The 128,357-nt window shown below is 34.0% G+C and overlaps 14 protein-coding genes, 2 long non-coding RNA genes and 2 pseudogenes across 24 annotated transcripts in view; 8 read left to right on the top strand and 10 right to left on the bottom strand.

Annotated features, from left to right (window-relative positions):
- The first annotated feature begins 8,692 nt into the window (after positions 1-8,692).
- On the top strand, positions 8,693-9,532 carry LOC106441605. The gene has a single exon (XM_013883405.2). The coding sequence runs from the start codon at positions 8,693-8,695 to the stop codon at positions 9,530-9,532; it is 840 nt and encodes a 279-aa protein (XP_013738859.2).
- An 8,270-nt stretch (positions 9,533-17,802) lies between these two features.
- LOC106436972 (probable WRKY transcription factor 38) lies at positions 17,803-19,133 on the top strand. The gene is made up of 3 exons (XM_013877926.3): positions 17,803-18,153; positions 18,353-18,475; positions 18,572-19,133. The coding sequence occupies exons 1-3, from the start codon at positions 17,843-17,845 to the stop codon at positions 19,116-19,118; spliced, it is 981 nt and encodes a 326-aa protein (XP_013733380.2). The 5' UTR covers positions 17,803-17,842; the 3' UTR covers positions 19,119-19,133.
- Positions 19,134-22,384: 3,251 nt separating this feature from the next.
- BNAC02G09650D lies at positions 22,385-23,035 on the bottom strand. Its single transcript, XM_013884886.3, has one exon. It carries the CDS (start codon positions 23,033-23,035, stop codon positions 22,586-22,588), a length of 450 nt encoding a protein of 149 aa, XP_013740340.2. The 3' UTR covers positions 22,385-22,585.
- Positions 22,385-26,939, bottom strand: LOC106436988 (annotated as a pseudogene).
- LOC125581778 lies at positions 23,445-24,929 on the bottom strand. Its single transcript, XM_048747760.1, has 2 exons — positions 23,975-24,929; positions 23,445-23,809 (listed from the first exon to the last, which is right to left on the bottom strand). The coding sequence occupies exons 1-2, from the start codon at positions 24,927-24,929 to the stop codon at positions 23,445-23,447; spliced, it is 1,320 nt and encodes a 439-aa protein (XP_048603717.1).
- A 1,793-nt stretch (positions 26,940-28,732) lies between the features above and the next one.
- LOC106436998 (probable WRKY transcription factor 38) lies at positions 28,733-31,079 on the top strand. Its single transcript, XM_048746554.1, has 3 exons — positions 28,733-29,852; positions 30,054-30,176; positions 30,288-31,079. The coding sequence occupies exons 1-3, from the start codon at positions 29,590-29,592 to the stop codon at positions 30,343-30,345; spliced, it is 444 nt and encodes a 147-aa protein (XP_048602511.1). The 5' UTR covers positions 28,733-29,589; the 3' UTR covers positions 30,346-31,079.
- A 3,274-nt stretch (positions 31,080-34,353) lies between these two features.
- On the bottom strand, positions 34,354-35,254 carry LOC111210760. Its single transcript, XM_022711342.2, has one exon. It carries the CDS (start codon positions 35,093-35,095, stop codon positions 34,805-34,807), a length of 291 nt encoding a protein of 96 aa, XP_022567063.2. The 5' UTR covers positions 35,096-35,254; the 3' UTR covers positions 34,354-34,804.
- A 1,810-nt stretch (positions 35,255-37,064) lies between these two features.
- On the top strand, positions 37,065-39,923 carry LOC125581324. The gene has a single exon (XM_048746553.1). It carries the CDS (start codon positions 38,029-38,031, stop codon positions 39,079-39,081), a length of 1,053 nt encoding a protein of 350 aa, XP_048602510.1. The 5' UTR covers positions 37,065-38,028; the 3' UTR covers positions 39,082-39,923.
- Positions 39,924-51,340: 11,417 nt separating this feature from the next.
- LOC125581323 lies at positions 51,341-53,447 on the bottom strand. Of its 2 annotated transcripts, none has more exons than XR_007318989.1 (2): positions 52,026-53,447; positions 51,341-51,921 (listed from the first exon to the last, which is right to left on the bottom strand). It is a non-coding gene; the product is annotated as an uncharacterized LOC125581323 (long non-coding RNA). The 2 variants fall into 2 exon arrangements; XR_007318988.1 differs by having other exon boundaries at positions 52,075-53,447.
- A 15,252-nt stretch (positions 53,448-68,699) lies between these two features.
- On the bottom strand, positions 68,700-72,114 carry LOC106436644 (fatty acyl-CoA reductase 1). Of its 2 annotated transcripts, XM_013877601.3 has the most exons (10): positions 71,964-72,113; positions 71,123-71,226; positions 70,732-70,937; positions 70,544-70,644; positions 70,265-70,457; positions 70,026-70,187; positions 69,822-69,903; positions 69,355-69,624; positions 69,151-69,278; positions 68,700-68,990 (listed from the first exon to the last, which is right to left on the bottom strand). In XM_013877601.3, the coding sequence occupies exons 1-10, from the start codon at positions 72,037-72,039 to the stop codon at positions 68,834-68,836; spliced, it is 1,479 nt and encodes a 492-aa protein (XP_013733055.2). In that variant the 5' UTR covers positions 72,040-72,113; the 3' UTR covers positions 68,700-68,833. The 2 variants fall into 2 exon arrangements, with proteins under 2 accessions (XP_013733055.2, XP_048602509.1); XM_048746552.1 differs by having other exon boundaries at positions 70,544-70,937; positions 71,964-72,114.
- An 8,858-nt stretch (positions 72,115-80,972) lies between these two features.
- On the top strand, positions 80,973-92,203 carry LOC106395249. Of its 3 annotated transcripts, XR_007318986.1 has the most exons (5): positions 80,973-81,555; positions 81,691-81,924; positions 91,354-91,513; positions 91,611-91,684; positions 91,939-92,203. It is a non-coding gene; the product is annotated as an uncharacterized LOC106395249 (long non-coding RNA). The 3 variants fall into 3 exon arrangements; XR_007318985.1 differs by having other exon boundaries at positions 80,973-81,924; positions 91,354-91,424; positions 91,583-91,684; XR_007318984.1 differs by having other exon boundaries at positions 80,973-81,924.
- LOC125581322 lies at positions 82,480-87,322 on the bottom strand (annotated as a pseudogene).
- Positions 92,204-97,445: 5,242 nt separating the features above from the next.
- Positions 97,446-100,973, top strand: LOC106436647. Of its 3 annotated transcripts, none has more exons than XM_013877604.3 (5): positions 97,446-97,572; positions 97,717-97,983; positions 98,589-98,800; positions 98,876-99,143; positions 100,407-100,973. In XM_013877604.3, the coding sequence occupies exons 2-5, from the start codon at positions 97,732-97,734 to the stop codon at positions 100,695-100,697; spliced, it is 1,023 nt and encodes a 340-aa protein (XP_013733058.1). In that variant the 5' UTR covers positions 97,446-97,572; positions 97,717-97,731; the 3' UTR covers positions 100,698-100,973. The 3 variants fall into 3 exon arrangements, with proteins under 3 accessions (XP_013733058.1, XP_013733057.1, XP_022567067.1); XM_013877603.3 differs by having other exon boundaries at positions 97,447-97,572; positions 97,701-97,983; XM_022711346.2 differs by lacking the exon at positions 97,446-97,572 and having other exon boundaries at positions 97,617-97,983.
- A 290-nt stretch (positions 100,974-101,263) lies between these two features.
- Positions 101,264-102,827, top strand: LOC106436648 (60S ribosomal protein L10a-3). Its single transcript, XM_013877605.3, has 6 exons — positions 101,264-101,344; positions 101,418-101,451; positions 101,659-101,881; positions 101,969-102,134; positions 102,222-102,427; positions 102,519-102,827. The coding sequence occupies exons 2-6, from the start codon at positions 101,447-101,449 to the stop codon at positions 102,570-102,572; spliced, it is 654 nt and encodes a 217-aa protein (XP_013733059.1). The 5' UTR covers positions 101,264-101,344; positions 101,418-101,446; the 3' UTR covers positions 102,573-102,827.
- A 211-nt stretch (positions 102,828-103,038) lies between these two features.
- BNAC02G09510D lies at positions 103,039-104,395 on the bottom strand. Its single transcript, XM_013877600.3, has 2 exons — positions 104,110-104,395; positions 103,039-103,631 (listed from the first exon to the last, which is right to left on the bottom strand). The coding sequence occupies exons 1-2, from the start codon at positions 104,240-104,242 to the stop codon at positions 103,249-103,251; spliced, it is 516 nt and encodes a 171-aa protein (XP_013733054.2). The 5' UTR covers positions 104,243-104,395; the 3' UTR covers positions 103,039-103,248.
- A 1,776-nt stretch (positions 104,396-106,171) lies between these two features.
- Positions 106,172-113,946, bottom strand: LOC106436642 (putative fatty acyl-CoA reductase 7). 2 transcript variants are annotated; one of them, XM_013877599.3, is made up of 10 exons: positions 113,789-113,946; positions 113,571-113,674; positions 113,265-113,470; positions 111,955-112,055; positions 111,558-111,750; positions 111,311-111,472; positions 111,061-111,142; positions 110,684-110,953; positions 110,461-110,588; positions 106,172-106,527 (listed from the first exon to the last, which is right to left on the bottom strand). In XM_013877599.3, the coding sequence occupies exons 1-10, from the start codon at positions 113,862-113,864 to the stop codon at positions 106,374-106,376; spliced, it is 1,476 nt and encodes a 491-aa protein (XP_013733053.2). In that variant the 5' UTR covers positions 113,865-113,946; the 3' UTR covers positions 106,172-106,373. The 2 variants fall into 2 exon arrangements, with proteins under 2 accessions (XP_013733053.2, XP_022567061.2); XM_022711340.2 differs by having other exon boundaries at positions 113,768-113,928.
- An 8,698-nt stretch (positions 113,947-122,644) lies between these two features.
- LOC106436645 (peroxidase 60) lies at positions 122,645-124,281 on the bottom strand. Its single transcript, XM_013877602.3, has 4 exons — positions 123,968-124,281; positions 123,695-123,874; positions 123,420-123,585; positions 122,645-123,338 (listed from the first exon to the last, which is right to left on the bottom strand). The coding sequence occupies exons 1-4, from the start codon at positions 124,184-124,186 to the stop codon at positions 122,911-122,913; spliced, it is 993 nt and encodes a 330-aa protein (XP_013733056.2). The 5' UTR covers positions 124,187-124,281; the 3' UTR covers positions 122,645-122,910.
- A 2,172-nt stretch (positions 124,282-126,453) lies between these two features.
- Positions 126,454-128,357, top strand: part of LOC106427341 (rho GTPase-activating protein 1) — a 2,475-nt gene continuing 571 nt past the window's right edge. The window contains exons 1-4 of one of the 2 annotated variants that reach the window (XM_022695861.2): positions 126,454-127,078; positions 127,628-127,868; positions 127,941-128,171; positions 128,281-128,357. The exon at positions 128,281-128,357 is cut by the window's right edge and continues 571 nt beyond it. In XM_022695861.2, coding sequence (XP_022551582.1) covers positions 126,636-127,078; positions 127,628-127,868; positions 127,941-128,171; positions 128,281-128,357 — 992 coding nt within the window. In that variant the 5' untranslated portion in view covers positions 126,454-126,635. Of the gene's footprint in view, positions 127,079-127,627; positions 127,869-127,940; positions 128,172-128,241 lie in introns of both variants that reach the window. The other variant, XM_013868071.3, reaches the window with a different exon arrangement.

Raw genomic sequence — 128,357 nt, 5'->3', positions numbered from 1 at the left:
GGAGAACAAATTGAAGCACAAATCGACTACTACGGAGCTAACGAAACAGTTCGTTGGGGTGGTAATTGGTATGTCCCTCGTAATATGCCAGATTCTTACGGTGTTCATCACAACTGGCACAAGAAGAGTATATTTTGGGAGTTGCCATATTGGAAGGATCTTCTTCTGCGCCACAACCTCGATGTGATGCATATATGAAGTAGAAAATAAGGAATATGGGGTTTGGGGTTTGGGGTTTCGGGTTTGGGGTTTCGGGTTTCGGGTTTTGGGTTTGGGGTTTCGGGTTTTGGGGTTCCGGGTTTTGGATTTCGGGTTTCGGGTTTGGGGTTTCGGGTTTAGGGGTTCGGGGTTTGGGGTTTCGGGTTTTGGATTTCGGGTTTCGGGTTTCGGGTTTTGGGTTTCGGGTTTTGGGTTTCGGGTTCTAGGGATTTAACCATAACACTCGTTAAAAATAACGACGAAACTTAAAATTAAATATGGGGTTTGGAATATATGAAGTAGAAAATTAAAGATGGGAGTTTAAGTTTCGGGTTTCGGGTTTGGGGGTTGGGGTTTTGGGGTTTAGGGTTTGGGTTTCGGGTTTCGGGTTTCGGGTTTCGAGTTTCGAATTCTAGGGATTTAAACATAACACTCGTTAATTCCACGTAAGCACAAATCGTCGTAAAGTCCTCGTAGGATGAAATCGTCGTAACTACCACGTAAAATGATTTAAACAAAACACTCGTTAATTCCACGTAAGCAGAAATCGTCGTAAAGACCACGTAAACGGATTTATACATAAACCCGTTAATTCCACGTAAGTACAAATCGTCGTAAATATCTCGTAGTGTACAAACTTGAAAAAAAGGAAAATGAGAGAAATACCAGATTAACATGTGGCAAGACTTCCAGCAATTATAATACGTAAGTCTCGCCCACATGAATTCTAATATCTTCTCCTTTTCCTATTTTTTTCAAATATTTATAATTTGAATAGGATTTTTTTGAGGATTGTGATTTGAGATAAGGTGTGATTTGGGAGTTTGTGTGTGGTTTGAGAGTGAGAGTTGTGGGTATATTTACAGGAAAGCAAGCCTCGTTAATTCCTCGTAAGGTAAATCGTCGTTAATACCTCGTATAAAAAACACGCGCCTTTGTGATTCCTCGCAGTTTCCTCGTAAAAAAAAAGACGGGCCTTTGTAACTGCTCGCTATTTCGTCGTAAACTTACCAGGAATTTGCGACGATATGTAATCTTATATATACACCCGAGCGCTCACTCTTTATTTCCTCTCTACTTCCTCTCTACTTCCTCTCCATTTCGTAGCAATGGTAAGCCTCTTTGATTCCTCTCTAATTTGGTTAGTTTATGATAGATTAGGTGGTTAGTATAGGGAATTTAGATAGGTTTGCGGATTTTATGTTGTTTAGTGTTGATTATGTGGATAATGTTGGGAAATATATTGTTGATGTTAATTTTAAAAATTTCATTTTTTTTCCCAGGTTCGAAAAGGAAGACTTACTGCCCATTATAGAGAGATCTTCGGTGAGCCGGGTAGTCGTTTCGACCCGGCCTCTTTTTCCTCTCCCAGTTCTTTGGGCCAGGAGACTGTCCCCGAGACTCAGTACACTCAGAGAGTCTCTGGGTCTACTTCTTCTACTGCACCATCGGCTCCTCATGTGCCTCCTCCGATGCCTCCTCCTGTGCCTCCTCCGATGGCACCTCCGATGGCCGCCGATATTCATCCTGATTTGATGGTGCCTCCGAGTGCTCCTTACTCGCAGTACACTGTAGAGGACATTCTCAGTCTGCCAGGCAGAGAAGGTTTACCAGTCATCGACCCAGACCGACCGGACGGAACTTTGTGGTATGTTGCATTAATTTTTTTTTAATTCGTTTAAATTTCTTTTATAACATTAAAAAATAATTTATATTTTAAATTTGTATTTTCCAGGTTGGGGGGTTGACGGATGTCTTGCATCGGACGTAACCGACACGATCAAGGGTTACTTCTCCATGCCACATCCAAACTGGAGTAAGACGCCTCACTACGTCAGAAAGACATGGTTCAAAATTTACGCTGTAAGTTTCTATTAATTAATTATATATACTTTAATTTTTTCATGATTTATATATATACTTTCTAAAAAACTAATTGGTAATTTATTTTTCCAACAGAAAAAATATACTTGGGCCTTGGGGATCACTGAGAGGGTGAGGAAGAAGTTTAACGCGAAGGCAAAAGTTCGCTTGTTGGACACGGTCTCCAACTGGAAGGGTGACTGGATCGTGAAGGGGTATGAGCGTGGCAAACCCGCTGAGCTCACCACGGATGTGTGGGATGGCCTCATCCGTTATTGGCGCCTTCTTGATTCCATTAGAATCGCCCAGGCTTGCTCTAACTCCCGTAACACGGTCGATGAGCATGGGAACGGGCCGATGCTTCACACTACGGGCCAAAAACCCCACGCCGGTGTCCGTTTCGAAATGGTAATTAAATATTTTATTAAATAATTTTTTTAATATATATATTAATTTATTCTAACTTTCTTAACTGTTTTTTTAGGCCAAAGAGACGGGAGAACTTTACGAGAGGACCCACAAGAACAAGGCGGGCGTATTTGTAGATGGCAAGTCCGAGCAAATCTACAACGACGTACTTGCTCGGGTTGAAGACCGCCAGACTTAGCTGACCCAGCAGTCTACCGATGGATTACCCGTCACCTTATCCACACTTGACGTGGATAAGATTTACGAGGAGGTAAATTTTCAAAAAAATTATTTTTTTATTATTCATTTAATTTAACTTTAAATTTTTACTTACAATATTTTTTTTTTGTTTTTAAGGTTGTCCCTAAAAAAAAGGGACGGACGTTGGGTATTGGTTCCGTCAACGATGTTCCGAGAGCGACATCGTCTTATGGTCAGCGACGGGATGATGAAGTCACTGAGCTGCGTAGAGAGTCCGCTCAGCTGCGTAACGAGTTGACCGCGACAAAATCTCGTATGGGTGGAGTCGTGGGTTTCTTGGACGTTATTGCGGCCACAAATCCGGAATGGGAGTCCATGTTGAGGAACATGCGACAACAACATCCCATTCAAGGCGAGTCATCCGACGTACATAACGAGGCGGATGTTACGAGGAGGAGTGATGAATTCTACCGGGTGATGAACGACCCTTAGTTTTTTTTTTTGGTTGTTGTATTATATAAATTCAAAACTTATTTATATATAAAATATTTTCATATTGATTTATTTTTATTTTAAATTTTAATTTATTATTAAATTAAATAATTTTAATTATTTTTTAATTATATTTTTAAATTCTGTAAAAATAATAAAAACGAAGTAAATTCGTAGCTAATGTACGACCTCTTTACGTGGAAACCTTAAGAGGAAATGACGAGAAACAATTAACGACTATTTTACGAGGAAACATTTGCGAGGAAATAACGAGGAAAAGTTTACGAGTATTTAACGAGGAAATCGTTTTGTGGTTGTTACGTGTATTTTGCGAGGAAACTCTTTCAAGGTATTTACGTGTAGGTTACGAGGAACTTATTTCGAGGTATTTACGAGGAATTGTAGCGACGTCCTTGCGTGGAATATTGACGTGGTCTTTACGACGAATCGCCCTACTTCGTCTTTACGACGAAATATATTCCTCGCTAAGTTACGACGAATTAGCGAGGGAATATGTGTTACGACGGACGAGTAACGAGCAAACGCGCTTACTCGCTATTTCGTCGTAAAGCCTCTTTTACGACGAAATAACGAGGAAAACCGCCCTCGTTAAGGTTATGTTTTCTTGTAGTGCTATCTTTAGAAACAAGGAATGGATTCTTATGGGAGATTTTAATGAGATTCTTGAAGGACAGGAACACTCGAACTATGAAGATTCTGGCTTATCTACGGCGGGTATGCGGGAGTTTGAAGATGTTATACAACATTGCAGGCTCTTAGATATGGGATACCAAGGACCGAAATTCACCTGGTGCAATAAACGAAGTGAAGGGATTATTTGCAAGAAGCTAGATCGCATTCTAGTCAATGAATCATGGCTCCATAACCATACTCAATCTTATGGAGTTTTCGAGGCTGGTGGTTGCTCAGACCACCTCAGAGTACAGTTCCACTTGACCTCTCAAGCAGTGGGAAAGAAGAAACCGTTTAAATTCACCAATGCAGTCGCTGATATGCCGGAGTTACTCACCACAATTGCTGATTATTGGAAAGACTGTCAACCTTTATTCCAATCTACATCTGCCCTTTTCAGATTTTCAAAGTCTCTCAAGGCTCTGAAACCTCTGATTAGGAGACTTAGCAAAGAGAAACTGGGAGAATTGTCAAAAAAGTCAAGGAAGTCTACTTGATTCTCTGCGAACGCTAGGAGAAAACTCTAACAGATCTGAATCAAGCAAATATGTGTGAAGAACAAACTGCAGCTGAAAGATGGCAGAGAATTTCAGACATTAAAGAGAAGCTCCTAAAGTAGCGATCAAAACTTCATTAGATTCATGTAAGAGATCGAAATAACAGGGTATTTCACAACGTTGCCAAGGTCAGAGAAGCAAAAAACTCCATCAGAGAAATAAAATGCCCCTCTGGAAGCATGGCAACAACTCAAGAGGAAATCAAACATGAAGCTGAGAGATTATTTCATGAGTTCCTCTTCCGTGAACCTCCAGATATACAAAGCAGATCAGTTGCGGAGCTTGATGCAGGACTTTTCAAGGGTCCAAGATCAAATCAATGTAGTATAAAAGATTGTCGAACCCACAGAGAACTAGAGACTTATACACCAAGAATACACAAGCTATCTTAATCTAAGCAAACAAGAAGATGAATGATTTGTAACAAGCTAAGATCTTAGAAATATAAACAAGGTGATCTCAAATCCAATCAGGAAACATGTACAAGAACTCAATCAAATGCTAAAGATGGATTCATGGGTAAAGATAATTGATATAAGGTGATCAAGGTTCAATCTAAAGGTGGCAACTTTCAATCAATCTATCAACCTTATGCCTAGACACAACACTAAGCAAACTCTTTCTCAAGATGGAAGCTCATTTGCCAAAATAACTCAAGCATCAAATCTCTTTGGTTGAATATTACTAGAGCAATCATGGGGAACAAGTCTAATAGCAATCCTAGCACCTTTGATATCAAATCTCTTTGGCAAATCAAGCTAAAAGCCTTGAAGAGTTGGTTCATGCATTTCATCGAACACCTCTCGGGCGTGAAATGCCTAGAGATCTATCTTAGAGAGACCAACTCTAAAATAGCATTGAGATCACTCAACAAGCAAGGAATAAGAAGGATCTACAATAAAACACCCTAGATCTACAGTTAATCACCCTAATCTACCTTAATCCATGAATCCAAAATGTGTCTACTCACTAATCTCCATGGAAAACCTTAAATCTATGGGAGATTCAATGCTAATCATGTTTATGAGAAGGAGAAACAAGATATAAGATGAAAAACTTCCTTAGATTAATGAAAAGATTCAAGCTTTATAAAATGAGGCAAAGTGTGTTCTTGAGAGAAAATGAGATAAGTCCCAACTTGGGGATTACAAGAGTATTTATATGGTATTTGGAAAACCTAATGGTTTCCATAGAAAAGTCTAAAATGCCCTTTGAAAATGTTGATTTTTGGCCAAGGTAAAGACGCGACCCGAGTAGATGCCATGGTCGCAACCCGCGTCGGCCAACCCGCGTCAGCTCCTCGTCCAGCTTCTGGGAGGCCGCCCGGGTAAGCTAACCCGCGTCCATCTACCCGCGTCAGGGTTGATATGCCTCTAGTAAATCGACCATAACTCCTCCAATACATCTTTAAATGACTTGAAACCACTTCCATTAGAAAGATAACTCAATTTCCCACGTCACCCCAAAACATGGGCTTCAAAAGATATATTTAAGGTCTCCATCCATGTTCATCTTTCACTCTTTTGCACCACAAATGTCTCTAAACACCTCCAAAAACTCCTTAGCACACTCCAGCCCCTAATAAAGACCCATGTATGCAAAATGGACCATAAAAATGTCTAATTCCTAATCTACATGATCATTATGTACAAGAAATGATGGTTAAAACCATGTAAATATGCAAGATATCAACTCCCCCACACTAGTCTTTTACTTGTGCTCAAGTAAACTTTTCAAAAACTCAAGAAGGAGAGATATAAAGATGAGAGCTTATAACCAAAAGAGACACTTATAGCACTCAACTTGACATCCTAAGGAAACATAGCAAATACCATGAGCACACTCTCTTATTATACTCTAGCTTCTCAAGGCCTATCAATACTCTTATGCCTCTACACATGTTGCAATACTCATCAACTAACAAGTTCCTTCAATCAGCTCTCACATTGATTCACACACACACACAAGGTGAATTCTCACAAATGGGCACATGATCTCAATCATTTGGCTAGGTAAGCAATGGTCTAATATGAATGAAGAGAAGGATTCAAATGTTTTCATTTCAAGGTGGTTATCACTCAAAAACAAGGAGCTTGATCATTATGCAAAATTTATCTAAGACTAGAAGCAATTCATGCATACATAGATCCATTCTCATCATTCTCATCATTCTACCATTTTCTTAAGTGATTACAAGTTCTAACCTTTTCATCCCCATCTTAAAGCCAAAATAACACTCACTCACATCACTCACCCGTAGAACAACTCTCTTTTTCTTTTGACTCAACCAACTAGGGACTTTAATTTTCTTTTTACAACACTTAGCTCTAACTCTTTCTCATTTCCCTCCCGACCTTCTCTTTGATTCCCTATTTTTTTATAAGGGGGAAGGTCTTTTGTACATAATCTAGAGCTTCGTACTTTTCTTTTGTCCCTAGAGTTTTTTTTTTTTTTATGACACTCTTTTGTTCATCTTTCTCATCTTTCTCAGTCCCAAAACCCAAGATATTAACATTTAGAACACACAAACCCCTCTCACCATACCCAATTCTAGCTCATTTTGCTAGCAAGAGATGAGAACAAATCTATGTCGCCTCCAATAATCTCAAGATTTTGCACATGACAAGCTATCAAAAGAGGCCTCACTCATGAAATTCAATGTTTGGTCTCAAAGAATGGCTAGGGTTGTAGGGTATGGAGTGCCATTTGGGTTAACAAAGATTGGTATAATGGAATAAGATAACTCAAATGTGTATGAGATCCATGATCAAGTATGCAAATGCCCATATGCAAGAGAGATTAAGTTCATTCAAGCCAAGTTCAGATTGGAGCTGATCTTAAGAACAATGCCAATATCAAGCAAGCAAACAAGTTTCAAGAAGAGTTTTCAAGGCTCGAAGCATGCAAGGCTTTCAAGAGATGCTTAAGCTACTTGATATGTTAACTAGGGTGTCACTTTGAATTCTAGACAATTGTTCTTTACAAGGCATTTTCAACTTCTGCTCCATATGCAAGTGAATGCAACCTCTATGCTCTAGACTCAATCCTAAGGATGCAAATGATGCAACTAAAGCTTCTTTTTGTGTTTTTCAAAATTTTCAATTTTTTTTTGGTTTTTCTATGTATATATGTATGTACAATGCAATGCATAAGACTCCAAATAATCAAAGCAAACATGATCAAATACTTGGTACCTCCCCCAAACTTAAGTCACATAGTCTCTGTGTGATTAAGAGAAAAGGAGATACCAAAAATATGAGAAAAGAAAATGGTATCTACAATGAAAGGTTGGAGTGGTACCTCAAATGGAGACTGAGGTGTGATAATAGGTGTTTAGAGTAGCAATGCTTGGCCGCCTTTCCTGTCTTATTGGCTCTAGACTCAACCTGAAAGACCTCAACCATATTTATTAAATAACCTAAAAGAAAGAAAGATAAAGAAATATATACAATGGATAAACATTAGGCTTTCCCCCAAGTGAACTTGTTTTAAGTCTCTAGCTTGACTTTGTGTGCTTGTTAATCATAAGTATCAAAAGGTTGGGCTAATGCACCTTTGGTCATTCTCCTACAAGAACCAAGTATGCAAAGGAGCACACTACTGTCCATAGAAAATAGACAGATTTTTCCTCAAAGAGCTTCACTAAGGATGTTACATGAATTATGAAATGCTCCTTGAGGTTCAGATGATCATAAGAATCAAAAGCATTTGGTGGAGACACAAATTCAACTACAGGCTCAAACGAAGTTTTAACAAAGTAGTCAACTCTATCTCCATCAATCAAATAAAACACAATGTTCACATTCTCATGAAAGTTTTTGACAAGGGGGTTTTCTATCTCAAACAATAGCCTATCAACATCAAGTTCATCTCCTAAATCAGCTAGTTCAAGAAGAGGTCTAGAATTCTCAAGCATCATAAAGTCGGATTCAAGATCAATTGAAGCACAACGATAGTTCCTGTCAAAACAAACTTCAAGATGAATCCTAACAAGCTTATCTACTCTCAAATCATCTAGTTTCTAGTTTCATATATCAGATCAAGACATTCATTGATGAGCAATTGAGTATTCAAAACCGCTGAAAGAAGTGAACACAGTCTTCTGCTTGAAGCTAATATGGCGAATCTCCTCTAAAGAAGCTTCACTATGGGTCAGATGGATTCACTGCTATCTCATCAGAAAGGAGTCCTTCTGGTCAGTTAATAACACTATAACCTCTGGCTCCTAGGTTTGTAGAAAGCTCCTAAAGTACCAAGAGCTTGCAAAATAGTTTCTTCAGATGGAAGTAGGGAATGAGAAGCATACTTCATTCTGGTATGATGTCTGGTCCAAGCATGGTTACCTCAAAGTTGCTCTGGGTGAATGTGGTCTGATTGATTTAGGCATTGCTGATAATGCCTTGGTGTCAGATGTTCTTGGGAGGCAGCAAAGAAGTAGAAGACACAGAGTTAGTATCTTAAATGAGGTGGAGAATGAGATAGAGTTTCTTCGCTTGGCTGACCATCAGGGTAATGATACTGCTCTATGGAAGCAAGAGGAAGGTAGATTTGTAAATAGATTTTCAGCTAAAAGAACTTGGGAACAGATTCGCAATAGCCATCAAGCTTGCAACTGGAGCAAAGGCATCTGGTTTGCCCACTCGACTCCAAAGTACTCCTTCTTTGTGTGGATTGTTATGCGTAACAGACTGCAAACGGGAGACAAAATGCGTTTATGGAATGTTGGGATTGATGCGACCTGCATTCTATGTAATGAAGATGAAGAAACATGTGATCATCTCTTCTTCGGCTGCAGGTACACTAAGCAGATTTGGAAGGCGCTTGCAGAGGGTTTGCTGCAAGATCGTTTCACCATAGACTGGAGTCAGATCATTGCGACCATCACCAACCCTGGTCTTACCCCCATAAATAACTTCCTAGTCCGGTATGTGTTCCAAGCAGTTGTACACTCAATATGGAGAGAGCGCAATGCTCGACGCCATGGTGAACAAGAAAGAGAAACTCAGTATCTAACAAAGTTTGTGGACAAAACTGTTAGACTTTGGTTACTTTCACTCCAAGGTAGAGGAAAAATGGAGGGAGAGTTTGCTACATGGTTTGGATCTAGAGTGGATCCTTAATCCTAGGATTTTTTGTTTCTTAGTCTCATAATTTGATTCTTTGATTCATAAAACAGCTGCACATGATGTAAATATGTTTTTGCATGAATAAATTTAACATTCATTCAAAAAAAAAAAAACTCTACTTTTTATATGTCTCAAACTTGTGCCTACTATTGTATATCTTTCTCTAAATGTCGTTAAAAAGCCTGGCTTTTCGTGTAGAGATATGTGTTAGGGCATCTCCATCACCACTCCATTTTTTCTTCTAAAATGGAGTAAAAGTGAATATGGAATAAAAAATGCTTCAACTCAACTTCATATCTCACTCCATAATGAAATTTACTCCATAAATGGAGTAATCTATTTTTTGTTTATTCATCACTCCATTATGGAATGGAAAATGGAGTAGAGTTGAAGCAATTTTACTCCATTTTCACTTTTACTCTATTTTGGAAAAAAATGGAGTTTTACATTGGAGATGAAGCAATTGCTCGGAATAATGGTACAACTTAACTGGATTGGTTATATATGAAATAGTCTTTATTATCCATTTTAGCTGGTAATACGATTAGGCCATCCAGAAAATGGCTAGGTCGATTCAAGATTGCGAGCCAGCAGGATTAATGTTTTGACTGTTCTCTTAATAGGAATAATCAGGAGATTCAAGGACGTCAGAGATTCAAGCTTTCAGCGCGCATCCAATATCTTGAATTTAAAAGTAAAGAAAAAGGTTTGATTTAAGGATTATGAAATTAGGGAAATGTATTGTTGAAGATGACGTGAAGTTAAATGACGAAATAGAAGCTACGTTCCACCTACTTGGTTTAATATAATTAAGCTAATAATATTATTTATCAAAATGTCTCCGCCATAATTGTCAATGAAGTCGTTAGGCCTGGGACGGATCGGGTATCCGGGCAATTTTAAGATATCCAGATCCGGATCCTTATCCGCTGCATCCATAATTTTACTATCCTTATCCGGATCCGGAGTTCTCGGATATCCGGGTGTCGGATATCCTTCTAAAAATTGTAATATCCGGCGGATATCCGGATCCGGATTTGGATCCTTAAAAAAATAAAAAAAAATATTTATATATAAAAAAATATTAAAAATAATTTAAAAATAAAAATATATATAATGTTTTTAATTATTTCTATGTATAATATTACAAAATTTACATGAAATATATATATACTATTATAAAAATGAAAATACATGAAATAAAATTAATTTTTATATATAAATATTACTATTTTTGAAATAGATTTTTATAAAACTTACGGATCCGGATATCCGGACTAAAAAAATCAAGATATCCGGATCCGGATTCGGCCCCTCCGGATATCCGGATTTTCGGATCGGATCCGGATCGAATCTCGGATCGAATCCGGATCTCGGATAAAAGTCCCAGGCCTAGAAGTCGTATCCACATTTCACATTGGTAGTGTCAAACTTTCCGAACGTAAAATTATATGACTTGACCCAGTGCGTTGTGACCTCTATTTTACCCCATGTTCAAAACTCGCTAGGCGCTAGTCGGGCGGCAATTCCAGACCTAGCGAGTTACCAAAAAATCAGATTTAATCCGAGTATACGTGGAGATTAGTTTTAATTATTATTTTATTTATTATAACATTTAAATTAAATATATAATATAAATATATTAGAATGTAATTGTTTTTTGTATGTTATTATTGAAATTTATATTTATTAGTTTAACAAAAGTTAATGTTAGCATAGGTGAATGTCATATTTTATTTTCTATTAAAGGTATGTTTATATAAATGATCATATATGCATAAACAACAAATTATGTCGTGGTGTATTGGTGTTTGGTGATGACTATGGTATATAGGTTCCGAGTTCGAACTTGGAGAATGCCATTTTTTAGTTTAAACAGAAAAAAGTTTTAAAACACACATGAAGTAAGATCATCATTATCGGTGAAACCCCTTTTTGGGTTTCTAAATCTTTTTTTGTTTTTTTTTTTGTTTTGGCTGATTTAAAAAAAAAAAAAATTAAAAAATGAATCAATCGCGGGCTGCCACGTGTCGGTGGGGCCTGCGAACAGTTCACAAAACCCACCACGATCGTTTCTTCATTCAAGCTTTTTGCAACCGGTTTTTGCAACTTTTGTGGGACCCAAACTTTTAAAAATCCTTTTGGAACCTGCAGTAATGGTGCTCTAAAGTCCCACTTCGGTAAAGCATAAGAAAGGAATCTGATTAGGACGCTTATAAGTAATCGCTCAGAGTTTATCTTCATAGCTTGCAACTGGGTTTTAAAAATAAGCCCAATAGTAGCCCAATAGTTCAAAATTGATCGGGTTTAGGCGGCTAAAAAATCGGTATAAAGCCGATTAATCGGTTAATTGTCTGATTATTCGGTCGACTGTTGCGATTAATCGGCTGATTTTACTTCAGTACTACTAAAGTATACCATGGAAATTTCCAATAACAATCTATCCTATACTAAAAGGGATATATGAGGAGTAGGAAGACTGTCCACGTCCTCAATTAAATCGACCAATCAAAAGACTTTAATCTGCCATGTCATTAAGAGAATGGGTCAGCAACATTAGCTTTGGCACAGATCATCTGGGGTTATACTAGTTCTGGACCACTTTAAAGTCAGGCCCATCTATTTTTCACACCAAATTGGCCGCAATTAGGGATCATCAGCTTCACCTTCATTGCATCTCCTCGGCTTCATATTCATCGTCCCAGTCCTCAAAGTAAAGCATTGATGTAACTCTTCATTTCCATGTAGTTAATTCGGGCTCCACCACTCCTACTCATTAAACTCCTTCTGTTATCGTTCTAGCTCCTTCTGTTTATCTCTTTATATAGATCTCTCCTCCGTTTTATTGCTCAAACACACATTCCGCAAGCTCCATACAACCACATCAGGCGATGGCGATGAGATTGAATAAATTCAGCTTCAGGTCTCCAGTTTCTTTGTTTTTTGGCGACACCATATCGACACCTCTAACGGGGGCTTCAAGATAGATAGAATCCTCACAGCCCACCATAACTTCCCAAAAGGCCAAATCTTCACGGCGTCTGATCTCCTTTAAGCCATCGTTCCTCTGGTGCAGGTAATTTACAAATCACTTCTCCGTCAAGTCCCAGTAGTTTAGGAGCGGTAACATATTGAACCCTCTTCATCTTCTCCCTCAACCTAACTACATAAACAGAGGGTGAGATTCAGGACCAAGAATTCATCACAACATTAGATTTTATTTATTTAGTCTTGGGAATGCTTTTGAAGTTAACCAGATTATTATTTTTTCTACAGGCTGATGAACTCCAATCTGATCACAACTACGACATAAAGGTGTGCGCACCTTTATATATCTTCTTCAGTTTTTTTTTTTGTTTTGTAATTCAGTTCGTGATGATCCAATGTTGAATATGCAGATCAGCCATTAAAGAAAAATTCATCTCGCATGATGTGTCATAGTTAACTAACAAAACTGTTGAGCAGTTAACGGGTGATGATGATGATGATGATTTGAAGGACAAGGTTAATTTTGGGTTGATGACGAGGTGGAAGATCAAAGAAAGAAGTGCATAAAGAAGGTACTATGTGATTAAACGCTTTACTCTCTGTTTATATTATAAAACTATAATACGACATCTGTTTTTGTTGGTTTCTCTTTAATTTGTTGCCATCATCAGCTGGGATGGTGGGTTTACTTGAATTTGTTTTGTTTTTCAGTGTATAAGTATTTATTTTTGAATTGACTTGACTAAGATGATACAGAGCAATGGACTTTCTTCTTATGATTGTCTGTGCATCTTACTTTCAATTGTTTTCCCTTTCGAAAGTTTTGTAACCTTTTTAGCGATTTGTTCTTCTGCTGAATTTGAGAAATTATTTGTGTAAGATGATTTAGCTCAATCTGAATTGTTAGTTTGTTCGTGTTTTGCTGATTGGTTGATTTGTCCATAACAAGTTGCAGATTTTGGATGTGGACAACACTCATAGTCTCAGATGTCCTTGAGAACTTGAGTCTGACACTCATGAAGTGTGTCAAGTTTCTAAGGGAGATCCAGGCGAGTCAATCCTTCAGCTATATGAATATGGATATAAACTTTTAGTTTGTCATATTTGGTGGAGTAAATATTTATCTATTACTTTCTTGATTTTCATTGCAGAACCAACAAGATAAAGTTGGAACCAATGTTTTCGTGGAGAGGACAGCTCTTGGAGCTAAATAGCCAAAATTGAATCAGCTTTTGTCTACCAAGGTATGAAAATCATCTTTGATTCTGAGATTTCATGATGTACATGTGCAAAAAAAAAAACTTCAAAAGCTTCTAAGTATTGTGTTCACCGTGGATGACTGACTGCAGGAAGACTGATCATTCATTCTGAAATGCCTGAAGAAGTTACCAAAGGTTTACAACTTTGTAACATATCTTTCATCCAAAAAAAAAACCCACTGCGAGACAAACATTACTTTAAGTTTCTAATCCACAAAGTTTACTCTTTGTTTTTAAATCTGACAGGATAGAGCCAGACTACCAAGAACTGTCGAATTCAAACATACCAAAAGCAGAAGAATCAATGGGAAGTTAGGCCCCAGTTTACACAATACCACCAACAACGTTCTTCGGATTCGCTATTGATCCAGGAGCTCAGTTCTATCAGGATCAGGAGCTTCAAAAATCTAGGATCGCGTTTGCTCATGTTCTAGAAAGCGGTAAAGGCGGCGCTGTTTTTGGCTCTTCTGAAAGCTCCTCCTGTTTTAGCACACATTGTTGTGTTCGGACCAGGGATACAGTGGTCTTAGCATGTGCATGGAACAAGTCATTTCGAAGAAATTGAGGTTTGTTATAATAGCTGGAGAACTTATTGGTAAACAAGTGCTTCAGTAGAGTCCATTCTTGATGAATACTCAAGCCGAGATGGATATGACCATTGAAGATTATCACTATGGAAATAATGGCTTCAAATGGCAAAGTATTAGAGGTCATATATAATGATCGAAGACTAACAATAATCACTATTTTATAAAAGAAATTGTATTTTTGCACTCTGAAATATGCCACATATGATAGTCGATATATTTTTTTTTCTAAAACATGGGTTGCCTACATATTAATATCTCATGTACACATATGACATGTCACTTAAACAATCATCTTGAAAGAAACTGAAAGGCTTGATATGTTTCATTTTTGACTCCTTTTGAACATTTTTTTTTAACACAAACTTTTTTAACTCTTTAAAATTTTTTTTTTTTGGCCTAAGTTCTTTAACTCTTTAAATTCATAATAACATCTTACGATGTTACATCTTTCTTAAAATAATTTACAAACTTTCTGTTTTGTGTAGTATTGCATTAATATATTGATGCTTGATCTTACATCTAAATATCGTACTGATGTATTTGTTCGTTGAGAACATATTTGTAAACTATGAACTTTTTAATCCTATGAATGCTCTTTCTGGGTAACATAGATTTCTACAATGGAACGTAATATTTTTAGTATTTTATGGACATTGTTATAGCTTGCAAAAAAGAAAGAATTTTAAAAAGAAAAAGAAAAGAAAAAGAAGTGAAAAGATATAAAGATACAATAATGTTAATTGGTTCGTATACCATTTGGTTTTAAGTATATGAGTTTGTTGTAGATGGTTGCCGAAAAAAGCTGTAGATGCTAACTTTCATGACATGACTATTATTTCAAATAATTATAAGATTATGTATAGATTCTAAAACACCATACTTAAAAACTAGATTGTTAGTAAGAAAATAGAAATTCAGTGACTGGAAAAGAAAACCAGTTTAGTCAGTTGTGTTTAACAATTTATTTTTATGAGAACACAAACATGTAAAATAAAAAACTATTAAGATCATAACTAGTTTAGTTAACTCTTTATTATTGGATATTAAAAAGATAAAAAAATTGATAGTTATTGCATATTTGATATATAATTTTTATTTTATATTTGATATATATAATAGTCATAGCCTGGGTGTAACCCGGAAAATCCTCTAGTTATTATAATAATAGTAGTAGTAATAAATATATAAACATCAATCAAGATCCAATCAGCAAACTGCTCAGAACAAGCATTAAATACATGTGAGCAATGAGTTTCACAGATCCGATCGAAGTCACAGACGAACGAAATATATATAAAATTTTCTAATGGATAAAAATAACTAAACATTATCCGCCCGAAAAAGAATTTAAAATTCTTCATGAATAGCTCAAGAAGCCTAAGCATTTAAATAAATTTTATTGTAAGAAATTGGACTTATCATTAATTGATACTAAAAGATAAATTTAAGAATTTTTTAAAACAATTTATAATTGAATTAATAAAATATAAAATCAAGGTAAATCAAAAAAATATTTCTTTTATTAGAAACGTAAGAAACTTACATTTTTTATTTGTCGGCCACAAACTTACTTAATACTGGTTTTTCTTTGGTTGATCTAACTTTTTGCTTTGAATTTTAATTATAATATTAAATAATATTATTATATATATCTGGTAAGAAATTTTACAAATACTTCGTTCTTACCATTCTAAACACTTTCATGAATTAGTACTTAATGACCTGTAACTGATAACAATTTTCGAAAATTGTATAATTGTGGTCGGTTAACTAGAGTGAAAATATATGGAGTTAGCGTTGTAAAATTTTGAATGACACCAGTTTAACATAATCTGATCGTACAATTTGGAGGGTTTGTTGTTTGAAGGTATTTACTTAATTAAAATATTCTTAAAAGATTATATGTCCGTTAAAGTAAATTTAAATAAAACTATTAAAAGTTTTTTAAGGTTTACCATTTACTAGAAGTCTTAGAGCATGCGCATCAGAAGTTCAAGGGAAGAGGTTGCACGTTTTACGGAAAAAAATATATTAAAATAAGTATAAATGAAGATTTCGGTTCGTCCCGCCTCTCCCGAGTGAACCCGGATCGTGACTGTTCAGCGGGCCCTACGCCACGTGGCGGCCTGCTATTGGTCACTTTATTTAATTTGTTTTTTAAATCAAACAAAAAAAAAATAATAATAAAAAATTAGTTTCTTGAATTCCAATAAGCTGTTCACCGCTACCCATGCTCTTAATACCTAATTTCTTTTGAAAGATACTGTATTAGTTTCTGGATAATATCATTAGCTTCTGGATAATATCATTAGCTAGCTAACCAGGGAATTCCACGCCGACTAGTTGTTGTTGTTGTTGTTTCTGACGTCTTTGTGCTGAAGTCAGCGCCTACTACGTCATGTGTTGCTAACGTCGAAGTCGGACGGAAACAGCCACTTACTTGCCTCCTGTTCTGTCTTTCACACATGACTAACCATTAAAAAGTAAAAACTCTAGTAGACTACTAATAAGACTAGTGTAATACCTAACGGAAAGTTACCGATTTGGTTTTCAGAGTCAACATGAATCTTATTCATGTAAATATTTGTTACAAAAAAAAAGAAGATTAGTGTAATAAAAATGAAAAATTATTTAAAACAAAATTTTGTTTTCAATTACATGACAGATCATTTACTAAAGTCAACGCCTAATTTTCCTTTACTCTCACAATTGGTGATTGTTAAAAAAAAACATAAATCTTACTTTTATATTTATATTTATATTTACATTAAAATATACCTTACTGTATGTACATGGCTGGATTTTTTTTAAAAACTGGCTGGACGAGGAATACAAAACTTGGTCTATAATTGGTAAAGTCAATTTAGTTCTACTGCAAATATGATTAAACTATAACATGCTGTATTTTCCTAAGAACATGATTAATAGGGAGTTTTTAGGATATAGTTATTAGTGTAATATAAGAAACCGTCTCTTCACTTTAACTAAAAAACTTAAAAACCGTATATTAAATAAAATTTACTAAGACCGTGATTAATGGAAAGTTCTTAGGATATAGTTCTTAGCGGAATATAAGAAAATCCGTCTTAAATATCTTATTTAAGAGTTGATTTCTTAGTTTTTTTAGTTAAAAGTTAAGAAACAGTTTTTTATACTCCGTTAAGAATCTCACCCTAAGAACCATATATTAATCGTGCTCTAAGAGCATGATTATTGGAGGGTTCTTAGCGAAATATAAAAACCCGTCTCTTAATTTTTTTAGTTAAAAGTTAAGAGACGGGTTCTTATATTTCGTTAAGAACTTCGCTCTAAGAACGGCACTAATTATGCTCTTACTTTCTAATCAATAGTTTATGTCCCTTTCCCTTATCTGGTCATATGTGAGCACCACTTGGCATTTACCCTATATATGATCTTCCTATCCATTCAGAATTTATAGCATAGAGAAGAGACTTGAGAGAAAGAAAATGGCTAAAACAAACACACTCAACTCTATGAATACCTCCCATGAAAAGGCGGTACAAGCTATCCTTTATGGCCAAAGCTGTGCCAAGCGGTTGAAGCTTCAGCTTGACCATCCAATTGCTGGCGGAAGATCGGTTTCAAACTATGATCTTGCTAAATCGATTGTCCATTGTTTTTCCAGTGCCATCTCAATCTTTTCTGATAAACCAAAATCGGAGGATAATTTATTTTCTGATTTATCTTCAAGGGATTCTTCTTCTTCTTCTTCTTCTCCTTCTCCTTCTCTTCCCCAGAGAAGCCACTCCAAGAAAAGGTATTAATAGTTAACATCTAACCCTCATGTTTCCTTGCTTACAAAACTTTTGTTCAAATAAAACTATGGTTTTTTTTTTGTTAAAAATAACTTTTTATTATAAACTCAATGTCATCATATAGTTTAGGGTGTAAATTAGCTAAGAGATGTGATATTTGATAATTTGTATGCTAATTTTTTGATACCACCGTATTTTCAGAAAGAATAATAATACAAATTCAAGTGAGAATTGGAGGCACGATTCACCGGATCCGAACTACTACGATGGGTTTCTTTGGAGGAAATATGGCCAAAAGACTATTAAACAATCTAAACACCAAAGGTAATATCAGAAATAGTCTAATCATATTTGTTTATTGTAATCAACTTTCATTCAGATCTCTGATACTAATTGTTGTATGCATTAATGTTAATACAGGAGCTACTATAGATGTTCTTACAACATAGACCATGCCTGTGGAGCAAGAAAGCACGAACAGAAGATTAAAGACAATCCCCCCGTTTACCGAACAACGTACTTTGGCCACCACACTTGCAATATCAACCATAAGGTCCATAACCAAGATGCTGGTTTAACTACCGTTGGGGAATCAGTTAATGATTTGGAAAATTCCCGGATGATCTGGTTCGGAAAAGATCTCGATCAGGAGAAGGAAAGTCACACGAGCGGTTTATCTATATCGGTTAAGCATGAAGAAGGGAGCATCAAAGAGGAAACTATGGATCAGTACCGTGGGATAACCAGTCATGATAAAGATTGTCAAAATGTGATTAAAGAGAATCATCAACCATCGCCATCAGGTTCTTATACTCCTCCGTCGTCATCTGGCAGTGAAATTGACATGTTTGATTCAGATCTGCTTGTGGAAGACTTAGATTTATGGGATCGTTATGATATGTATGACTTTGGACTGCGTTACCTTTTTTCAGCTAAGAATGTTAAAGAATTTCCTTTTTACGAGTGATAATATTTGAGGATTGCGAGTATTTATGTTATTGAATATTTCCTGTCGGGGGGGGGGGGGGGGGGGGGGGGGTTGTAACAGAGTTGTTTGCTAGAGAAAATGTAATAGTACCAACGTTGGCTAATGTTGGGTGTAAACTCGGTTAAGTTTACGAGTGTTCCGGTTTATGAAATAGTTGGAACCTTTTCGCCTTATCCGCAATATTTTCTTTCACCGCTTTGCTTGATTAAATGAAACTTTCCAGCATGTCATGATCCTTTATTCCTTTTTCAAGTGATCATATATATATTATATTTATTTATTTGGAAAGATGCTCTCTAGATCCAACATTTATATGCCTTTGCGTATTTTCTACGTCTGCATACGTAGAGGGAAATAAATTAGAGTAGCTAGATAATACACTTTAAATTTTTGATAAATAACAACTTGACAAAGTAGAAAAAAATATTATCCTAAAGGAAAAAGAGTGACGCGAATTCTCCCTTTCAATGTTAGGCAGTCCTATCAGATTTTTTTTTTCCAATCAAATAAGATCCTTTATGTTTGTAACTAGGTTTCTCTAGTTTGAAAAAAAAGACACGAACGGGGGAGACCGCTGGAGAGAGAAGTTAGTCACGTCCACTTCTCGTTCCAACCACTCTTTCCCTACATTTGTCTGTCGGCCCATCAAATCTAGTCTTGAAATCTTAGTGTTCCAATGGTAAAAACAGTAAAGACGTGCAGATTGTGTATATCAAACGGAATAAACGAGATCAAGCGGATCGTGCAGGAAAAATGCAGATTAAACAGATCATTCAAGAGAAATGCATATCAAACATATCAAATAGTTTATTACAGTTTTGAATGGTAAAAACATTTAAATAAAACATAATATATATTTAACTGATAAAAAGAGAAATTTTAATTTACCACAAGTTGTATTGTTGCATTTAAGTAAAATAAATGAAAATAATATTTATAGATAAAAAATGTATTTTACAATTTTGTATTGTTACATATATATAATTTTATTCAGTACATAAATATTATATATACATATTTTATTTATTTGAAGGGGTTCTAGCTGGAGTTTTGCCCTGAGTTCGAGTAGCATTGATCATCTAACCGGATTTTAAATGAATTTAATCATTCACACGTATCTAAATATAAAGTTTCGTGGAATTAGGGGTCTAAAAAACTTTTGGAATCTTCACATTTATCAAAATATATTATTTTATTTCTTTTTATTGAAGTATATAAAAATATAAATAAAAGTTAAAATACAGTAATTTGATACCTAAACACAATAAAATATTTAAATTGAAAACATAATTATGGATAGTAAACTGGATTTAATACTTGTGGTATCTTAAAATGTTACACTAGTTTTAACAAATATACATTATTTATTATTATGTTAAAATACCTAAAATAAAAAAATAAAAGGCAGGAGGTTCGCTTGAAACACTGTCGTGATAGTACCGTAGAGTGTAGATCATAATTATTGCTCGTAAAGTTGAACAGCTAGATGAGGTTCATGTATATTTTATTATTTTTTAAAATGAACCGTTTTTTTTATTAACATATGTTAAATGACGATAAAAAGACGTGTCTCCCACCCAAGTGTACGTCACGTCTCTCTCCTGCCCAGGCCCGTCTCATTATCTTTATGGGCCATGTGCATATTCTATATGAATAACAACAAATCGTAATTGATTGAGACAGTACTGGACTATAGTACTAAACTAGATTTTGATCGGACGCAAATGTATTTTTAAAAAATTAAAAATTGTTTTTATATCATTATTTAAGGTTGGACAAAAAATTCGAATTCGAAGAATCGAACCGATCCCAAACCGAATAATTAATACCAAATCCGAACCGAAATTGATTAAATATCCAAAATATTCAAAATTTTGGTATTTGAAGAACTGAAACCTAATTTGATCCGAACTGAAGTATTTTAGGTATCCAAAATAGATTTATATACTTATATATATTAATTATTTTTAGATTTAATATATATAAAAACATCCAGAATATATATGATACTTTTAAGTTCGTTTGAATACTTGAAAATATATACAAATAATCAAATGTAAAGTCAGGTACTCTGATATATGTTATTCAAATTTATATGTAATATATTCTATTTTTTATAGTTTTTTTTTTAAATAAAGCATATAATAAATTTAAAATTTTTTAAAATAATTTAAATTGGTTATCCAAATCCGAACTGGATCCTCAAAGATCTGAACCGAATACGAAATCCCAAACAGACCCGAAAACGAACCCGAACGCCCACCCCTAATCATTATTATATATCCTATATGTGTCATCATAAGTTACAAAAATATGTGTTATCATATTATTAATCATATTTTATACGTGCCATCAAATAAGTTTTCTTATAATTAATAATATTTTATACGTGCCATCAAATATGTGAAATATAAAAACCCGCCATAATTTAAGTTGGTGTTTGAAATTGGGCTTTGTATTGTATTTTTCTTATATATATTGAAAATATTTTTATAATGGTTACTGGAAAATATGTTAGTAAAAATCAAATTTTGAATATATGTATATTTTTGACTGAATTTTTGATATAAATCAATTTTAAATTATTATTTTGATTTGAATATGTATATTAAGTAATATAAACCCATTATTTTTTAATATAATGTAATGAATTTCTAATTTTTTAATAGTATAAATCCATTATTATTTTTTTCTAACTTATTACTATACATGTTTCCAAACATCACTGTTTTTTTAACTGATATATGTGTTTCAAACAAAAGCTTAAAGTATTTCTAGTCAGATGATTAGTAACTATGGCACCAATCTGCCAATCTGCGTAGAGATGTGAAGTTACACACAAATCAATTAGAATTTGTATATAGGCCCAATAATAGTACTATAGAGAAAGTCGTTCCACTAATTGCAAGAATCAACGAATTCCGATAGATAAAATTTGGCCTACCAGGTTTTTAGCTCAGCTTGCTTGGCAAGAATCAGACAACACAACGAACTGGTAATACAAAGAGTGTCAATCTTGGAAGAAAGCTACAGACTACATCCGGTTAAACAATTGTGACATTTTAGTGCTGCACCGAGATTTAAGTCATTTGTAGATCAACAATTGTTGTCTTATAAGCAAAGAGAGTGGTTCAGTGTTTCTCAGCCAGAGAAAGATTTTCCAGAACTATTTTGGAACAGAGGATGAAGTTTCTGAGTTCTTATAAAGCTTTGGTAAATACATTCTAAAGACTATTTATACTGTATTTCATCCTTAAACATATAAAATTTCATTACTAATTCAAGCATAGATAAACATGTAATCAAGTACATAAAAGCACTGATCAGTGGATCAAGACAAGACTATATAATATTGAATAAGAAAGCAAAATCTTGTGTTTGCAAAAAAAAAGTTTAAACATGAAGGACGAGACATTACATCTCAAGCTAAATCACATCCTCGTCCTTTACTTCTCCTTTGTTGTTGTCACTCCTCGTAAATCAAAAGTCTTCACTTTGTTGAAATCATTTTTCAACGATGAAGAAGAATCACCTTCCCCAAGTTTTCCATAGAAACCAGAATTAGTGGAGAGATATTCAGGTTGGATGTATCCAGATGTCCATACGGTGTTCGTCTTCTCTTCATCATGTTTTAGTACTACCGGCTCAACCACATCCTTAGCTTTCACAGATTTGTGTTGCTTCTTACTATGCTTTTTCCTGAAACGTATGATATTGAAACAACTTAGACATCCTTTAGACATTTTTTTTCTGCTTGTCGGTTGTAGACGTACGTTTTTACAGAGACAAAGATGAGGATCTTGAAAATGTTCGCAGGATATTACTGTAACTTGAAAGCGTGTTTTTGACTTTTTGAGAGTTGCGCGTGAACGTGGATGTTGTTCTTGAATGCACATAAAGTCGTTGTTGCACACGCGTCAGTTTTTTTTATTTTTTTTCCGTCGAAGAGATTCCATTGATTTTGAAATAAAACGTTCCAACTTACAGAGGAGCTCCCAAAGCAGAACAGAGCACAATAGAAATGACAAAGGGGACCAACCATCAAGGCATGGACAGTGGTCCCTTGCAACATTACCATAAAAAGCTCCCAAAAAAACCTTCTGCCCCTAGCAACAACTCCCGGGAGTGTTAGAGAAACCTACTTTCATTTACAAAAAATTCAAACAGCCATTGAGGATGACCTCTCGACACATAGGACTGCGTTAACCCTTTCCTTGTGACGCTCTCCGCAATGAGAGAAGCTCCTCTATTTGCTTCTCTCGATACCTTCTGAAACTCAACGCCATTTATTCCAACCACCTCTCTCTAGATTTCTCCATCATAGAACAGGAAGGATGGCCATGCTTCCGGTCCTGTGATTGCTCCAAACATATCCTCAAGATCCCCCGAGAAGATCACGTTGGAGATATGATGACTTCTCATACTCTCCACAGCCCATTTTAGGATTTCAAAATTTGCCTCAACTTTATTAAGCAAACCTGAAAATGCTCTACGACTGTGAAGGATGACCACACCTCTCTCATTCCTCAAGACCCAGCCACCTCCAGCAAGACCGTCCCTTTTACACCAGTCCACCCCAACATTGCACCTGAGCCAACCGCACGGTGGCGGTTCCCACTTTGAGCGGAACAAAGGCTTGATTGCCTTCTCAGTAACAGCCCAGTCCTTTTCTACTTGATGCGCAAGAAACTATCCTTCAGTCTCATCTTCTGATTTCAGAACCACCTCCTCCAAAGTTAACATTCTCCCTTCAAAGAGCGATTCATTTCTTCTCTTCCAAAGGTTCCACAAAATCCAAGGCCAACTCCTCCAATATATCAAAAGACTATTATTGCCTTTCCTTGAGTTGAGAAGGAAGGCAAGGTTGGAGAACACCGAAGACTCATGGAAACCTCCAGGGGGGTTCGGAATTGGTGACATGGCCCATACCTGTCTAACTACATGGCATCCAAAGAGAGTGTGATTAATTGATTCTGGCTCCTCTCCACACGCTTGGCACCTAACAACAACATTCATTCCTCTGGCATTGATCAATTCTGCAACAGAAAGAGCACTACTCATTGCTTTCCAGATGAAGACTCTGATTTTAGGAACCTTCTGCACTTTCCAGACCCTTTCTTTCAAGCCATTTAAGGAAGGGAACTCAAAGGAGTCTGGAAAATTTGTTTTAAACTTTGCCATAGAAGCCAACCAATATGCAGATTTAACAGAGAATTGGCCACTCTTGTTATGAATCCAAGTGAAAAAATCATCTTTGTGGCACACAGGTTGATTTAGAGTGATGATCTCCACATCACTTTGCATAAATAACTCTCCAAGCTTCTGCTGGTTCCATCTTCTCGATTCAGAATCAATGAGAGATTTTTCCCTTAAGTTGGCATCAAAAGTGATGTTCTTAATCCATGGAGCCCTAAGGCCCACAACCGGATCATCCACCCATTTGTCTAGCCAAACTCGTGTACACTGCCCATTACCCACTCTGTGTTGCAAGCCTTTTTGAAGAAGATCCCTACCAAACAACAGGCTTCTCCAAGTAAAGGAAGGTCTACCCCCAAGTGGAGCCGAAAGAAATTCTCCTCCATCAAAATAAATGCTTTTTAAGAACCTCGCAAGAAGACATTGCGGTCTGTTGAGAATTTTCCAAGCCTGTTTGGCTAACATAGCCTGATTAAAACATTCTAGGTCCTTGAAACCCATTCCACCTAAAGCTTTTGGGAGGCAGAGCTTATCCCAGAAGATCCAATGAATCTTCCTCAGGTTCGGTTCAGAACCCCACCAAAAATTTGCCATCATGCTCGAGAGTTTAGAGAGTAAAGTCTTAGGAAGTCTGAAACAACCCATGGCAAATACAGAAGTAGCTCATGCAGTGGATTTCAACAGAACCTCCTTTCCTCCTTGAGACAAATGCTTAATGTACCATAAATCCAGTCGACTTTGAGTCCGATCCTTTAAAAAGGAGAGCAGTTCCACTTTAGAACCCGAGAAACATTCAGGAAGACCCAAATATTTACTCGTACCACCTTCATAAACAATCCCCAAAATGTCACGTACCATGAACCTAGTCTCCTCATTCACTTTATCTCCGAAAGAAATCGAAGATTTCATCAGATTTATACACTGGCCAGTAGCTTCTCCATAGAACTCCAGAACTCGGTGAAGAACCGTTGCTTGACCCTGGTTAGCTTTACACATGAAGAGACTGTCATCGGCAAAAAGAAGGTGATGAATCGATGGACCTTCTTCTGAGAATTTCAAACCATTGAGGAGGCCATTCCTTTCCACAACATTTAACAAATGTGTAAGGCCTTCCGTACATAACACAAATAAGAAAGGCGAGAGAGGATCTCCTTGTCTTAATCCTCTTTGAGGCGAAATCTTGCCAAAGGGCTGGTCATTTATCAGCACAGAATAAGTCACAGATGTCACGCACATCATTAACCAGCCAACCACCAGATTATCAAAGCCCAAAGCCCTCAGCAAGGATCTCAAGTAGCTCCACTCTACGCGGTCGTACGCTTTGGACATATCGGTTTTGACGGCCATGAACTCCTGTGAGATCTCTGGGTGAACTTTAAGAGCACACGCGTTAGAGCATGTTTATTGGTAAAATCCATTTAAGGGTTTTAGTGAATTTTTAACTCTTAAAAGTGAGATAAAAAACTTTGTTAAGAGACACTTAATTATAATGGTTTATTGGTAATTTTAATAAAGGTTCTTAACAATAAAAAAATATAAAATTTATTTTTAAACATAAATTTTTAAACAAAGATTAAATTTATTTATTAAATAAAACAAAATCAAAAATAACATTGTAAACATAGATTTAACTTTTCCTTCAAATGATAAAAAGTAACTAACAACCGATTTATTATCATTTTTTAATCTACCGAATTGAACCAAATTCATAACCAAATTTAGATCAGAAACCAAAAAATTACAGTTTGGTTAGGCTGGTTTGGGTCAAAATCCAAATCCTACTCACATTAATGAACTTTTGACTGTATGAGAATCATGAGTGATGTTACAAAAGTATGTATGAACTTTTGATACTTTTTCAAATCCTACTCACATTAATGTCTACATTTGGCATTAAAAATAGAGTAGTGTACTTGTAGCTGATGTACAAAACAAAGATAACAACAAGGAGGAGATGCATTGTTAAGTAACAAGACTGTTGCTGTGTGGATCATTCTTTCCAGTTAAAAGGAGCACAATCAACAACTAAGTAGTCCCCTCTGATGTCCTTTTGCCACTCTGATGTCACCATCCATATACACATTTTCAAACCTGCAACCAAAACCAAATTCTCTAGTCTCAAAACAACCTGCAGACTAAGAAGAAGAAGAAGAAGAAGAACTCACCAGCCCTGGCCAAATGGTGGTAGTGGGATCTCCCAATTGCTTCCTCTCAACACGGTACTAGTGAATTTGAAATTGACTCTCTGCAGGGAAGAGATGTCGATATCGGAGCGTACAAAGAAAACCCCGTCGGGCGGGAAAGTGATGACGTTGTTGAGCGTCCCTTTCCTCACATCGATCACCTGCAGTATCTATCCTGCGCGCATGCCGAACAATCTCTTGTGGTGACGGAGCTTCCCCCGATCACCGACATGGCCTCGATGGCATTCACGATCGCGTCTCGCTTCACGGCGTCTTTCTGGGTTCTCAGGCCTCGGTCCTGGTCGGAGATGAGATCCATCAGGTTCTGCTTGGCTCGCTGTGCGGCGACCGAACACTTTGTTCCAAAACTGCGACGGACCCCGAGCGGAGGTGGAGGAGATGCTAACAGCGCGAGCGCCATTATTCGTTGTTGTTGTGTGTATTGAATCGATTTGATCCATTCGGAGAAGAGAAAAGGAAGAGAGAAAGAAGGAAAAGAAGAGAAGAGACGAAACCGAAACCACCACCTCTCCTCTCTCTCCTATGAACTTCAGACACGTGGCACTAAGAAACAGGTTCTTCGCTCTCTTAATTAAGCAACGCCCCTTAGTTTAATTGCTGTTTTTCATTTAGTTTTAATCTAAATTTACCTAAAATTCCCTACTTAAGAGCTACCAGTAAACATGCTCTTAACTCGTCATTTTTTACCTTCGAGGATTGAGTTCTCTACTTCTCTTCTCTCTTTTGCCGATAAAATTTTCGAAATCTCAATCTAAATTGTTTTTATTTTTGAAAAAAAAAATCATAGTTTTATGTGATTATAGACAGTCTGAATCATTCATTTTCTCTTATGTTGATTTTCGTTACATGATTTTTGATTGAAGCTTTAATGAAAATTTGTTGTGTTTAGATTAAAGTCTTTTAAGAATGAATGTTTTCATGTATGATATTGCTCCTTTTGAGTCATAAACAGCATAATCCTAGTTTTATGCACATATATGTTTTGAAAATGATATTCGGTTATTTGGGTATTTGGAACTATCGCTGCTAATGATGACCTCAACTCTACCAGTGTACTCAATTATGAATCCGGTCTTTATCCGTGACTTCATTCCCTCCGGGGATCGCCTTTCTTTTCAAATGAGAGTATGACATTGTCCGGAACTTCATTCTTTACACACTCGAGTTACAGCCTTACAGGTGATAGATTTTATTGTAAAAAAAAATTAAATAGATTTTATTGTAAAAAAAAATTAAATAGATTTTATTGTAAGAAATTGAGCTTGCCATTAATTGATAGTAGAGTGAAAATATACGGAGTTAGCATTCTAAAATTTGGAATGACACCAGTTAAATATAATCTGATTGTATACTTTGGAGGGTTTGTTGTTTGCAGGTATTTACTTAATTAAAATATTCTTAAATGATTAAATGTCTGTTAAAGTATATTTTATGATTTTATTTCCTTAAAATAAAAATAATTAAATGTTTAAGATTTACCATTTACTAGAAGTCTTACTACTTAATTTCTTTTGAAAGATACCGGTGATGATTGGTTCAACTGTGGCGGTAAAAATTTAGCTGTAAAAGTTTAGATGTATGTAAATTGGCTGTAGGTGTAAAGTTGTTACTGTGTACTTTTTTGCAGAGACTTTTGCTGTAATTAAATTTGTTGTAGCTGTAAATTATAGGCTGTAGATATTTTAAAATAAAATATGTGAAATCTATGATGTATATATAAAATAATTATTTTTTATCAATTAAATAATTTATATTAATATTTTTTATAAATTCTCAAAGTTTATTGTTATTTAAAATGTGATATGTGAGTAATATATATTTTATTTAAAATATTTCAATAATTTTTACAGCACCCAAAATTGAATTAAATATTTATAGATGTTTTTAATTATGATTATCTAATTTATTTGATATTGTAGATAATTTTTTTTATTTCACAGATTCTACACCCTATAAAAAAAAAATTTAGGTTTTTTTACCTAAATTACATTAAAAAAAAATTTGGTTTAGTATTTTTGGTGTAGCTTTAAAAATAAAGGTAAAACATAATTGGTAAAAATTTATAGAAATTTGATTTAGGTTTTAACTATTTAAAATAAAGGTACAACATGATTAGTAAAATTTAGTAATTTAAAAATAAATAAAATTAAAATAAAGAGATAAAATTCAACTAATCACCCTTATTGTATTAATTACTGGATAATATCATTAGCTAGCCAACCAGGGAATTCCTTGCCGATTAGTTGTTGTTGTTTCCGACGTCATCGTGCTGGAGTCAGCACCTACTACGTCATGTGTTGCTAACGTCGAAGTCCGACGGAAACAGCCACTTGCCTCCTCTCCTGTTGTTCACACATGACTAACCATTAAGTATTTTAGTAGACAACTAATAAGACTAGTGTAATCAAAATGAAAAATTATACTATAAAACATAATTTTGTTTTCTATCACATGACAGATCATTTGCTAAAGTCAACACCTAATTTTCCTTTACCTCACAATTGGTGGTGTTTTAAAAAGCATAAATCTTACTTTTATATTTATTCCATTAAAACAACAATCTAACTTATTGATATAGCCATATAGGTGTGGTCCAAATACAATTATTAAAATTCCTTATTAATCATTTTTAAAAAATATTATACAAAAAACACTAATGTGATTAAAAAACATAAATATAAAAATTAAATTTATAGGAAAAAATAAAACAAAAATATATCCGCATTTTTAAAGGTGGGTCAAAATCTAATTTAACATTAAATTACAGACTAGTGTATGTAAATGGCTTGATTAGGAATATAAAACTTGGTCTATAATTGGTAATGTCAATTTAGTTCTATTGCATATATATGGTTAAATTATATCATGTTGTATTTTCCTAATACTTTCTAATCAGTATTTTTCGTTTCCCTTCCCTCATCTGGTAATATGTGAGCACCACTTGGCATTTACCCTATATATTATCTCCCTATCCATTCAGAATTTATAGCATAGAGAAGAGACTTGAGAGAAAGAAAACGGCTAAAACAAGAACACTCTACTCTACTTTTATGAATACCTCCCACGAAAAGGCAGTACAAGCTATCCTTTATGGCCATAGCTGTGCCAAGCGGTTGAAGCTGCAGCTTGACCATCCAGTGGCTGACGGAAGATCGGTTTCAAACTATGATCTTGCTAAATCGATCGTCCATTGTTTTTCCGATGCCATCTCAATCTTTTCTGATAAACCAAAATCCAAGGATGATGTATTTTCTGATTTATCTTCAAGGAATTATCCTCCTCCTCTTCACCAGAGAAGCCACTCCAAGAAAAGGTATAAATAGTTAACATATGATGTTCAAATGTTTCCTTGCTTACGAAAAAATGTTCAAAGAAAAGTTTGTCTTTTATATTTTGTTGAAAAGTAGTTTTATTATAAACTCAATGTCATCATATAGATTAGGGTGTGAATAAGCTAAGAGATGTGATATTTGATAATTTTTATACTAATTTTTTGATACCACCATATTTTCAGAAAGAATAATAGTACAAATTCAAGTGAGAATTGGAGGCACGATTCACCGGATCCGAACTACTACGATGGGTTTCTTTGGAGGAAATATGGCCAAAAGACTATTAAACAATCTAAACACCAAAGGTAATATCAGATATATTCTAATCATATTTGTTTAATCATATTTGTTTAATCGTAATCAATGTTTATTCCAATCTATGATACTAACTGGTTTATGCATTAATGTTAATACAGGAGCTACTATAGATGTTCATACAACATAGATTATGCTAACGACATCGTGGTGGTCTAGTGGTTCCACTAGAGGAAAAGTTGCCCTGTTGGTCCATGCCAGGGATCGATTCCTTTCTATTGCGAAATTATTAGCTCCATATGTGGCTACGCGGATATGGGCCAATGCTTACGGCCTATTTGAATACCCGGGAGAGGATCCATCCGTGGGTTGCACCTCCCACCCGAGGATTAGGTCTGTATCTTTAATAGATCCGGGTTTAACCCTTTATTTTATCAAAAAAAAAAACATAGATTATGCATGTGGAGCAAGAAAGCATGAACCGACGATCAAAGACAATCCTCCGGTTTACCGAACCACTTACTTTGGCCACCACACTTGCAATATCAACCAAAACGCCGGTTTTACTACCATTGGAGATCCGGTAGATAATTTGGAAAATGCCCGAATAATCCGGTTCGGACAAGATCTCGATCAGGAGACGAGCTGTTTATCTGTATCGGTTAAGCATGAAGAAGGTATCATCATAGAGGAAACTATGGATCACTGCCGTGGGATAACCGGTAATGATAAAGATTGTCAAACTGTGATTAACGAGAATCATCAGTCATCACCATCAGGTTCTTAAACTCCTCCGTCGTCATCTGGCAGTGAAATTGACATGTTTGATTCAGATCTGCTAGTGGAAGACTTAGATTTATGGGATCGTTATGATCTGTATGACTTTGGACTGCATTAGATATTTCAGCTAAGAATGTTAAAGATTTTCCTTTTTACGAGATAATATTTCAGGATTGCGAGTATTTACATTAATGAATAGTTTCTGACTTTCTGTCGAGCATAAGTAAAATATTTGAAGGGAGTTTGTAACAAAATCATTTGCTAGAGAAAATGTAATAGTAACAAAGTTGGGTGTAAACTCAGTTAAGTTTACTGGAACTTAAACTTTTTTCGTCTTATCCGCACTATATCTCCAACCGCTTTGCTTGATCAAAAAAAACTTCCAGCATGTCACGATCCTTCTTTCCTTTTTAAGTGATCATATATATTTATATGGAAAGATGCTCTCTAGATCCAACGTTTATGCCTTTGTGTATTTTGTACTTCTGCATACGTAAAGGGAAATTAGACTAGCTAGACAATACACTTTAGAAATTAGATAAATAACAACTTGACTAAGTAGAAAACACAAATTTTATCCTAAAGGAAAGATAAATGTAACGTGGATATGGTGGATCTATGCATGGTTATTTAGACAACACAAAGGTTGATCAAAAGTTAGTCACGTCCACTTCTCGTTCCAACCACTCTTAATTTCCCTACATATTTCTCTCGGCCCAACAAACCTCGTCTTCAAATGATACAACACAACAAATCTTAATTAATGCAGACAGTACTAGAGTATAATATTATATGATGGCACCATCTGCCTAGAGATATGAAGTTAGTATAATATTATAGATAGACCCAAATATAGTACTGTAGAGAAAGTCGACCGACTAATTTCAAGAGTTAATCAGTTCTTCTATTTAGAGAGAAGATTCTACACCGAAAATATAAAAAGAACTTAAATAATATATAAGGGATTTGAACTACTCTATTTATTGCCAATTAATTTTAAATTGGAAGCCCATAAATTTATCACGGTATCAAAGTCATAGAAAAAATTTATCATTTCCTTAGAGAAAATTTTGCCTACCAGGTTTTCAGCTGGGCACTGGCACCAAATAGGTATACCTTCCAGATATTCCTTTGGGTTTGGTTTGAATTTGAATTGTTCATTTTTTTTGTTCATCCTTTTAGATCATATTATATTATTATTTATTTTCAGATCGGGTTTAATATGTTTTCTCTGTATAAATTGGGTCCAATCAACCAACTGGGCAGTTGGTAGGGCTGGGTTGCGGGTCAAACCCGCCCCGTTGACCCGCCAACCCGCGGATTATAAAGTTTTTTTTTGTCAAAAAATTCAACCCGCACAACCCGCAAACAAAAAAATTTGTACCCGCACCCGCCCCGCTTAATTTTGCGGATAACCCGCGGGACCCGCGGGTTATATTTTTATTTTAAAAAATATTTATTTAATTTAATTTTTGTAAAATATAATATAAATAATATATTTATAATTAAAATTTTAAATATTTTAAAATATTTTGATTATTATTTTTTAAAATTCTCATATTTTCTTTACAAAATATACATTTTTACAAAAAAAAATATATTTTTTTTTAAATGTAAAAAAAAAAAATTGCGGGTTGGCGGGTACCCGCGTTTCAAAATCCACCAACCCGCACCCGCCCCGCATAAAATGCTCATAACCCGCATCCGCACCCGCGAATCGATTTTTCTAAATTGTTCGACCCGCACCCGCCCCGCGGCGGGTCAAACGGGCCGGATCCCGCGGGTAAAAACTCATATTCCCAGGCCTAGTTGACCGTGTACGCAGATGTAAATTCTACAGAGTCAAACAAGGATATTGAAGATGCTAATAGATCTTTCGTATATGAAAAGCAGAAATGAGCTTTTGGCTGTTTGCACAGTATTACCCTAACCTATGGTGCACAAAAAGTGTGTTCTTTGACTTTTTGAGAGTTGACTAAGAGTAGACAATATCCGTAATTCAACTCTCCATCGACATATCTGGGTAAGATAAATGAAAAGTTGACTTATCCGGCCAAGATAACAAATCGATTCCGAGCCTTTGATTCACTAGATGCGCGCGGCTTGATTAAAGACACATGCCATCAACGATTAGTTTTTTTTTTACTTCTTTTGTATGAATACAATACCTATGCGATTGTAAAACGTTTAAAGAGAAAAGAAATAAAGAAATCTCATCTTCTTCACCATAGTTTGTATGAGGTTTAATTCACTTCTACTTTCAGGTACTACTAGTCTACTACAAACGTGTGACCAAAGTAAACGCAGTGGAAACTTAAGGTAGTTTCGAGTTCATCACAAAATCCAGCTGGTGGGAATGGTATAGCTTATGTGGTCGGAACACAAGTTTGTGGTCTCAATTGCTTGAAACGCAATTTTTGCTACGAGGGATATTTTTTTTTCTAGAAACAAGTATCTTTTTTTTTTCTAGAAAACGTTTGAATTATTCATTAAATACTTTTGAAAAATGCAATGCAAACAAAGTGTTTATTGGGTTTATTTAGACAAAAAAAACGCATTAGTTATAAACGCAAACGCAGATAAATATCCAGGGGCCTATGAGCACTGAAAGCTTATTCCGTAGTCGTAGTCGTTGTCGCTGTCCCTCCTCGCAAAGAAAACCTTTTTACTTTGTTATAAGATTGGTCTGACGGCGACGAAGATTTGTTTTGCTGTCCATAATAAGCCTGCAACTCAATCTCTGGTTTGTGTTGTTTCTTACTCTGCTTCTTCCTAAAACATATGTTTTTGAAAAACCAAAAAACTGAAAAACATAACAAACAAAAACATATGTTTTTCAGAAATATCATAAATCCCGTCGACATTTTCTACTGGGGTGTAGATGAATTGCTTGTCCAACTTAAGTATTTAGAGAGAATATGTATTGAGTTCTTGAAGATGCTTCTTTGATCTTCAATAAGGTGTAAAATTACTTATGTTTTAGCAGCGTATTATAAGGCGTGGGGGCTGGTATTACTTTATATTTAAAACATGACTTGCCTAAGAACAGTTGGCTCCACGTAATTTCCTTTGTTCTTTTTCTAGAGTCGACTCGTTAGGAAAGTACGTACTTACCTGTATGTGCCAAGACTCGAGTCAACCTCACTGTGGATTGATAGATGACGAAGTCCGAACACACAAGAAAAATGTCAAAACTCAATCGAGAAAAAAAGAAAGAAGAAGACATGATTACACAAGTTCAAATGTATCGACGATGTGATTGACCAATCAAATCAAACTAATCAGCATAACTTGAACAAGTATATATGATCCGGAGCATAGAAAAACAGGATAAATCAACTATGTCTTCATTATCTTAGCCGCGTAGCTGCTCGAGTAACATAGCTCCAAACCAGCTTTAAAATTCAAAGTTGACTCCATGCAGCTTCCTCTCTTCTACCACTCACTTGTTAGGAAATTACCAAAAAAAAAAAAGTACGTAAAAAAAGAAAGGTCTTGAAATTTATACGAAATAATACATATGTTCCTTTGCCGACCTAACGTAGAGACTTGTCAACATTTTTCAAGTGCGAAATTTCACTTTTCATTTTATTGTTTCACAAAGAGAGTGATACAGTGTTCCTCAGCGAAAAGAGAGTCCTCGATAACTATTTTGAAACAACGGATGTCTAAACACAGTTATTCTCCATTTTCTCCATAGGTTTAAGTCATTTTTAGAATTAACAATAGATAATTTCATTACTAATTCTGGTATATAGAAACATGTAACCAGGTACATAAAATCAGGGATCAGTGGATCAAGACAAGACTGTATAATCCAATAAGAAAGCAATCTAGTGTTGCAAATTTTCAAACATGATGGAGATTACATCTCAAGTTAAATCCCATCCTCGTCCTTTTACTTCTCCTTTGTTGTGGTTGTTGTTGTTGTTGTCACTCCTCGTAAATCAAAAGTCTTCACTTTGTTGAAATCATTTTTCAAAGATGAAGAAGAATCACCTTCCCCAAGTTTTCCATAAAAATCGGCACTAGTGGAGAGATATTCAGGTGCATTGTATCCCAAAGTTCCTATGATGCATGTTTGTCTTCTTGTCGGGGTTTCTTCTTCATCATCTTTTAGTACTACTGGCTCAACAACATCCTCAGCTTTCACAGATTTATTGAAACAACTTAGACATCTTTTAGACATTTTTCTGATTTAAAAAAAGTACTTCTTGTCGAATGTAGAAGTAAGCTTTACAGAGACAAAGATAAGGATCTTGAAGACGTTTATTTATCTTCAGTATGAGGAAATCACTTGAAAGCTTGTTCTTTGACTTCTGAGAGTTGACTAGTCTAAACGGAGAGTTGATTCAGTCCAATTATCAAAAAACAAAAACTAACAGCAGAGAATAATATTAGGCCACGATTATCGCGGGTTATATAGGGGTTTTTAGGTGGGGGACCCACAGAAATGGGTAAAATCGATTGTAGGGAAGCCAAAATAAAGACCGATTTTTGGTGAGTTTTTCAACTGTTTGTGGGCCCCACTGACACGTGGCGGCCCGCAATTGGTTGGTATTTAATTTTTTTTTTACTCAGACAAAAAATAAAAAAAAAATAAAAAAAAAAAATGAAAAACCCCATGTGGGGTTTCAGCGTTAATCGTGCTCTTAGATCTTGTTACTGTTGTAGAGTTTCATCAAAGCTTGTTTCTTTTTCTGTGCAATTTGAACACTTTTAATAAATGATGAACATTGTTTTGTGTTTTAGAAATAGGTTTGGATAAAACCAGTGAATTCTTCTTTTGAAATAATATTTAACTATTACTTATGATCCATTAATTAATATACAACAGTTAATTCACCTAATGTCTTGATCAGTAGCTCCAGTCTATTTTGGGTTGTGGAAATAAAAATGTAGCTCCAGTCTATTCCAACTTCATCAAGAGATTGTAAACTAAGCATTTTTAATTTTAATTTGCATCTAAGGCAAATTTGCATCACGAAATAAAATACCAGTCACGGACAGGAGGCTAATTAAACTGATGTTTATCTACTAATAATAGCAATCCCAATTAATTTTAAAAGTTGTGAATCTCTATTAAATTGAAAGATTGTATTTTCATTCTTAAAGTCGCATTTTTGAAAATAAGTTATCATTTTATATTTTTGTGTTTCCAAATTGCCAATTGAAAAGTATTGGTGTTAAGAGTTGTGTATTTTCATCAAAAATGATATTAGGTTTCAAAAATTGTTAAATATCCCAAAATTGTTTTTCTTGTTATAAATCATTATGTGGATGGCCCATAACCAATGACCAAGACAAGGCCCAGCCGTGGCCAAATGAGGAGAGAGAGAGGCGGTCGTCCAAGGAGAGAGACGGTCGGTTTAGACCGTCTTAGACTTAGGACGTTTTCCTTTTATCTGTTTTAGATCTTTTCCTATTTCATGTTGTATTAGGTTTTGGATAATTTCTTTTTTCCTATACTTTGTAATTCCTATATAAGGAACTTCTATTGTTCATTAATAGTACACAGAAATATTCAGTTTCTAAACTCTCTAATTACAACACGTTATCAGCACGATAGACTCCAAAACCCTGAGACAAAACCTAACCTAAAATCCGTCACACATAAACCCTAATCTAGGCACAACTTAAAATCGTTCTATCTCTCAAACCCCGAGGAACCAGACGACGAGTCAAATTGAAGCTCTTGACGATACAAATCCATCAGCGAAAACCGTTCGTCGATCCGATCTCAGACGCGCCCACACTCGCAGAAACAATACTCGGCGCCGTTTTGGTCTTTTGGAACCCTAATTCCGGAAAAACCCTAAATTGTTCTTGCTTGCGTTCCGGCTTACAAACATCCGATCAGCTCCAGCCCTAAGGTGTTCCTGATCCTAGACGACCTCAGTTTCCAGTTCACATCACAGCCAGCTTGAGTTCCCAATCAACCCACTCGCAAACTCAAGAAGAAGACGTGTCCGACGTCCTCGGCGCACATCCGCGATCAGACGCCAAACCATCCGATCCCGATCAGACGCGTCTCGCCTCAGCACGCGACCGTTCCAGCTCGTCCCATCTCGTGTCCGTTCGAGGTTCTCTTGGTGGTCCGGGTTCTACAATCTGCAAAACAAAGGTAATCCTAATTCTGAGAATATGAATTGAACATGGTTGTTTTGTAAAGATTGAAACCCTAAAATCTAATATCTAAGAACAAAGCCTTAAGACAAATAGATCAAACCCTAAAAGAGTAAATCGGAGCTCGAATAAATCTGGTCCCCTAAACCATAATTCGAGATTGATCCATTGATCAATTAAAATCAAAGTCTTAATGATTTTGAATCTCAAATCAAACTCCCTTGATCAAAGATCAAAGTTTTCGAAATCCCCTGAAACCCTAATTTGGAAAAACGATTTTAAAATTGTTTGATTTGAAATTTGATTGTTTGTTTGATCACCTAGAGATATTGATAGGATTGTTTAAACTCGAATCTGTATTGCTTGACATGTTTAAACTAAAAATCCTAATTAAACTTGATAAAGATCTTGATTATATCATCTCATGGCCGTGTGGCCTTATTGCTTTCATAATCGAATTTGATCATACCTGATTAATTGCAATTGAACCTAGATATTACTCTAAGGATGACATTGAATTGAACTAAATAGCCGTGTGACTCCTACTTAGCCGTAAGGCATATACCTTGGCCGTAAGGCATATACCTTGGCCGTGAGGCATTGTTTGAAAGTTTAAATGTTTAAAACTCTAAATCTCGTTTTAAATCTTAAAAGGCCTTGAAACCTTAATCTTAAAACCGAATCCTACTAGTGTTTAAATCAGAAACCCTAGGATTGATTAAGGATTTCTTGCATACATATGAATCTGAATATGGATTGCATTCATACTGTTCAAATAAGAATCGACCAGCATGTAGTTTATACAATCTTGAAACCGGTTGCATTAGATATAACTGCATGGCCGAGTGGCTTGATGAACTGATCGCACCATGGTTGTTTCTAGATTGATTGTTTTTCATAAATGCGTAAGACATGTTTGTGTCCGAGCTTGTTAATATATCTTGCGGCCGCATGATCACATTGTGAAACTCAATTTTAAATAATGATGTGATTCAGATGTCGAAAATCTCAAACAGAGACTATGCGGCCCTTAATCTCTCCGGAGATAACTACTTGCAGTGGGCGCTAGATACAAAGATCAGTCTAAGGTCAAAGGAACTTGGTGATACTATCATCAAGGGCAACAATGAGACCGATAAGAATCGGTACATGGCTATAAGTATTATACGCCATCACCTCATTGAAGGTCTAAAAGATCAGTACATCACGATGGAAAATCCACTAGAACTTTGGGATGCTTTACAGCATAGATATGATCACCAGAAAATGGTGTTACTTCCAAAGGCTAGAAACGACTGGAAGAATCTCAGATTCTTGGATTATAAGTCGGTGGATGAGTACAATTCAGTCTTATTTAAGACGGTCTCGATGCTGAGACGTTGTGGTGAAGTAGTAACCGAAGAAGAGTTACTTGAGAAGACTTACTCTACATTCCATTCATCGAATGTGATACTGCAACAGCAGTACAGAATGAAAGGCTTCGCCACATATACTGATCTGATCTCGTGCCCGCTTCTGGCCGAGGCAAACAATGAGCTCCTGATGAAGAACAGTGAAGTTAGACCTGTTGGAACAACACCATTACCGGAGGATAATGAGGTTGAAAGGAAAGATCCCAACGAGTGCAATTATGTCCAAAATGACAAGAGATCACACGGCAAAGGCCGAGGTGGATACAAGGGGCATGGCCATGACAATTACTCGAACAGCCGAGACAACTACTCGACCAACCGGAAAGGAAACCACAATAACCTTGGTCGTGGTTCCAATTATGGCTGTGGCCGAGGTAGTTATGGCCGTGGTCGAGGCGGCATATCCAAACCGTCTTACTCGACCAAATCCGTTTGTCACAGATGTGGAATGAGAAACCATTGGGCCAAGAACTGTAGAACCCCTAAGCACTTATGTGAGCTCTACCAAGAAAGTCTTAAGAACAAAAACCCTGAGGCTCACATGGTTCACGATTCCGGATATGAGGCCGATAATGATTCCGACATTGCTAAAAATGACCAGATGGACTTTGAGACTTCTGATTGTCTCAAGGACTAAATTTTCGATACGACTTGTCTTATTGCTTTATGATTTGTTTTGATGTTTCACGATTTTATATATATATAATAGAATTGATTTTGAGTTCATTATCTTACCTGATCTTACTTGAACATATAAATGATTTTAAAGAGTTGCCTAAAGGGCATAAAACCAAGTAAGAAATCATGAATGGGTATAGTAAGCCTAGTAAAGAAACTATGGCTAAGGCATTGTCTAAAGGACATTAGATACACCCAATAATATGTGACCCATTGAGTTATGATAGTATGGTTTCTAAATAGAAACAATGGGCAAACAAAAGGAAACAAGTTCCTTCAGATTTTGAAAGAAAAATCGCCTAAGACCTTATAAGAAAGTGGTCGAGACTATACCTAATGATCTCTACTGATTTAAACTATGGTATAAGATCAGTATGATGAGAGGCAAGAACCATGGTGACCATATTGAGATACACCACGAAATTTTACACTATATGCCATGATAGGATTAGCCATCCTAAAAGTCTAAACTCGATGCAAAGATTGAAAAAGCACAGAGTTATCCCGTAAAAGATCTCACGTTGTGAAACATGTACACAAAGGAAAACTCATTAGGCTTAATTGTCCCAAGCACCACGACCTTATAGTATGGTCATGAGGGGGAGAGAGGATAAATCCATGATCAATACTACAAGTTCGTGTACTACTATAACGGCCAAACAGTAAAGGCCATGAGAGACAACGGCCTTCGGCCGCAAAGGAAATAATCAGCCTCATGTACCATTATGGTCTAAAGACCATGTTATCAATGGCTCAGCCATAAAAGAACATGTTTTAAAACGGCCAAACCATAAGGACATTACTCGGCCAAAGAAACCATGTTATGAACAGGTCGGCTATAACCGACCAGAGAGGCCATTAGCATAAAAGGTTCGGCCAAGTAAGCCATTATCTATAAGACTAAGATTCTAAAGTCTATAAGCTTGGAAACATTATGAATTTACATGTGTAGAATTGTCATATGCATCAGGCCATATAAAGTGAGCATAGATATTCTCATCTCAGATTGAATACGGGTCATAAAACCAGACATACACCATCTTAAGATATTTTGAATAAACCACCACATAACATACATGTGCCGTCTAAGATGGAACCTCAGAAGAGGATTGGGAATATATGTTGGATAGGAGTATTACTTTCTCCCACGATTTATAAAGAAAACTTGAGCCAAACATGGGTGATCATATTGTGGCCAAGTACACGGATTGCATCCGTCTATCCAAACAATAAAGGAGAAAGATTATAAGCTGGATAAAGAATGATAAGAATGGTTTTAAACCATCATTGTCTTGGCAAAGATCCTCGGACTAGAGATTATAATTTTAGACGTGCAAAGAAAGATTATATAAAGCTAGCTAATTGAGAAGCTAATCGAAATGCCAGACACTGACCCGAGAAATGACTAACCAGCTTAGCACCAAATGAATGTCCTAGAAGAGACATAATCAAGTTGATATAGAGTCTATACAAGATAGACCAAGTGTTCCATAAGATAAAGGGATCTCAGATAGAAAGGAATGGTGCATGGGATGATAGATCCGAGATCATACTAGAAACCAAACAGACATTGAGAGAAGGCTGCGCAGCTACACATCTAAGGTATCAAACCATGTAGTCTTGGGACGCCAAGCTACTAGGTAACAAAGGCATGGATAATGAAATCTCAAAATGATCAGATCATGTCTGGAACATAATGGAACCACATGAAAGTGTCGACACACACACATTTGTATAAAGATACATAAAGTTATAGCACTTGAACATAAAGAAATGAACGAGGATCATGAACCCACGAAAGAGTACTCATACAATCATAAAAGATCATAGAGATTAGAAAAGATAAAACGTGGAGGTTCAAAGTATCTAAAAGAGAGATGGACGTATTGGCCATATACATATACAGAAACGCCATCTGATCAACCAATGAAATAGATGGATCTTGTGAGGTAATGAAACCGTGAGAGAAGACACATGATCAAGAGGTCTAGAGTGTTCATGTCTTCCTAATAACAGCATTAGATTATAGCTTGTTACACAAGGTACTCACAAAGATCAAAGGAACATATTATAAGGAGATAAACTCTTATGTGGTGGTTGCTGCTACAAAATTTTCGAAATTGACAATGGTCTGGTCATAAGAAAGATATTAGATACAAATGATGTAGTAAGCAGCATATGGATCACTGGATAAAATTGAAAGAACAGCTTTGTTCCTAAGCTGATTCATGGACTGAAAAGCAGCTGCATATAGTATGTAAAATAAAGTGATCACGCATGATCTTGGAGTTGTATAAAAGACAATCCAATACAGTCCATATATTTGAAATTCCTTGTGATTATACTAAAACTAAAAGAGGCATATGGGTGTCCGGCTAAATGCGTTCGACCTTCTGGCTAAAGGTGTCCAGCACTCCGGCTTAAAACGTCCGGTCCATCGGCTAAAAGGCATCCGGTCCTTATCCCTTGATCACGGATTAGTAGAAACAAAAGATCAACCATCAGGTTGCAATCCGACATCAGATCCCCTAAGTAAGGATCCAGCATAGCAGAACGGTCTGCTGCCGTATAAACTCCACAAGGCAAGTAGTGGACACTTATAGACGAGGTCTATGACCCGGTCATGATTCGGCCAGATTGATACATGGTCGATGGTAACCATAAATCGCCAAAGTAAAGAGCAGTTGATAGTAGACGATCACGTCTAGACTATGGACACATGCAAATACGATTTGCAAAGACCAAATAGTGATCTCTGAGGACAATATGGTTCATATTGTTTAGCACACATGCTTTACCGAGACACTTAATGTCAAAGGACATGAGAAACGACCTAAGAAGTCAAAATGGTCTAATTACGGTTCAGTAATGAAACTGGCCGATTACTCCCATCTTATACATAAAGGAAATATCACGCACCAAGATGCGTAGAATGTAGAACCTACATTGAGGTTCACATCAGGGAGAGTAGTGCGTGTTGTACTCTTTTTCCTTCATCATGGTTTTGTCCCACTGGGTTTTCCTGATAAGGTTTTAATGAGGCAACATGAAGCGTACTACAAATCATGTATGGTTATGGCATCCAAGGAGGAGTGTTATAAATCATTATGTGGATGGCCCATAACCAATGACCAAGACAAAGCCCAGCCGTGACCAAAGGAGGAGAGAGAGAGAGGCGGTCGTCCAAGGAGAGAGAGACGGTCGGTTTAGACCGTCTTAGACTTATGACGTTTTCCTTTTATCTGTTTTAGATCTTTTCCTATTTCATGTTGTATTAGGTTTTGGATAATTTTTTTTTTCCTATACTTTGTAATTCCTATATAAGGAACCTCTATTGTTCATTAATAATACACAGAAATATTCAGTCTCTAAACTCTCTAATTACAATATTTGTACAATTATTTTTTTAAGAGTTGTGTATTAGTAAGTGTAAAAATATCTTTTAAAAATAACTTCCTATAAGTTGAAAATGTGTGACTATTTTTATAAAGGTTTGAATTTTTTTTAAAATAGTTAAGGTGTCTTTCTATTATATAAGTGGTTTTAACTAATGTGTCTCTTTGACAAAAAAAACTAATGTATCTATTCAAATTATATTGTAAAAAATGTATTTTTAACATAACTACCTATAAATTGAACATATTTGACTATTCATGTTGGAAAAAAAGTTATTCCAATGTATAACAATGGTTATTATCAAAAATTGAAATGTTGTGTCTTTTCAATCTAAACATTGCATTTGTTTTTAAGATATTATTAAAATGTAAAAAGGTGTCTTTTCATAAAAATGCAGTTTTCTTGTTAAAAATTACAATAAGTTTTAACAGATTGTACAAAGGTATAATATATATCTTTTTATCATAAATTGTTCTAATAGTTTTTTTTTAATTATATTTTGTCCAAGGATGTGTTTTTCATTTTTGAAACTGCATAAATTTGTAAGGATTCTCAAAATTTCTGAGGGTAAATAATTTTATCCTGAAATATGCATAACTTTTTAATGAGTTATCTTTTTGTACGTTTCCTATCTATTTTATATACATTTAAAGAATATTAACATAATCTATAAATAAACAGATATTTTAGTTTTGGATAATTAAAATATTTTATAATATATATCTATAAACTATGCAACAATTGGTGATCATCGTCTTTAGATATAAACTATTACAACTATGATAGACTTTTATAACTAATCATAATGGAAAACTTTAGTGATGAACCATTGCAATCATTGCAACCTTTAACTTTCTATATGTAAAATTGTGGAGTTGTGTATAATGACAAATCATAACTTAAAACAAATAAGAAGTAGCGATAAAGAAAGAGATTCTCTTTTTCAATTGATCATCAAAGATCTCAAAGAAACAAATTAAACACAAAAACTTTATTTGTTATTCATCTATCTACTAATTAATACTCCCTCCGTTCGTTTATACATGATGTTGTAGAATTCTCACACAAATTAAGGCAACTATTGTACTAAGTCTATTATGTCCTTTGTCGTTATTGTTTTAATGCTAATATCATCACTATTTAGTCAAACTTTACAAAATATATAATGGTAGATAAAGTCTTTTATCATTATATTTTGCATAGATTTCAGAAAAGCGTCAAGTTTTTTTTCTTTGTAACTAAAATGGTTAAACCCGAGTCTATTAAAGACACAGATCTAACCCCCGGGTGGAGGTACATTCCACGGATAGACCCTCTCCTGGGTATTCAAATGAGCCGAAAGCAATAGTCCATATCCATGTGGCCATTAGGGTTCGAACCACGGTTCGCCGTATTGGGTTTTAATTCCCTCAAGCTAGCGTCAAGTATTTTGACACACAAATAAAGTTCAAACGTCATATACAAACGAACGGAGGGAGTATTTCGTTAATGTTTCATAACATAATCATTTTTATATTGAGTTAATATTTCATAACACAAATTACCTATCTATATATAATAGCAAACTGTTTTTTTTTTTATAACTGCTGAAATCATCACTTTTTTATAAGAAAAAAAAATTGTATCTAGTGGTCAAGCTTGTTTTAATTATGCAATCTAGCGGACAGGATTTAGTTTCCTTTATAAAGATGATGTCATCTTTTATTAAAGCAAACGACGTCTTTTGTCTTCCCCTAACGAACGCCTTCCTTCAAATAACAATGGCACCTCTTGAAAAAATTTATAAATGCCATCCTCTTTGTTATTCTCTTCCTTCCGATTGTTCTCTTATACGGACTGATTTTTCGTCGAGAGAATCCATGTAAATTGTCATTTGAACCAGTCCGATATTTAAGTTCTATTGATTTGGTCATTTTAAAATTACAGATTGCAGTCTCTGTTGGTCTAGATTTATGTTTTCGTGTGATGTCATAATGGTGTCGATGATGTAACTCTAAAACCAACATGTGTTCACGAATTTAGGTTTCTTTAACAATTTGATCTGATAAAAAACACTTTGCCAAGTCGTGAACGTTCGAATGATTCTTTATTATTATGATTCACTTGTAAAGGAAGATATATTTTCATTTAAGATCGCTACTATACCTGTCTTTACGGTGTTTGATGTCCTCAATTTCAGAAGATAAATATCTTCTGTTAACGCATCTAATCCAGATTTTAGAGTTTATAACTCTGTATAATCGTGGTTCAAAACCACTCATCTCTAAAAGGTACCTTTCTAAACTGTATACCCATCCATATTAAGAGAAAGACTCCGGATCTGTTCTCAGTGGGCTAGGTTCTTCGTTCCTTGCTGGAGGCAAGAGGAGTGCCGCCGTGTTTGGGAGCGGGCTTGAAACTGGAGCTGTAAGAGTTGGCTGGAAAACTCTGATTGTCGCGTCTGCGGCTTCTCAGTCCAAAAAATCTTGGATCCCCGCCGTTAAAGGTGGCAGCAACTTCCTTGATTCTGAATGGCTTGATGGCTCGTAAGTCTATCCACTCAGATCTCTTCGTCACTCTTTTCTCAAAAAGAAAATATTCTCATTACTAGTCTGCTTGAAATAGGACTTACCTTGCTTTGTTATGCAATCTAATGGAAAAATTTTAGTTTCGTATAAATTTAAGACACAACCTTTGAAAATAAAATTCTTAGCAAATTCATAAATTGTTTTTTATCACTGACCTTCATCATTGTTCTTACTTTCATTCAATGTTATTGTCTTATATGTGTTCTCCATCTCTAACCGTGGAATTTTTCTCTGTTATGGAAACAACCTTTCTCTCTGAAAACGAGAGTATATAGTTTGTACATTGATGTCTGTTTCTTATTACTTTACAAGAGGTTAGTTCAAATGTTCTTTGCGTTTCCATTTTGCAGCCGGACAGGAGAATGAAAATTTATTAATCTTTGTGTTTCTTTCTCACTGAACAGTTGAGGTTTAGAAACGTCTTTAGCTGGGGGCACACTACTTAAAATAACAAAAGCAATTTTGAACCGCGGTACTCATTATGTTTATTCACTAAACTACAAACAATTTAATCACATTTGTCTAATGTATTCAAGAAAAAATAAATAAATAACATAGGGAGCGGGGCACGTGACTCCGTACCGGTACACATACATCCGACCCTGGTCTTAGTGTTAATTAATTAGGTAGGAGATTTTTGTTCGATCGGCAACGTTTGTTTTATTAACAAAATACCCAGTCTGGATTATTATAAGTTTATAACCTTCAAAGCATTGTTTGTCTGTAACTCGCTTGGCAATAGTTGTGTTTTGTCCGAAATCCTTTGTTTTATTTGTTGTTGCTTGGTATACACAAAATTTTCGTAAGAATCTCATCAAGTATATTGGAACCAGCAGGAAATGTTGTTTGAAATGAGCTTGATGGTCTGCAGTCACACTTTTGGAAATCTCAATTGCTTTCATTGTACTGGCAGTACTAGCATCCTTACAACAAACAAAAAAAAAAAATCATTACAGCAAATTGCATAGTAGACCAGAGATTAATCGAACTTTGGTTTGTATTTGCAGATGTAGTTGCATTACTTTTTAATTCAAATAATATTATATCAAGCTTAAATCAAATGGCTAGAAATGATCTTAAATTCATCGTATAAATATTTCTTTTTAGAGAAGTAAATGAAACAGTGCAACCATTTAAATAAATACTAGGTATCGTTAATGTTATTGTTGCTCTATATATATAGATGTGAAGGTGATGCATTTGTTGTGTCCGATTTTGGTTGTTATAACAGAATAGTTGCTGTTGTTTTATTTTCAAATAATGTTTCATTATCCCCAAACTTGGTAATCTTCTCTCTTTTGGGTGACAGTGGAGTCACTTATTTTATTCGACGTCTTTACCTTCCTCAGAAACAAATAGATAGATTCATTGTTGAGTTTATATAAGAATGGATTAGAACAACAAACAAGACATGTTCACCATTTCCAGAAAACATTGGAACCACACTTGTACTTGTCTTTGCCTTCGCATTCTAACGCCAAATATTCTGAGATTAGTGGTACTTTATGCATATACAAAACAAAGGACATGATAATTTCTTCATCTAACGATCTCCCAAAGAGAGAAAGAAAAGATTGAGTTTCTGCAAAGAACTTTTTGCTTGGCAAGATCCTGACATCCAATGAAATTCTCACTGAACTTGCAGCTTCCGAACTGGACAGTGAATGCCCTAGCAAAGCCTGCTCCACTTGTTGCCAATCTCTTCTTATCATTCAGTTCCTATCATAAAAAAAAATTACTTTTCATAATAAACAGGTTTCTTAAGAGATGTCAACATGATTCATCGTTGGCTTAACTCTTCTTGAGGTACTCATCAATGACGCATCAGTAATCTTCAAGAATTTATTAACAAAACACAAAAGCAATTTAATGTTCTTCAGGTTATCAAAGAGATATAATTTACATAGGATATCAGATGTTTCAGGGTTCCTCTTGTAGAGGTCTCTGTCCTTAGCTTTTTGCTTTGTGTTTTATTTATTTGGTGAAAGCTTGAGCCTGGTTTTTCAGGAACGTTGGAATCAAAATAAACAGTTATTTGAATAGGAGAACACAAACTACTCAAACTGTAAAAATGAAATCTGAGAAAATTTTTAAGTAACGTATATCAAACATTCCAGATTTGTTTAGTAGTAATTGAGAAAAAATTTATATGAAAAATATTAATCATACTTTAATCCTTTGTTTAGAATGTATTGATATAGTTACGGATACGTCGGAAAACAAACTTATAAATTGACATTGTCTAAAGGTTAGTTTAAGTCTTTTATTTTTTATGGTAGGCGATTAACTATTTTAGAAAACAAACTATTTTCAGCAAATTGTATTGAGTCATCTGGAAGATGTTTTTCCTTCAAAAATATGTCGAAAGTTTTAGCAAACAAAATATCAAAAGAAAACAGGGTAAAATTAATTTCAAGTATCTCTCGATGGATTTCTGATTCCCACAGAAAACACGTTTCCGGTGGCTGAGACCTTCAAAGAACTAAGAAACGATATTGAAGTGATAAACGTCAATCACAAATTCTCACATTTAGAGAGCCAATTAAAACCGAAAGAAATCTGGTGAATACCAATTTCGAAATAGAGAAACTGATTTGGGTTTGGTAATACCGATTATTTAAAAAAACTGCAGTATATAGATATAATTTGGTATATAAACCGATTAAATCGAATAAAACGATTAATTAAAAAGTAGTATAACTATATGTAAATGATATAACATAATTAATAATATATACATAATTTATCTCATTTATAGGATCTTCATATTTAAAATGTTAACTTTAGTAATTTATTTATTTTAATTTAAGTGAAAAGTTATATTTTCATTTTTATCAAATCAAATAAAACACAACTTTTGAAAATGTGTGCTAATTTAGCTATTTAAAAATATTAGCATATTACTAATTTCTTATTTTTAGTTTACAAAAAATATTATTATTAACTTATGTTTGCTAATTATTTTAAATAATAAAATAAAATAAATATTATATTTAAATACTTATATATCTTTATGTTTTAATAAACTCATGTCTAATCACATAAAGTAAATTTTGCAAAATGTTATAAAAATAATTATATTTATAGTTTTTGATATAAAACTAAATAAACCAAAAACCGATGGTATATATACCGAACCAAACCAAAATAAATCTGGTTTTAATATGATAGCTATTTTTTATAAACCAAAATACCAAAAAACAAAAAAAAATCGAATTGAAATCCAGATTGAACACCCCTAAGTCACATTCTACCCTAGAAAGCAAACATTATCAGTTCTCATGGTTTGAGAAAGATAGTAAAAAAAATCAATAGTCTTAGAGAGAAACCAACATCCTTATCATAAATCTTACAGATATTTTTTTGGTTATTCAATTAGCAAAACAAATGTTAAAAATTGCTGTGAAACTAAGAACTGAAACAAACGGAAAAGAAAGAAACAATTATTAATGGGGCTTGCATTTTGTTTTACTATAATTTTTCTGGTTATAACCGTTTATTTATATGGAAAGTTATCTCATTTTAGTTTTAACACTTATGTCTTTTCAGCTCTATTTCTCATAAACTTTATTGCATACATTTTTCATTTGTCGATTTTATTTACATAATCTCAAATTATAATTTGGAAGAACCATTTTATACTATTAAAATTATTTTAAAATAATGTAAAATTGAATACCGGTTTAGATCCACTGGAAAAACTCATTTGTTCGCATATATACTTCTTAATAAACATTTTTGGAAATGTGTTCCAATATATTTTGTGAACCTAATGAATTCAAACTTCTATTTATCTTGTTTGTTTCACATTTGAATTGGTATTTATAATTTAATATTTTATAAAAAAAATATTTACATTGTAAAATAATTTTTATTTGGAAGTGAAATATATACTTTATATTTGGTTCTCAAGATTATCACGTGTTTTATTTTTTTCGAGATAACCATCATTTCCCTAAACCTATATTCTATCATTAGTTAATATTTTTGAAGGATTGTATCACTTTGGCATTAGTGTTTTTAATATTTTTTATTTATAATACAATTCTAATACTCTTATTTTTCATCTTCATCTTTTCATTTTAAATATATCAGTTATATATATTTTAAAACATTTTATATATTATCATTTTGGTTTTAAATATTTAATGTATAATAATTTTTAAAATAATATTGAAAATTTAATAGTGATTATTAAACCTAATACTTTTGAAGGGTTGCATCACATTGGCATTAGTGTTTCTAATAAATTTATTTATAATAAATTTCTAATATCTTATTTTTCATATTTAATTTCTATTTTAACTATATCAATATATATATATATATATATATTAAAATAGTTATATTTAATCTGTTTAAATAAATATTGAAAACTTAATATTAACTTTCGTCCGCGATTTCGCGGGGGTCCACATCCTAATTCTTTAAATGCAGCAGAAACGTTTTAAATTTAACATGTTTTCTATATATAGCATTTTAAATTAATAAAATACTATAAATTTACATGTTCCCTACCCGTATGGAACACTTGACCACATAACAAACAAACACTAACCCTTAATTTTTTTTTAACATCTTAATGACAACCCATTCTCAATGTGTCTTAACCGTACGATGACATCAGATATCATATACATAACATACAATACGTCTATGCTTCGTGAAATTTTTATAAAAATTAATTGAAGTAAAGGTTGCAACTATTCCGTGAGTCCATTTACGACTATTCACAATTCAAACTGGCGTAAACCGGTTGACCGTTAACTGCACATATACCGATCTTAAACATTTCATAAACCTCGTGCCTCTTAATAGTACTTTTATTGAGGAATTTATAACACTCAATACTCAATGTCACTTTCTGAGTTTATATTATACTCTAAGACAGTTTCAACTACTAGGAAAGTTTTTCATAGTAAAATGACCAGACTATCCTTGACATCAACTTTTTTTTTTGTTACAACTTTATTTCTCTATTCTCTCTTCCTCCGACAAAAAAGAGCTAACCTCTTATCCATCAAAATATCTTTAATCGGAGGAACCTCCGCCTAGTGTGCCTCCACTGTCTCAAGATTAAAACTTTCCAACCTCATATTTACCACAATCTCAAGTGGTTTGTTTTGATGTGGTAATGAATCCCTTGAATTCAGATGAAACCCTAATTTATCAAAAATTAGGGAAAATCATTTTCGGTGGTGAAGACTCACCAGTGGCTGTCAGAGATACCATAACCTCACTGTAAATCTCCACTTTGCCAGAAGACGGAGCACTAAAATCGAGGATTTTATCTTCCGTTGTATTGAAGAGGAAGAGTGATATGAAGAGAGAGGTGAACTTTTTGTCCCTTTGAATGTTGTTCCCAAAATTTCTGTAATTTAAATGGAGCAGCATATTAACAAAGGTGAGATGTAAACCACCTTTGGAGGAAAATAAGATCGAAGGTTCTTGATTGACTAGTTTTTATATTTTTTTGGTATTTGAACATTTAATTTTTTGCTTTAAAGAGGTGAAATGTGTCTGTAAGAAGATCAAAAGATAACTTAAGAACAAAGGTTCCAAGAAACTAAATGAGGTCGTTTCTTAAGAATCCGATAGCAACGGGATATGTTGCTTGTGTTGAGATGTTAAGAAGTGGTTGGAGAATGATATCAAATTTTGATTCAATACGAGCACGAGATTTCATATTTAAAACATACCTCATGTTTCTTGCTCTAGATTTCAAGGTTTACTTGGTGTACACATAGATATATGTGATCTTGTGTACATGTGGACAGAGTTTCGAAGATGTACATGTGGATTGTGTGTGGACTGTACATGTGGACACTCTCTGTATATGGGCACATATATTTTCATCCTTAGAAAGATTTCTCTTTTTGTTTACAAACACCCGTACACAAGTGCATGTCTATATGGATATGTATATTCATATCAGTTAGTATCCATAACCCATTGTCTATTTTAATTTGTTAATATGGCTATGTTTTCATTAAGAAACAATCATTAAGACTTTGATAATGTGATAACCTGTGTACACATGTACACCATATATATAGTATCTATATGTACACATACATGTGTGTGACCAACAACCTAAGTGCTTACAAATTCATATTTCCAGAGGAAATCAATATGCATTTTCAATTTAAAAATAAAACAGAACACGGCTTGTTCACAAGTTACCATATCATACACAACATCACTAGTGTATTTTGAGATTTAATGGAAGGTAAGTTGCATATTTCAGCTGAAAAGTTGATAAAAGCTTTCTATAAGCAAAACCAACTCCCTCCAAAAAAATCATCATTGACAATAGGTAGAAGTCCATTATTCTTTTCAGATTCGTCCATTGCCATGATTAAAAATTGTAAAACATATGTACAACACATCTATCATTATCCACATGTACACCAAATAATGATATCCACATGTACAACTTATACACAGTATCTACACGTACACATTTGAACTAAATTCTTACAAAAGGCTTACAAATCCGTACTTTCAAACAAAATTAATAGGTGGAAGTCCAATGTTCCCTTCAGTTGTGATTCAGATTTTTAAAGCTGAACTTTCCCTGCAATGATCCAATCACCAAATGTTCATATAAAGGAACAAACACAAAAAATGACTGAAACAAGGAAGCTAACGTCAAAGAGGATATAAGTAAGTGAGTTCATTCGAACTTCTGCTCATTGAAAGTTAGAGTCTTTCCCAAAGTTTCAGCGGAGATTCTATAGGCTTAGGTGGTGGTAGTGAAGTCACAACACGATCTGACTATGGTGTTGCGTTTTGTTGCCGCCATTGCTATTTTTGTCCACCGTAAGATCCTCCAACTGAGAAACACAAGAACATTCCAAAACTTAAAACGGGATTCTTCAATATTGCAAAAAGATTGATACTTTTTAACAAATCAATATAGATTTCACGAAAAGATTACAAATTTAACAAACTAATATATTCGGGGCCATGAGTAGGTGGAAGAGGACCATATTAATCAACTTCGTTGTTTCTTTGCTATCATAAGCAAAGCGACTCTTCGTATGGCGATTCCAAAAACCACACATGTTGATAACCCATCCAAAGAAAGAGATAGCGAAGAGGGATTTCAAAGAGATCCTCCTTCGCAGCTATCTGAGGGTTTCGACGGTGGTCTTGAGACTGAAGGTGGAGAATTTAGAGTATTCAATCAATGAGTAATAAGTGTAGGAGGATACGGTTGAGGAAGAGAGTGGAAGAAGGAGACGGCGAAGATGGAGTTCGAGGAGATCGTCCTCCGCCGCTGCTTAAGGGATTCGACGGTGGAGGGTTTTGAGTAGGGGATTCAGGAAAAATAATCGGTGTGGGAGGAGACGGTTGAAAAGTAACAGGAAGAGAAGGAGGAGATGTGGGATAAGTGGTTGGCGGCGGAGGAGAGGAACATGGTGTGGTGGAAGGAGGAAAAAATATGATTTATATAATTGGTTAAGAAAGAAGGATATGATTGAAATTTCATGTTTTTTTTTTGTAACAAAGGAAAGACTTGACAAAGTGTTTCGGTAGTAACAAGTGTTCTATTATGAAATTAAAAAGATGAAAAGTGACCTTGGATGTAAATGTTTCTTTATTGAGACCAACATGTGAAACGGTAATGTGCTATGTTTTCTTGTTATATTTTTCTATACACTACCAATTTCCCGGAAATATGTTTCTAATGAAAAATAAGAAAACAGTGACAGGCACATAAAGCTTATGGCATCGTAAATTATTACGATAATGATGTACTCGATCGGATGATACCTTATCATTAATTTTTTTTCTTTTACGATGCTGTACTTTAATGCTAAATTACTTACATTGTGATTATAACAAATCTATTTATCGTATGACATTTAACTTTTATCATGCCCTAATTAAAGTAAAGAAAAGCGAGGTGTGTGTATCTTAAATACTGTTTCTTACCACTAGAGAAAAAAAATAAATATAATAATAAAATTAATCAAAAATGTTTAAAGGTTTGCATTTTAATCTTAAAAATTGCATTGGTTTTTAAGTGGTTATCAAAATGTCTAATGATGTGTCTTTTTACTTATATGTCTTTTCATTTTAAGAGTTCCTTAGATTTTTAAAGGGTTATCATGTCGTCTAAAGATGTGTCTTTTATTTTAAAAATTGCAATAGATTTTTAATAGGTTATTAGAAATGTCTAAAAATTTATCTATTCATTTTTAAAACGACATATGTTTTAATGAGTTCTTTTCTTTAATTTTCCTATCTATTTAAGTACATTTAAAGAATCTTAAAATTTGTCTTAAAAATATTAGGGTAATTCAGTTTGTTGGGTACTTTAATTATTTTATAATAATACATAAAAAATTTAATTATATAGTTTTTAAATTATATTTTATGGTGCATAATCATGTCTTGGTGCAAATTTTTTTTGTTTTATTCAATTTCGTTTACTCATGTTTAAGAAAAAAATGTCTAGGTCGATTTAGATAATTTTATTTCATAATAGATAAGTATTAAGAAAATGTAAACCAAAACATTATTCTTATATATGCACATTTTAATTTATGAATGGTTCTGATATATGTGTTATTTATTAATTAAATCTCTACTTACACTTAAATAAAAAATGATTATTAGAGATTTAAGTGAATCTTTGATACAGTTTAACCGAACTATTACAATTTTTTAGATAAACAATTTCAACTAATAAAATGGAACATTTCAATTTTTGGTAATTGACCGTTACAATTTTTGGTGACGGTCAATTGCAAATATTGGTGTTAACCTAACTATTCAAATATGTGAAATGATGTGTCTTTTCATCCTAAATATTGTATTAATTTTTAAGAGATTGTTAAAATATATAAGGAAGTGTATTTTTATAAATATGTGTCTTTTCATGTTAATATTACATTGAATTTAGAATATTGTAAAAAATGTAGAAGAATTTGTCTTTTAACATATTTTTTTATAGATTTTTTAATAGTTATCTTTGTCTAGAGATGTGTTTTCTATTTATAAAAATCATGTATTTTTAAAGGATTCTCAAAATGTACGAGGATAAATATTTTTATCCCAAAGTTTGCGTAAGTGTTTAGTGATTTATTTTTAGTTCATTATTATATCCATTTTATATACATTTAAAGAATATTAACCTTGTCTACACATATTTCGTATATGATTTTGGGTAATTTAATTATTTTTATGATATTATATATTTATAAAACATTACAACTATTAGTGATGGTAAACTTTGCATGGTGATAAATTATTACAACTATGGTAACCATTAAAATTATTGGTAATGGTATATTTTGATGATATATGCCATAATAATGAATTTTTTCTCAGAGTAAAAAAACGCACGGAGTTCGCCTAGAGCTTAACGCTCCCAGGCACGACTTACGAAGCAGCTGCAAGACTGAAGTTTCAACATAAGCCTCTGCCTCCTCTGGCGTCTCTCCTCCACCTCGTCCCACTCATGACCGCCGCAATTCTTCATTCCATATGTTCTTACTGAAGATCTGTCATGATGGCGACTACTCCTCCGTCGTGTCTCTGCCCCCCTACAGATCCGCCGTCGTCGCCTTGTATGGACGCTCCGCTTGAAGCTCTCTGTCCTGTCATCCCTCCGGAACCACAAGCTCCCCCATACGGTCATCTACTCCTCATTCTCCAGACAGTCCTCTACTCTGTTGTCTCTCCATCTTCCTTTGCTGTCGTCATCCACCTTACTCTGCTACCCGGCGCCGCTCTTCTTTGTACAAGCGAAATCACCGGATATACTCAGTCCGAGCTTTGGGTCGCCAGATCTGTTAGGTTCTGCATAGGTTCTGCATCTTTGAAGCACCTACACAGCTCCACACAGCCTCATGTCCTCCCATCGATGACGAGAATCCGTTCTGCTACTCGTCAGCCTTGTTCATCTTTGCAGTGTACCCAAGCAGTTCCGACACAGTCTCTTTCACCTCTGTTGTCATAACCTTTGGTCATAATGTCTCAGTTTGCTGTATCTGCAGCCGATCCAAACTTCCGTTCAACACACTTTGATGGGGTTTGTACTTTCATGTCAAGCTTGACAGAATCTGAGGGTGAGCAGTTTTGGGTGGATTTCATCAAACTTTTACGGTTTCAATACAGTAATATTGGATCCCAAAGTCTCTGCCTCCATTCAACCATTGCTTTCTTTTCAACTTCCATCAAGCACATACAACGGGTCGTCACAAAGCATCATGGTTCCCAAAGGTTATACTGGATCTTTATTTCCAAATCTAGGCATTCCAGGCCTTTCTTGCTTTCCGACTCAATCATCCGAGATTAACATAGTCTCTTCGGGAAGCTTCGCAGAAACAGAAACCATCGCAATACCTTCAGGTTTTCATCGATGACCTTAACATCCAGAGGAAAGTATGCAAAACATGGATTGTGTAACATGCAAGACCAACGCGGCCTGGGACAAGGCAGGAAAGACATCAGGCTTCTTCGGTTGGGTGTTTTAAGGGGACAATTTGGAGTCTCCAGTTCACAGATCGACATGACAAAGTTTCATCGGCTCCCCCCTCATTGCAGAAGCGGTGGCGATGCGATCGGCGCTCTACATGGCGAGGACTCTTGGGCTTCAATTACTCAAGGTCTTCTCCGACAATTCAACGCTCATCAGAGCTATCTCCGGCAACAGCCAGTCTAAAGAAATCACCGGCATCGTCTTTGACATCCGCTCGATCTCCTCTGACTTTGCAACAATCGTGTTTTACATCTCTCGATCGGAAAATGTAATTGCAGAAAACTTAGCTAAGCAGGCCTTACGGGCCTTTTCTTCTTTGTATTGAACTCTGGGGTTGGGGTTGGGCCACCGCTTTGGGCCTCTCTTCTTTTATCTAATGAAAGTATTATGTGACAAAAAAAAGGTAGACTTTGATGATGAACCGTTGTAACTTTTGGTATTAACAATTATAATTTTTGAGTAACTATTGTAATGTTTGATTGTTGACAACTACATCCTTTAACTCTCTATAAGGAGTCGTAATATTGACAAATCATAATTAAAACTAAATAAGTAGTTGAGATAAAAAGAGATCAATTGATTATAAAATATCTTTGAAGAAAAATATATAAACACAAAATTTTAGTTATTATTCATGTATGCCAATAACAGAATGAAATTTTGATTATCTTATCCTACAAATCATTTTGTCTTACTATATGTTATTGCTATTAATAATAGGTAATATTAATAAATTTTTGAAAGTTTTAAATAACTTAGATGAATGGATAATAAAACATATATCTTTCATAACTGTCAACTGTCAAGGAATACAACCAAAAATATAAAAATATAGTTGTATGCAAGATAATTTTGTAATACATATGTTTTCTTAAAAACATTTGTAAACAGTATTTATAAAATGACATATTTATTTTTATAAAATGAGTTTTCGTATAATATTGCATCGGTTCTTTACCTAGTTGGTATAATAAGATTACTGATCTAATGTCTGGAAAACTTTTACTACCCCAAAAGCAATGGTAAGAACTAATATAAATCAGTAAAAAAAAATAACTAATCTATAAAATGCAAACGTGTTGTGAAACAATAGGATTTAGAGCTGAATATTTCTGTATTTCATTAATGAATAAGTGTTCCCTTTATATAGGGGATTACAAGATAATTAAAAATGAAAGTATCCAAAACCTAAATCAACTAGGATTAGGAAAGACTACTAATACATAATATGGAAAGATTACAAAGAAATGAAATCATAATCATACAAGGAAAAGGAAACACATGTATGTGGCCGCCTCTCTCTCTCTCTCCTCAATAGGCTGACTCTCTCTCCTCTCTCTCTCTCCTGCGGATGGGCCGGTTTATGGACCGGGCCGGTTATGGACATCCATCAATTGATTTATAACACTCCCCCTTGGATGCCATAACCATTCAGGGATTGTAATACGCTTAATGTTGCCTCATTAAAACCTTATCATGAAAAATCCAGTGGGACAAAAACATGATGAAGGAAAAAGAGTACAACACGTACTACTCCCCCTGATGAGAACCTCAGTGAAGGTCTTTCAGCCTACGCATCCCAATCTGGTGCGTGAGCTTCCTGAATGTACAGGTCGGAAGTGCCTTAGTAAATAAATCGGCCGAGTTATCACTAGACCGTACTTGGATCACTTTGGGTAAAGAAGAACTTAGGCAAAATATGTTTTGTCCTATCCCCTTTGATATAACCATCTTTGAGCTGAGCAATGCAAGCCGCATTGTCCTCAAAGATAATGGTCGGCTCATTGCACTCGACCATCCCACAATCTGATCGGATATGTTGGATCATCGATCTCAACCAAAAAACCTCGCGCCTGGCCTCATGAATGGCTAGTATTTCCGAATGATTGGATGATGTGGCCGCAATGGTTTGTTTCATGGAACGCCATGATATGTCCGTACCTCCATGTGTAAAAACATATCATGTCTGTGATCGAGCTTAATGTGGATCTGATAAATATCCAGCATCATCAAAGCCAACTAAACCATCCTTATTATGGTTAGTATGAAACAGACCCAAGTCTTTCATTCCTTGTAGGTAACGAAGAACATGTTTGATCCCGTTCCAGTGCCTTAGGGTCGGACAGGAGCTGAACCTGGACAGTAGATTCACGACAAAGGCTATATCAGGCCGTGTGTGAGTTGCCAAGTACATTAAAGCTCCTATGGCACTGAGATATGACATTTCAGGACCTAGGACATCCTCATCGTCCACCTTGGGATGGAATGGGTCAGTGTCCAGGCCGAGTGATCTCACGACCATGGGACTGGTCAGAGGATGGCAATCGGCCATGTTAAACCTCTTGAGTACTTTCTCTGTGTATGCCTTCTGATGCACAAGGATACCATCACTTATGTACTCAAGCTGTAATCCCAAACAAAATTTTGTTTTCCCGAGATCTTTCATCTCAAATTCTTTCTTAAGGTATTCAACCGTTTGGGAAATCTCACCAGAGGTTCCAAGGATGTTCAGATCATCAACATACACAGCTATGATCACGAACCCTTGATTTTCGAATTTCTTTATGAAAATACATGGACTGATAGGGTCATTTCTATATCCCTGTTTTACTAGGTACTCACTGAGTCTATTGTACCACATCCGTCCGGATTGTTTCAGTCCATAAAGAGATTTTTCCAACTTAATACAATGTTGGCCTCGAGAACTCTCTTTGTTTTCAATTCAATACCCTCTGGGACTTTCATATAAATGTCATTATCCAGTGGACCATAAAGGTATGCGGTTATAACATCCATTAACCGCAAATTCAGACCCTCTCTCCTGGCCAGACTTATCAAAAATTTGAAGGTCGTAGCATCCACCACAGGGGAGTATGTCTCCTCATAATCTATTCCAGGTCTCTGTGAGAATCCTTGTGCAACAAGCCGGGCTTTATACCTCACGACTTCTCCTTTCTCATTTCTCTTCCTCACAAAGACCATTTGTATCCCACTGGTTTAATATCATGAGGTATTCGGATTATTGGACCAAACACACCTCTCTTTCTCAGTGATTCTAACTCCATATTTATGGCTTCTTTCCACTTAAGCCAATATGATCTTCGCATGCATGCATATATAGACGTGGGTTCTTGATCCTCATTATCCATAAGTTCAAGCGCTACTTCATAAGCAAATAAATCATCCATGTCGACATGTTTTATGTTCCACTGTTTCCCAGACAAGACATAGTTCATTGAGATCTCATTATTATCTGCTCCATCAGTGCCATGAATCTTGGCGTCCCAAGAATCATTGTTTGGCACATCAGGGCCGGCCAATTTAGTGGTATCAGGTCCGGCCACTTTAGTGGCATCAGGTCCGGCCATGCTTAAAGCTGGGTTGGTCGCAGCCACATCACGGGCTTGATCGGCCGCGGCCGTATCTGGTGTCTTATGAACCTCGGTTGCACCTTTCTTTATTTTCCGAGGGTTCTTATCTTTGGAACCTATTAGTCTACCACGTTTCACACGCTGGCTAGACTCTGTAGCAACTTGATTGTGTCCCTCTTGAACATCAATTCTTATTGGTGCATTAGCAGCAGGTATGTATGACTTGGTCACACTTTTCGGATCAGCAAAGGAATCTGACAATTGATTAGCTAGCTTTTGTAAATGTATAATCTTTTGAACTTCAAGATCACACACTTGAGTTCGAGGATCTTGCCAAGAAATGGATGTTTAATTCCATGAAATTTCTTTTATCATTTTGCTGCTATCTCTCCCTAAGGTCGGATGTTCGGATTCATTAAAATGACAATCCGCATATCTGGCCTTAAACAAATCACCCTTAGTTGGCTCAAGATATCTTAAAATCATGGGGGAATCAAATCCGACATATATCCCCATCCTCCTTTGAGGTCCCATCTTTGTTCTCTGTGGTGGAGATATAGGAACATAAACGGCACAGCCGAATGTCTTAAGATGGGATACGTCTAACTCATGACCCGTAAGTAATTGTAATGGGGAATACTTATGTTCACTTGATGGCCTGATGCGTATGAGCTCGGCCGCATGCAGGACGGCGTGTCCCCATGCTGAGACCGGAAGCCTCGACCTCATGAGTAATGGTCGGGCTATGAGCTGTATGTGTTTAATAAATGACTCGGCCAAGCCGTTTTGTGTATGTACATGTGCCACAGAGTGTTCCACACTTATCCCCATGGACATACAGTAGTCATTAAACGCTTGGGAAGTGAACTCACCAGCATTATGAAGACTTATAGTCTTTAATGGAAAATCTGGAAAGTGTGCTCGTAATCGAATTATCTGAGCAAGCAACCTGGCAAAGGCCAAGTTCCTGGTCGACAAGAGACAGACATGCGACCATCTAGTGGTCGCATCTATGAGGACCATGAAATATCTAAACGTTCCACAAGGTGGATGTATTGGTCCACAGATGTCTCCTTGAATTCTTTCCAGAAAGTTTATAGTCTCTTTAGTGACTTTAACTGGTGATGGTCTAGAAATGAGTTTCCCTTGGGAACAAACAACACAAGATAGGTGCTTAGGGATGACTCGTTTCTCTTTAAGGGAATGGCCGTTTGAGTTCATAATCAGTTTACACATCATGGACGACCCGGGATGACCCAGCCGATCGTGCCACAAAGTGAAGTTATTGATTGCCTCTTTATTAAAAATGACATTAGCTTCGATCATACTGACTTTAGTGTGATAAAGACCAGTAGATAGTGCGGGGATGCATTCTAAGACTTTCTTATTTCCATGGACGAGTTCAAAGATTTGAAGAGATTCTTTGTTTCCCTCGCCCTTGGTTTCAATATGAAATTCATTCATTTGAATGTCTTTAAAGCTTAATAGACTTCTCATAGAGTTGGATGAATACAAGGCATCTGATATCTCAAGATGTGTACCCATAGGCAACAGGAAACTAGCCTGGCCGTGCCCCTCTATGAGGCTGGCAATACCCGCAATGGTTGAGATGTTGGCATTTTTAAGAGTTAGATTTATGAAGTATCTCTTATCTTTAAGAATCGTGTGGCTTGAGCCACTGTCCACAACGAGTACATCCTTGTTCTTGTTCATCTCTAAAACAAGATTCAAAAGGATGCAACTTAGAGACTTCATATATATATAAGGAAAGCTTTTATTTAAAAGACAACATAGAATTTAAAAACACCAAAACATAGAAATCAAATTATAATGTCGAAATCACTTCAGTCTTTAAGACAATCCAAAATTTCATAATCAATAAGATCGTCCTTGTCATGATCGAAGTCTTTTTCATTGTCTTGACAAACCATATGGGCTTCAGGATTCTTCCCTTTCAAACTCTCTTGATAAAGCTCAACAAGATGCTTTGGAGTTCTACAAGTCTTAGCCCAATGATTGCCCATTCCACATCTATGGCACACTGATTTACTTGATTTGGTCGAGTGTTGAGGCTTAAACGAAGATCCACGTCCACGACCATGGCCTCGTCCAAATGAGCCACGATCATGTCCATGATCTCGTCCATTCTGATTACCTCGTCCACGGCCAGAGGAACCTCGGCCACGGCAACGTCCGTATCTACTTCCTCGACCACGGCCATAATAGTCGTTTCCTTGGACATGGTGGGACTCTTTATCGTCCTCAGTGTTGTGTGCTTCAGGTGGTGCTGCTGAGCCAACATGTCTCATCTCACATCTCACTGTTTCTCATTAATAACTCATTATTCTGCTCAGCAAGCAAGAGACAAGAAATAAGATCAGTATAGGTCTTAAAACCTTTTTCTCTGTACTGTTGTTGTAACAACACATTGCTTGTGTGGAAAGTGGAAAATGTTTTCTCAAGCATATCCTGATCCGTAATACTTTCACCACACAGTTTCAACTTTGAAACGATCTTAAACATGGCCGAGTTGTACTCGTTCACGGACTTATAGTCTTGGATTCTTAGATCCCTCCCATCATACCGAGCCTTTGGTAAGATCACCGTTCTCTGGTGATCATATCTCGATTTCAATTCGTTCCAAAGCTCTAGTGGATTCTCAATGGTTAGATATTGATCTTTGAGACTCTCAGCTAGATGGTGACGAATGATCAAGATGGCTCTGTAACGATCTTTCTCATTTGAGTTGTTGTCCTCAGTGATACATTCACCGAGACCTTTGGATTTCAATATGATCTTGGTATATATCAAGCGCCCACTGAAGGTAATTGTCTCCAGAGACATTTAGGGCAGCAAAATCCAAGTTATTGATTTTCGACATCTGAAATCATAGATAATATAAGTCTTTTTAGAAATAAGGTTTTGTTGTTTTAAAACATTCAAGTAAAGCCTAATGGCCAAAGTATATGCCTTACGGCCAAGAAGAAGCCACACTGCCAAGTGGAAGCCACACGGCCAAGTCGAAGCCACACGGCCAAGAAAGGGAAGCCACAAGGCCAAGATTCAATTTAGGGTTAATGCATATGGTTTTACATGTAATTTCAATCCTAAGGTGGTTGGTTTCTATCAATTCATGATTCAATCAAAACAAACAAACAAATCAATCGGCCAAGTAATAGAACAAGCCACACGGCTATTTAGTTCAATTCAATATCATCCCTAGAATTAGATCTAAGTTCAGTTGCAATCAATCAGTAGTGATCATGTTCAGATATGGATGCAACAAGGCCACACGGCCACGGATGATGATCTAGAACAATTAACCTATAATGTATTAAGGCCACACGGCCACAATCTAATTCGATTTCAAAGTGATAAAACTAGGTCATTAGGGTTTTAACCAAGTCAAGCAATTCAGATTCAGGTTTAAACAATCCTAATCAATATTTTCTAGGTGATCAAACAAACAATTAAGTTTCAAATCAAAATTAAAATCGATTTTCCAATTTAGGGTTTTAGGGATTTCGAAACTTTGATCTTTGATCAAAGGGATTTGATTTGAGATTCAAAACCTTTTAAGGTTATGATTTTAATTGATCAATGGATCAATCTCAATTTAGGGTTTAGGGGATCAGACTTGTTCGAGCTATGATTTACTCTTTTAGGGTTTGATCTATTATCCTAGGGTTTTATCTTAGAGATTAGTTTTTAGGGTTTCAATCGTTACAAACAATCCAAATTCAATTCTCATGTTCTTAGAATTAGGGTTACCTTTTGTTTGCGGATTGTAGAAACCGGACCACGAGGAGAACCTCGAACGGACGCGAGCTGGAACGAGCTGGAGTTGAAGTCGCGCTATCTGATCGCTGTCGGGTCGCGAGCTAGCTGATCGGGGAACGCGAGCTGTAGCTGTCCGGGATGCAAGCTGAGAATGGATGGAGCTGAGGCTGTGTTCGTCTAGTATCAGAAACGCCTTAGGGCTGGGGCTGATCGGATGAACACGAGCTGGAATGCTTTCAAGAACATATTAGGGTTCGTCGGGTTAGGGTTCAAGATCGCCGGCTAGGTTTTGGGTTTAAGGGGATTTCGATTAGCTCAGGGAGTTTAGAGACTCGTGTTGATAACGTGTTGTGAAACAATAGAATTTAGAGCTGAATGTTTCTGTATTTCATTAATGAATAAGTGTTCCCTTTATAAAATGGATTACAAGATAACTAAAAAGAAAGTATCCAAAACCTAAACTAACTAGGATTAGGGAAGACTACTAATACATAATATGGAAAGATTACAAAGAAAGAAAATCTTAATCATACAAGGAAAAGGAAACACATGTATGTGGCCGCCTCTCTCTCTCTCTTCAATAGGCCGACTCTCTCTCCTCTCTCTCTCCTGCGGATGGACCGGTTTATGGACCGGGCCGGTTATAGACATTCATCAATTGATTTATAACAAAACGAAGTGTTTAATAGATATAATGTTGTGGGTTTTTATTAGACAATAAAATACGCATTAATAATAAACGCAAACGCAGATTAGTATCCACGGGCCTATGAGCACTGAAAGCTTCTTCTCTTCTTTACTGCCCCGTAGTCGAAGTCGTTGTTGCTCCTCCCAAAACAAACGTTTTTATTTTGTTGACATATTCTTTTGTCGACGAAGAAGATTTGTTTTCCTTACCAGATTGTAAATTATATATAGCATTTGTTGTTGGTTTGTGTTGTTTCTTACTCTGCCTCTTCCTAACACATATGTTTATGAAAACACAAAAAAAGCGGAATACATAACAAATAAAAGCATATGTTTTTGAGAAAACTCATAAACCATGTCGACATTTTCTACGGGGTGCAGATGAATTGCTTGTCATTGTCATGTTGGATAATTCCAATTAACTTGAGGAGCAAGTTAACTCATCAAAGTAAAGTTTGATGGGTTAAGGAAAAAGTAAAACATATCGAGCTTAGGAATGTTTCCATATTATTATTAGGAAAAGTTGTAGCTTCGCCCTTAAAAAACGATGTAGTTTCTTCCTATATAAAGAGTTCTCATGGAGAGATGTTCCATCAAGAGAAACACATTGAAAGGTTTAGTTTTGAGAGAGTTTATAAATCTAATAAGAAGAGAAGTTCTTATAATCTTTGTGTTTGTGCAACTTTAATTGGTATCAGAGCTCTAGGTTTTGAAGGTCGTTTACAAGAGTTGTAACTTCGATCAAAACATGGGAGACGATTCTCAAGCACGTGATAAAGGTCTTGAGATGAAGAAGGACATACGATGTCCGATGCTAACATCGACCAACTACACCGTATGGTCGATGCGAATGAAAGTGATGCTTCGTTTATACGAAGTTTGGGATACGATTGATCCAGGGAGTAACGATGCAAAGAAGAATAATATGGCGATTGCTCTAATTTTTCAATCAGTCCCGGAGGCGCTAACACTTCAGATTGGAGAACATGATACATCGAAGAAGATTTGGGAAGCTATCAAATCCCGTAACCTAGGTGCTGATCGCGTGAGAGAAGCAAGGTTACAAACTTTGATGTCTGAGTTCGACAAACTGAAGATGACAGACACAGACATGGTGGATGACTACGCAGGAAAACTTTCAGGCTTAGCATCGAGAGCAGCCGCGTTAGGAGAGATAATGGAAGCATCAAAGCTGGTAAAGAAGTTTCTGAAGGGACTTCCAAGAACGAAGTTCATTCACATAGTAGCTTCGTTATAACAAGTGTTCGATCTAAATTCAACGGGATTCGAAGACATTGTTGAGAGATTGAAGGCTTTCGAAGAACGCATCAAAGAAGAAACCCTAGATGAAGATCAATCGAAGCTAATGTTTGTAAAGAATGATGCACAAGGTCGTGGAAGCCATAGCAACTCGTGAGGAAGAGGCAGAGGTAGAGGTTATGGTGGAAGAGGAAGAGGACGAGGAAGGTCTAATGGTTCTGATGGTCATAACAAAGGAGGAGAAGCTTCAGACAAGACCAAGAATGACTACTCTAAGGTTAGATGTTGGCGATGCGACAAGATGGGGCACTTCGTGTCACATTGTCCTACACGACCAAGAGAAAAAGCTAACCTAACGGAAACACAAGAAGCAGATGCATTATATATGCATGAAGTAGTATTCCTCAACGAAGAGAGAGTGTTTCCTAAGAGGTTTGATGAATGCGATGGAAATACGAGTATATGGTACCTTGACAATGGTGCAAGTAACCATATGACAGGCAAGAGAGAGTTCTTCTCAAACCTAGATGAGAGCATCAAAGGTAAAGTCAAATTCGGTGATGGATCAAACGTCGAGATTGTTGGGAAAGGTTCCACCACGTTCATCGGAAAAACAGGGGAGAGAAGATCACTCAAAGATATCTACTACATCCCAAGTCTTAAACACAATATCATAAGTCTTGGACAAGCAACCGAGATGGGTTGTGAGGTTAATATGAAAGAAGACTTACTGATGCTGAAAGATCCCCGTGGAAGGCTATTAGTACAAGCCACAAGGCAACCAAACCGATTGTACAAGACGCCAATGGAGGTTGAATATCCGAAGTGTCTTCAAATACAAGAAACTGATGTTACATGGACGTGGCATACACGGCTAGGACATGTGAACTTTGGAGTCATGAAGAATATGGTAGACAAGGAGATGGTAGTAGGGATGCCTCAGGTGATACACGAGAAAGATGTGTGCAGCGCCTGCTTAGTTGGGAAGCAAACTCGGAAGTCTTTCCCGCCTAAAGCAAAGTATCGAGCATCACACGCATTGGAGTTGGTACATGGTGACTTGTGCGGTCCGATATCACCATCAACACCAGCAAACAATAGATATGTATTTGTCTTAATTGATGAGTACTCAAGATATATGTGGACGATGTTGCTAAGAGAGAAGAGTGAAGCGTTCGATCGGTTCAAAAAGTTCAAAGAGTACGTGGAGAATCAAATGAAGCTACAACTCAAGACTTTTCGCACCGATAGAGGAGGAGAGTTCACATATTCTGAGTTCATTCGTTTTTGTGAAGAAAACGATGTAACTAGACATCTCACCGCATCGTACACACTATCAACAAACGTGGACGAAGAACCAGGATCATTCAAGCTTCCTCATATCGATGTTACCGAAGAAGGAGATGGTGATGAGCATCAAGATCACCAACACCACGAAGAGCAAAACAATAATGAAGAAGAAGAAGCTGTAGACGCAGATATCGATGAACAAGAGCAAGTAGTAGAGAACAACGATGCAAACCAAGACCTGCGTGTAACTTCAAGATATGGTCGTAACATCAGAAAACCAAAGCGGTTCGATGATTACATCCTACTCGCTGAAGTTGAAAGTGGCAGACTCTTGCTCACCATCGATGGTGAACCATAAAGTTACATCGAAGCTGCAGTAATACAAGCTTGGATCGATGCAATGAAGGCAGAGATCGAATCTATCATCAAAAACAAGATCTGGAAGCTCGTCAAGAAGCCGGCAGGTGTGAAACCGATAGGTTTGAAGTGTATCTATAAGATCAAGAGGAATGGAGATGGAACGGTGATCAAATACAAAGCAAGGCTAGTCGCAAAAGGCTACGTGCAACAACAAGGCATAGACTTCGACGAAGTGTTTGCACCAGTTGCTCTAAGAGCTTGGAACATCAAACTCGACCGTGTTCTCAAGGAGATGGAGTTCACGAAGTGCACCAAGGAACCTGCGGTATATCAAAAGAAACAGAAGGGGGAGCTTCTGATCATAGCTATATACGTTGATGACTTGTTTGTAACAGGGACTTCACTCAACGGTATCAAGCAATTCAAAGATGATATGTCAAGAAGATTTGAGATGTCAGACCTCGAGATGCTTACATACTATCTTGGTATAGAAGTAACGCAAGGAGCTGATGGCATTCACATCAAACAAGAAGGATACACGCAAGGTATACTTGTCAAGACGAAGATGGAGTCATGTAACTATACTCACGTTCTGATGCACACGAGTTTAAAAGTATCAAAGGCAAAGGAGGAGCCTGAGATTGATGCAACATCGTATCAAAGCATCATAGGATGCTTAAGGTATCTTCTTCATACACGACCCGACTTGGCATTTTCGGTTGGTGTATTAAGCAAATATATGCAGAGTTCAAGAGAGAGTCATAGAGAAGCAGTGAAGCATCTATACTCACGTTCAGATGCAACATCGTATCGAAGAAATGCGATGCACCTATTAACGGTCTATGGAAGTTCATCGGAGTTCAGAAGATCAACATACCCAAGATTCGAGTTGGAATTAAAGGGGAGAATGTTGGATAATTCCAATTAACTTGAGGAGCAAGTTAACTCATTAAAGTGAAGTTTGATGAGTTAAGGAAAAAAAAAACATATCGAGCTTATGAATGTTTCCATATTATTATTAGGAAAAGATATAGCTTCGCCCTTAGGAAAAGATGTAGCTTCTTCTTATATAAAGAGTTCTCATGGAGAGATGTTCCATCAAGAGAAATACGTTGAAAAGTTTAGTTTTGAGAGAGTTTTTAAATCTAATAAGAAAAGAAGTTCTTATAATCTTTGTGTTTGTGCAACTTTATGTCCAACTTAAGTAAAGTTATATAAAGAGAAAATGTATTGTGTACTTGAAGATCGTTTTTCTTGATCTTCAATGTGATGGGAGAATTCTTAAGTTTTAGTACCGTATTATAAGCGTGAGCTGGTAATATACTTTATATTTAAAACATGACTTGACTAATCGCAGAGTTGGCTCCACGTAGTTTCTAATCAAGCTTATCATCTTAAGCATCTTGCAGCCCTTGGTCTTATCCCCTGTTCGGAATTACGCTAGGCGTTAGTCGGACGGCAAATTCGGGCCTAGCGAGTTACTAAAAAATCGGGGATTAAGCGGAGTATACGCGGAGCCTAATTTTTAAGCTTTTTACAGGTGCATTTCGATATAATGTATAATTATATAATTATCACAATGGAGGTGCCTGGCAAAAGCCAACTTTGTTATGGAATCATTGCAATGTATGATCAGCGCTATCCTACAAGGACACGAGGACGTAAAAAGGCTTAACAATTATTTATTGTATGAAAAGCTCACTAATCTTTTCCTGAGTGAGCATTCAACAGAATGATACAAAATTGTTGTGTAAATAGTTTATCCTAGAAACCGGAATTTAATACCTAAGAAACATATAGCCGGTAGCCACTTGCGTTTCGAACTAAATTCAACTGACAAGGGATATGATTTTCCCTCTATGACATTTAGCTGGCTCATATATGTGGACGTGGTGGTTCTAGCTATTTTTATCGTATATATAGACTTATATATGGTTCACATTTCGGTGAAAATAAATAACATAATAAATTGGTAGCCAGTTGACAAGAAGTCGGTAGCACAGTGAGTATTTTGTCATTATTTTCTCCGCAGGCAAAGACTCAGAGTACTATTGACATTTATATGCAATAATTTAAGGTTTTGATTCTTTTAAAACTGAATCTAGATTTTATGTTTGGATTTTGTTTACTGGTAAGGAGGACTGGAGCTGTTATGTGACAAAAGATGGCCAAGAAAAGAAGACATCTATAACACGACTGAATATCATATTCATATTTTGATTCAAAGTCTCATTCCTTCGTGGACTAGATGATTATCACTTGCAAGCCAATGAAAATTGCATATTTGTAGATGTCATTAATAGTTCATGAATACAAGGAAGTAGAATTAAGTTATAGTGACACTGTCATAATCTTTTATGGTGCGTTGATATTATATAATGATAAAAAATATATAATATAATGATATTACACACGGGATTCCAATTCATTTCAGTATTTCACAATAGGATTTTACTAGTATTCAAGCACATAATTACTTATATATAAATATATATACTATAATATTTATTGTTTAAGAACATGGGTGATGAGGCCAGGAATGTGTGTGTTGGCCATATAATCGTCCCAGTTAATGGACTTGGGGTCGAACTCGAACGATCCATCTAACTCTTTGATGCTCTGTCTTCTCCTTCGCAGTCTTTCGGTATTTAAATCATCAAATCTGCACAAAACAAGAATATATAATGTCAAGATTTAATTAATTAATCTGTGATGGCGACATAAATATATGACAAGAATTCATATATAGTATACTAATTAAGGGATGTTTGTTTTCTATCTTAATCTTAAGTTTGACATACGCTTATGAGTAATATACATACATGCCCTTGAAGAGTAAGTAAGGCTGGTAAAGCTCAACGAGACGCATAGCTAGCTTGATTTTGCGGCTGTCGTCATTGTATTTGTCTCCTTGACCCCATGGGTAAATTATATTCATCAATCGAAGTATCTGAAAATGAAAAGAACAAATGAGAAACAAACTTCATGGAAAAATCATAGTTTGATAATACCGTTTGTAAAAGTACCAGTAGAGGAAGCTTGTAACGAAGAGTGATGTAGAGGCTGAATTGACCCATAGTGGATAAAAGTGTTCCTTTGGTTACTATGATTGGTGAGCCATTGCGAGCGACAAGAGGTTTCTTCGTAAAGTAACGAGCCGTGGTCTCGTGGAGTTGTCCAAACGTGACTGGATTTTGAAAAGAAGAACCGACATGATATATGGTCTGGATCCCGCTTTCTCCTGAATGAGCTGTTGCGGTTGCGATCATGGCGTTTACCACCATGTCTGCTGGTATCTGCAAAATGACATTGTATGTTACGGTCCATTATAAATATATGATAAGAGGGTTATGTACTTAACTTTAAACAAGTAATGCGGTATTTAATATGATATAAACTGTTTAGATGTTGACTTCTGATTAGACTTGTGATTCAGAGACTTCTTTTTTTTTTTACTCAAAGACTTTAATGATAGGATTTGTATTGGACTTACAAGGTCAAGTACTGTGTTTGGATCCGCAAGAAAACATTTAAGTCTTCCTTTGCCATATGCAACAATCACACTATCTATAGTTCTGCACATACAGAAATAATAAATAAATTAAATATGTATCTTTAGTACACACATCACATTATTTGTGGTATACTTAATTCGATTTATAAAAAATTATAAAAAAATTTATTGACCGGTACTCACCTCAATCCTTCAATCCAACCAGGAAATGGTTCGGCGAGAGTACTAGTAATCATTGTTGGACGTACGATGACAAGTGGCAAATTTTCTCTATACTTCCCCATTAGCATCTCTCCCATTGCTTTGGTGAATACATATGTATTTGGCCATCCATGAAGCTTTGCCCTTTATAATTAATTCAAGAATTACCGGATGATCAAAGTAAAGTTTAAGAACATATAGGGTATGATTAGGCGGCAAACCTTGTCATTCCAAGATCTTTCATCGACTGTGAGATCTCTTGTTCAGAACAATCTTGATGCTGGAGCTCTTTCAGTTTCTGCTTCATCAGCTCGAATTCTACATTGATGTCTAGCTTAGTATCTCCGCTGAGAGTCTGTCCCATCGTGAATGGTTTCTCAAGGAACAATCCCGAGTTTTCGCGGCAAACATATGCTGAAAATGTAAGTGCATGTAAGCCACAGTTGGTAGTTGGTATATATATATATGGTGAGTTTTGTATGAGAAACATTATAACTCACCGGTTGAGACATGGAGAAGTAATTGTCCGTTAACACACTTCTTGGCGAACTTGAGAACATTGAGAGCTCCAAATGTATTGATGCCAAGACCGATATCATATCTGTAATTTTTATTAAGAACATTAAAAAGAATACATAATGTTAATTTTTCTGTATATTCGTCAAGAATCACAAGTTTGGGTAAATACCTTTCATCGAAATTAGTGGTGGCTGCGATGTTGATAATGATATCAATCTCACTCCACATACGTTGTAAGAGATCAGAGTCTTTCACTCCCAAATTATGGATGGATATATCACCGGGAACCGGCACGATATTTTCACGAACCAAGTCATTCAGATTTTCTTCACCAAGATCATTCCTCAACACCTTAAAAAGGTCTATCTCCACAACCTGTTTGTATCATTCGTTAAATAAAGCAAATATATTGTTAATATCATTAAGTTAAGTAATGGACCACCTCTTTTTTTTAAACACCAATGGACCACCTCTATAGTTGTTATTATGTAAAGAAGTTTTTATTTTTTGATAAATTGTAAAGAAGTTTTTTGGTTAATGGGATTTAATTTATGATATACCTCGCTACGTAACCGTTGCATGGCTGCTTTAGTGTCGGCAGCTCTCAACAGAAGATATATCTTCTTCACATTTGGTTGCAACCTCAGAATTTTCTCTACCAGAACTAGGGGAAAAAACGATATTTTAAGTAACTCTTGTACGTAGTAAACTGCAAATGTATACTTCAAATACAAGTCGAGTACTTTTCAGAAAAGGAAAAAATATAAGTCAAGTACAGCTAACATACATACATATTCCAAAGGTTCTAAATACATGTGAAATTGTGAACATTCTAAAAATCCACTCTTTTAAACGCCAGTTTTGTATATATTTTATATCCTACACTAAATATTACTTTATAATAAAATTAACACCCCTTATGAAGCATACATATTTCACCGTTGCAACAAATTTTATAATAAATTAAGTACTAAGATTTTAAAAATTAAATATATATGGGCCACAAAAATCTATTGTATGACAAGAACTGAAATGGAGAATTAAATATATCAACTTGTCACTATTATTCTCACTATATCTTACAACATTTGTCACTATTACTCTCATATATCAATTTAAACGAAGGAAACATAATTACTGGCAAGTATATTATCTATTGGTTTGTAAGTCAACGAAACGTTTATATATATACACTACTAGAAATTTATATTGATGGCAATCATAAAATACAGAACCAATTATACGCGGAATGAGGTTTAAATCATTAGAACCTATAATAGCTGCAGACATAATATGAAGCATATAATCAATTACGAAATTTTCATTACATTTTTAAACAACAAAAATCTTATAGTAGTAAAAACCAGACTCGAAGTGAACCAACATGTAGAAGGAACGTACCTTTGGCAAGAAAACCAGGAGCACCAGTGATGAGAATCGTCTTGTTCCCGAGAAATTGAACACAGTTTGATTCCATATTGAAATAAGATATGCTTCAACCAACTTAATACAAAACACAAAACTTGATTGTTTTGGGTGACATAAAGCCTTTGGAGTGAAGGTATGTATATATATAGACTTGTAAACATAGAAATCCTTATTGTTGTCCATCGTATTTACAACTTCTTCATCTACCACCCTACCCATTAATTACAGAAAATACGGGAAGAAATTATAATTACTAAAATAAATGTTTTTCAGAATAAAAAATATGACCTCTCACCATTTAAAAAACGAACGACATGCCGGCCCATTATCTCACTATCACAGTTCTGTTGAAATCATTTATCACTTTGGTATTGGGCTTAGTTGGACAATGAGAAACGATTACTAATTAATACTAAATTTCAGTTTCATTAAATAAAATATGTTTAGAATAATAGAAAAAGCATCTCATATACGTGAGACATGTAACATGTTTGGTAGCACAACGTTATATCGGACGTTAAGGGATCAGGTCAACCACATGTCCAAAACTCTTTTTCAAAAACAGAATTATGTTTTTTTGTAGCAAAAAACAGAATTATGTTTATGATTGTGTCTTAGGCGGCACCGTAATTTTTATTTTATTTTCGGAAAGGTCAAATACTCATATTATATGATTAACTCAAATAGTAAACTTGGGAGTAAAAAATTACCATAAACGTGTAGTTCAATTACTTAAGTTACTCCAGTGATTAATCTTGTAGAACGTGCGGACACCTTACATAGATGCAATTAAGAGTTGGAAGCTGGAAGTTGCCGTTAATTTATCTACCAATTGCCGTCAATTTATAAGGGTTTGCAATATCAATGACTTCTAGATCGATTGGTAGTTACATACTTACATATAATGTCAACAAAGTTTGGTATAAACTAAAACGGTATGTTTTCCACGTACGTACCTCTATTTTTGGAGCTACCCTATGATTGATTGCCAACTTGCCATATCTTTGTATTTTCTTCTGCACAGTAGTCTAGACTATGCGTACATGTTGCTGCAAACAGTTGGGGATTTTATCGCTCCAATCAGGTTAGCTTTCCGTATTTTTACAATATATATAAAAATATTTGTTTCATAATTCTAATAAAAGATGATTCAGAAGACTTTCAAGTAATATAACACTTCCTTGAAAGTTTTTTAGACTCTAAATTTAATATTTGCCTTAAATTTCTATTTTTAATTGAATGTTTAACCGATTAGTCAACAAAAAAAAATCTTATAAAAGATCGTTTTTTATTGAACACCGATTATTTATCTAAAAGAAGTTTGGCAATATGAACGGTATACTATTTGCGTGTCTTTGACATTTTCCAAAGATAGGGTCTGATATTTTGAGTTGTGAGCCGGCCTATTTTCACATTAAAAAGCAAACAAAAATAATATATTTATATTGTAAAAATCTTCTTTTAACTTTCATCTATGCATGTGATGGATCATGTATATCTTTCATGCATTTGATTATACACCTACATTACGATACAATATAGTTGGGGTTGGGCCAGTCTTGAACTTTTAGCAATGGCTTGACATCCTAGATCGTTCTAGATCAGATGCTTAAATTTTTAAAATCAGTGTCTTACTTTAGTGATTTCAATAAACTCATATATAGGATTTTCATTTGAGGTTTTGTGCGAATAGATAGTGTATTAAGACCAGGGGCGGACGTAGACGTCGAACGGGGTCACGTGCTCGGTGCTCCCGTCTAAAATTTGATTTTCTTTAGTAAAATATCCTCAAATTAACTCAAAGTTCATTAAAATGCCCCCAACTAGATTTACGTAAATGCTCTCCTTCTAGCGCCAAAAAGTGTTTCAAAAAGAAAAAAGATAGTGTATTAAGAAAATCAACTCATCAGCAGGATTTTTTCACGTAAAGTTTGTTAGACGATATATATTCTGATGTTTATGCAAAGTATATATGCTTGCAATGTGTAGTGAAGGAGTACTATCACAGCAAGAACAGTACCTGTAATGAGAGACACCTAAAGTTTACTAAGAAGAGAAGCGAGGCGCGTAATTGCACAACCATCTATGGGCATCAATTTATATTATGCTTTTGCAAAAGATCAAAACAAATGAAATCAAGAATCCATGTAGACGAAAAGAGCATCCTCTGTTTGCATGGTATAGAAGCAGGCCCACAAACAAAATAAGTATAGATAGATTATGAAGCTGTTAGAATGGCAGCCATGATATATAGTAACGGAAAGTTTTCAAAAAAAAAAAAGATATATAGTAACGGAAGATCGTAAGAGTATCTCACATCGAAATTGGAGATGATTCTAACAATTGCTAGTATATAAAAGATATATATGCCTCTCCACTCAGTTGTGTTTTAGTTGGAAACCAACAAGTTCTACATGACTTATTGGCAGAGCCGGCTTAACATTGTCACGGGCCATAGGACAAAAATATTTTTTTTTATCCTTTAAGATTTATATTCAGATAATGTTTAAAATATTTTTAAAATTTAATCAGTAATATTTTGTATATTTTGTGATGAAAATAAAACTATATACATATCAAATATTTTTGGGCTCTTTTCGATTTTGTTTATTATATTTATAAATATTTTTATATAAAAATGTAGACTTTTAAAAAAAATTGAACCCCTTAAATATACGGGAGACACGGGCTTGGACCTAGGGCGGTTGCACCGCTTGTCTCCTCTCGTCAGCCGGCCCTGCTTAGTGGAGTGAAGTAATAAGCCACGATGATGTACCCTGAAGGAGGACGAAGGGATAACCAACTAGCCAGCTGACCAAGCTAACACAGGTATATGCCCCCAGAAGATGTGGATAAAGGCTAGCCCCTGACCTCTCAATAATCATTTGCAAACTACGACCATTTTTCAATAATTGGGCTTTACTATTATTTCTTTTACACATAATTTCTAACACTTTGAAAATAAGAAAGCGGAGTTTAAAAAAAAAGAAAAGAAAAGAAAGCCATACACAAAGAACCACCTTTCCCTCTCTGATGGTCTTCATTAAGTTTGGACCCACGAACCTAGGGATTTTAAGATTCCATTAAGCCGGTGGCATTAATTGAAAGGTAAGAGGGAATAAACCTAAATGTTAACTCAAGAATGTTATTTAGGTTTTGCCATTTATGTAAAAAAAAAAATGTTATTTAGTTTTTTTCTAGAATACAGTAATCTAGGTCCATTTTTAGTTACTTTAGTATTAGATTTAGATTTATGTATGTCCTACTCCTAGTCGATAAAAGGGACAATTTTTTAATAAATAACTTAGATACTAATTAAATTTTGTAAAGTAGCCTGTTGTTTCAGACTTTTGCAGTAAAATATTATTTTTCGTATTATAAACCATTTTCTTCTCATGAGGAAGTTCAAAGTATATAACATTTGAGGTAACTAATCGTACGTAGTAATTATGATCCGTTTGGTTTAGTAACCATGAGATACATTTTATCATCTTCCACACTAATAATAAGAGAAAACAGCCATTGACACCATGGAATTTCAAATTAAAGCCAACAAAATCTCCAACTCTGAACCAAAATATTCCCCAACTTTTAAATATCGGTCGTTTTAACTTTGATATTTTTTTGATTCATTCATTTTAATCTTGAACAATCAACTATTAAACTTGATTAAGAAAAGTAAATGTTTGTTAACTCTCTGACGACATCATTTTGCTTAGATAGTAAGCATTTAATCTCTTCTCTCTCGCGAAACCCATGAATTCCCAAATATAAGTATGAGATTTTAGGATTTTCAATTTGAGAATTTTTGGGTTTTACTAGCTAGAGAAGAAATTAAATGCTTACTATCTATACAACACAAAGTCATACGATTAAGTTTTTAATCAGTTTTCAAAACGGCGTTGTTAGAGAGTTAAGAGACATTTAGTTTTTAATCAAGTTTAACAATTGACTATTCAAGTTTCTTAAATGGTCAAATCAAGAAAATATGAAAGTTAAAACGGCCAATATTTATAAATTAATGAATTGTTTGGTTCAAAGTTCAAACACAGGTTGAAAGTTTTTTTTGGCTTTAATTTAAAATAGTTATAAAAGCTGTTGTCTCCTAATAATAATGCATCGCTTACATGGATTCATTTTAAATTCATCTTTGAGAGTTCTAAGCTTGACTCCATATTTGCATATCATCACGATCTACAGTTATTGAGAAAATTTCCAGAAGCCAAGAAGAAACGAAGGATGCCGCGTAAAAGCACGCGTACCGGATGACAGCTCTTTAGTTCAAATATATATATATGAATTCTATCGTATTTGAATTTGATAGCAACATATCATCAATATCAGCTCGAACTAGTAGCTACATATCTTTGTCATAATATATAAAGATTACAACCACCCAAATAAAAATAAGAAATGGGTAGATATGGAACCTGTGCAGCGGACTTACAGAGACATTTTATTTAGTACTAACTACTAAGAGATGAAGACACTTGATGATAACTGTATCACATGTACGATGTCTAGTTCACTGCATTTTCCCCCTTTTGTAAGTTTTGATATGGGTGTCATGTGGGGTTTGACCTTAGGAAACACCCTTCAAACTTCTGAACCCATACTCGACATCCCCACCTTAACGCAGACACATTTTTGTAGCTTATTAGATACTATAAAATAAAAATCCATTAGATGCTTCTCTTCCTGGTCAAAACCATAAGTTAGGATTGTAAGCGCAGACGAGAGAAGAAATGAGGTTTAACAACCATTCGTCTGTTAGCCTCTTTAACATAACTACACTTACTGTCCAAACTCGAACTTACATGACCTTGAGAACCTCTAGTCTTTATTTTCTTTTATCTCGTCTCTGATCTACTTTGAACTTATTGTGAGATCTTTAATATTCAAGATAGTGATCTAGACCCAAGACTTTCACGTTGTGATATGCATTCTTCTTTTTTTCATCTTAAATTTAATAGTTTCATGTCCCTCCCTTACCTTTGTTAACATTTTTGCTCCCTCATATAGTCTCCAAGTCGTGCCTCAATGATATTTTTTTTTCTCAAATATTTCGAACGTACACAATATCAGCATCATTATTTTTTTTCCAAAACATAAACTTCGCACTTGCAGTCAGGATCTTGATGATTTGATTGAACCAAGAGGCAAAGACATTGGTCTTATACTCTTATACTCATACGAGAAATGTAGTATATATTACTTTCCCAATTTAACAATGAACCAGATCTCGATCCGTGCAACCGCGCAAAGTTTTTGTTTTCATTTATTTTTATATAAATATTTTGTTTTCAATTCTAAATTGGTATATATTATAATATATGTGTCTATCAATTTTTAAAACATAATAAGTTTACGGTATATCTTTTTCATTGAATACATTGTTTTAAACTTTCAAATGTATTTGTATCTTCTTCTATATATATATTTTCGAATTATTATTTCATTATTAAAATCGTAACTATATATATATATATATATTAGTAAAATATTATTTTATTGTCATATTCAAAGATATTGTAACATTTCACAAATTTAAAAAGTTTTTTAAAAATTAAAATTTTCGCTTCATAGATCTATATTATCGAGTAAATAATTAAACATTTAGTTTTTGTTTGATTTTTTTTTAAAAACTATATAGTTTAAAATTTGTTTTCATTGGTTTAAGGCAGTAAAAATTAATCATTGTTAGATAATATGATTTTTGTTATTTAAAAAAAAATCTTTATAATTTTAAAAGTTAACGTCGACAAATATTTAAATATTTAACATATGGAGATCTAGTATTACAACATTAAATTATATCTATTTAATTTATACTATTTATAAATCCAATGAATCATCTATTCTTTAAATTCAATTACTGATAGCCCAATAAAAATTTCTGGTAGGCCCAAAATTTAAATAATAAGATTAGAGATTAAAATTAACATGACTTTCTAGAAATAGGTCTTTCAGATCTATTTTTTTAAAAAAAATCACACATGAATCAAGGTTGTGACTTATGTTTTAATATATAAGATGTGAATCCATAGAGTAATAATTGATGAATTTCTGCAGTTTATCTCGTCTAAACCTTTTGCTAGTCTCCAAGGTTTTATTGATGAGGCTTGGGTAAAGATACAAAGAAGGTTAAATACATAGTATGTTATGTACTTATGCTCAGTTTTTCTTGGTGAAAGAGAGAAAGAGACAAATGTGTTTTGGTAAATGAAAATATGGGTTAATGGGCAGGTCTGATGGAGCCCAGAGATAAATCTCTTATATCTTGCCAATCTTGGACAATACGTCGTGGAGAAGAAAAGTAACGAACCCTAAACTCTCCGACTCTACTTGTTTCTGCAGGAAGCAGGAAAATCGAATTGACATGAACTATATAAATAAAAAGGAAAATTACCAAAACAGAACAAAAATTTAATATGATTGTTTTTTGATCTAATATCATCTTTAAGTTGTCTCTTTAGTATAATTTTTTTCATACTCCCAAAACTAACATTTGATTAATCAAATATATACATTTTAAAAGTATTTAAATATTAAAAAACGAATTAAAAAATATATTTATATATATGTATAATTGTAAGTCAACATTTTAGAATATATTAATAAAATAATATATTTAACGTTTTTATATTAATATAACAAATTTTATATAAAAATTGAATTCAAAATAATTATATAAATAAATACATTAATAAAAAGAAATGAATATATTAATAAAAAATTAATTAACATATTGAGCACACAAATTTTTTTTAATATATATATGTATATACATATATATATATTTTTTTTATAAATTTTACATTTAAATTTACAAACAGATATTTTCAAAATATCGACTAAAAGTTTTTAGTCGATATTCAACAATTTTTAGTGTATGTTAACTATTTTATAAATTATTTAAATATCTTAAAATTTTATTAAATATTTTAAATGTTAAATCATATTTGATAAATAATTTTATACTTTAAACAGTTATAATAAGTAACACTTATATACTTATATACTTAAATTAAATTATTAACTTTAATATATAATGTTAATTAAAAATAAATTATTCTCATGCATAACATGGACAGTAAAATTTATATATTCTCCGTGGTATACACAATTGAATTTTGAATAATTCTATTACATAAATATATTAATAAAAATAAATATACATATACATATATAATTTCAATCGATATATGTTTGTAAATATATCAAAAACGTTGAATATATATATATATATGTTTGTAAGCATATCAAAAAATCAAAAATATATGTTTGTAACGTTTTAGACAAGCAAAGTGATTACAAATATTTTTAGAATATTTTTGTGACCAAATATACACGTTTCAGGAAGTTAGAATATTTCAAATATTTTTGAATATTTTCTTAACTGAAATTTCCTAAATTTTCGCAAAAATCAGATTTTCTTATCCGTAGAAGACACTGCGTAGAACGAAGACAAAAATCACATAAACATATTCTACCTCATGTAGCCGCGAGAGTAATGTCTAGATTTCACATTCTTGGAGTTGTAGAATACGTAATAAAAGCAGAAGCTCCATTCGACAGAACAATATTTATCTTTACAGTTAGTATTCACATTCTCCATATTTAGAATTTTAAGTAAAAGTAGACTATTCGTTCTAAAAAAAGTAGACGAACTTGTTTGATCTAGAATTCACTTTCTACTAACCCATTTTCCGTAGAAGATGAATTATAATTTTAGTAGAACGTAATTGTATAATTTAATTTATCAAGTTTTTCAACCAAAAAAAATATCAGATTGTGTATATGAGTGTTTTATCAATTGTTTCGATTTTTTAAAAAAAAAATTATCCATAAAACTATTTATTTCATTAAATTTTAGAATTAGAAATGGTAAAAGAGAGAAAAAGTGGACCGACAAGTTTTTATACCAAAGGGACAACCATGCTGAACTTTTGTTCCGTTATGGTAATTTTTCCTAAATAAAAACGATTTTAAAGAAATAGACGATTCAAAAGATGAAAATGAAAAAAAAATAGGAAAATGGTTTTGAAAAGAGACATGGAGTCAACATATGATATATTTCCTTAACTCTAAATATTCTCTATAGTAAGATGGGACTGTGCGAAATATTGAGTCCCATGATACAACCATGGCAGACGATTCACGCTTAACTCGTAAACCCCCTAACAACTAATAATTCTATGAAACACTCTCTAGACTTACGCTGTTGGATTTCGATGAAAAAAATGTAAGTAATGAATGAAGAGAGTCGGGTTTATTTAAAGAGAAGGAGGCAAGCTACTTCCCGCACATGGACAGAAGTTGAGTTACGATACTTACTCCTCAAGACATTCCCTTCTCGTTTAAAAAATATTTCAAACTGTGCTTCGTTTTAAGACAAACTAGATTTTGACCCGCGCCCCCGCGCGGGTGCTGGATTTAAATTTTGTTCAATATAATTTATAAACCATTTATTTTATAAAATTTCCATTTATATTTTTATGTTTTGTAAATTCCATTTAGAGTAATATATATGATTTATAATGTAAAAATGTTATATTAAGAGCTTTTTCAATCTCTACATAATATTATATCTATAATTCTATAACTTGATGCAGTTTGATATAAGTGTAAGATTCATATATTAACTTACTGGGTTTTTTTTGTTTATTTATTTAAAAAACGTTTAATTTTTTTTGTTGTAGTTGATCATGAATTATTATTAGTTTTATGATATTTTATTTTCTTGAAAATTGTATTGTAGCAGATTAGAATCTATATTATCTATTATATATTATAGTTTCTGTTTTTATTTTCACCACAAAGAAACAACAACCATAAATCTACTTTATTTTATTTCAATAATTAATATGTCAATTATTTTTAAATAATGGCTTAAACTAAATAATAAAGTGAATTGGGTCATAAAATTGTGCTAGAGTATATAAAAAATTAGTCTATCAATTATTTAAAGAATTGGGCTGGTCCAACTAATCCAACTAATTACTCCGGGAAAAAAACGTATATGCTAAAAGCTCAACTACTTTTTTGCTTTCTCCTAAACTTCTCCGTCGCCCCTTCACTGTCTCTCTCTTTGACACATGCAAACTGATGTTGCCTCTCTCTTTGATCTGATCTCCGTCTCGATTATGACTCAAAAAACAGATCAAATACAAAATCGGAGGAATCCTAATCCATAATCATCAGATTGTTCATCGATTTATTCAAAAAAGGTTAGGATGTTTATATTCTTTTTATTTAATTGACATTGTGAACGATTAGGTGTTTTTAATCATAAAAATTGTTCAAATCTTTTTTAGATCTGGCATCTCTAATAGTAGATTGGCCATCTCCGTTAAAATCTTTGAAGATTAGCATGTAATAGATAAAGTCAGTGTTAATTTGGAATCTTTGTGTACATCGAAACTCAATTATATGATGACCAGATATTGGAATCATTGCAAGGTAACGTAAAGAAGAAAAAGGAGATGATTTGATTAAACGCTTTCTATCGAATTATGACAGAAGCAAAGTTGGGTTTCTATTTCTCTTAAACGATTTCTGTTTGGTAGGTTCTTTTTTTTCTAGTTTCTATTTTGAATATTCATTGGTTGTTCTGTCACTTCTATAACTCACAAAAGAAAAAGGCAACTTTGATTATTTATAGTTGATAATGTTTTTGTTTTTTTTACTTGTGTTCCAGAGATGATCCTAACGAAGCATTATTCTCTATTCATAATTTTACTAAGAGCATAAGCAGCGGGTGATAGTTCAGGTTTACATCTCTTAAAACTCTTTCTTTGTTCTTTTGAAATTATTATGTGTTTACTAAAAGCATGTCTTATCCTTTACACGGTTGATATGAGACACATAGTGAAGGAAAACAAAGACTGAAACAAACGAATGAAAAGCATAAACAACTTGTCTTGCATATCAGGTAGTGTATCTTCACTTTCGTTTAGTAATTATTTGTGAAAAAACTGTCATGTTTGACTACAAAAGATTCAATGATCAATCTATTTTTTCTATGTTTTTGTATGCTTTCCGGTGATGAAGGTGTCATTGATAAGAATTGGTCATGTTGGAGAAGAAAGATCAGTAACCGTTGGATCACAAATATCAAATAGAATTGCCAACCTTGCGAACAAACCAAGGTTAGTAAAATTTAAAAATGAGTAGTTCATACATTAATCAAGAAATAGAATCGTTTAGGATTGTGGTAGATGTACGGGTGATTGATGATGGCATGTACTTCTTATTTGCCTTACGCTTGTTTGTTTCATTTCTTGATTGACTTGAATGGTTGTGTTTGATGTAGTATTTCTGAAATATTTTAATTTATATCAATGCATAATTTTGATTGTTGATAAGTAATCCATAACAATAAAATAATATCGGTCTTATTAATAACAACAGTGTTCAAGAATTCTGAAAGTAAACTCCTCTTTCTTCACGAACTGAAATCTGCAATACAAAAAAAAAAACTTAGTCTGGTCTTATAAATTACTTTAATACATTAACTGTGAAACAATTTTCCTAGGTCATTAAGATAATATTTTCAAACGACATACCTTATCAAAAAACATCATCCAAGGTTGTTGAAAATTTCTTTGAAAACTACATTCATGGTTTTCCTCTGAGGCTTTCCATCTTTACCAAGAGCCAAAATTTTCAATCCTTTCTTTGAGGTCACTCTAGATATTGCCACATATAGCTGTCCATGGGAAAACACATGCTTTGGTAAAAACAGACCCACCTCCGATAGAGATTGTCCTTGGCTTTTGTTTATTGTAATAGCAAAAGCCACTGCCAAAGGTAGTTGCCTTCTGCGCATTTTAAAAGGCAATCGGGTGTCTGATGGTGTTATTGATAGTCTCGGAATATCTACTATCTGTCCAACCTTTTCCCCAGTTATGATTCTGGCTTGAACCATCAAATCCATCACTTGAGTGATCTGAAGCCTGGTTCCATTCATTAACCCTGCTGTAGGATTAATATTCCTTAAAACCATTACGGGACAACCAACCTTCAGTCTGAGACTATGATTTGGTAAACCTGAAACTTTTATGGTGTTTAGAAAATCAGGACCAAGAGCTTCGTCGTTAACTGAATTTGTATCAGAAGGATCAATACTGTCTGCGCTGATATAAATCTTTTCTTCTCCTGAAACGCACCAAAAAAATTAGAAAATATTTATATGTGATATACGTGAACATAGTTATGAAAGAACTTTGTCTATACTTACCATCGAGCATATCTAACATGTAATCGTTGATAATGTTCACATCTTCATTAGTAGGACACAAAATAGCTCTTTCTTTGAAGAATTTTGGCTCTTTGTTTTGTTGTAGTGAAGCAAAATCTCCATAAATTGCTTTGCTGATAGCTTCTATAGGATTATCAGCGTCCGTTATTAAAAATTCTTCTGGAATTTCGATCTCAGCTTCACCATCATTAGGCTCTGCAATCTTACCTTCACCAACCTTCAAAATCCAATCCGAGAAATCTTTTAGATCATCGGCCTCTTCAATTGTCAAATCACCAGCCAACAACCGCATGTTCTTTGTGAGTTTGAGTACTTTACAGTACTCCCAAAGATATGAAGAATTCAGTGCGGCCAAAACAATTTCGGCTCTTCCAGCTCCATTTATGACAGGTAGAACCTGTCTAAAATCGCCTCCAAAAACCACCACCTTTCCACCAAATGGCAAGGTTCTGTGCTTCCCAACAATATCAGACATACTTCTATCCAAAGCTTCAAAACAATACTTGCTCATCATAGGTGCTTCATCCCATATAATCATTGATGCTTCTCTTACTAAATTTGCTTGATCTGAACCATGAACCATAGTACATGAAGAAAATTCATCAGGGTTAAGTGGTATACCAAATCTTGAATGAGCAGTCCTACCGCCTGGTAACAACAAAGAAGCAATTCCACTTGATGCAACATTAAGAACAATATCTCCTTTACTTCTGATAGCTGCTGATAGTAATTTCCAAAGGAAAGTTTTACCAGTCCCACCAAAGCCATAAACAAAAAAAGCTCCCCCTGTTCCTTTTGTCACAGCATGAAGAATTTCATCATATATTTTCCTCTGTTCATCTGTCATCTTCGGAAGATCAGACTGTAGAGTTTCTAACAATGCTTCATGTGGATAACTGCGCTCGTCTACTATAAGGACATTCGAATCATTGATGTTTGTTTCTGGAGATTGTGGCATAGAAGTGAATTTAGCAAGAGAAGTCCCTAAACGCCTCAATTGTTTCTCAACCTCTTGTAATGCAAACTTCTTTTTGTCCTCATCACTTAACAAAAGGTCTACAAAACAAAGGTAACAGAATAAGAATAAAGCCATTTGTCATCATTCGCAGTAGTTGAGACAATTTAAGAAAATAGAAACAAAAATGTCAATATTACCTGGCCTGTTCAGAATTTTCCTGCGATTATACTCCATATCTTCAGACAAATATTGCCATGTTTGTTCCCATACAGTCTCCGACATAACTAAACTATTGTTGATGAGCATCGTCGCAAACAAATTTCGTAGTTCATTTGCTGAACCAGCATGACTTCTCCTAATTAGATCGTCAATATACTCTTGATCATCATCTAACAATCCACGAGCAAAACATGCTTCTTTGTATCCACAATGAACAACACCTCCAAAAGTACAAATGTCTTCGTAACTGGTAGCGCCTTTTACAACGTTTAACAACACACGTAGATAGTAAGAATCTTCTTGCGCACGTGGAGCATAGTTTATCCTACCAATGCTAAATCCCCTCTTGCGTCTTTTGAATTTCTTCTCCTTTTTGTGGTAAGTAAAGAAGTTGGGAATTTGGGCATAAGTGATAGTTCTCGCTAGATCATCAATCTTACACAGATCGAACCATGCTAAGAATATGGTATTCTCTATTAGCTTACGACTAACCACAACTTCCATCTTATCTTTACCCTTGAAAATGATATGTTGTTTACCAGGTAGATGGAAACTGAGCTTCTCGACAGCTGTTGACCGAAAGTGAAGAGGGAACTGAAAAGTTCTCCAACCAGCTTCGCTCGCTGAAACATATCTACAAAATCATATACCGAAAATTAATTAAAGGAACAATTGGGTATTAAGAGATATAGGTCGCAACTTGAATCATTTGCTATAAATAATTTTGGTTCTATGATTACCTGCAGTCGAAGAAATCTTTAATTTCATTTTTTGGTTTCACACTCTGTTCGCCCAACTCATTCTGTACAACATTATCAGGAGGTTCCACGACAACTGTAACACGATCCTGGCCTTTGTTAATATACTTAAATAAGTATTTAATAGAACCAGTTTGGTTGCACCATTCTACATTGATGTGAGCTTTGTACCGAAGAGATAGTTGCTTGTTATATGGAATGGCCCATCGATTGTCAGTTCTGAAACCATTCTTCAACTCAATACTTTCAGATTGGTTACGCCTTCTATACACCGGAAACCCTTCTTTATTAACTGTAGTCTTCGAGACAAATGATTTGGGATATGACTTTGAGCAAATTCCATTTTCCATGCATGGTGACTTCATATTAGCAGCTCCACATGGACCATGAATCATCATGTCTTTAATGACTTCATATAGATCGGGTTCCTCTGATTTAATAGGGATTTCAGCAGAAATTATCTTGTCAATGTCGTCCGTAGTTGGAAGCTTGGAAGTAGGATGCAAGAATAAGAGAATGTGTGCGTGAGGTAGACCACGTTTCTGAAACTCAATGGTGTACATCGCTGAAACAAAAAAAAAGCATAACTTAGTGTAAATAAGTAAACCGTGATTTCTAAAGACAATCTGATGGAACTTACATGAAACAGTCTTTCCAAGAATGTGTTTCTTGGTTAAGTCATCCATCAATGATTCAAGTTTGATCTTGAAAATCCTAGACAGAATTTCCGGCCTGTCATCTGGATTTAATTTCCTCTTCTTCATAAATCTTGTGATTTATGGCCACTTAGGATTGCATGTAAAAGTGATGAACAGATCCGGGAATCCAAAATGCTTACAAATAGTCATAGCATCCAAATACATATTCTTCATATATCTAGGACCACCGGTGAATGAAGCTGGCAACAAAAATTCTTTCCCCTGGTCATGCATATCAATCTTTCCAGCTCTCTCGGATTCTTTAATAGAATCATAACTATCGGATCGGAGAGTAGACTGATTACACTTCAGATAGCGAAGACGATTGGACTCTATAGTTGTGTAGGCATCAACCATAAACTGCTGGAAAAGACGTCTGGCATGTAAAAGACTGTGAGATTCGTTCTTACGTTCTTGAAGACGAAATGCAAAGAATTGCCTCATACTAATAGTACCCTTCTTGTGTTTCTTAGTAGCTTCGGTGACACCTTTTTGTATCCCAAGTCTGAAACCATCTTCTCCATACGGAAACAATAGAGGATACTGAAGTGCAAGATATGAAACATGTATCTCATTAATCCTCATAAGTCTCCCAGAATGCTTCTGCAGCACAATATCCCTTTTATCCATATCAAGATTGAAATCTCCAGGAATTAGTGCAGCAACTTCAGATGCTGTTGGTGTATTGTATGTCCTTCCATCTTTAAGACGATCACTAACAATCCTCATATGGAAAGCATCTTCTGGGTTAGTATTAAATCGATCTCTTGCTGATCTAAACTGCTTCACATATGGATTCACTTCATTTAACATCTTTATCAAAATCTCAATGATCTCTTTCTTCAATCCATCTTTCTTTTTCCCTTGAAAACACTTATTACCTTTGCTGAAATATAAGAATAATCTCAGTTAGCCTTTAAATCTCTAGTTATAGACCATTTAATACCAAAAAGACGTTAATAAGTATTGTACAAACGTATTGATCTCATCACAGTTTGTCAGCTTTCGTTACGATATAGGAAGAAATAAGGTCGTTACCTCAAAGAATTGGCTCTGTTTTCTGCTTCAGTTTCAGTGTCCACTATGTACATTTGTCCAAATTTAGCTTCACCACCATCTGGTGGTTGCAAACTGCCCATTAGATGGTAATTCTCTCCTTGCAGTTGAAACATATCTGGGCCCTTGCCTTTTTTAACACATCTATCCACTTTCCCACCTAGAGAAGTAAATGAGAAGACCATGTTATAAGGTCTCATGTTTCTCTGAAAATGCTTGCTTTGTGCATCATCTCCTTCCATCAATCTTTTGAGTACAGTGGGTGGGTCTTTTAACATAGGCAACTGAACTTGACCGTGTCCACAACACAGTGTGAAAGTAGGATTTCGTGAATTCTTACGTCTATTCAACCTCTCACCATACCACATAATAGCATGACAATAACCACAAGTGTATGATGGATCACCTTCATCTATGTAAGCTGTTGACACAAAATTTGAACAGATGTTAACGAAACAACACTAACAATTAATAAAAAAACTGTAACATGGACTAAATATCTGGTGTGCTCACAATCTCCTTTCGGTTCCGAAGTGTATTTTGGAGATTTTGTACGACAACCAGAATGCTTTTCTCCACCTGCTTTTCTTTTGTATTCTTTCCCATTCGTAGGAGCAGTTTCTGATTCAACAGACATATCAAAGTCTATTTGTTCATTTTCGGAATCTGTAGTATCCTGTGAACTACAGTATAAGTCCAGTTCATCATCGATTTCTTCAAGTATACCTGTCATTACAAAGCAGTGATATATTAGAACACTGAGACAATGGTCAAGATTGCATTTCTATATTATAATATACTGAGTATCATATAACCTTGATCATCTACATTGTAATCATCCATTTCTGTGTCATCATCACCACTGAGATGATCCTCGTATATTTCATTTTGAGGGACTGATGGTGTAGCTTCTTTATCATTTCCCAAGGCATAGGATATGTTTGTAATGTCTTTTAAAACATTCTGTGAATTCTTTCTTGGTTTCTTTGCTACTCCGATATTTCTCTGTGCCTTTGCTATCTGTTTCTTTGCTACTCCTAAATTATTATTTTTTACTCCAGAGTTGTTGACCCTTTTAGCATCTGTGCAAGCAAAAACATGGAAATTAGAGTCCCTAAACCAATTTTGACTGCTAAATTAGATCAGCTTAAAGAAAACTAACTTGATAGTGCTGTCAAACAACTCCTTGGTTCTGGAGAGTTGAATAAAACATTTGACATCAAGTCCAGACCTGTAAGTTTATAAAAGTAATATATCAACACAAACACTGACTGCATGTATTGTAGTTTTTGAGTGCACAATCACTGAATGTCAGCTACAAATGAAGAAATTAAAACAATCACCTAGACTGCATTTCCGTCTGTTTTCAGTGCTTATGGGTGTGTATGATGTTTCTTGTACTGAAGAACCGATATAGCTTTTAGATGCATCCTTACAGACACCATCATATAATCTCTTATACACTGCAGTTACAGGAACCAACGGATGCACAGTGACAGGCTTGCATGATGTTTTTCTTACATTTCGGCCTAGCGGTGAAAACTCGGATAAATTGATTTCGGTATGATCCTTTCTTTTTCTTTTCATTTTTCTTTTGCTCGATTAAACTTACTTCTCTGTTGATATCAGCTCACTATAGTTTGAAGAAGATGTAGAGAGTAAAAGAGTAAAAGGGTTCCACGCTTCTTTGGTTCTTTGTGAAAAAATATGAAAAGGTATCCCATCTATCACGGTGTTTAGTTATGAATTTATTTATTTGGTAAATGAATATATGATAATAAATATTGTATGATAGTTTCACTAAACAACATGATTTTGGGCGGCTGAACTTTTTTGGTTTCCGTTTGTTTAAAAATTTTAAAACCTAAAGCATATCTTTTTTTTTTGTTTATTTGTGTAGTTAGAATTATACCAAAATTAATTAGCATCATATTTTTTTAAATTAAGCTCAAGTATTTACGGCTGTGTCTCAGCTATTTTGTTTCAACTTTATGCTATATATTGAATATTCTTTGGTTGTATAACTCATTTAGAATATGCTATATATTGAATATTCTTTGTTTGCAATAAGTTTAATGAGGTGTTTGCAGCCGTGTACTCAAAACTCTAATGTTTCATACGTCTGCACTTACAGAGATGATGGAGGATGCTTAAATTGCTATTAGTTGATGCAATTGTTTGCAAAAACAAAGGGACATTAACAATTCGATCCTGGACAATCATATTACAACTAAAGGTATGCTCTTAATATTATGCCTCTCATTTGTAAATATCCGGCACAATCATATTATAATCTCATTTATGTTTTGAAAAAATAGATAGATAAGAATATAAATATAATAACCAATTCATAAATTTATTATTAATTTATTAAACGCAAAACAGAATAAGTCCAAATAGAGCAAAACAATAGAATAAAACACCAAATGAAAAAAAACCAGCAAATAAAAAAAGCAACACATTCTATTCAGTTTTAGTTTTCTCCGGCTTGATTGTATCCGTGCACAACTTCTTAGAGGCCGAGGTCACATCAGGTAGATCATCGTTATCCTTTCGCTTAGAGAATGGAGTGGTCACATCTTCAGCAGAATTCTGAGAATTAGGATCAAACTTTGAAACCTGTAAAACAATATAATAAATTTCTTTGTCAATCTTAGCATAACGAATATAGGTAACATGCTATTTGATTTGAGTAATAGAAGGGCACGTACCTCTCCAGCAGAGAAGGTAGACTAACCAGACTCAATAAGAGAAACTGGAGCAGTTTGAGATTCGATTTTATGAATCTCTTCACCACCCCTTACTTCTGCCACCAAGTAAGTGTCTGCTCCGTTTGTGACATTGTCTGAGCTAATCGAAATACCAAAACAAAATGATTTCCCAACTAAATTCTGTATTGGTTCAGGGAGATCTTCTGGATCTTCAATCTGACACATAAACATATAAAAAAAGATCAGATATATGTTTTTATGTTCGTAGAATTAATAAACACACTCAAATATACTTGCCTCATCGTATGAGCCATTCCAAAGCTCCACAGCTTCGTTACCAATAACAGTTTTTCCAACAGAGTCAAGCAACATCAGTTTGCATGTGTCACTGTCATCTGCCACATACACATGAAGCTTGTACCTAACATTTGAGTGTGAGAAATTAGTAATATATTTAGATTAACACTGAAAAATTTATTAGAAGAATAATTTGCACTTACTTTGGAGACACATTAGTGACATTAGCACGACAGTTCTCACAACGCCATAATGGTTTTTCATTTTGTGCAATTTTTCTAGGATCATTTCTACCGATCCTAGTAACACGGCGGTTGCATCCATTTGCATCATGTCCAAAAAAGAACCAACCCCAATCAGTGTTAATTGATTCGATGGAGCACACGATTTTGCATTTCTGCGCCTGGATAATTAAAAAACACACAATCTTATAGTACTAAGCCGTAATCAGATCTCCAATTCATAATATTACTTATGAGAAAAATTAAAAATAACCTCAACAGCCACCAAAATCTCAGAAATTGAACAGACTTGAACATCATCCCAATCTTCTGCTTGCTGCTTCACAGCCTTGTAAGCCGGTTTGTTTTCCACAATAGCAAGAGGAAGCAACGCTTGCAACAGCCTGAATTTTGTTAATGTACAAATTACCAATATTTTACAAAAGACATCCACATAAAAATGCCTCTAAAATATGGATCTAAATGTACCTTTCTTTAAAATCAACTGCTTCTTGCATTTCTGGGTTGAGAGTCACAAGGGAAGCATCAAATGCATTTGTTATTTGCATATTTCCTAATCAACAATAAACTTGCTGATGTAAGCTTACATTTTAATTTAGTCAAACCCGAATTACTTAGAAAATTATAGATAAATGTTTATACCTTTGTAGTAGCTGATTTTAGCAAACCTAATCAAACATATTATTAGTTTCCCTTCATTCTCTTGAAGATGAGATTCAATAAGTTCTGCGAATCTTCCCCACAGACAACACTCCATGTCGTTCCCACTGAAATTCAAGATGCCAATTAAAAAACGTTGATTATAGTTCTTATACAGATTGGAAGATAACAAAATATTTCTTACTTTGTGTCACGTAGTCGGAATACAACCCTCTTACGATCTTCGTTCTCGACCTTCACAGTCTGTATAGTGCGCATATCAAAAATTTCACCGATGACATCTGTTCAAAAAATATTGTTGAATAGTTTATAAATCAGTGAAAAAGTATGGATTAATATAAGAAAAAAAACACAAACGAATATCATACCAATTAGGAAATAGGGATTCAATTTTCCCTCAATGATATCTTCATAACTTGCAAGATCAAGGAAGTGGTTGTTGTTTTGTAAATCAGATTTTGATATGACTGTTTCACCACTGATTGTCATCTTGTACTGCAGGTTAGTTGGTCGATACTGCCCACCAGCCTGGGATACGGTGAAGTTTTCAACAAATCGCCATTCTCCAATTGGTAAGCCTCGCTGAACCCGGAACATTTGACTTCGTTTGCATGAAGCATGAATCTTACCACCCTGTGAGAAGGAGAAACAAAGTATTAAAGTACGTTCATAATTGTAATCTATATAAATATATATGTTTAAAATATTTTCCTACTGTTTCATCTGCAAGAATGCACTCAAGTGTTTCTCCTCCAAAGTTCTGTTTCCAGGAATGAAGCATCTTCACACGTACTCTCCACCCGGTTTTGAAAGGCTTGACATCCTTAAGCAGGTTACAACTCGCGTTACTCGACATCTCTTGTTAAAAAGTCGATTTTTTGGTGATGGGTTGAGAAGTAATAATTTGAGTCGTAGAGGGATATCTATATATATGGTTACGAAAATTGGTGAGCACGTTTTATATCACAAGGAAAATCTAACCATTAAGATATTGGTTGATTGTATGGTTGATAGATATTTGGGTATATTCCTTTTTCTCTTACGGAATACATTAATCTATTGTTATATTTGTTTGCAATGATTTAGGTAACTAATTATGGAGGATCTCGATGGCTTTTAAGGAGATACGGATGCAATATAAGACATTTGGAAATATCTATATCTTGGAGAAAAAAAGACGTGGGCTGAAGGTTTAGTTTAGAAAATTAAGGAAATCATATATTCTATATTGCAACCAAGATTCAAGCGAGAATTCAAACTCTCTAGATTGCAACGGAGAATCTGGTTAATTTTGTTAAATTACGAAAAGGACATTAATGAAGTCAGGAAAGAAAACGTTTTGTCCTGCTAACCTTGTGTCCAAACAACAATAAATTTTTTTTTTTAAGTTTGCTATCCTTGTATCCAAACAGTACCAAAAGGTACTTCAGTTTTAATAATATAGATTGCATGCTGTTTTTGATTCGAAAATGATCTAAAAGTAGACAAATGTTCACTCGCTCTAAAAAATTCCAAAATGTAGAAAAGGTTATGTTTATTTTATTTGCTTATGACAAGTTTATAACATGACAGACATGCTCCATCGCCAGATCCCTCTTTAACCAACCATCAATTTCTATGAGAGAACCACAGAGCAACAAGCAACACTTGGATATCTTGCTTGGCCATCGCAGGCTGGTCAATCATAAGGAGGCATTGGTGCACCTTCTGCTGCAACGACTTTCTATACCTCATGGAACTATAGGAGCAACAGGTGGTCATCGAGTCATTGCCTTGAGTAACAGCACTGATATTTCCTATAACTTGTTCAGATACACTGCGCCTGAAGAGGTAACTTCTGGTTCTATAACTCCATAATGAACTTTGATTCTTGATGATGAATTAGCAAATTCCTCTATTTCACTTTTAAAAAAAAAACAGATGGTATCAAAGAGGATCACCAGCTCACATGTAAGTTTCTTATTTTCCCTGTAAATATTTAGACGTTGGATTTGTATCCATTCACAGATGGATTATATATGAGTCATTATACATCATGAAGAAACAAGATTCAGAAAGAGATGTTAATTTGTTGAATTTTGTAAACAGCATTGTGAACAAGGACAGGACCATGTGTTGTTTGAACTACAGATGCAGAGTTTGAGATCCACAGAGACAACTGAGTTATCTCAAACCTAGAAAGCTGTCTGGATAACTTGATTTTGGGATCAATGGTAGATTATCAGAGAGATGGTTCTGTATGTTTGTTTTGTATGGTAACAATCCAAGAATCAAGGAGCAAACCGCTCATGTATTTTAAAAGTTGTTTGAGTTATGTCTTTCTCACACATCTCTGGTGATAGCTAATAATTATTTTAGTAATACATAGCAAAAAGCTTCCACAGCAGGGCAAGTTAATATATACTCCCTCTGTTTTGATTTAGTTATCGTTGTAGGAAAAAAATTTCGTTTCAAAATAAGTGTCGTTTTAGAGTTTCAATGTAAAATTTATTAATAATATTCTCCACTTTATTTTTCTGTTGGTTGAAATATGGTTAGCTGTATTGGTAACTGTGTTTTTATTTTCGAAATATACAAAATCATATGTTTTATTAATCTGTGTGTATAAACCTAAAACGACAATTAAAATGAAACGGATGGAGTAGCTACTAGTTTACTTGCAACCCTAGGGAAAAGCCAAGTTACATACTCTCTCTCTTTTAATTTGTAGGTAGTTTTAGCAAAATAGATTTGTTTCACAATATAAGATGTTACAGAATCCAAAGCAATAAAATAATATAATTAAAAAACATTTAACTAAATAGTTGTAAATTTTAAATTTAATAGGTAGTCAACTACTAATATTTACTAGTTACCAAAAACTGTGTCTTCTAAATTCACTATAAATCTAACAAATCTAACGTACATGTTTTCTTATTCTATCAGAGTTTCTTTTTATTTGTTTTCTTCAACCCATTTTTTTCTTCAGAAAATAACGGAACAAGAAGAAGAAAAAAATCAAAAAGAAAACAAAACAGAAAATGTTCAAAACATCAACAAAACACAATCAAACTTGCAGATGTTCACTAGGCCATTTGACTTGAATAAGATGCATTATGATATTGGAGAGCTTCATCCTGACAAAGAAATTGAAGACACTATATCGGCTATATTAAAGATTAATTGTCCTAAGTTTTTTTAATCTTTGTTTTTATTTTTATTCTATGTATTATGCTAAGTGTTGCTAAGTGTTGCTTTGAAATAATTAATGTACCTGATAAGAAGACAATAAATCATAAAAATAAATTGATACGTGACCATAACAACAACAAAACACAAGATAATAGATAAGAAAGAAAAAGCATATAAAAAACTTAAACCTACTACTCTAATGAACCAAGTGTGCTTATCACATTTTGAACTAACATAGCATCACAACTGATTCGTGTAGGTAGAAGACCATTTTTCTCCAGCACGGATTTCTTCATATGCGGGATTTTGTACTTGTTTTGTCCTCCACATTTCATGATCTCTTGCATACATGACTGAAGAATAAGAAAAATACGGTTTACCATTTCCGACGAATACTTTTCGAAAGATTCTTCCACTGCATGAACAAGATCTTCTATGCTTCTCGGGGACTCCTTATGCTGTAACGATTGGATGGCACTGAAGAATCCAAGATCTAAAATATTAAGATCAGGCGAGTTTGGCGGTTGACACATCAGCTGAATGTCAAAGCCATTTTTTGACGCAGCTTCTTCGAAATCCTCATCTCCACACTCAACATGTGTTCTTGCATTGTCCTGTTGAATAAAAATAGTTTTCTCTCTGTCTTCTTGTGGCTACTTTTCATGAATAGCCGGAAGAACCTTTTCAATCAAGCATGATTTGATGTCTTCTCTCTTGACAGACGTTGACGCTTTTAGTTCTAACGTCCCGGCATCTCTATTTTTACTCTTTCTCTTAGCTGGCTCCAGAGTAACAAACGGAAATATTCCAATTTTTCCATCAAATACCTCATTAATTTCCTTCTTCATCAAATCTTGGACGAGCCATTGCCGCTAGAAACATCACTTTTCCAATGTAATTCTTGCTTTGACATGTACGGTGTGGCTCTTCTTCAATCGGCAGTAGTTAATACTTCTCGGTCTTCTTCGTCATATAGAACCATTTCTCATCGATATGAACTATGTTGTACATATCAACAAACTTGGGTTCATGAGGTAGACTATCTTTATCCAACATAGAGATGCAAAACTGTAGCCTACCTCTTATATTGGCTTCCTTCAAAAGAGGTTTGATGCTATTAGTATGACGACGGATGAACCCTTCTTTCTTTCTCCTAAACAATGTTGTAAGACTCATATTCAAAGCCATAGACATCGATCTCAAAGTTGTTCTTCTACATAATGGAACACCAGCAACTTGAGTAGGTTCGATTGTGATTCTTTTGCGACCACAATTCCCGGTTCGCCGATGAGATACATTAACTTTTCCACTATTAGCTGTTGCTTTTGCTCGTTTCCAAATCCTTTGTACGGTTGCTATAGACACCGAGAATTGCAAGGAAACGTCTCTTGTTACATTGTTTGCCAACTTTCCACCAATACTCCTTTCAAGCAAAGCACTGAAGATCTCGTGCCTTTTTTCGTTTGACAAGAAATTTCTGGTTTTCTTTGGTTGACTTTGAGGTACATCATGTCCTGCTAAAAATAAATTTAAAAAGAATAAGAACAAACAAAAAAAGGAAGTCGTGGCTGAAAAACAAGACAACATGTAGATATTCTTAAACAACGAATAGATAAATAATTAAAAATTAACTAAATTAGTTATACAAAAATTGGCTCCAAAATTGTTTTGTAAAAATTGGCTCCAAGATTTTGTTGTAAAATTCTTAAAAGCTCAGATGTGTGATTTTTGGTATTCTTGTTCACTTTTTTAATTTTTCTTTTCCTTTTATTCTTCTTAAGAATAGCAATAGCCTCACTCTTTAATTAAATGTTCCAGACAAAATAAATACTAAAGCAACGCATTCTCTTTGCTGATTTTTAAAAAGTTAAGAACTCTTAATCTGCGTGCTTTTATGTTAAACTACCTACAAATAAAAACAGAGGGAGTATAAGCTAATAGTTTACTTGCAACCCAAGGGAAAAGCCTAATATTAGAAACATGATGACACCAAAAAACCCCATTCCCATGGATTCTCTTTTTTTTTTTTTGAACTTTTTTTTTTTTTTTTTTTTAATAACTTTGGATTCTCTCCACCATATAACCGCAAAAAATCTAACAGCTATCTGAAGCTACTCTGGTTCGCACTATCTTGGTTCCCTTCTCCTTGTATTTAACTTCTACCAAGAACCTTATACTTGTCTGACAAGAAAACCAAATCAGAGATCAGCCCACAGCGTTAAGTGCATTGGTGAACAAGAATAAACAAACTTGGTTTTTGCATTGTTTACCAGTTTCAGATCATACACGGTGTACTATGTACTCGTTGTACTCAAGAGAACTGTCCTTATGATCCGGCGACAAAACAAGTGTTCTCGAGCATGTAGGGATACACCACATGTCGAAATGTATCTCTTTCTGTGGACATGTGGTTTTCGTCTCCAGTTACATTCTCTGCATGTCGCCATCTTTCGATATTCACACAACACACGCTTTCATTTTCCACTTTTCAGGGCCTATATCTAAGGTATTATCAACAAATTAGTAAACATATTATAATATTTTGTTTCATATTTACTGAGCATGAGTTTCATTCTCATTTCCTCTCAATTCAAATATGAAAATTAAAAGAAAAAGTGGAAAACATAGGAAACGAAAAGTCTTTACAGGTTAATAAATGTATTCAACTTGCGTGCTTCATGCTACGTCAACAAGTTGATTCCAATCTGGCGGTGGATGTGTCTCTATGCATTTCTCACTCACTCACTCTCTCTCTCTCTCTAATAAAGGTGTTATTGGTTGAAATACGTTATGTTTTTATTCTAAAATTTAGACTTTAAATTTTTACACGTGGTTTCAAATTTTTTGCTGTTCTATTTTTTCCAAAACATTAAATTAAAATTGTAAAAAATTTGATTTTTAGAGCTATGATATTTCTTTTTATGATGTTTTGGTTGTATATTTATTTTAAAACGGTATTGTTTCAAAAGATGAATGTAAAAAGATGTACACAGCTATTATAACCTCTTCCAATCACACAGCTATTATAACCTTTTCCAATCAACTCCTAATTCGTTTACGTTTTTTATATAGGCTTTGACTGTATAATATATGTAACACAACTAATAAAAGTGAAAATTTTATTATTTTTAACTACGCTATTAAATTTGTGTAATAGAATGACCATTTGACGTAAAAAAAAAACTACGCTATAAAGTTATCAATCAAACAAATTATATTATATTATTTTTATTCTAGTTACTATTTAAACAAGAGAAATCTTATATTCATTATTACGCTCTGCTTTATAAAAGTAAAAAAAATCATTTTTTTTTTCTTTTTTCTCACTTTTTCATTTTCTCCCATTTCCTCCCATTTCCACTTTTTTTTTCTCATTTACCCCAAAAGTAACCAATTACACTTATACAGTCATAATTTCAGAAAAAAAAAGAGAGGAATTGAGAGGATATATGGTGAATATCTCATATATGGATCTCCCTACTATAAATATATGAGAAGATCAGTTTCAACTAGAACCAATTCTAAACGCTAGAAGCATATTTCCCCAAGGTTTTCTCCCTTTCTCCTCATATATCTAGTTCATTATTTTTCAATTTTAATCAAGTTAAACATTGAATACCTACTGTTTTGATGTTATTATGATTCAGAATATTAAAATTTATGCAATTATGCTCTAGCCTCCTTTTCTTTCAGGTGTATATAACAGTAATGATGATTTTAGTGATCGTTGCGTTCCTTGTCTGCCTTGTAAGCTACGTTTACCGATCATTGAAGCCTCCACCACCTCGAATCTGCGGGGTTCCTCACGGTCCCCCGGTTACTTCTCCGAGAATCAGGCTCAGTGATGGAAGATTTCTTGCTTATAGAGAATCTGGCGTTGATAGAGCCAGTGCTAACTACAAGATCATCGTCGTTCATGGATTTAATAGCTCCAAAGACATGGAATTTCCCATCTCTAAGGTACTCCCTGATACTGTGTTTAACTCATGCACTGCTATCTGCACTCTTTTTTATTCTTTTGCATGTCACAGATACCATTTTCGCAATTTAATAACTATAATCTAGCAGCATTTAGTTTTTGCCTTTAGAGCATGATTACTGGGAGGTTTTTAGGGTGGGGTTCTTATCGGAATATAAAAATTCGTTTCTTAAATTTTAAAAGTTAAGAGACGGGTTCTTATATTTCTATTAGCTCTTATATTTCGCTAAGAACCGCCCAATAATAAAGCTTTTACATTGTCATGAGACATGAACACTTGTTATGATACTTTTTCTCAATTGGTTCAACTTTTTGGTATTTAAAGCAGGATCCATTTATTTTAAATACTATAAAGTGTTTTTTTAATGTGATATTTAAGACAAAAAGAACATTTCACATGTAAATACAAAAATAAAAGAAAATTAAATGTCTGTCTTTAATCTACCGAGATATTTATGAGAAACTGAAAGAAAAGAATTATTCTACTAGAAAGTGACTTTTACGTACGTGTCACATGTGAACTCAAGCGCAATCACTACCTAAGTTGCAATTTAATTATACGTTTTCTTTGTGTTTTCTTTTGCAGGATCTTATTGAAGAACAAGGGATATACTTTCTGTTTTTCGATAGAGCAGGATATGGAGAAAGTGATCCACACCCTTCACGCACAGTCAAAAGCGAAGCCTACGATATTCAAGAACTCGCCGATAAACTCAAGATCGGACCAAAGTTCTACGTTATCGGGATATCACTCGGTGCTTACTCGGTTTATAGCTGCCTTACATACATTCCCCACCGGTAAAAACTCGAATTTACTGTATTTTATTCCTTTCTTTTGTATCATATATTTCATTTCCTTTTGGTAATTTATAGACTAGCTGGAGCAGTCTTAGTGGTTCCGTTTGTGAGCTATTGGTGGACTAAAGTGCCTCAAGACATATTGAGTAAAGCGTTCAAGCTAATGCCAGAAAAAGACCAGTGGACATATAGAGTTGCTCGTTATTTTCCTTGGCTCTTGTATTGGTGGTTGACCCAAAAGTTGTTTCCTTCTTTGAGTATAATCTCCGAGAGAAGTGCGTTATGCAGCGACAGAGATTTGGTCATCCTAAAAAAGAAGTTGGAGTATCAGAGTCCTCGCATGGTAAAATGTTTAAAACCTATTTTGCATTTTTATTTATGATAATGATGGTCTCAAAAATTAAAACCTCTTTTGCATTTTTTTTGAAAATGAGAGAGCTAGTTGAAAATGGCTTGTCTGTACATAGTTTTAATATAATTTAAAAAAAAAGTCCATAGCGCTATATTGTATATTTGATATAGGACACAACTTAGGGGTGAACTTTTAAATTCATCACACCCTTTTAAACCAATCAAATTGACACATAGATTATTAATTAAAAAACATTAAATTAAATAAAAAATAGCTAAAAAAAATAAAAACGTTAATTTTAACGAAGCTAACGCTTCCGACTAAACCCTAAACCCTAAATCTTAAATTCTAAACCCTATACCCTAAATTCTAAACCCAAATCCAAACCCCTAAACCCAAACCCTATACCCTAAACTCTAATCCTAGACCCTAAACCCAAATTATATACCCTCAACCCAAAAACTAGACTATAAACCTAAACTCTATACCCTAAACCCAAATTATATACCCTAAACCCAAAAACTAGACTATAAACTTAAACTCTATACTCTAAACCCAAGTCGTAGACCCTAAACCCAAACCATAAATCTTAAACCCAAATCTTAAACCCAAAACCTATACCATAAACCCAAATCCTAGACCTAAAACCCAAACGGTAAACCCTAAACCCAAACCCCAAACTTAGATGCTATAGGGTTTGGGTTAAGGTGTACGGTTTGGGTTTATGGTCTAAGACTTGGGTTTATGGTATAGGATTTAGGTTTATAGTCTATTTTTTGGGTTTACAGTATATAATTTGGGTTTAGGGTCTAGGATTAGGGTTTAGGGTATAGGGTTTGGGTTTAGGGGTTTGAAATTGGATTTAGAATTTAGGGTATAGGGTTTAGAATTTAAGATTTAGGGTTTAGGGTTTCGCTGGAAGCGTTAACGTCGTTAAAATTAGCGTTTTTATTTTCTGTAACTATTTTTTATTTAATTTAATATTTTTTAATTAATAATCTATGTGTCACTTTAATTGGTTCTAAAGGGTGAGGTGAATTTAAAGGTTTAACCTAGAACCTAAGTTTTGTTCTTTGATATACAATGGGATTGTCTGCATGGAAAATTTAGGGGTTAAAACAAAAGTTCCCTAAAGTTCACAGACAAAATTGGAAATTAAGTTTTGATCCTTTGCCTTCATTTGAAGTGCCTTTTATTTTAAAGGTTCTTAAAGTTTGACCTTGTTTTTATTGTGATGGTCTATTTCAACCCCAGGAAAAAGCAAGGCAACAAGGAGACCATGAATGTCTTCACCGGGACATGATAGCTGGCTTTGCGACATGGGAGTTCGACCCGACTGAACTGGAAAATCCGTTCGCGGAGGGTGTAGGATCAGTCCACATGTGGCAAGGGGCCGAAGACAGGATTGTTCCGCGCGAAGTTAACGAATATATATCAAAGAAGCTTCCATGGATAAAGTATCACGAACTCTCCGGCTATGGACATCTTCTACACGCCGAGGAGCAGAAATGTGAAGACATTATAAAGGCGCTTCTTGTCGAGTGATGATCATCTATCTACCCAAAGATGGCTTAACGTTATTCACTAATGCTGAAGGTCTCACTCAAAATATGGATTACTATGGGGGGGTTTTATCGGATGAGTAAGAAATATAGACCAAAACAAAATATTGTTGAAATAGAAATTTACTAAATCCATCTAGTAAGTTAAAATAACTCAGTTAAAATATAAATTATATAAATGAGGTTCCTATGGATCTCTTTTATGTTTGGATAAAGGATATTTGACAAGAATTGGTCACAAGTAAGTTGTATATTTGTAGATTGTGTCTGCATTGAGGCAAATAATTCTTTCATGTATTCATAGCTCCCTTTGGAAGAACATTTACCTGGGAAAAGCTTAGCTAATTGTAAACTGACGTTTGAAGCTTTGCATAGTTCAGAGTTTGAGACAAAAAAAAAAAAAAAAACGGATAAGAGTTAGATAGAACTTTTGTTTTGTATTTTGGGCTTGGAAGTATATAATAGCCAGCAAACACCCAATTGTTGGATATTTTAAATATGGGCCTATATCATATTGGGCTTTTAATTAGTTGAAACAGAATGGGCTTAGGGTTTCGTTCCCCTTCTGTCTTGCTCATATATCATATAAAGTTGCACAAACCTTCTTTCGCTGTTTCCGATCTTCCACAGGTATTCATTCTTCTTCGTCTTCATCGAAACGTTTCTCCTTGTGATCTGACATCCTCTTGACTTTACGTTTCAGGTGGAACAGTATCTGAGAAACTCCCCAAAATGAGGTTTGTATGCTCATTTTATCTATATTCATCTGCCTCTGGAATCAAATGTAAACAAATTTAGTATAACCGTAGATAGTGTAAGTGAAAAGTATTGACCTTTTTGTGTAAAAGTGGTTAATGAGGAAACAGAGTGTCAAGGTTTATTGATTTTTTAGTAAAAGTCTCTTGTCTTTGTTATTGAAAGTTCGAATTTTTGATTGGTGGCAGTAAGCTCCAGAGCGAAGCCGTGAGAGAGGCGATATCCTCAATGATCACCCACTGCAAGGAGACAAAGCCACGCAAGTTCACTGAGACCATCGAACTCCAGATTGGTCTTAAGAACTATGACCCACAAAAGGACAAGCGGTTTAGCGGATCCGTTAAGTTGCCTCACATTCCAAGGCCCAAGATGAAGATTTGCATGCTCGGTGACGCCCAGCACGTTGAAGAGGTAAAGCTTCTCCTCTCACTCTTTCTTTAAGAACATGTTAGTTAGTGTATATATATAAATGCAAATTGGGTTTTGGTTTTTACATAGGCTGAGAAGATTGGATTGGACTCTATGGATGTTGAAGCTCTTAAGAAGTTGAACAAGAACAAGAAACTTGTTAAGAAGCTCGCCAAGAAGTTCCATGCTTTCCTTGCTTCTGAATCTGTCATCAAACAGATTCCTCGTCTTCTTGGTCCTGGTCTCAACAAGGCAGGCATGTCCTCTCCTAATTTTCCTGTTAGTAGTTTTATCGTTGTAGTGTGTTGTTTATTATTTGACTCTTTTGAACAACGATGAACAGGAAAGTTCCCTACACTTGTTAGCCACCAAGAGTCTTTGGAGGCCAAGGTGAATGAGACTAAGGCAACAGTCAAGTTCCAGCTCAAGAAGGTTCTCTGCATGGGTGTCGCTGTTGGGAATCTCGGCATGGAGGAGAAGCAGATCTTTCAGAATGTTCAGATGAGCGTTAACTTCCTTGTTTCGCTCTTGAAGAAAAACTGGCAAAACGTTAGTAAAAAAAAAAACTTTCTTTCTTGATATTTATCGATCATCCTCCTAGTGCATTTATCAGTCTCTAACTCGAGTTGTTCCTTTGCAGGTGAGGTGTTTGTACTTGAAGAGTACAATGGGTCCACCAAACCGTGTTTTCTAAGATGTTTTTATCTCAAAGTTTCTCCCAAGGTGTCATCAGACTCGGAGGACAATTGATGAGCCTTCTTCTTGGATTACTTTGTAGGATCAAGCTTTTGTTTCAAGACAGTTTTGTTTCTGTTATTATTAGTGGGATTTTCTCTATTTTGAGTTTTCAAGATTTGCGATTTCGTGACAAACACATTGTTTAGACTTTAAAGCTTAGTCTTGGACTCTTGGATGAATTTGACCAATCAAATGGTCCGTCTTTTCTTTACTTAACATTCCTTGAATCAACCAAACTAGATTCTTAGTCAGTGCAACAATATTTGATTTGATTTTTTTACTGTGGTATATCGATTTTGGCTTTCACTTAAACCGAAAGACATAAACTTGCTTTTTTTACTCTGTTTTTGCTGCAAATATGTATATGCCACCTACAACCTTACATATAAAGATAACATTTCAGTCATAATTATACAATTTTGTTGGACTAATGCAATCTTTATTATTATCACAAACATGGTACAAAGCAACGGATCCAAGAAGCCGATAACCAACATTTTCTTATCACATAAACAAACCTTAATTATATCTCACAACACAAAAACAATTTTGTTCGCTCACTTAAATTCACATAAACAACAACATTTATGAATAAATACGTCCCCCGTCTTATCAAGCACATTTAATTAAAATCATGGGATGCCAATGATTGGTAAGAAGGGAAAGAAGCTAGCAGGTGGGAATCCAAAACCTCCTGTCCCAGGAAAATTAACAGTCTTCGAATCTCCTATCATGTTTCCGACATTATCTCCAGTTGGTTTAGGGCATGAGAGAGAGAAGGAAAGTGGGTTTGAGGTAGTAAGAACCTTGGTATCGTGTTTTGACTTAACCAGTTCAGAGACCATGTTGTGTTTATGAGCATAAAGTTGCTCAGGACCTCCCAAGAGCTTTGCAAGACAGTTCATGGAGTGTTTTCTGTCATTGGTCGGAAGCACTGACCGGAAAGATCCGTCTGAAGTCGCCATCGTGGTTATGTGTTTCTTCTCGCCTTCGCACTTTAGGAGAACCTTAACGCCTGAAAATTTAAATTAGTCATACTTTAACTCTTTTTATGGTTACGGACAAAAATATTTACACTGAAAAATATAACAAAGTTACTGAGTTTATATCAAAACGTAAAGTGGAAGTATTATGCTGGATGACTAATTTTCGAACATGCCAAGAAACTTGTAAAATATCAAACTCACCTATGATAAAAATCGAGGTAATCTCGATTGCTTCCTCGACATTCAAGCTTTATCTCGAATTCGTCAGTCATTTCTTACAAACAACTACCTTTCGTAACTTATTTTGATGTTGTAGTTTTTTTATTATTATCACAGAGAATGACTAATTATATTTTACAACTGTATTAAGAAGTTGAGGTTTATAGTGAAAGTAAATTATGTTTCAAACAAAAAAAATAACAACTCCCATAATATCTTCTAACCCGTTTAAACTAAAGACTAATTAAAAACATGAGATGAGATGCATTAATTAGTAAAAGAGTAGACCTGAGAAGTCGAAACCGCGGTGGCAGTCAAGGCAAGAGACCTTGCCATGGAAAAGCGTAGAAGACGAGAGCTCCAAGTTGGAGAAGACCGCCAAAACGAAAAAGAAAAATGCTATAGCTGCTTGAGTCGCCATTGATGAAGCTTAGATTATTAAAACAAATATTTTTTTTGGATTTGATGGCTTTAGACTTATTGTCCTGAGTGTATATTTGGAACGTATGGAAGCTTTTTATACAAAACAAATGAGTAAATTGTAACTAAAGGGAGCAAAGATGCTTTGATCTTTGGTGGTTGGCTTTGCTCTAATAGGTATCGTACTTTTGCACATCTTTCTATATTAACGGCTATTTAATTCATCCGCCTTTACTTTTGCCGTAAACAATTTGGCAGATTTCAAATAATAATATACATACGAACACCACAAGTAGACAAGCTGGTCAGCGAGTAGACCCTATTATTCCATATAGTTCATTTTTTTTGTAACACATTCCATATAGTTCATACTTTAATGTTTTTAATGAAACAATTTGTCTTGTTTTATATTTCAGTTCCTGAGAAACATAAATTGAGATTTCTTTTTAACTTTTTCTTAATTAAAAATCATAGTATAGCAGCTGGATAATATCACTTTGGTGTTTAGTTTCCAACTCTCTGTCATATGTGATCTTAAGTTGTCCAAAACTAATTGACCAAATAGAAATATAGGAACAAATAAATCATATACATACGTTTTCTGGAGTGGATCGAAACTTAGGTAATTTGAATCGCATATTGTGTTCTTGTAATTCATGCAGAGAACCGCAGGTTTTTTTTCTTGGCTAACTTTCTGACTGTGCATTCTTTATAGGATCAGTTGATCTTTTGGATAGAATGGTTGATTCTTTCTCTTATTGATGATTATTTGACTAACATGATTTAATCTTTGGTTGCTAATAACTGCCATATAACTAAGAAACCAACACATCACTGGCCAGTTCTCTCATTCGGATGCCTAGTGTTTCATTTAACATACGTTCAAGTCCGCATAAAAACCAAAAAAAACAACAAATTCGCAAGATATATATTTATATATATACATAATTAGTGATGTATGGATCTTAGTCACCAGAATTTGTTATGTTGATGGTACATGGAGGGAGTCGGATGAGTTTACAGGCCAAGGTTAGTTCTGTATAACTATACGTTCTGACGATCAGATGATGGGGCGATGAATCTCCGTAGAAGTCTGTCATCTTTACATGCATAATATGAAACTTTGATTTGATCTATGGAGTGCACGAAGATCCTACAGTTTTCAAATGTAGTTTTTATGATGGATTGTTCTGCTGTAGATTTTTTGTTCTAATCAAACATATTGCAAAAGCACAAAATTCAATGGTAGACAAGCTTGCACATGTGCGAAGAGTTCTCCTTCAGCTATATTTTATGTTGATTCATCACTTCCGGTTTGGTTTTCTGATAGGTATTACTGTATTAGTTCTTAGTTCAACTATCCTTGTCAAAAAAAAAAACAACGATAATTAGTATTAAATAGTATTCATTAGCAAACAATCACAACGAAAGATAATAGTTCAATATTTCCAAATCTAAATGCTCATATAAAACATGTATTTTTTTTTATTTGGACAACAGAAATTAATGTGTTTAACTACATTATGCTAAAATGTGTACCGTATCACTTTAAACATATATTTTGCGACAAACGATCTTCACTCGCTAGAGTCTAAAATCTTACTAAAATTGGAAAAGCATAGTGGGGAAATGTTTTCTCCTTACTCTTGTTTAATGAGCCGTGAAGGTTTGCTCAACAATAACAGTGTCAGTTTGGTTGCATCATTTATAGCCGATAAGTTACTGCAAAAATTTAATAGGTGAATACAGACGCTATGTTCAGTTATAAGAAGAAACTGTATATTTATACTGTACTGTATGGTATGATTTCCATAAATGCTATAATTTGTTTTACAACAACCAAAGAAGTGTGGGATTCCGTCGCATAATGACATATATCTTTACTTAAAAATTGTATGTACAAAAAAAAACAACGGCTGAAGGATTTAAATAGACACACTACAAATATAGGATAGTACATTATTAAGCAGCGGTATTACATAGATGGCAGTGTTCACAAAGACAGCACTATTTTCCAATTTATATCAACTAATTATTCTATAACTAATAAGTATACCATACAATACAATACAATATCTTTTGATTCACATAATACTTTTTAATAAACACTTCATATCATAGTATTTTGGAATTTATTTATTGAGTGCATGCGTAACGAGGCCAGGGATGTGCGTATTCATAAAATAATCTTCCCAATCAATGCATATGAGATTGAAACCGGACAAGTCGTGCATCTCTTTGGCTTCATTCTTGATTCGTAATGTTTCCAAGTTTTGATCTTCGAATCTACATGTAATATAATATAAATTCAAATTAGAGCTAAACTGTGACTTAAGGCATGCCAAAAAGAATGGTATATCATATATAGAAGAACGCTTTTATTTGTGTTCCAGAAAAAAAGGCTTTTACTCTATCTCACTCTCATCTAACAGATTTACTCTCTTATAAAAAATATATAACATATACTAAAAAATTGTCATAAGTATACAATTTTCTATGAATCCAAACCAATAGTAACTCAGAAAAGTATATTTTAACAATATTTCTAAATTTGTTACTATTAATTAGCAAGAATTTGCATAGAAAGTTTTAATATCTAACTTTAATAAACAAAATAAAAGATTAGAAATTCATTTTAAAATTAAAAAAAAAAGATTTGACATTCATTTTGAATGGTAAAGTTTCATTATCATATAGGTTCGATCAGTTTCGCTTCTATTGTGTTCTTTTTGGTACTTTACTTCTACTATGTTCTTGGAATGAAATGAACTGACCAGCTATAAGCAGGATCTGTATGTTTGATAAGAATCAATAAAAGAGACCAAAATTTCTAACTAAAACAAAAGGAAACCTAAACAGTGAAAATGACCCAAAATGTAACTTTCTGGTATTTAAACAAAACTAGAAATCCTTGGCTGGGACATGACCTAACTTACTTATAAGTTCAAATATTTCAAAAACAATACACTATAATAGTTATGTATACCATATTATTATTAAATCTAACACACTGATATTAATAATTGAACACCATTAAATCTGACATATTTATGGCAAGATTTAAACAAACAATCTTGATGTCAATCAATCAAATATCTCCGTTTATATTTTTAGATTATATTACTTTAAATATATTTTTTATTTGTCAAGAATGTATAAACATCGTTCATTTTACTTTATAGATTCCCTATAAAAATTATGGAAAGCGTGTATTAATTCTGCCAAAATCAATGTGATCGGCCAAATTTATGCTACTAAAATTACCATGATTTTTTCTTAATCTTTGCATCCAATATTAATTTCTTACAAATTTTTCGTAACTTGTTACTTATAACGTCTAAAAACTATTATTCAATCGTATGTGCATCTGAAATTTTGTATATAATTATCTTCCATTTTATTCTTTTTTTTTTGTCACAATCTTCCATTTTATTCTATCTTGCATTTGTATAATATGATTCAAACTCTATGAAACTTTACTAACAAGTTTAAAGGATTAATATGTTTAAATAGCAATAACATATTTAGTCTCATTTAGCTTAATGGTTTTTCAAATAGATAATTTTATTAAGAGCAGTTTACATATAAATAAATATTTATAAAAAAATCAATTGATTCAAACTTTTTCAATTTTTGAAAAATTAAAATCACATTGTAAAAGAAAATACATTTAAAATGTAATTTGTTAAAAAAGTAAAATGATTTTGAAAGTTTTATTGAAATATTATAAACCGGTTTAAACTTATTTAAATTAGGTTACGAGTCTAAATGGACAGCCATATTAAATCTTAAAATTAAATGAATCTAAATGGGAATAGAGTTTTCATAGAGATGTATTTTAAATGAGACGGGTTTAAATGAAAGCGGGTTTACCCATCTATAATAAAAAATTAGCGGCATTTTTGAAAAATTACAAGATAATATACTCCGCGTTTTTAAAGCGCGGGTAAAAATCTAGTAGTCATATATATATATATATATATAACAATAAACAAAACTATTAGATGTTATGTTACCAATAAAAATATATAAATATAATTAAAAAAATATGATTTTATTTAGTTTGCATAACCAAATAAGAAAAAAAAATCAAGAAAGATTTTCCTTTGATATAAGTTACAAGTTTGGAAATTGTCGTTAAAATCTTTGATATTTTCTATTATCTTGGAAGGTTGCCTTTTAACTTGATTAAATTTTGAAATTTATTATTAATCTATACTATTATTCTAATTTAGAGAAAAAAACACTTCTTCACCAACTACAAAATAAAAAAACACACTTTATTCTCACAAATCAAAAAAAAAAATTGAACATATTAAGACTCATTTAGCTTAATGAGTTTTCAAATAGATAATTTTATTAAGAGCAGTTTACATATAAATAAATATTTATAAAAAATTAGTTGGTTCAAACTTTTTCAAATTTTCAAAAATTTAAATTAAATTGTAAAATAAAATACATTTAAAATGTATTTAAAAAAAAATTAAAATGATTCTGAAAGTTTTGTTGAAATATTATAAACCTTTTTAAACTTATCTAAATTAGCTTATGAGTCTAAATGGACAACCATATTAAATTTTAAAATTAAATGAATCTAAATGAGAATGGATTTTGCATAGAGATGTGTTTTAAATGAGACGGGTTTAAATGAAAGTGGATTTATCCATCTCTAATAAAAAATTGCTACATTTTTAAAAATTTAACATAATATACTCTGCCCTTATAAAGCACGGATCAAAATCTAATAGTCATATATTATATATATATATATATATATATATATATCAATAAAATAAACTATTACATGTTACCAATAACAAAATATAAATATAATAATAAAATATTCTGATTTAGTTTGCATAACCAAATAAGAAAAAAAATCAAGAAAGATTTTCCTTTGATATAAGTTACAAGTTTGGAAATTGTCGTTAAAATCTTTGATATTTTCTATTATCTTGGAAGGTTGCCTTTTAACTTGATTAAATTTTGAAATTTATTATTAATCTATACTATTATTCAAACACACTTTATTCTCACAAATAAAAAAATTGAACATATTTAGACTCATTTAGCTTAATGAGTTTTCAAATAGATAATTTTATTAAGAGCAGTTTACATATAAATAAATATTTATAAAAAATTAGTTGGTTCAAAAAATTTCAAATTTTAAAAAATTAAAATAAATTGTAAAATAAAGTACATTTAAAATTTATTTTTGAAAAATTAAAATGATTCTGAAAGTTTTGTTAAAATATTATAAACCGGTTTAAACTTATCTAAATTAGCTTATGAGTCTAAATGGACAACCATATTAAATCTTAAAATTAAATGAATCTAAATGAGAATGGAGTTTGCATAGAGATGTGTTTTAAATGAAATGGGTTTAAATGAAAGTGGATTTATCCATCTCTAATAAAAAATGCTACATTTTTAAAATTTTACAACATAATATACTCCGCCCTTATAAAGAGCGGATCAATATATATATATCAATAAAATAAACTATTATATGTTACCAATAACAAAATATAAATATAATAAAACATATTCTGATTTAGTTTGCATAACCAAATAAGAAAAAAAAATCAAGAAAGATTTTCCTTTGATATAAGTTACAAGTTTGGAAATTGTAGTTAAAATTTTTGATATTTTCTATTATCTTGGAAGGTTGCCTTTTAACTTGATTAAATTTTGAAATTTATTATTAATCTATACTATTATTTTGATTTAGAGAAAAAAACATTTCTTCACCAACTACAAAATCAACAAACACACTTTATTCTCACAAAGCAAATTTTTTTTTCAGTGTGTAGTTTGACTGTTTGAGTCATTTAAATATATTTATTTTCTCAGGGTTATATTATCTAGAAGAATGTTGTTGTTGAAATAGAAATTTTAACTATATCAATGTACTTTTTTAGTTTGTATATATTTTTAAATTTTAAATTAATTTTAAAGTATTTAACTTAGGTATACTTTTATTTTTGGACAGTGTCTCTGTAAAGTATGAGACATCTGTGCTCTTGGTAATTGGTTCTCAAGATCAAGCACAAAAAAACTCACATGCAATTTAATACTGGATCAAGAAGTTGAGCAAAAAGCTTTAAAAAAGTTAAGCATTTTATAGGAAAATATCTAATAGATACGGCATTATTAAAAATGGAAGAAAATAATGGAAAAAAAAAAGAGTTCGAGGAACAATGAGGTAGAGACACATACATGCCCTTGAAGAGTAGGTAAGGCTCATAAAATTTCACCAATCTCATGGCCATCTTGAATTTACGGTTGTGACGTTCATATTTGTCTCCAAATTGCAATGGGAAAGTTATGCTTAGTAATCTCAATACCTTACGAAAATAGAAACGGAGCACATCTTAGATGATGCGTTTAAAATGATATCTTAATAAAATAATTAAAATTCTATGCAACTAAGTAAATGTACCTGTAATGGAAATTTAAAGCGAAGGCTCGTATATAGACGGAACATAGCCATAGTGGATAAAAAAAGTGTAGCTTTTGGGACAATAGGCATGCCACTGCGACTGAGCAGAGGGCTTTTCATGAAATACCGAACACTTACTTCATAAATTTGCTTATACACTATCGGATTCTGGTAAGATGAGGCCACATGGTAAACGGTTTGACTTCCTAAATCATGGAAGTGTTCATCTGCGGTCACGATCATTGCGTTTGCCACCATGTCGACCGGTATCTTGTTATGGAAATACAGTCATACATATTCGTGTTAAAATCAAGCTACTAAATATATAATCTAAAATTTACCTTGTACAAAATTGTTAATGTGCCTAGTGAACTTACAATATCACATGCTACTTTTTGATCAACCAGAAAACACTTAAGCACCCCCTTTCCGTATGCTACAACCACACTATCTACGGTTCTTCATATATACAACAACCACAAAGAAGTCGAGTCAGAGAGAAATCATATACTGGATGAACAATAGATAATAACAATCAAATATTTACGAAAAATATAAATTAGGTTAATATAACTTGGAGATAACGAGAACAACAAAGGAAAGAGTCAAAATTTGGTGATAGCTTACCTTACGCCTTCAATCCAACCGGGAAATGGGTCCAAGAAAGTGCTTGTGATCATTGTGGGACGTATTATTACAATAGGCATATTTTCTCTATATTGTCCAAGAAACATCTCTCCCATTGCTTTGGTGAATACATATGGGTCAGGCCACCCATAAAGCTTTGCCCTAATTAACATGATATATGAACAATGGGCCTCAACTTAATTTTTTATACCTCTTGAGTTTCTAACTATGGCACTTGAGCACAAACCTTTTCGTTCCGAGATCTTTCATGGCATGTTTAGTTTCTTCTTCTGAACAACCTTGTTCAACGAGGCTTTTCAATTTCTGCTCTACCAGTTGCATTTCGGTTTCGATATCTACCTTGGTTCTTCCGTTAAGAGTCTCTCCAAATGCAAAAGGTTTCTCTTGTATGACTCCCGATCTTTCCCCACAAACATAAGCTAGACAAGAAAAAATCATTTATACATGAAAATTATAAAGATGATCGATATATAATTATGAATACCAATTTGGTTATAAAAAAGTTCAAATGATTCCATTGCGGTTTCAATCATATGGTTGATCATTACAGACACTGTAAAAAGAAAGAATATCTGGCTTTTTAAATGTCTCATAATTGTTACTAAAAAGGTATAAGTGTTCACCAGTTGAGACATGGAGAAGCAATTGTGATTTCACACACTTCTTAGCAAAGTTAAGGACATTGAGTGCTCCAAATGTGTTGATCCGAAGTGCAACATCGTATCTTTTTCACATATAAGCAAACCAAAAGCGGATGAAAATGTCGTTAGTACTCCAGTCAAATGAATTTTCTATTGTTTTCAGTTTTCACGCACATTAATAATATAATAAAATCTTATATATTAAAACAGAAGTTACAATTTTGATTTATGTATGATTTTTTTTTTAAAATGGACGTAATAAACATATTCATAGAAATTCATGTTACATTTAATCTCTAATCTTATTATTTAAATTTTGGGCCTACCAGAAATTTTTATTGGGCTATCAATAATTGGATTTAAACAATAGATGATCTATTGGATTTATATATAGTATAAATTAAATAGATATAATTTAATGTTGTAATACTATACCTCCATATGTTAAATATTTAAATATTTGTCGATGTTAACTTTTAAAATTATAAAGATTTTTTTAATAACAAAAATCATATTATCTAACAAAGATTAATCTTTACTACCTTAAACCAATGAAAACAAATTTTAAACTAAATAGTTTATTTTAAAAATTAAACAAAAACTAAATGTTTAATTATTTACTCGATAATATAAATCTATGAAGCGAAAAGTTTAGTTTTTTAAAAACTTTCTAAATTTGTGAAATGTTACAATATCTTTGAATATGACAATAAAACAATATTTTACTAATCTTTATATATAGTTTTATGATTTTAATAATGAAATAATAATCTGAATATATATATATATATATAAGATACAAATACATGTGAAAGTTTGAAACAATCTATCAATGAAAAATATACCGTAAACTTATTATGTTTTAAAAATTGATAGACACATACATATTATTATATATACCAATCTAGAATTGAAAACAAAATATTTATATAAAAATAAATGAAAACAAAAATCCGCGCGGTTGCGCTGATCGAGATCTAGTTTATAATTAAATCTATTGTACATTTATAATAACTATCAATCTAATAATACTTAACCAATTTGAATATTCTCAGTTAATATTTTTTTTAAAAAAAAATTTAAGTTATTAATATTGATATAAATACTTTAAAATTTTAGGAAAAAAAATTTTGTTCAACAAAAAAATACAGAAAATTTATCCTTCAGAGGGAATATAGAATTTCTTACATTACACACACACACATATATATATATATATATATATATATATATATATATATATATATATATATATTATATTGTTTTAAACAAATTAAGCGAATGTTACCTACCGTTCGTCGAATCTCGTGGTGGCAGCTGCATGGAAAACAAGGTCAATCTCTTGCACCATATCTTGTAAAAGATTAGAGTCAGTCACTCCCATATTGTTTAGTGATATGTCGCCCGGAACAGGAACCACTTTTTCCGAGATTAATGCGCTTAGACTTTCATCACCAATATTCTTTCGTAACACCCTAAACAAATCTTTCTCAAAAACCTGATATAAAGTAATCAAATTAGAAAAAAGTCAATTTCATATGAGTTCTCTAACGCAAAATTTGGTTCATACTTTTTAGCATGTACGTATGTAAATATACCTCACTATGTAATCGTTGTTCCGCGGATTTCTTGTCAGATGCTCTTACGAGGAGGTAAAGCCTCTTCACGTTTGGTTGCAACCTCAGAATTCGCTCCACGAAAACTATGTTTAGATATTAAAGATATTCATGAACAATACACTCAGTTGATTTCTCACTGTACATGAGATTATGAAGAACACTGAACATATAATTACCTTTAGCGGAAAAAAAAATACCTTTAGCGAGGAAACCGGAAGCGCCGGTGACGAGCAATGTCCTGTTCTCAAGAAACTGAACACGATTTGGTTCCATAGTTGAAAACTCAAAAACCAAATTGACGGACAAAAAAGTGAAGTGTGTTTGTTTGTTGAGAATGTTTGATCACAGCACTATGACACGTGTATTTATAGAGAAATAATAATAGCAAGAAGAGAAAAGTTTTTCAAAACCATAAGCTTTTGGTCTAGTGGTAATGGAACTTTAGTTGGAGTGTCTGGTTTGGGTTCGAGTCGTTTTGACCACTTTTTCGCCTATAATCATGCGTGCCCGGAAGAAAGGCCTCGTGAGGATTAGTCTGGCTTACCGTTTGGGATCCCCCGGATATAAAAAAACAAAAAAAAAAGTTTTTCAAAGGTAATATCAACGAGGAAGTCATTTTAATTTATTGTTTGATAAACAAAAATGAATACTTCAAAAGAAAAAGATATGGGTTTCGTTTACTAAAAATGAGACTTTTTGCATATTATGGTGCAAGAACCATCGTGGTGCAAGTATAATCAATCATATATCATGATCCCGCATCTTTTTTTTCTGTAACTGATATCGAGGCTACATCTGTTCGTCGCGGCTTTATGCATGTAGATTCCATTGTAGATCTTTGTGCAGCAATTTAAAATTTGCTATTAAAGAGTTTTTATAATTTGTAATAATAATAAAAATTTCAAACAGCAAAAGAGATATATCTATAAACTATCTTATGAATTTATATTTTTTGCCAATTTAAATTGGTCTATACATGTTTAGAGACATTTTCTATTTTCTTAATCATTTTATAATTTTTTAAAACCTTTTGAATTTTATAATTTATATAAATGTAGTAAAAAATTATGAATGTATTTTATGAATTAATATAACATTTTATAAATTATTTTATTTAAATTTATTATCATTTATGGATTTCCCCTATATATTGTACAAACATGTATAAAAATAATATTTTTTAACATAAGGCAAAGAATGAGTGTTTTGAAAATGACAAGAATATTTTAAGAGTTTTTCATATTTATACCTTTAAACATTTATAATGTTAATGACTTGATTGGTTCAAACAAAACAAATGGACGTGGAGATGCATAAACCAACTATTGTGATTTAAGGTCAAAATGGTAATATGTGGAATAAATATGGTATAACTGCGGGTGCAATGTTAATAGTAACAAAAAAACATATAGATACATATGTACGTAAAGATTTCGTTATTATTATATGCGGTTAGGTGCGATGTGATACCGTGTGGTTTATTATAATTCAAAGCTTTAAAATATATTACATGATTTAATAAATATTACAAAACCGTCACATCCACATATACTGTGAGTTGTTTTTTTGTACATGTGATTAAACATAAAATTATCAAAAATACAATTACACAGTTTACTTAAAATACAAATTATTTATTTTTACAATAACTTTAAATTATAATTCCATATAAATCATACAATATCTAAATCAAGTTATTTCATAAATTGGTTTAGACTATTTTGTGTTAAATATAAATAAATAAATAAATATAGGTTAAAATAAAATTTAACAAAATATATGTATTTGTTTAGAAATACAAAAATATATTACCATTATAATTTTAAAAAAATTAATTGTAAATAAATAATAACATGAATAGTTATCAGTAAAGAGATTTGAACATTTGCATGTGTTTGATTTTATTTTTATTGTGTAGCTTGGCACAGAAAAAGAAGTACAAGGAGTAGGGGTGGGCGTTCGGATACCCATTCGGGTTCGGTTCGGATCTATTCGGGTTTCGAGTTTTCGGGGTCAAAGATTTTAGCTCCATTCGGGTATTTCTAAATTTTGGTTCGGGTTCGGTTCGGATCTTTGCGGGTTCGGTTCGGATTCGGATAACCCGTTTAAATGATTTTTAAAATTTTAAAATTCGTTATATACATTAAAATTCTCAAAATCCATTAGTAAAATAAAATATCACATATAAATTGAATAACATATGTTAAAATACATAAACTTAACATATAAATTGGTTTGGTTTCAATATTTTTATAGAAAATCAATAGTTATTTCAAGTATTTTTGGTGTTAGAAGTATATTTTAGCTATTTTGGATATTTATTTTTGACTATTTATATATATTTTCAAATATTTTAGACAACTTAAACGTATCTTATATATTTTGGATGTTTTTAGTATATATTAAATCTAAAAATAATTAATATATTTATATTCATAAATCTATTTTAGATACATTCGGGTACTCGAAATACTTCGGTTCGGGTCAGGTTCGGATTCGGTTCTTTAGATACCAAAATTTTGAACCCGTTCGGATATTTAATCAATTTCGGTTCGGGTTCGGTACTATTTTTTCGGATCGGATTCGGTTTGGTTTTTCGGATCTGGATTTTTTTTCCCCGCCCCTAATAAGGAGTACGGTGCAAGTATTTACGGATTTCAAATATTTACTACTTGGTTTGTTCAATTAGATTTTTTTTGTCAACCGTTTGTTCAATTTGTTAGATTTAATACTTGTATTTTTTTTTACAACGAATGGATTTAATACTTGTATTTGACTATTTTGAAACATGTATTTATATAATTATATATTATGTATTAAAAAACAGTATCTACATGTTATTTGACTCAGTTTGCTACTTACCAAAATCTAGTACTTATCTATAAAATATTTAAAATTTGAAATTTAAAATGCTATTATTTGTGAAATATTTTTTTTCCATTCGTGTTTTCAAGTTAATAATTATCTTTACTTAATTTTTATATTTTTAATCATAACATTAATTACAATAAAAATTCCAAAAAAGAAAAAAAAACGTGGTTAATGGTTAATCGGCTAACCCTTAATTTTTATTGTTCTCATTCTTCGCAAATCATGTCTCGTATTAGATGGTGATCATATAACTGATTTGAAAACATGTTATAGTTATATTGATGGTTTATTAAGAGATTATGGACAACAACGGGGCGTCTAACAGCACGCGCAAGTGGAAAGGTCGAACATGGTCCGAAATATAAAAATAAAAAGTTTAAATTTTTTAAAAAAATATAAGACAGATATGAGAAGGCATCGGGACAGTGCATCAACCGAGCAAAGTCTGCTATAACCTTTTCCTCAAAGACCAACCAGGAGTGTAGAACCCGTGTGAAACGGGAACTGAACATCAACAACGAAGGAGGAATAGGGAAGTATCTGGGGCTCCCGGAACACTTTGGTAGAAGGAAAAGAGACATATTTGCTTCGATTGTAGACCGAATAAGGCAAAGAGCTCAGAGCTGGACCAGCAGGTTTCTTTCAGGAGCTGGTAAAATGGTGCTACTGAAATCAGTCCTGGCCGCTATGCCTACATATGCTATGTCGTGCTTCAAACTACCGGTCTCTTTGTGTAAGCAGATACAATCGGTTCTCACCCGTTTCTGGTGGGACGTCAAACCAGAGCTCAGAAAGATGAGCTGGATATCTTGGGATAGATTAACCTTCCCGAAAAGTGCAGGGGGCTTGGGTTTCAGAGAAATTGAAGTCTTTAACGATGCTCTCCTAGCAAAGCATACATGGCGATTACTGAAAAACCCCACCTCCCTGCTAGGACAAACCCTGCTCAATAAGTACTGTAAGGATACAGACTTACTCACCTGCTCAGCGCCAAATTCATCATCCCATGGGTGGAGAGGGATTTTGGCGGGACGAGATGTTATCAGGAAGAGTATGGGCTGGAGCGTGGGTAATGGAGCCAACATCAAGGTATGGAGAGATAACTGGCTATCCACTGATCGTCAACTAGCCCCCATAGGTCCTCCTACTGCTCAGAACCAAGACCTTAAAGTCAAGGACCTGTTGTTACCAGCCGCAGGAGGATGGAATGTTGATGAGATCAGACGACACTTACCTCATCACGAGGAGCAGATCAGAAAACTGATCCCGTGTACTGATCAAGAAGATGAGCTCGTTTGGTTACTGGAAAAGTCAGGCTCTTACTCAACGAAATCAGGGTACGCATTGACTAAACTCCACAAGGGAAACCTGAATGATGCGTTCAATTGGAAACGGTTTGTATGGAACGTTGAGTGTTCTCCAAAGATAAAACACTTCCTATGAAAGCTGAAAAATGAGGCGCTGGCTGTGGGAGAAACATTGATCAGGAGAGGAATGCAAGTTGATGGCAGGTGCAAGCGATGTGGAGAAAGTGAAACCGTTTTTCATGTTATGTTTACTTGCCCTGTGGCTAGGAAAGTTTGGAACCTTGTCCCTGCTTTGGCGGTCCCTTCTCTTCAGAGCTGTAACTCAATGGAGGACCTTTTAACAGCGTGTGCTCGACTGACTAACCTCCCTCCGACAGGGCTTGCAAAAGCCTTGTATCCTTGGATTTTCTGGGTGTTGTGGACAAGCAGAAATCAGCTGAGATTCGAGGATAAGTCTTTCTCAGAAACAGAGATGTTGAACAAAGCCTTAAAAGCGGCAAAAGAGTGGCAGGCGTCCCTGCCGCAAAGAAAACAATGCTCTGTTTCATCTAAAGACTGTCATGTCTCGAAAAAACTCCCGCGGGTTCCAGATAATGTGTCCATGTTATTCTCGGATGCTGCTTGGAATGCTTCTTCTCTTGCAGGTAGGCTTGGATGGGTCTGTACAGACTCAAAAGGCACATGCTGCTTCGAAGGAAATGACAACAGACGCTATATTGCCTCGGCTCTTGCAGCAGAAGCCTTGGCTTTGCGTGCAGGCCTCTTGCAGGCTGTCTCTACTGGCATCAAGGAAGTGGTCTATTTCTCAGACTCAAAATGCCTTATCGATTTGATCACAGGTCACAAATTTGTGGTAGCTCTTAGAGGGATACTCCATGACATCGGCGTGTTGAGTGCATCCTTCACCTCTATCTCTTTTGTGTTTATTTCTAGAGTCTGTAATGAGTCGGCCGATAGGCTGGCAAAAAATGCTCTGTTTCTTTTCACTAACACTCTCTTTGAGAGTGAGAACTCTATTGTACGTTAAGCTTAAGGAATGAAATAAAGGTTTGAACAAAAAAAAGATACATATGTACGTAAAAATTTCGTTATTATTATATGCGGTTAGGTGCGATGTGATACCGTGCGGTTTATTATAATTCAAAGCTTTAAAATATATTACATGATTTAATAAATATTACAAAGCCGTCACATCCACATATACTCTGGGTTGTTTTTTTGTACATGTGATTAAACATAAAATTATCAAAAATACAATTACACAGTTTACTTAAAATACAAATTATTTATTTTTACAATAACTTTAAATTATAATTCCATATAAATAATACAATATCTAAATCAAGTTATTTCATAAATTGGTTTAGACTATTTTGTGTTAAATATAAATAAATAAATAAATATAGGTTAAAATAAAATTTAACAAAATATATGTATTTGTTTAGAAATACAAAAATATATTACCATTATAATTTTAAAAAATTTAATTGTAAATAAATAATAACATGAATAGTTATCAGTAAAGAGATTTGAACATTTGCCTGTGTTTGATTTTATTTTTATTGTGTAGCTTGGCACAGAAAAAGAAGTACAAGGAGTAGGGGTGGGCGTTCGGATACCCATTCGGGTTCGGTTCGGATCTATTCGGGTTTCGAGTTTTCGGGGTCAAAGATTTTAGCTCCATTCGGGTATTTCTAAATTTTGGTTCGGGTTCGGTTCGGATCTTTGCGGGTTCGGTTCGGATTCGGATAACCAGTTTAAATGATTTTTAAAATTTTAAAATTCGTTATATACATTAAAATTCTCAAAATCCATTAGTAAAACAAAATATCACATATAAATTGAATAACATATGTTTAAATACATAAACTTAACATATAAATTGGTTTGGTTTCAATATTTTAATAGAAAATCAATAGCTATTTCAAGTATTTTTGGTGTTAGAAGTATATTTTAGCTATTTTGGATATTTATTTTTGACTATTTATATATATTTTCAAATATTTTAGACAACTTAAACGTATCTTATATATTTTAGATGTTTTTAGTATATATTAAATCTAAAAATAATTAATATATTTATATTTATAAATCTATTTTAGATACATTCGGGTACTCGAAATACTTCGGTTCGGGTCAGGTTCGGATTCGGTTCTTTAGATACCAAAATTTTGAACCCGTTCGGATATTTAATCAATTTCGGTTCGGGTTCGGTACTATTTTTTCGGATCGGATTCGGTTTGGTTCTTCGGATCTGGATTTTTTTTCCCCGTCCCTAATAAGGAGTACGGTGCAAGTATTTACGGATTTCAAATATTTACTACTTGGTTTGTTCAATTAGATTTTTTTTTGTCAACCGTTTGTTCAATTTGTTAGATTTAATACTTGTATTTTTTTTACAACGAATGGATTTAATACTTGTATTTGACTATTTTGAAACATGTATTTATATAATTATATATTATGTATTAAAAAACAGTATCTACATGTTATTTGACTCAGTTTGCTACTTACCAAAATCTAGTACTTATCTATAAAATATTTAAAATTTGAAATTTAAAATGCTATTATTTGTGAAATATTTTTTTCCATTCGTGTTTTCAAGTTAATAATTATCTTTACTTAATTTTTATATTTTAATCATAACATTAATTACAATAAAAATTCCAAAAAAGAAAAAAAAACGTGGTTAATGGTTAATCGGCTAACCCTTAATTTTTATTGTTCTCATTCTTCGCAAATCATGTCTCGTATTAGATGGTGATCATATAACTGATTTGAAAACATGTTATAGTTATATTGATGGTTTATTAAGAGATTATGGACAACAACGGGGCGTCTAACAGCACGCGCAAGTGGAAAGGTCGAACATGGTCCGAAATATAAAAATAAAAAGTTTAAATTTTTTTAAAAAATATATAGATAAATTATGGTAAGAAACTTTAAAATTTTAGATATAATGCTAAATTTAGAACTTATAATTAAAAAAATTAGATAAAATTATTAAATTTAAAAATTATTTGATAAAATGTATGATTAATAAATTTTTTTGAACATGGTCTAAAATTACTTCGAGACGGCCCTGGACAACAAAATATCTCCATAAATTTCTAACTCTGTAAAATAATAAATTTTTGAAATCTCAATAACCTTAATGACGAATTCAATTTATATTTTACATAATTAATGTTGACATATTACTTATATGATGATTTTATTATACAATTAAAGTATAATTCTTATATATATATATATGGTATTGTTCAAAAATAATATTTTTCAATTATAAAATATTAATGATGGTATTTGAATTAATAAAACATGCAATAATAAATATTTTTAATATGATTATATCTGAATGCGCGGTCAAACACCTACAAGTATATAATACATAATTTTAACAGTTAAAGGATATTTTAGTAGATAACAAATATTTTAAAAACAAGAAAAATTATTTTCTAAAACGAGTGAGTAATGCAAACGTGTAACAGAGCAATTTATAGGATAAGTATTAAAAATATAAAAATACATGTTATTTGACCCGTATTTGTAATTAATAAAAATTGTTGATTTGTTACTCAAAACGCGAACTTGATTTTAAATATTTTGATGGTTTTCAAACGAATGTGCCAATTCCAAATTAATGTTGATTTCTCCATCTTCTTTCTGCTATTCCAGAAATCTTCTATCTTCAAGATCTAGTTCCGATGTAATCAAGCAACTACACATGTTAAACGTTGACAACACTTCAGCATCAACAACAACCAACTAATTGCAATTACTCCTTTTCCAATATATAATTATCCTACCAAACTTTCTTTGTCTCATTAAAAGCTAAGTTTAAGGATGTACCATGCCCAATACCACCACTCTAAAGGAATAGTTTTATTATGCAGTACATTTTTTTTATAAACTACGTTCATAATAATATTTATTAGACGTACATAATACATCTAATAATATTGTCAGAAAAGAAGCCACAAATGAGCTAATTAATAATCATGTAGAAATTTGATTGATTTAAAAGGATCAATCACCAATAATAAACCTTCACTGACTTGTAGATTTAGTCAATATATGTGTAAAGCTCTGAACGTTTGCGGCTAGTGAACCATCCACACGTTCGTTCACTCGGTTTGTGGGTTCCATTCCGTGCGATGGACGCTACATTAATTTTTTTAGTCATGTTTATTAACCATGCAATCACCGCATGACATTTTTCCATATTTTGACTTCATTCGTATGATATTACGAATCACTTCCCGATAAATTACTTATCCTTTTACTATTTTAAGGCCACCATTATCGCGGGTGGTTAGTGGGTTTCTAATGGTGTGGCTCCACAAAAAGAGTAAGAATCGGTTACAGAAGTAATGAAATAAAGACCGATTTTGGAGTGTTTCTTGCACTGTTCACGGACTCCACTGACACGTGACAATCCGCGATTGGTTTGATTTGAATTTTTCTTTTTAGACAAAAAAAAATTCTGAAAAACCGTGCCATGAAACTCAGGATAATTATGCTTTACGCACGATTAACTCAACAGTTATGAATGTGTGCCTGAAAAAATAATCATACTTTGGTGACATAGACCAAATCACGTCTCTTAAATCTTTCATGGGGATGTTCTAGTATGTGATCCTCATGTGAATCCATAAATGGGTATAACTTCAAAATATTAGGAGAGAAGACCCTAGGAAATAGAGAAGCAAACTAGACGAACATAAGCACACGTGGAGAAAGTATGGCCTTGCTCATTTTCCGCTATTTCTTCTTTTCTGAATTATAAAGTTCTGAACTCATAGATCCGTAAATGCAAATTAAAGCTCGAACCATTTTAAATTTACTTATTTTTTGGTAAAAGGACCCTTCAAGGAAACTTAAACCTATGAAGTAAACATAAATCACCCGTAAACAGTGTCATATTCCAGCAAACATTAGATAAAAAAGGAAACAAAAACGAACTCTTGACCGTCGTTGCATTATTTTATTTTCATTGTTATTCCTTTAGTTAATCCTTAAGAAGAACTCAGGTGACATAAGACATATAACAATTTGAAAAAAAAAAATCAGCAATCCAAAATAAAACATGACAAAATGAAAAACGAAAATGTCAAAACATAATAAAAACGACAGAAGATTTATGCCGTGCAAAACCGATTCTTGCAAGAACGACACGATTTTCTGATCTCGCCAGCGTCCTTATTTTTAACTCCAAACGACCCCAATTTCACCATCGCCTGACCAAACCTAGCCAAGAAATCGTCACCCTCGGCTAAATCCGTTACTATCTGTTCCGTCATTTCATCGGTGGCGAGTTGGTCATCGATTTGAAGAATTCCTCGGCCAGATTTGATCTGCTTGTAGAAAGATGCATCGACAATATTCGAGCTAGAAACATTTTGATCCAGATTAATGGCTTTATTTTGTTTTGAATTTTCAGGACATTCACGCTTTAACTCTTTGACCAATTTAGGATCCATAGCTGGATCAGGTCCTTGTGTATTCTTAAAATTATACAGCCGGTCCTTAATGAATGAACAATGCGTTTTTCCAATTGTATGTCCACCTATTAAAAAGCATTGAAAATGTCATTAGTTATAAGATACTATCATCAAAATTTAAATATGTTAGAGAATGTTATTCGTACCAAGAAGTAGAACCATATCGGTAAGGTCAAGGTTTCTTTTTTCAAACATCTCAAAGGTGTCCGCGACACTCATTTGAGGACCCGGCAAATCTACTGATGATGCCAAAGACTCCCTACCATCAAATCGTCCCGTTGGTATCTCATATCTTGCTTTTCCTCCGCTTGCCTTCAAACCAAAATGTAAATATTGTCAATTGATTAGAAAAAAACATGTCATATCAAATGGAGGAAGTAGATATGACATATGAGAAAGAGGTTGAGTGTGTTTAAATTACAAGATTCACAAGATCTCTAGTAGCGAGAGTTATGATGTCAGCACAAGATACGAACCCGGCACATTTGATTTCGAGCTCATCTTTGATGGCATCTATCAGAGCATACCCATCTACACTTAGATTTGGCCCCGCCGTTTTCTCACTGGTAGTACTATCTAGAAGAAGTGATGCATCACATCCCTACGTACATTATGATACATCCAATAAAAATCATTGATACGTTCAAGACTCTTTAGAACAATTTTTAGATATAAGAAGAATTGGTTAGCTTACGTTGCTAAAACAATCGTGAAAATAGAGGCGAATCATTAGGGGTGCAAGTCTTGAGTTCGTCCTGAATGCATCTTGAACAACTCCAAATACGATCTTCTCCACGTTTGGGCAAGTTTTATTGTAAAATCCGAGCTGAAGTTCGCCATGACTAAAATGGCTTAAGCTAAGCAGAGCAAGAAAGACGACCAGTGCTGATATGGTTGAGATCTTCACGGCCATTTTTCTTATTTTGCTATAAAAATTCGTAGTGTGTGGGAATGTAAAAAAATGTTACAACTTTTATAGTGTTCAAGTTTAATGCAAAATGTGAGGCAAGCACGATTCTCCAACGTGCTAATGTTGATATAATATATGACTTTCTCTCATACGAGATCATATGATAGTGATTTTCTAATTGTTGATCGGGCTGGATTCATTTTATAATCGGGGGGGGGGGGGGGGGGGGGGGGGGGGGGGGGGGGGAGGGTGGGGGGGGGGGGTGGAGGGGTTTATAATCACAAAAAAATATCGAGTAAACAACATACGTCTACTCTTTAAGTTGGCTAAAAGTATCATTTTGTTTGGTGGTGTGCTCTTTAATGAAATAATAATGTTGCTAATTGTTTTCTAACTTAACCAGAGAGAATCTTCTTTGATAAAAAATTGTGTTTACTTGTCAAATTTAATTCTCAAGTATGCATCTTCAACCGAACTCACATGTCATTTTCTTTGTTTTTTGGTCTAAAATTTATTTCCAAATTTTAGTCAAAAAGAGAGTTTTTTTTTGGCATCAGTCAAAAAGAGAGTTTATTGCCAAATTATTCTTGCAGATTATAAATTTGATTTACCATACATGTATCACATAAGAGTAAAAAAAAGCAATCGTATGTAGCCATGGGACGGATCGGGTATCCGAACAATTTTAAGGTATCCGGATCCTTATCCGCCGGATTCATAATTTTACTATCCTTATCCGGATTCGGGGTTCTCGGATATCCGGATGTCGGATATCCTTCTAAAAATTGTAATATCCGGCGGATATCTGGATCCGGATTTGGATCCTTAAAATATAAAAATATAATATATATATATATATATAAATATAAATATTAAAAATAATTAAAAAATATATATTTAATGTTTTTAGTTATTTCTATGTATAATATTACAAAATTTACATAAAATTCACATATACTATTATAAAAATGAAAATATATTAAATAAAGTTAGTTTTTATATATAGATATTACTATTTCTGAAATAATTATTAATAAACTTACGGATCCGGATATCCGGACTAAAAAATCAAGATATCCGGATCTGGATCCAATATTTTACTATCTAGATTCGGATTCAGTTCCTCCGAATATCCGGATTTTCGGATCGGATCCGGATCGAATCTCGGATCGAATCCGGATCTCGGATAAAAGTCCGAGGCCTAATCGTATGTATGCATGACACGGGTTTATGCCTATAAACACAATTTTATTTGTTAAAATACAATAAAACTTGCTTGCAACTTTGTAAACTTCTTTAAGCAAAAAAAAAACTTTGTAAACTTCAACGTGTTTTCTTTCTTCCTTGTTCAACGTAGAACACATTTGGATGGTATATTTTGTGTATACGTGGATTCTACTACTAATCTACGCAGTACGCACGTAAATAACATGGTCTCACATTTAAGAAATACGTGCAAAAATCAATTAAACAAACACAGATTTGCCCAAAACGAAATCCACATTTATAGTGACAGAATTTAAAACATTATCGAGGTTTCTTGTTTAAAATAGGTAAATAATACTATATAATGTAAACTAATCACTGAAAAAAGAAAAAAAAATCACTGAATAAATGTAGTTATCTTTAAAAAAAAAAAAAAGAATAAATGTAGTAATAGTTATCGGATTTTGAAAATGACAGTGAGCATGCACGAAGATTCACATATTTTTTCTTGTATTTAATTATTTATTTTCGGTATCAAAATCTCTTTGTCACTTACTAATATCCGATTTATATAATACTACATGTCAACTTTACACATGAGATACACAACTTAATCCAGAGCTCATAACCAGAACAAAATGAAACGTAGTCAATTATTTGATCAGAAAAATGATGATTATGATTGGTAAGCTGCAGTTGACAAAAAAAAAACACACAAAAAAAAGATTGACAGCTGCAGACCGGTACAATGCTTTTTTTCTGTTTACATGGTTTTTTTTTTTCACAAAATGCAGTGAACTTTTTTATAAAACCATGACTTCAATTAGTAATCATCACAAATGAATAAAAAAAAAGGTTGTTTATAAAAAGGAATATATAATTATTTAAGAGAAAATACCACATATTGATTTCTGGTTGTTAAGATAGTTATGATGGTAAATGATTAATGAAGTACAAATGAAATTGTACTAAAAAAGTTTTCAATTTTATTGTTTTCTCAGCGTTATTATTGGTCAGGGCCAATAATATGGCGATCGATTAATCTAATAAAAAGGTTAATTAATAAATCCATCGTCAAATTAGGGTTTTAATAATAAACATTGATTGCACAGTTAATGTTTCCCACCAAATCCAATCCTCGATCCTCTTCAACCTTCAAAATCCAAAGCTTTCATCTTTACTTTGCATGATTTGATCCCCAATCAAAAAAAAAAGTCGATTCCTTTCCTTCTTGATTCACCTCGCGATGACTGAAGTCCTTCACTTTCCTTCATCTCCAAGCGCCTCTTCGTCTTCCTCACCTTCCCCATCCAATGCCACTCTCCTCATCACCTCCGACCATCGCCGTAGAAGCCCAGTTCCTCCCGGATTCCCCCAAGATGTTGACTTTCACCGCTCAATCGAACAACAACAGCATCAAGATTTGGAAGATTTGAGACGGAGCGTCGCCGCCGACGACGGAGAAGACGGGGAAGGTCAGCAGATATCTCTGCTGGCGCTCCTGGTCGCCATTTTCAGGAGATCTCTTGTTGCTTGCAAGAGCAACCGGAGGGAGCTCTGTAGCATGGAGATCGGTTGGCCCACCAATGTCCGACACGTGGCGCACGTGACTTTCGATCGGTTCAACGGCTTCTTGGGCTTGCCCGTTGAGTTCGAGCCTGAGGTTCCCAGGCGAGCTCCTAGCGCCAGGTACTAACATTGTTGAATCAATTTTCCCAATTTTCGATTCTTCCAATTAGGGTTTGTGGTTTCTATTTTAGCCCCCTTGACGGTTAGGCTCATAATTAGAATTGTGATTATGGAATTGCTTTTAAAAGTTTGCTCTGACGTGTCTCTCAACTATGATCATATCCATTTCAAGAATCTTATCTTTTTTTTTTGGCATTTTGGTTAGATATGTAACACTCTCTAATCAATGAAGTTCTATGTTTAGTCTCACTATAAGCTTAGTTAGAGTTCTATGTTTCTGCCGAAACTAAACACTTAAGATTGGGCTACTGACTCATCTCAGAAGTTGATTCGTTCTCTAACAACATTTTTAGCTGGTAGCTTCATAGTTACTTGTCTTTTTTTTTTTCATGTGGAAGATAGTCAGATACTATCATATACATTGGTTGAAGTTAAATTATGAAACGGTTGCATTGTTCATCTACTATTTAGATGCTTTGTTGATAACATATAATTCTCTCTCTTTGTGTATCTCATTTCTTACTTGTTTTTGCTATCTCATCACATTAGTGCAACAGTCTTTGGGGTATCAACGGAATCAATGCAGTTATCGTATGATTCAAGAGGCAATTGTGTACCAACCATACTCTTGTTGATGCAAAACTGCTTATATGGTCAAGGAGGCTTGCTGGCAGAGGGAATTTTTAGACTCACTGCTGAGAATAGTGAGGAAGAGGCAGTAAGAGAGCAACTAAACCGAGGGTTTATACCTGAGAGAATCGATGTTCACTGCTTGGCAGGGCTTATCAAGGTATGTAATGCTTGCACAAACTCGATTTTTCTTACGCAAATCAATCTTGTTCTTTATAATCTTCTATTTCAGGCATGGTTTAGAGAACTCCCTACAAGCGTTCTTGATGTGTTGTCCCCTGAACAAGTCATGCAATGCCAAACGGAAGAGGAATATGTCGAGCTCGTTAGGCTTCTTCCCCCTACTGAAGCTTCTCTGCTTGATTGGGCCATCAATCTAATGGCTGACGTTGTTCAGTATGAGCATGTTAACAAGATGAACTCACGCAACATCGCTATGGTTTTTGCTCCTAATATGACTCAGGTGAGTCCGCAACAACAAGGCTTTTACTGATCAATTTTTAGGTTTATTGAAATAAACCTTTTTATTGTAGATGGATGATCCATTGACAGCGCTGATGTACGCGGTTCAGGTGATGAACTTCCTCAAGATGCTGATAGAAAAAACTCTAAGGGAAAGGCAAGACTCTGTAGTAGAGCAAGCTCACGT

The sequence above is a fragment of the Brassica napus genome, chromosome C2 (assembly GCF_020379485.1).
Source record: "Brassica napus cultivar Da-Ae chromosome C2, Da-Ae, whole genome shotgun sequence".
Lineage (NCBI taxonomy): Eukaryota > Viridiplantae > Streptophyta > Magnoliopsida > Brassicales > Brassicaceae > Brassica > Brassica napus.
Note: the sequence above shows the minus strand (reverse complement) of the source record. Positions and strands in the feature narration are given on the sequence as shown.

Coding starts and splice junctions, on each gene's coding strand:
- LOC125581778 (XM_048747760.1), bottom strand. CDS start 24,929: ATGGCAAATTTTTGGTGGGGTTCTGAACCGAACCTGAGGAAGATTCAT. Junction 23,810..23,974: donor CCTTCTCAACTCAAGGAAAG/GCAATAATAGTC, acceptor CGCATCAAGTAG/AAAAGGACTGGGCTGTTACT.
- BNAC02G09510D (XM_013877600.3), bottom strand. CDS start 104,242: ATGGCGACTCAAGCAGCTATAGCATTTTTCTTTTTCGTTTTGGCGGTC. Junction 103,632..104,109: donor CCGCGGTTTCGACTTCTCAG/GTCTACTCTTTT, acceptor TTAAATTTTCAG/GCGTTAAGGTTCTCCTAAAG.
- LOC125581324 (XM_048746553.1), top strand. CDS start 38,029: ATGTCGAAAATCTCAAACAGAGACTATGCGGCCCTTAATCTCTCCGGA.
- LOC106436645 (XM_013877602.3), bottom strand. CDS start 124,186: ATGGCCGTGAAGATCTCAACCATATCAGCACTGGTCGTCTTTCTTGCT. Junction 123,586..123,694: donor CTAGAGATCTTGTGAATCTT/GTAATTTAAACA, acceptor TTTGGTTTGAAG/GCAAGCGGAGGAAAAGCAAG. Junction 123,339..123,419: donor CGATATGGTTCTACTTCTTG/GTACGAATAACA, acceptor GCTTTTTAATAG/GTGGACATACAATTGGAAAA.
- LOC106436644 (XM_048746552.1), bottom strand. CDS start 72,039: ATGGAATCAAACTGTGTTCAATTTCTCGGGAACAAGACGATTCTCATC. Junction 71,227..71,963: donor TCCTGGTTTTCTTGCCAAAG/GTACGTTCCTTC, acceptor TTTTTCCCCTAG/TTCTGGTAGAGAAAATTCTG. Junction 69,279..69,354: donor GTTACAAGCTTCCTCTACTG/GTACTTTTACAA, acceptor TTTCATTTTCAG/ATACTTCGATTGATGAATAT.
- LOC106436642 (XM_022711340.2), bottom strand. CDS start 113,864: ATGGAACCAAATCGTGTTCAGTTTCTTGAGAACAGGACATTGCTCGTC. Junction 111,751..111,954: donor GCTTCTCCATGTCTCAACTG/GTGAACACTTAT, acceptor TTTCTTGTCTAG/CTTATGTTTGTGGGGAAAGA. Junction 111,473..111,557: donor AAAGATCTCGGAACGAAAAG/GTTTGTGCTCAA, acceptor CATGTTAATTAG/GGCAAAGCTTTATGGGTGGC.
- LOC106441605 (XM_013883405.2), top strand. CDS start 8,693: ATGGAAGTAGGGAATGAGAAGCATACTTCATTCTGGTATGATGTCTGG.
- LOC106436648 (XM_013877605.3), top strand. Junction 101,882..101,968: donor ACGCCCAGCACGTTGAAGAG/GTAAAGCTTCTC, acceptor GTTTTTACATAG/GCTGAGAAGATTGGATTGGA. Junction 102,135..102,221: donor TCCTGGTCTCAACAAGGCAG/GCATGTCCTCTC, acceptor AACGATGAACAG/GAAAGTTCCCTACACTTGTT.
- LOC106436647 (XM_022711346.2), top strand. CDS start 97,684: ATGCAATTATGCTCTAGCCTCCTTTTCTTTCAGGTGTATATAACAGTA. Junction 98,801..98,875: donor CTTACATACATTCCCCACCG/GTAAAAACTCGA, acceptor GGTAATTTATAG/ACTAGCTGGAGCAGTCTTAG. Junction 99,144..100,406: donor AGTATCAGAGTCCTCGCATG/GTAAAATGTTTA, acceptor TTTCAACCCCAG/GAAAAAGCAAGGCAACAAGG.
- LOC106436998 (XM_048746554.1), top strand. CDS start 29,590: ATGAATACCTCCCACGAAAAGGCAGTACAAGCTATCCTTTATGGCCAT. Junction 29,853..30,053: donor AGAAGCCACTCCAAGAAAAG/GTATAAATAGTT, acceptor CCATATTTTCAG/AAAGAATAATAGTACAAATT. Junction 30,177..30,287: donor AAACAATCTAAACACCAAAG/GTAATATCAGAT, acceptor ATGTTAATACAG/GAGCTACTATAGATGTTCAT.
- BNAC02G09650D (XM_013884886.3), bottom strand. CDS start 23,035: ATGTGCATTCAAGAACAACATCCACGTTCACGCGCAACTCTCAAAAAG.
- LOC106436972 (XM_013877926.3), top strand. CDS start 17,843: ATGGCTAAAACAAACACACTCAACTCTATGAATACCTCCCATGAAAAG. Junction 18,154..18,352: donor AGAAGCCACTCCAAGAAAAG/GTATTAATAGTT, acceptor CCGTATTTTCAG/AAAGAATAATAATACAAATT. Junction 18,476..18,571: donor AAACAATCTAAACACCAAAG/GTAATATCAGAA, acceptor ATGTTAATACAG/GAGCTACTATAGATGTTCTT.
- LOC111210760 (XM_022711342.2), bottom strand. CDS start 35,095: ATGTCTAAAAGATGTCTAAGTTGTTTCAATAAATCTGTGAAAGCTGAG.